Here is a 114594-nt window from a genome sequence, read left to right as displayed (position 1 = left end):
CCCTACCAGAATTGAGGCAAATATGTCATATCTGGACGAGGTTTGGATGTGACATGTTTTTTTGAGCTTGGCTGGTCACAGTTTGCTCTTCGGCAGCTTATCAGTGATTCCTGGTGATCATTCTTGGCACAATCTCATTACACAGGAATCTGATGTAACTTCAGTCTGAGTGTTGCATTATGTGTTCTGCCAGCACTGGACTGTTTTTTTTTATTCATTATTCTTTGCTTATGATATTTAATTGAGATAGAGTAAATTCAAATTTTATAGTTACTCCTGAGTAATCTAGGAAAAAACAAGAAAACGGCCCATAATTAATAATGATCATAATCTGCTAATTATGATTAAGCAAAATTGTGTGTAAATGTTCGCAATTACTGCCATACAGAAGTATGATTTGGACATTAAACTCATTTTATGTACCATAATCCATTTTTAATTTTGCAGAAATTTTTCCCGATTTTTGTGGTTAGTAATAGCAAACTAATGTGAGAAAATACAGTTTAAACATGTAAAGGAAAATGTTTTTTAAACTCAGAAAAATTACAGTTTGAAAAACATTTTTCTTTTGCATTTTTAAAATTAATTTTCTAAAAAAAAAACTATAAGGTCTTTTTTGAAAAATAAATGCCTTGTTCCCACTATTCCCCTTAAAATACATCGCAATTTTGGCAAAGATAGCATGTATGACGGCTGGACCCACATGAAATTACGTAAAAATTATGCAGGATGCAGAGAAAAGGGGCCTTGCACATCCCTTAATAAAACTTCACTTTTATTGTAACAAATTAAAAGGCAGACATTACATGTCCCATACGGTACAGAGAGAGGTACAGGCTAGTGGGGAGGCCGTTTCGCGCCCTTACATGATGTGGTGCATCGTCAGGACAACCACCCCATGTTAAATAAGTGCTTACTGTTGAAAGCATTCAACAGTATACGGCGTGCGCTCCACCTACGAAAGGCGCACTTCTGAGCCATGGACTCCAGCTGCTCTGCAGACAATGGGGTAAGCACTTATTTAAGGGGGGATTTCACATGGGGTGGTTGTCCTGATGATGCGCCACAGCATGTAATCAAATGCATACATAAATAAATAATCAAATGCATACATAAATAAATAATCAATTCATATGTGTAAAAATCACCATTAAAAAAAATAAGCTGTGTAAATGTATAGGGGTAAGAAGTGCGGTTGGGGACTAGTTCACACTGCAGCGCAAATGCAGCAGATGTGGCGATAGTACAGAAAGCGCATCCATGCTGCGTCATTCACATTGCTGCCATTTCCATGCACAGCATTTGTGTCGCCACCCTCTCATCCGCCATATGTCCTCCATACCATGAGCCGTTCACGCTGTCTGCTGCCGTCCCTGATTATTGCAAAAATTTTCACTGTTGCAGCAGGATTCCCATTTTTTGTAAACCAATGAGGTGCCCCATGATTCTTCTGGTCTCTGATCGCCTGCAGTAGACCAAATGGTGCCAAGGCCCAATTTATGCTTTATCCGCCCCTAGGCCAACTTTCTTGCAGCTTCCCATTCATGTTCAGCAACTCTCACCTATTCCTTGTACAGCCCTCTTCCATGTCTAACATACATGTGCAGCAACCCCCTCCTATTCCTTGTGCAGCCCTCCTTTGTCTAACGTTCATGTACAGCAGCCTCCTTCACTTCTATACAGGTCCCTTGGGCAGCAGCTCCCTATTTCCATGTGTTGCTCCTTGTTTGCAATGTTTGTATTGCATTTGCAGCCTCTTCTTCCATATGCAGCAATCGCTCTTCCATGTCCAGCCGCCCCCTTGGCCTGCCGCCGCCCAAGGCCAGGGCTTTGGTGGCCATTCCAGAAATCCAGCCCTGAATGGCGGGACTGAATACTTGGAACAGGTGAGTGCTTTCCATGGTGTTCATTCCCACTGCACTGATAGCCACTATCAGCGCAGTGGGAATGAACACCATCCATGAAAACAGAACAAATGGGAACAACCTGAGGGTGGTTTTGGGGGGGGCTCACCGCAGCTATTACGTGTGGTGCAAATTGTTGGGAGCTGTGTGATCATTCCAATTTGGGAAATGGGGGAGGGGCGCATCGTCACAAGTTTGCCTCAGGCAGCAAAAAGTCCAGAACCGGCCACCTCCTCCAAGTTCCAGGTGTAGCACGTCCCATCTGCCTCCTTGTGGTGCTTCCTGCTTCCTACATCAGGCACTACAGCCCAAACAGAGAAGTAGGAAGTGCAGAGCGGCAGCACTACAGAAAAGACAGTTGGGACCGGCAACGCCTGGAATGCCTGGAACTGTGTGATGTGAATGTGTCTCTGAAGCTTCCCTTTTCATAGGTAAATATCTCATTTTTTTCCTTCCCGTTTCTTACAACGGTCTGCATGTTGGGTTGATATGGCTCTGTAAAATGTATAAGCTATAGACTTGCTGCTACAACAGCGGTTCTGGTTGTGGACCTGGCTTCAGGGGCATAAAAAGATGATTTGCATATTCAGGAGTGATGCATCATGTGAAATTACAGTTGTTCACTTAAAGCTGAACTATCGCAAAAACCCTCTGCCTGCCCCCTCCCTGCTGCCCACTCTATTTACAAAGCGGTTCGTTTTATACATTTTGAGCAAAAGGAACTCAGGACCCCATACCTCCCAACATTTTGAAATAAGAAAGAAGGACACTTTAAGCCACGCCCCTGTCATACCTCTTACCACACCCCCACCACACCCCTTGTCTTGCATATCACAAAGAGTTCAGAAGCAAAATATTAGTTTTATCATTCAGACCACGCTGGTCCTTTCTGTCAACATCATTCGTTTTCCTTCATTTTAACATTTGAAAATAACAAATATATCAATTTAAATGATAGGAATAAAGTTTAGAGTCAGTTATACACATTTTTTTAGTAGACAAATGAGGGAGAAATAGGGACAGAGGGATTTAGTTCCCTCCAAAAGAGCAAGCGCTGTTAAAACAGTGCAGGAGATTTGGGCGCAGCTGGCGCCACCATAGGCTGTAATAGGAATTACGGCTTAAGCAGCGCACAGTGAGTAACTTTGGTGCCTTCAGAAGACAAAGCTAAGGTTACTTTACTAACACTGTAATTCAGCCACCAGCAACAGCTGGCATCCGAACTACATCATTCCCCACTATCCATGTGGACCTGGAGGGGGAATAGTAATCACCGCCGCCGGGATTTGTGCAGGAGCAGGGTGAGCCGTATATCGGCTGTATCCTGCACCCAAGTCTCCCGGCATTGGTTTCATAGGTACGCCCAAAAAGCTATGGGTGCCTTTTAAAGTGTACTCAATGTGCATGTATGTGCTAGTCTTTTGTTGTGAGCATCAATCATTATATACATTTTTTTCAGCAGGGAAGCAGATTTTATTTGAGTCTATTAATAGAATTATAAAGATGTGAGCTGAGTAATGATGTCCTGAGATCACACAGATCTCTAGTGTGTACTTTTAGATAAAAATTGATTACATATTCAAACATGACATGTGCTCAATTAAACCATCCAGGCAATCTAGGTTAAAGTGACCTAGCAACTAGAACAAACAGCAAGTTACATTAAAAGGTTGCCCTTATTATTATGAAGCACAGAATAGTGACACTGAAGGTCTAAAAACTGTATTTTTTGTATGAATACAATGCTTATAAGTTTTTGAATCGTGATTTCTCCCTTTCTTCTTTTTGACTTCCTTGGAGGATACTCCCTTCCCACCCCACCCCTCTGCCTTTGATAATCAGGCGCTGGTCATTTGATCGCCCAAGTGGCTAGTAGCCGATCGGCTACTACATAGTATTTAATGGTTGTAGCTGATTGTGAACAATAGACACCAGGTAGTGCATAGTAAAATATCTAAAATAGATTTTACTATTAGCGGCACCACCTGGCACCCAATTGATGCAGCGGTCCGCAATACAAACTCACAGGGTGCGGCTGCACCTCACAGCTCTGATACCCACTTGTGCTGCTGCGGTGCTGCTGGCAACAACTGGTGGCTGCCTGCTGCTGCTGCTGCTGCTAGCCTACTTTTGTGGACTCTGTAAGACTATGGTTCCTCCTAGACCTGCCTGCTCAACCAACGGCATGTGTATCCAGTCCACCTCTTATGTAAACTTTTCTGCTGCGGTCACACAGACAAAACTGTTAAAGTAACGGGGAGTAGTAGGAAGAGACTGCAATATCTATAGGAGTATTCAAAAAAAAATGTTTTTTTATGGGAGGGTCACTGCAATTTAGTGGTGTAGTTTTGCATCAGAGAAAACCCTTATTAAAGCAAACTTGTGACTGTAACGGATAAAAACATTACATACTTACCTCCAGAGGTTTCTCCAATCCTCCACAAGCCCCCCACTGACGGTGGGGTCGCTCTTCATCTTCACGCAATGTGGGCACACTCATACACGGACAGGAGCGGGGTTGTGCAAAGCTATTTGACAAGCTGTTGTCAGATAGGTTTGTGGGTTCCCAATGCTGAAATGAGGTACTCAAATGGGGTGGCGGAAGCCTCTTGGTCTGTAATGAGGTAAGTATCTTTTTTTTTTTTGCATTTTTAAAAGTCCCGGGTACACTTTAAATGGTAAACAACAAACTGTGCAGTTCATTTTAGAGTCATACAATTCAACCAGAAATAGTGTTATTCTCAAAACAGCAGAAATATTGCCTTTTTATTGGGTATGTGCAAGGCCAGATTCTGGATAGGCCACAAAGGCCGGGCCTTGGCAGTTTCAGACAGAAGGGGCACCTGGGCATGAAATAGAGGTTGCTCCATATGAAAGAGAAGGCTACACATGAAAAGGTGATTTCCAAGGGATTAGTACAGGAAAGAAAGGAGCTGCAGTACATAGAAGTTACACATGGGAAAGGGGGCTGCACATGGAAGAGTAGCACCAACATACTTGGCCGGGGGGAGGGGGAGTCCAAATCCAGCCTTGTATGTGTGTTGTCTCTGTAAAGTACAACAATTGTTTTTTTGTTGAGTGAGGCTCAAGCAGTAACACAACACATCTTAAACAGCTCAGACTGGCTTACTCGTTACGCATGCGTCGCGCACGCTTCCTCAGAGCCAACAGCCTGCATAATGCAAAAGCCAGCCTGAGCTCTTTGGGGAGTGTTTCTTTTCATTGCTTAAAGGGAACCATAACCAAGAATTGAACTTCATCCCAATCAGTAGCTGATATCCCCTTTTACATGATAAATATTTTCTTTTTCTCAAATGGACCATCAGGGGGCGCTGTATGGCTGATATTGTGGTGAAGCCCCTCCCACAAGAAACTCTGAGGACCATGGTCCTGGCAGTTTCCAGTCTGTGAACCTCGTTGCCTTGTGGGAAATAGCTGTTTACAGCTATTTCCAACTGCCAAAACAGCAAGCAGCAGCTACTTCCACTGACATCACCTGCCAGCAGTAAAAATGTCACCATGTGATAAATTTCAGAATGTAAATCAGGGAGAGGAAAGATTTTACAATGGGCAAATACTAAATCATTGATACATAATTATTGTACAAATGAAGCACCTTTTTCATTAATTATTGTCACTGAAGTTCCTCTTTAAGTTTGATTGTGGTACCCATTGGAACGATGGGTGTCAGCAACCAGAGAGAATATGATTATTGGCGATCTGCAGTATCCCCAATAATACAGATCTATACCTGATTATGGATGATCTGCAGAATCACCAATAATACAGATATAGTACTAACCTCTAGACACCTGAAGCATGTAAGTGTTTGGTGTAACAGTAGGAATTGAAACACCGGGGTAGCAGGTGGTCCAATAAATAGAGAAAGACTCTACTGCAGTCAAGGGCTCCAGGAGAGGGAGTTCCTGACTGGATTTGTGGCAGGGCCCCCCTCTGAGGAGCAGGGGACCCCTGCAGGACGACTGAGCACCCAAAGGTTGGGTGACAGCCAGAAGGGTCGGGCAGGCCGGGTCGGCAACACACAGACAGATAAAGTACAGAGACAGGGGACAGATTCGGTAACCAGGGACAGGCATGGTCGGCAACATTAGATCAGATGTGCGAAGGTACCGAATCAGAAAACAGAAGAGAAGTCAGGAGAGACACAATTCATAAATCGATATCCAATAATTCCTAGTCTTGAGTGTGAGGTCCGTGGTCTCACACACAGGGACTGGTCTAAGGAATAGCACAGATGATATACAATATTCCTAGTCTGGGGTGTGAGGTCCGTGGTCTCTACACCCTGGAACTGGTCTACGGAATAACACAGATGATATAGAATATTCCTAGTCTGGGGTGTGAGTTTCGTGGTCTCTACACCGTGGAACTGGTCTAAGGAGTAACACAGATGATATACAATATTCCTAGTCTGGGGTGTGAGGTCTGTGGTCTCTACACCGTGGAACTGGTCTAAGGAATAACACAGATGATATAGAATATTCCTAGTCACGGGTGTGAGGACCGTGGTCTCTACACCCTGGAACTGGTCTAAGGAATAACACAGATGATATAGAATATTCCTAGTCTGGGGTGTGAGGTCCGTGGTCTCTACACCCTGGAACTGGTCTAAGGAGTAACACAGATAATAATACAGTGAACTGGCTAAGTGTGGATTCCCAGGTCCTCCTGGTTCCACCACACTGAAGGATCTGACTAAGGTCTGAGTGCTAACACATAGGTATTCGCAACGCCAGACAACCAGCAACTGAACAGCAAGAGATATATATAGTAAAGCGCTCCACAGCGCCACCCAGCTCCCATCAACCAATAGAACGTAAATGTAAGGAAAAAGGAGGGTTGGGGAGCATATGTCACAAATAACAAAATCCAAAAATAAGTGAAAATTTACAAAAATTTATTAATATTATAATTAAGCATATTAAAAAAGCACCAATGTAACCTGCCAAGAAGCCACGCTCGGCCACCAATCACACATCAAACACACCACTGCCTGAGACCACCTAGTGTGGTCATGGATCCCAAATAACATATAAAGATAGGCCTAGACAAGTATGTAGTAAAAAATGGCGGTAATAGAAAAATGATGGTTGAAGCAGGCCGGTACAGATAACAGAAGCAGAATGAGTCAATGCATCCAGCAGAGGCTAGAAAGCCAATATCGCATCTGCAAATCAACAGTTCAGATGAAACAGCACAGCCAGCATGGACAGATGGAATGCAAGTAGCAACAAGCACAGATCAAAAGGAATGGCATAAAGCAAGAGCCATACTATACCCAATCCTGGTACAGCGATGCGGAGTCCAGTTAGCTCCTGAAGGTTGTCTAGTCGCTCAGCCCCATGTGTAGAAGCCCAAGGCTGGGGAAATGATTAGGAATCCGGTAAAGGAGTCAGGTCCAATATGCTGGTGTGGCAGGCTGTAATGGCTGTAATGATCAAGCAGAGTCCCATATGGCAGAGTCCCATGTGTGCAGGAAGCTAGTAGCCTTTCCAGGTGGAGGTCAGAAAAGTGCCTCGGGCCAGCAGAGGGTGGATGCGAAGGGTGGGCGGGTGGCAGAGCAAGGCAGTCATGTGCTAGCACCACGCCGGCAGCCCTGACATGTTTCGCCGGGTCTACCGGCTTTTTCGAAGGGAGGCGTGGCTGGCTAAGTGTGGATTCCCAGGTCCTCCTGGTTCCACCACACTGAAGGATCTGACTAAGGTCTGAGTGCTAACACATAGGTATTCGCAACGCCAGACAACCAGCAACTGAACAGCAAGAGATATATATAGTAAAGCGCTCCACAGCGCCACCCAGCTCCCATCAACCAATCACCTGCTGAGCTGGGATCAGCTGACCACCTTGATTAGCTGACCCTTCTCCTATCGGCATAAAGAGCCTGTCTTGCGGCGCGCACATGCGTAGCTCTCCATCTGTGTGCACTACTAGGTCCAGGCAAACCAGAAGCATGTTGCTGCGGGGAAACCGCCACTCTGAGCGCGGATTCCGCCGCCTCACTGCCTGAATGCGCGGCGGTTTCTCCGCAATCCGTCACACCCATATAACCTTTGCTGCTGAGATAGGGATATTTCTAAACTATATTTGACAATGGTTAATTTGCATATATTCAGCAGCGTTGCTCTGGGAGACATCTCAAGCTCACTCCAACCTGAATTATCGCAAATTCTTTCTGTTTTAAGAAAGCAAACTTTTGTTTTTCTTAACATCTTAGTAAGGGGGCTTTTAGGACCATTGTAGTCCCTTACACACTCCAATGAGTTCTGGGTCACCATGAGCTTGCTGGGTAGACTGTGCCTCTCGGATTCACAAGCCCTACTCCATAGAGCCAAATTAATCCATGCCATGCACTGATGAGGATCAAACAATCTGAAACAGTCTGTATGCATGTTGGATTATTATGGCTCTGTACAAATTAACAAGCTGACACATCATTGCATTCCAGTGGTTCTGGAGGTGTGTTTAGCTTCTAAGGGTAGAATGGTTAATTTGCATATATTCAGCAGCGATGCACTGGGAGACATCTCAAGCTCACTCCAACCTGAATTATCGCAAATTCTTTCTGTTTTAGGAAAGCAAACTTTTGTTTTTATATTTGACACATGGCATTGTTTGTACCGGGCCAAGAAATCTATTCCACCGCAGTCAGTGTGGGTTCCGGTGATCCGGGTTGTGCTCTGCAACCAGTATTTCACACTTTGAGTGGGACTGTTTGCTGTTGACACCCAATGGAAAGGATTTAACCTAATCTGGAGTATTTAGAGACTTTATGCCCTGCCTGGTGAGGATGGTGTTGGTGTGGTGGTTATGATTGGTGGCAGGGGCGTTTCTAGGGTCCTTGAAGATCGGGGGCCCCTGTGGGCACTAGGTGAGGGGTACATGCGACGCGCATAGCGCACCGCGGCAAAAATGGGCGTGGCCATGGGTGGGGCCAAATGTACATGAACTTAGCAGCGGTGTAAGCTACAGATAACAAGCCTGCCCATCGAAATATTGGATGGAGCCCCCTGTCCTTTATTTAAATAATTTACAATCAGTATAGGCATAGATAGATAGATCGGGCGCACCCCAGGACAGATTGGGGGCACGGGCCCCCCAAAATAGGTCTAGCGACGCTTTCTTAGTGCGGGGGACATAGGGGCTCTAATGTTTTTTTGGAAACAGGTTTAGAGAGAATAATTCAAGTTTTGTATTTCCCTATGAGCAATAAATAAAATGGAGGATAATGCACAAAGCGAGAAAAGACCAAAGCTAGAAAAGCATGAAATTGGCACTAGAATCTTCACTTTATTTTATCAAAAATTGGATAAAAATAGAAATTGAAAACTGGATGTCAGAACATTAACAATCCCACCCACCCACCAATAAAACCCACAAGACCAAGGAGCGAGGACCCAAAAATTTCAAAAAGTGATGCTGATTGGATAGATGTGGCTGTAGGAATAAAACAGCATGTCACTTTGGACTAACACGGAGGGGTACTTAAATGCAATCCGATGTAACAACAGACGCCCTGTCACAGCAAAGTCACTGGGTAAGCAGTACTGAGTAGGAGTCCCACTCGCAGACTCCCAAATTATACAGGTTAGGCAGGGTAGACAGGGCGTGCTGAATGTGGTTAGATGAGGAGAGGGCGGCAAATAACAGGCAAGCAGTTGTGCAGAAGCAAAAGCAACAGCAGAAGCAAAAGCCGGGCTGCAGTTATTGAGGCATGTAGCACAGAGAGTTCTCTTGAAAACAAAGTTCGTATGTGCCCTTCATGCAGCCCAAACATTAGCACTCACAGTTCCTGAGCCTGCCCGTGTCCTCCTCAATGGTACTCCAATCCGTGAGTAGTGATGACTTGTGTCGGCCAAATGCTGCGCTAATCACAGGACGCCAGCCCGCCAGAGAAGAATGTCCTGCGGGCGTTTGATATCCCTCCGCGCAAACAGTTCCATGTATCAGCTCACACAACAGGGTCACATGGGATGAGTGATGGGTCCTCCACCCACCGACCGGTTTCGCGCATGCGCACTTCCTCAGGGTGTATTTCCCTATGAGCGACTGTTATCTTTATTTGTTTGTTGTATCATGTACATAGTAATGCTCCTATTACAGTAATTGAGGGTTTAGCCTTCATTTACACTTAAGTTAAGCACGTATTGTGGAGATATATTGAGGTGCTGATGATATTAAGGATAACAGGAACATATTTCCTTCATTTTTTTTGACTATCATATGGGATTGTCTGTTAGCCAGTCTTCCTGGAATTCCGTATAAAGTGAAAATTACCTATCATTGTCTGCTTCTAATTAGGAAACCCTTAATTAGTTGCTGTGAAGCCTATACAGGTGGTCAGACCATGTTGTCTGAATAATGTCTCCGAGGTGTATTGTGTTTGGGAGCAATTGTCACCTATCACACAGGACATCCTGCTGCAATGTGAAAGCCTTAATCAATTGTCACCTGTAACCTGGGGAGATTGGAAGTGAAGGAAGTCTTTTGTTTTGTGTGTGTGCTATAGTACCCTTTTCATGTATGTGGATCTCTGGAAATCCCATTTATGTCTGAGAACGGAGACAGGAAAACGCCTTAATCAAGTTTTCGCCTGGAGTTGAAAGCCTAACTTCACAATCTTTGATGTATAGTAGACTTTTACCTGGAAATGGAATATGTCTGAGATTTAATTAAAACCTAGTTCCTCCCCTCCCCAAGTAAGTTGCAGCCTCCAGGCGTAGCTCAGAGTATAAAAAGCAGAGGCAAATGCCTAGTGACCATCTGCTCTGGGAGTTAGCGCATAGCTAGAGTCGATCTCGACTTCCGGTCGAACAAGCGGCATGCTCCTGCCGACAACTTTGAGACCTTCAAGTTGGTAACGTTTTTTTTTAATCCCCATTTTTATTTTACGCAAATATCCGTGTGTGTTATTTTTGTAACTTTTATCTTGTAACATTTTTACTTTGTTTTTTGTAATCTTTTTGTATATATTAAGTTCTGCACTGTTCTATGTTTTTCTAGAATATTAAATTATTATTTAATAAGTTTGACTTCTGCCGTACTAAACTAACACTCATAGCCTAGAAGAGACTGAAGTGTAACCGTGTATAAGTTCATGCCTAATTGTACGCTTGAGCAACACTACCGTATGAAATTGTAATTGCATTGTGTGTGGGGGCGTTTGTCATACGTTGGCCTAAGCGCGCAGCTGACCCAACGTACGAACAACGCCAGTGCGAGTAGCGACAGCAGAGTGGCTAACAGTATCGTTCGGAACGACTGTTAGTGGGTCTTTGCTTCACGACAGTGTAAGATTGCAACTGTGTGTGTGTGTGGGTGCGTGGCGTTCCCGTATTTGGCCTAAGCGCAAAGCTGACCCAAATACGAAAACGCAGATTGCGTATTGAGCACTCGATAGCTGAGTGAACGTGTCTAGCAACGCTAGTGGTGGCAGTGGGAAGTGTTTGAGGGGTTCCAGCCTTGGTTGTAGCTTAAATAAGGCTGTTCCCCGCTTAATCTGGTCAAACCCGCAGTCGGGAACCGTATACACAGGCGTGCCGCGGGCCGGTTCCTGACATAATTGGCTGGCAGTGGTGGCATCGTTTAGTACATTAGTACGCAGTTTAGCTCGCTATTCTGAGTACTAAAGGCTGGAAGCTTGCTAGAAGCAACTAGCCTACAGAAGTCTACTCAGTGCAGAAACTATATACGTTTTTTTTTGTTCAAAGATACACACTTGGTGTTTTGCTTTCCCTTCCCCCCTTTTTTCTTTTTATTTTTTGCAACACGATGGCTCAGAAAGCATCCAGCTATGCAAGGCAAAACAAAGAGATACTACTCAACCTGTGTGAGCACAAAGGCATCGAGACGGTGAGCGGCCAGACTAAGGAGCAGTTAGTTCGTGCGCTCGAGGAGTATGATGAGGCAGAGCGAGCCCGTGCTTCAACGTCAGCGGATGCAGCTCACGACACGCCAGAGGAGGAATCGCTCCCGCCACAGCATGCGAGTGGAGACGATGTCCTGGATGATCCACCGAACACGGAGATGACATCTCTGGAAGCTGATCTACAGCTACTGAACTCGGCCGATCCGGAACTGCGCCTAAAGCTGATCCTACTGCACCGACAGGCAGAGGAGGGGAGAGCTGAACGGCGACGCCAGGCCGAGAGTGAAAGACACCAGGCCGAGAGGGAAAGTGCTGAACGGCGACACCAAGCCGAGCGGGAACAAGCTGCACAGCGACTCCAGGCCGAGAGGGAAAGAGCTGAACGGCAACACCAGCTGGAGCTGGCTAAACTTCAGCAGCAGAACCGGTCTGCTGGACCCGCAGAACGCGAAGGTGAGCGAGTCCACAGAATCCCCCTGGATAAGTTCCCCGCTATGGACAAAGACTCTGACATAGACACTTTCCTACAGGGGTTCGAAAGGACTTGTCGGCAGTATGGGGTGCCCCGTGAGCAGTGGGCAAGATACCTCACACCAGGGCTGAGAGGCAAGGCCCTGGAGGCGTTTGTGAGTCTCCCCCAGGAGGAAGAAACAGACTTTGAGGCAATTAAGAAAGCCATCATTGCACGATACCACCTCACGCCAGAGGTGTATCGCAAACGTTTCAGGACAGTGCAGCGAGGTCCTAATGACAGTTACCTGGATCATGCGTGCAACCTGCGCACTGCCTTCCAGCAGTGGGTAAAAGGACTGGCTGTTGAAACCTTTGATGCCCTGCAGGAACTGATGATAAAAGACCAGTTCCTACACACCTGTCCTGTGGAGGTCCGGCTGTTTGTGCTGGATCGAGAACCAAAGACAGTGGATGAGGCTGCGGAAATGGCCGATGCCTACACCGCCCATAGAGCACCTGAGTCCCGGAGGACTACTACGCCCAGCTGGAGAGGAGAACAGATTGCTAAACCTGTTTCACCCAGAACCCAGAGGAGGCAAGCACCGCTGTCTCCTGGATTCAAGCAACCTGACACTCGGAAATGCTTTGTATGTGACAGGGTGGGTCATATCAGCACGACTTGCCCAGAGAGGAAGAGGGAGGCCCCAAAATCCAATGAGGCCTCAAACGCCAGTGAAGTCCCAACTGCTCTGTGTGCTACCAGGAATGCCACTGGCTATGCAGAGAATCTGCAGCTGGTCACGGTTGGGGGTACAGTTGCCACTGGGCTGAGAGACACTGGAGCAGAAGTGACTCTCATACATCCCCAGCTTGTGAACCTGGAGCAGTACATACCTGGGAAAATGATTGCTGTCAGAGGAATTGGGGGTGTCACCCCAGCCATACCCACCGCCTTGGTCAACCTGAATTGGGGGGCCGGCAGCGGACTGAAAGAAGTTGGGGTAACTGACAAAATCCCCACCAACGTTTTGCTGGGTACTGACCTGGGACGGTTAGTGGCCCGGTATGAGCCTACTCCAAACCCTGTGGAGCCTGCATCCCCAGCAGAAGTTCTGGACTCTTACAAGGTACTGTTTGATAATGCTGTGCAAGTGGGGAGTGCTGGAGAGGCCCCAGGGGCTATGGACTGTGTACTAGGAGCCAGCCCTAGTGAGTCTCCAGTGCCTAGGCCTGGAGTGGGACCTGTTGACACAGAGAATGCAGAAACTGATGAGGTCATTTATGACGCACGGACTATCAAGGTGATCGAGGCAGGAACTGTTGATGATAATTGTGAAGTGCTGAGTAGCAATGTGTGTAATGATACAGATAATGTGGAGGTTTTATGTGATGTCCCAAATGACAATATATGTAGGGATGATAATGCTGATGGCATATGTGTTGTGCTACATAATGCTGTGTGTCAGGTGGACACTCAGTCAGCTGCAGGAGTAACCAGCCGTGCTCGCTGGGCTGCAGCAGATGGACTGTCCACTGAAGGGGCAGACGGCACCAGGCCAGATCTTTCCCCTTCAGATGGTTTTAAGACAAAATGTGACGTGATTTATGATGTGTGTAAGGTGGGCACTCCCTCAGCTGCAGTGGTAACCCGCAGTGCTAGCGGGTCTACAGCAGAGGGACTGTCCACCGAAGTGGCAAATGTTGCTGGGTCAGCCACATCCAATTCGGAACCTGGCCCGGATGGCCCAGGAGCCTCTCCGTCTGCAGCCTTCCTGGAATGTGTGACAGGCAGCACTGAGCTCTCTGGGGCTGTTCGATTTGACAGCAGCCTGGAAGAGCTCAGGGGGCTAGCCAACAGGTCACCAGCTGGGAGGGGCAGGCTGAGAGGGTTCTGGGAAGTTATTCCCTCGGAGCTGTCCGAAGTAGAGGAGGCAGACCTGCAGATACTCGTTCCCCACAGGGACCGAGAGATAACTCCTGCCACTATAGAGAGAGTGCGTGTAGCGACGGTTGGAACCCTTCCCCAGCTGCAGCACTGTCTCTATGGTCGCCAATTCATGGTTGTCACTGACTCACATTCCCCTGGTTGGTTACATCAGGTTGCCAAGGGCAACGACACATTGCAGCAACCTGACCTAGCTTTCCAGTTGTGTAGCTTGGAGCTAACTGACAGGTGGGGAACCCTCCTGAGGATGCTAAAGGGTTACCCCACCCGGCCAGGCCGTCAATGTAGGCTTTGGCAGGATGATTCGTTAGACTCACCTGCAAGCGCTATCTGGAAGGGGAGCAATCATGGGAAGGCTGATGGGCTGTCCCGTCAAGCAGAACCAACAGTGTAGGTGCAGGCAGGATGATCTGGGAAGATCGTCTGCCTTGCACCAAGTTAACGGCGGAGGTGTGGAGATATATTGAGGTGCTGATGATATTAAGGATAACAGGAACATATTTCCTTCATTTTTTTTGACTATCATATGGGATTGTCTGTTAGCCAGTCTTCCTGGAATTCCGTATAAAGTGAAAATTACCTATCATTGTCTGCTTCTAATTAGGAAACCCTTAATTAGTTGCTGTGAAGCCTATACAGGTGGTCAGACCATGTTGTCTGAATAATGTCTCCGAGGTGTATTGTGTTTGGGAGCAATTGTCACCTATCACACAGGACATCCTGCTGCAATGTGAAAGCCTTAATCAATTGTCACCTGTAACCTGGGGAGATTGGAAGTGAAGGAAGTCTTTTGTTTTGTGTGTGTGCTATAGTACCCTTTTCATGTATGTGGATCTCTGGAAATCCCATTTATGTCTGAGAACGGAGACAGGAAAACGCCTTAATCAAGTTTTCACCTGGAGTTGAAAGCCTAACTTCACAATCTTTGATGTATAGTAGACTTTTACCTGGAAATGGAATATGTCTGAGATTTAATTAAAACCTAGTTCCTCCCCTCCCCAAGTAAGTTGCAGCCTCCAGGCGTAGCTCAGAGTATAAAAAGCAGAGGCAAATGCCTAGTGACCATCTGCTCTGGGAGTTAGCGCATAGCTAGAGTCGATCTCGACTTCCGGTCGAACAAGCGGCATGCTCCTGCCGACAACTTTGAGACCTTCAAGTTGGTAACGTTTTTTTTTAATCCCCATTTTTATTTTACGCAAATATCCGTGTGTGTTATTTTTGTAACTTTTATCTTGTAACATTTTTACTTTGTTTTTTGTAATCTTTTTGTATATATTAAGTTCTGCACTGTTCTATGTTTTTCTAGAATATTAAATTATTATTTAATAAGTTTGACTTCTGCCGTACTAAACTAACACTCATAGCCTAGAAGAGACTGAAGTGTAACCGTGTATAAGTTCATGCCTAATTGTACGCTTGAGCAACACTACCGTATGAAATTGTAATTGCATTGTGTGTGGGGGCGTTTGTCATACGTTGGCCTAAGCGCGCAGCTGACCCAACGTACGAACAACGCCAGTGCGAGTAGCGACAGCAGAGTGGCTAACAGTATCGTTCGGAACGACTGTTAGTGGGTCTTTGCTTCACGACAGTGTAAGATTGCAACTGTGTGTGTGTGTGGGTGCGTGGCGTTCCCGTATTTGGCCTAAGCGCAAAGCTGACCCAAATACGAAAACGCAGATTGCGTATTGAGCACTCGATAGCTGAGTGAACGTGTCTAGCAACGCTAGTGGTGGCAGTGGGAAGTGTTTGAGGGGTTCCAGCCTAGTGTTGGGCGAACATCTAGATGTTCGGGTTCGGGCCGAACAGGCCGAACATGGCCGCGATGTTCGGGTGTTCGACCCGAACTCCGAACATAATGGAAGTCAATGGGGACCCGAACTTTTGTGGTTTGTAAAGCCTCCTTACATGCTACATACCCCAAATTTACAGGGTATGTGCACCTTGGGAGTGGGTACAAGAGGAAAAAAAAATTAGCAAAAAGAGCTTATAGTTTTTGAGAAAATCGATTTTAAAGTTTCAAAGGGAAAACTGTCTTTTAAATGCGGGAAATGTCTGTTTTCTTTGCACAGGTAACATGTTTTTTGTCGGCATGCAGTCATAAATGTAATACATATAAGAGGTTCCAGGAAAAGGGACCGGTAACGCTAACCCAGCAGCAGCACACGTGATGGAACAGGAGGAGGCGCAGGAGGAGAAGGCCACGCTTTGTGAGACACAACAACCCCGGCCTTGCATGAGGGCAAGAAGCGTGCGGATAGCATGCTTTGTACCGCCATGCAGTCATAAATGTAATAAAGATAAGAGGTTCCATAAACAGGGACCGGCAACGCTAACCCAGCAGCAGCAGCAGCAGCACACGTGATGGAACAGGAGGAGGCGCAGGAGGAGAAGGCCACGCTTTGTGAGACACAACAACCCAGGCCTTGCATGAGGACAAAAAGCGTGCGGATAGCATGCTTTTTACCGCCATGCATGCAGTCATAAATGTAATAAAGATAAGAGGTTCTATAAACAGGGACCGGCAACGCTAACCCAGCAGCAGCAGCACACGTGATGGAACAGGAGGAGGCGCAGGAGGAGAAGGCCACGCTTTGTGAGACACAACAACCCAGGCCTTGCATGAGGACAAAAAGCGTGCGGATAGCATGCTTTTTACCGCCATGCATGCAGTCATAAATGTAATAAAGATAAGAGGTTCTATAAACAGGGACCGGCAACGCTAACCCAGCAGCAGCAGCACACGTGATGGAACAGGAGGAGGCGCAGGAGGAGAAGGCCACGCTTTGTGAGACACAACAACCCAGGCCTTGCATGAGGACAAGAAGCGTGCGGATAGCATGCTTTGTACCGCCATGCAGTCATAAATGTAATACAGATGAGAGGTTCAATAAACAGGGACCGGAAACGCTAAACCATCCCAGATGTTCATTGGTCATGTTACTTGGTTGGGGTCCTGGAGTGTTGCGTAGTCGTTTCCAATCCAGGATTGATTCATTTTAATTTGAGTCAGACGGTCTGCATTTTCTGTGGAAAGGCGGATACGCCGATCTGTGACGATGCCTCCGGCAGCACTGAAACAGCGTTCCGACATAACGCTGGCTGCCGGGCAAGCCAGCACCTCTATTGCGTACATTGCCAGTTCGTGCCAGGTGTCTAGCTTCATGCCCGGTTTCAGGTCCAGCGGTGCCAGCCACAAATCTGTCTTTTCCTTTATTCCCCTCCAAATTTCCTCCCCTGTGTTCTGCTTATCCCCAAGGCAGATCAGCTTCAGCAACGCTTGCTGACGCATGCCAACAGCTGTGCTGCACTGCTTCCACGATCCTACTGCTGCTGGTGCTGGGTTAGCGTTTCCGGATGAGGTACAGCTTTGAGATGCGTTGGAGGAGAAGGAGTCAGAGAGGTAGGTGCTGCTGTTGTTATCCAGTGGGAGGGACGGCGGTGCAGCTGTTTGCGGCGTGGGCAACACCCGCGCCGTAGCAGGTGAGGAATCGCTGCCAGGCTCCACAAGGTTCACCCAGTGCGCGGTAAGGGAGATGTATCGACCCTGGCCGAACGCACTCGTCCAGGTGTCAGTGGTGAGGTGAACCTTGCAGGCAACGGCATTCTTCAAGCTTCGGGTTATTTAGCTGACCACGTGCTCATGCAACTCAGGCACTGCAGAGCGCGCAAAGTGGTAGCGGCTGGGAACCACGTAACGTGGGATGGCCACTGACATCATGCCCTTGAAGCTGTTTGTCTCCACCACTCGATATGGCAGCATTTCGCAGGCCAAAACCTTGGCTATGCTGGCTGGCTGTTACTGCCACGGCCCGGGGGTCATTTGCTGGCAATTTCCTCTTGCGCTCAAACATCTCAGAGACAGACCACTCAACCGTAGGGCTGCACACCGAAGGGCTGTTGGTTGTTGTGTTTGATGAACACTGGGAGACCTCAAGAGCACTAGTCCGGAAAGTGACAGTGTCAGCATCGTCTGATGTTTGTGAATGTTGTGAACCACGCAATGGCTGGACTACTGCTGCTGCTGAGGCGGGTCTGGTGGTGAGTCTGGTGAACCCAAGGGAGGCAGTGTTGCTGGTGGTACCCTGTCCTGCCGCGTTTGCCCACAGTGTGGGATGTTTGGATAGAATGTGGCGGCTCATGCTGGTGGTGGAGAGGTTGTTAATACTTTTCCCCCTGCTCAGGCGGGTCTTGCACACCTTGCAAATCACCATGGTAACATCCTCAGTGCAGTCTTCAAAGAAAGCCCAGACTTTGGAGCACCTGCCTTGCTGGCGATTTCTGTTTGCGCCTCTTTTGCCTCTCACTTGAACCATGCTTGCGGTGCCTGAAATTGCGCGCCGCCTACCTTGTGGCACAAGGCGAACTCGTGCAGCAGTGGGTTCCTCAACAGACTCATCTGTGCTGCTGCTACGACGGCGATGTTCTCGTTCACAAACAAAATCTGGGTCTATGTCCACATTGTCCATACCCTCCTCTTCCATCTCCTCAAACTCGTCATATGTCATTGTGGGGGGCCGCCGCCGTGGAGTAGAGCTCCCCAGAACAACCTCTGCGCAGCTCACTCCAACGTCGTCTGGTTATCTGGCAGTTGTGTGCGTGGTGTCGCTGCCGGTTGTGTCAGCTTTGTGCCCACTGGCTCCTTGTAACTGGCTGAGGACTCGGACCTCGTGCGTGATGTGCTGGTGCTGCTTAACCCACTGCTGGACGCTTGAGAGGTCATCCAAGTAATTATCTGGTCCTGTTCTTTTGGATCTGTGAGGGTTGTTGTCCTGGACAACATGGGCGGTATTGAGTGGGTTTTCTTGGGTGCTCCCCTGTGGCCTGTACGTGAACCGTCAGGGGAAACACCTCTTCCCTTGCCCCTCCCTCTTTCACCGGATTTCTTCCTCATTTCACTTATCCTTAAAGTACACGCTGACTGGCAGCAGTACAGTGGCAGTACAGAAATGCTATACAGTGGTGGGTGAGCGGTGTACCACTTTTGTCAGCAGCGACACAGAGCACAATGCTATACAGTGGCGGGTGAGCGGTGTACTACTGTTCCCAGCAGACACAGAGTGGAAGTAAACACAATGCTATATAGTGTGGCTGAGCCGTGTACACAGAGTGGCATTAAACACAATGCTATATAGTCTGCTATATAGTCACCCCGAACAGGGTGATGTTCTGCAGAACCCGAACAGTGGCAAACACTGTTCGCCCAACACTACTGGGAGGGAACGCAGATTTTAGTACCTAAACACACGATACAACATGTTTTCCGGGGTCAGACTCTGAGGCACATACAGATGGTCCCGATCATCATCCTCATCATACAACTCTTCTCCTGAGTCTGACCCACCCACCACCTCTGCCACCCCAACATCCCCAGACACAGACCCCTCATCGTCCTCAACATTAACTTGGGATGCTGGCCTGAGCCAGACCTCCTCCTCCACATCAGGCCCCATCATCTCCTCAATGGCAGCCCTCATTAATCGCTCTGGCGCCGGACCGATGGACACAACGTTCTCCTCCGGGGAGGGCTGCTGCTGACCACTGGCTGCTGGGGTGGATGTTATAGCTTGCGTGGGGCGTTGGCTGTTGCTGTTGTTGGGAGTGCTGCTCACAGCGGAGGTCTCTGGGGAACTCATGTTGAGCTCATATAGTGGTTGACGGTGAGTGGAGTATTACTGATCCCAGCAATATACACACTGACTGGCAGAGTACGCAATGCTATATAGTGTGGCTGAGCGGTGTACACAGAGTGGCAGTAAACACAATGCCATATAGTCTGGCTGAGCGAGCGGTGTACTACTGTTCCCAGCAGAATCAGAGTGGCAGTAAACAATGGTATATAGTCTGGCTGAGCAGTGTACACAGAGTGTCAGTAAACAATGGTATATAGTCTGGCTGAGCGGTGTACACAGAGTGTCAGTAAACAATGGTATATAGTCTGGCTGAGCGGTGTACACAGAGTGTCAGTAAACAATGGTATATAGTCTGGCTGAGCGGTGTACACAGAGTGTCAGTAAACAACGGTATATAGTCTGGCTGAGCGGTGTACACAGAGTGGCAGTAAACACAATGCTATATATAGCGTGGCTGAGCGAGGTGCACAGTGGCAGTACACACAATGCTATATTAGTCAGGCTAAGCCGTGTACACAGAGTGTCAGAAAACACAATGCTATATATAGCGTGGCTGAGCGAGGTGCACAGTGGCAGTACACACAATGCTATATATAGCGTGGCTGAGCGAGGTGCACAGTGGCAGTACACACAATGCTATATTAGTCAGGCTAAGCCGTGTACACAGAGTGTCAGAAAACACAATGCTATATATATAGCGTGGCTGAGCGAGGTGCACAGTGGCAGTACACACAATGCTATATATAGCGTGGCTGAGCGAGGTGCACAGTGGCAGTACACACAATGCTATATATAGCGTGGCTGAGCGAGGTGCACAGTGGCAGTACACACAATGCTATATATAGCGTGGCTGAGCGAGGTGCACAGTGGCAGTACACACAATGCTATATTAGTCAGGCTAAGCCGTGTACACAGAGTGTCAGAAAACACAATGCTATATATATAGCGTGGCTGAGCGAGGTACACAGTGGCAGTAAACAATGCTATATATAGTGTGGCTGAGTGAGCGGTGTACTACTGTTCCCAGCAGCGACACACAATGACTGGGGGGGACCCTGGCTAGCGTGGCTGGAGAGCGAACTACCCTGCCTGCCTACCCAAAGCTAAACCCAAAGACAAATGGCGGAGATATGACGTGGTTCGGGTATTTATTTACCCGAACCACGTGACCGTTCGGCCAATCAGAGCGCGTTCGGGCCCGAACCACGTGACCCGTTCGGCCAATCACAGCGCTAGCCGAACGTTCGGGGAACGTTCGGCCATGCGCTCTTAGTTCGGCCATGTGGCCGAACGGTTTGGCCGAGCACCGTCAGGTGTTCGGCCGAACTCGAACATCACCCGAACAGGGTGATGTTCTGCAGAACCCGAACAGTGGCGAACACTGTTCGCCCAACACTATTCCAGCCTTGGTTGTAGCTTAAATAAGGCTGTTCCCCGCTTAATCTGGTCAAACCCGCAGTCGGGAACCGTATACGCAGGCGTGCCGCGGGCCGGTTCCTGACACGTATCATATGGCAAACACAGATTTATAGAATACTAGTACAAAGCCACGTCCATTGAAAAACAGGCACAAGGCCTCGGCCCCAACCACCCTGCCCCCGCAACATGTACACAGCCATGATCAGTGTGCACGTTTGTGACCCACGCACACACCCATGACCGCCACACATACCGTCCTCACGACCCTCGCGCACAACCGCAGGCGTTCACATGTATGCACACGCCCGTCCCCCCTCCGCTGTTCGAAGTCTGCCCGTGTGTCGTGCATGCACAGACACAGGGACACCATAGGAAGCAGGACAGGGAGGTTATTATATAGGATATAATGGGAGCTCTAAGTGGTGTGGGAATATGAGGATATGAAGATACAGGCAAGGTGAGCAGGGTAATGGACATAGTGAGGGGTAGGAAGATAAGGGACAAGTAGCTCATACTGTAAGTGGGCACAGTGTGTCGAGGTTTGTAGGTGAGTATTATGAAATGTAGAGTAAGGGGGCTGAGGGTGCATGAGGATCAAAAGGACATGGAGGAGGAATAGTCTCTTTTATGTTCACATAACTCGTAGGCTTATGTTAGAGGGTGATCGGCTGAGGACATAGAACATAGAAAAGAAGCAGTTTCCTATGGGGGGAGGGTAACAATTAACCCCCTCCCGATCACCTAACGCCAATTGGCAGCCTCAGGAAGGTGGCAGCCCCAGGACCGCGTAACACCAGTTGGCGTCAAAACCTGGGGCGGGGTTTTCAAGGAGATCGCGCGCACCGCTGTGCACGCATCTCCACTTGAATAACAGAACTCCGCTCCATCATCAGTATCCCAGCGGCGATCGTCACTAAGGGACTGTTAAACGCCAAAACATTGTCTATTTACATTGTACGGTGCTGCGATCTATAGCAGCGCTGTACTGGGGACAGCCGTGTCACCCAATTGTCCCCTGGAGGCTATAGAAAAAAAATTAAAATCATAATTTTTATTATAAAAGAAAGCTCTGTTGGTGGGCAGAAAAGGGGGGGGGGGGGTTGTGATTCATTTGTGTGCACGGATGTGAGCTCTGCAGTAAGCCATTAAAACTGCAGCGCCCTAATTTGAAAAATAATAGCCTGGTCACCAGGGGGGGTAAGCCTGTGGTCCTTAAGTGGTTAAAAGCTTGCTTGCTTGGGCTAGGCATGGAGGCGGGAATCAGAGCTGCATCACCACAAGCAACTTAGGCAGGTTTAGGGCATTGATGGAGGATAGGGGTCTGGTTGACGCTAGCCCCCCAACAAATGTTTACAGAATAGTCGTGTGGCCATCAAGGGTTGGCCCAAAGCTCTTACTTGACCAGGGCTTCATTTCACCATAATCCATTTCAGGAGGGAATAGTTTTTTTTACACTGTGCTATTACTTGACAGATCCTCACCCAGTGCCCTCACTTATGGACACACTCCATGACAGTAATGACCTACTACGCTGGCTGAAACACCTAATGCAATACATAAACTAAAGTTACATCAGGCTTTCCGTGTAATGGTAATATTATGTGCCAAAAATTCCTATCAAGAGTCACTGATAAGGCACAGAAGAGCAAATTATATATACCAGCCAAGTTCAAAAACGTAGCGTCCCAACCCAGCTCCTGATAGCAGTGACAGATACACGTATAAGCATCTTTGCAGGGGTAAATAAGTCAATAGCAAATAATAGTAGGAATCCAATTAATTTCAGCACTGCTCTTTTACAAGAATTTGCTTTATTTGTCAAAAGTGAATCAATGCATCAAAGTGAAATTAAAATGCTGTACAGCGGTTGTACAGCAATATTTTAATGTCGCTTGGATGCATTGATGCACGTTTGACAAATAAAGCAAATTCTTGTAAAAGAGCAGTGCTGAAATTAATTGGATTCCTACTGGCTGACCTGTTGGTACACAGGTGAATCCTTGCACCAGGGCCGGTTCTAATAACAATAGGAGGGACGCTTGAACAGAGGCACCATGATAGAGTAAAAACGCTTAAAAAACAGTTAAAAAGAGCAGCAGTGGTGGACTCACCTTCCCAACAAGTAAAACACAGACTGTGTTGGTTAAAGTTCAACAAAGATACAGTGTATTAAAGTACTCCACAATGCTAGTTCTATCTAAGTTCTATCTCGCTTCATCAGGCAATGAAAGGAGTAAAAACTAGTCTAGGTCCAAGTCAAAAGCTTCTGTTTAATAAAAATAGGGACTCAGGGCAAAATTAACCCGGGGGTCCTCCAGCAGACACTCTATGACCAAAAGTGGCAATAGGGGCCCTTTGTTGCAGCCAAATTTCCATCCTAGGCCTCAGCCGACTGCCGACTGCTGACTCTCCCTCCTAACCACATCCCAACTTAACGCTGCTCCCTGGGGCCCCTGCAGAGTCTTGTGGTGTATCACCTGCCTGCCAGCACAAGTGAGACGCTACTCTGCCGAAGACTCTGTAGAGACCTCAGGGAGCAACAGCTAAGATGCGGGGGAGACTCCTTGGGGGCTCCTAAAGGCTCTGGGGCCCTGGGGAGGTTGCCCCCTTTTGCCTCTATGGTAGCGTCAGCCCTGTCTTACACCCACATACACACCAGTGATTTGGGTGCTGCCTAAAACACTGTAGATCTATAGCAAATAACAGAGCATGTGCAAGCATAAATAATATATGAGAGTCGTGCAGAAAACAACAGCCATTTTCAATTAACCATTTTAGCCTTTTGGACGTGACTTTCAAGTCCAAAAGGCTGCTGCTGCGGTGCTGCGCACTCCCGCGTGCACGCGCGCCCCCGTGCCACCCCCGTTAGCCCAGAGATCAATGAATGGGAACATTCATTGTATACTGGGGACACATAGGTAGCTACAGGTGCCCCCTGTAGCTAGATGAACGCTCAATAATAAGTAGCTACAGGTGTCCCTTAGTATTAGGTAGCTAGAGGAACCTCAGTATTAAGTAGCTAGAGGTGCCCCTGACTGAAGGGAGATTTTGTGTGTGGAATGCCAAGAGCAGGGTGAGTAACCTCTCATTTACACTCTCATCAGGACGCTGCATTGGGAGGGAGGGAGACACTCAGGTAGGGGAGTGAGCCACCTTCCCATCATCAGGCACCTGTAGGCACGTGCCTACAGTGCCTTATGGTAAATACGGCCCTGACCGACAGACATCCATCAGTGACAGACACCCCATTGATAGACATAACTCAGTGACAGGCACATTCACTGACAGACATGAGTGACTAACCCCCCCCCCCCCCACCCCTCCTTCCCCAAGGATAGATTGTCTGCCTGTCAGTGACTGACATCTTCCTTGCAGTTACACTTTCAGTGGCAGACATAGAAAATAGAGGTTGTATTGTTGTCTGTGGTGTAGAGTACCACGCAGGACTCATGGGGCTCGATTCACAAAGCGGTGATAACCCAGTTAAAGACTTTAGGCGTGATAACCATTTTTATCATGCCTAAACTCAGTTTAGGCATGATAAGTTTAGGCATGATAAGTTTAGATAAGTTTAGATCGCACGCAAAGTCCTGCACGCAAAGCAGCACCATTAAACTCTATGCAAAGTGCACCAGACTTTGCTAGCGCAAAACTTTTGATCAGCTGTGCACTGCGGTGCTAACCCAGTTGGTGCTTAAACTTATCACGCCTAACAACTTATCACACCTAAACTTATCATGCCTAAACTTATCACACCTAAACTTATCACACCTAAACTTATCATGCCTAAACAGAGTTTAGGGGCCTGATTCACAAAGCGGTGCTAACAGTTAGCACCCTGGTGAAAAGCCCTTTATCATGCCTAAACTCAGTTTAGGCATGATAAGTTTAGGTGTGATAAGTTTAGGTGTGATAAGTTTAGGCATGATAAGTTTAGGTGTGATAAGTTTAGACATGATACGTTTAAGCGCCAACTGCGTTAGCACCGCAGTGCACAGCTGATCAAAAGTTTTACGCTAGCAAAGACTGGTGCACTTCGTATAAAGATTAATGGCGCTGCTTTGCGTACGGGACTTTGCAAGCGATCTAAACTTATCTAAACATATCATGCCTAAACTTATCACACCTAAACTTATCATGCCTAAACTTATCACACCTAAACTGGCTTTTCACCAGAGTAGTGCAATGGTTATCATGCCTAAAGTCTCTAACTGGGTTAGCACCGCTTTGTGAATCGAGCCCTAGGTGTGATAAAGGGCTTTTCACTAGCGTGCTAACTGTTAGCACCACTTTGTGAATCAGGCCCCCAGTGTATTGAATGTCATTCAAATATTACAGGATGCAACCACTGAGAAAGTCAACACAGATCTCAACAAAAAATGATAATGAGCCATGAACGGCTATGCTTCCTGAAACACCTCATGCAATACACAGAGTGAAGTTACATCAGGCTCCCGTGTAATGACTGTGTGCCAACAATTATCTTCAAAAGTCACTGATGATAAGCCACAGAAGAGTAAACAGAGTAAATAAATGTGTCCAGCTGAACTAAAAAAAAGTAGTATCCAATCCAAGTGTTAGCAGCAGGAATATATTTATAGGATATATATATATATATATATATATATATATATATATATATATATATATATATATATATATATATATATATATTCAGTATATATATATATTCAGTATATATATATATGTGTAGAAACGAGGCTGGCACCACCAGAGGTAGAAAAGTTAAAAATATGCTCTTTATTGATCAGTCATTAAAATGACAGCATGGTCAAAAAATAAGGCTTTGGCGGCCAAAGCCTTATTTTTTGACCATGCTGTCATTTTAATGACTGATCAATAAAGAGCTAATTTTTTACTTTTCTACCTCTGGTGGTGCCAGCCTCGTTTCTACATTTGACTACTGAGGATTCTGAGGATACAGGAATACAAGGCTTGGGCACACAACAGTTCTCTTCTATGGATGAGTGCTCCTCCAACTTCTGTTTTTGATATATATATACTATATATATATATATATATATATATATATATATATATATATATACATACAGTGGGTTGCAAAAGTATTCGGCCCCCCTGAAGTTTTCCACATTTTGTCATATTACTGCCACAAACATCAATCAATTTTATTGGAATTCCACATGAAAGACCAACACAAAGTGCTGTACACGTGAGAAGTGGAATGAAAATCATACATGATTCCAAACATTTTTTACAAATCAATAACTGCAAAGTGGTGTGTGCATAATTATTCGGCCCCCTTTGGTCTGAGTGCAGTCAGTTGCCTATAGACATTGCCTGATGAGTGCTAATGACTAAATAGAGTGCACCTGTGTGTAATCTAATGTCAGTACAAATACAGCTGCTCTGTGAGGGCCTCAGAGGTTGTCTAAGAGAATATTGGGAGCAACAACACCGTGAAGTCCAAAGAACACACAAGACAGGTCCAAGACAGGTCAGGGATCAGGTTATTGAGAAATTTAAAGCAGGCTTAGGCTACAAAAAGATTTGCAAAGCCTCGAACATCCCAAGGAGCACTGTTCAAGCGATCATTCAGAAATGGAAGGAGTATGGCACAACTGTAAACCTACCAAGACAAGGCCATCCACCTAAACTCACAGGCCGAACAAGGAGAGCGCTGATCAGAAATGCAGTCAAGAGGCCCATGGTGACTCTGGACGAGCTGCAGAGATCTACAGCTCAGGTGGGAGACTCTGTCCATAGGACAAATATTAAAAATACATATATCCAGGCACATCGCCTCTAGTTAGGACATTAAATAAATTATTAGGGAAAGGGAGGTGCTGAAGGGGGTGTGGCTAGAAACAGCAAAAATCAATTAACCCTTCGCACTCTCACATGCAAATGTTCAAACAAATGCATTCACAGATTCACTCATCCAGGCACAACTGTTATCCCTACAGCTAAATTAAAAGCCAGGGTTTTAGTTCACAGAAGAATGCATTCTTATGCTTAGTCACCTATACTGCGTAGAAGTACCCAGGTAAACATAGGTGTCCTAACTCTGGCCCTGTAACATGCATAGTGCAGACATGCAAACACATTCATTGCATCAAACCTATCAATGGATTAGGAGCACACATCCTAACTTCCTCTCCTGGGAAAGACAGTGCATCTTACCAATCGCACAAGGGAGCTAACTTTATGTGTCCATGTGCACCATGCACATACACCAGCATAAGCTGTGTGCATGCTGACAAATATACAGGGAAAGGAGGGAGTGCACTGAATTAGACCCTAGCCACAGGGGTCAATGATAAGAATAAAAATACATATATCCAGGCACATCGCCTCTAGTTAGGACATTAAATAAATTATTAGGGAAAAGGCCATCCACCTAAACTCACAGGCCAAACAAGGAGAGCACTAATCAGAAATGCAGTCAAGAGGCCCATGGTGACTCTGGACGAGCTGCGGAGATCTACAGCTCAGGTGGGAGACTCTGTCCATAGGACAAATATTAGTCATGCACTGTTCAAAGTTGGCCTTTATGGAAGAGTGGCAAGAAGAAAGCCATTGTTAACAGAAAGCATAAGAAGTCCCGTTTGCAGTTTGCCACAAGCCATGTGGGGGACACAGCACCCATGTGGAAGAAGGTGCTCTGGTCAGATGAGACCAAAATTGAACTTTTTAGCCAAAATGCAAAATGCTATGTGTGGCAGAAAACTAACACTGCACATCACTCTGAACACACCATCCCCACTGTCAAATATGGTGGTGGCAGCATTATGCTCGGGGGGTGCATCTCCTCAGCAGGGACATGGAAGCTGGTCAGAGTTGATGGGAAGATGGATGGAGCCAAATACAGGGCAAACTTGGAAGAAAACCTCTTGGAGACTGCAAAAGACTTGAGACTGGGGCGGAGGTTCACCTTCCAGCAGGACAATGACCCTAAACATAAAGCCAGGGCAACAATGGAATGGTTTAAAACAAAACATATCTATGTGTTAGAATGGCCCAGTCGAAGTCCAGATCTAAATCCAATCGAGAATCTGTGGAAAGATCGGAAAACTGCTGTTCACAAACGCTGTTCTTCTAATCTGACTGAGCTGGAGCTGTTTTGCAAAGAAGAATGGGCAAGGATTTCAGTCTCTAGATGTGCAAAGCTGGTAGAGACATACCCTAAAAGACTGGCAGCTGTAATTGTAGCAAAAGGTGGTTTTACAAAGTATTGACTCAGGGGGCTGAATAATTACGCACACCCCACTTTACAGTTATTTATTTGTAAACAATGTTTGGAATGATGTATGATTTTCGATCCACTTCTCACATGTACACCACTTTGTATTGGTCTTTCATGTGGAATTCCAATAAAATGGATTCATGTTTGTGGCAGTAATGTGACAAAACGTGGAAAACTTCAAGGGGGCCGAATACTTTTGCAACCACTGTATTACTTCAACCCCTTGTTTCTATGTATTTTCTCTGTGTACAGTAGGTGAGACTCCATGACTCTTTGCATACATTGCATCAGTTTGTATTTAATTCAGATGGTTTGTGCTGTTCACCCCATTGGTATTTGTATTTAATATTCCCTGTGAGCATGCATGGCCACACCCCCTTCCAGCACAGTTAAAGCATATAATTAGGCAAGTTTGCATTTTTCCCAGAGAATCCAGTTAGTAGCTGATAGAAAGGTGAGGTGATTTTAACTACTTTTTATTCCTATTTGTTTGACTCTTGGGCATTGTGAGGTTTTTCCCATAGTAAGAGATGTAAAGAGAGTAGCATTGACATGTTTCGACACTTACGGGTGTCTTTATCAAAATGAATTGATAAAGACACCCGTGAGTGTCGAAACATGTCAATGAGATCATAGTGGGGCGTCCCATAGGATCAGTTGCAACCACACCGCATAATTACAATTGTCTCCAAGCAGGACCAATTTTTCTATCAGAGTTGGTTAGGGCTGGAGTGCAAGGAAGCCATAGACGAGGCTGGTGAGAGGCAAGGAAGTGACGTTGTAACCCGAACTCCAAACCGGAAGTACTAGTGGTAAATGCTGCGGGGACTCGGCAGTCAGGAGACCGAGACCGATCCCCACAAACCGGCGCATCTGTTACACTAAGAGGTTTGGAAGTCACACCAGAGCAGTTTCCCACCACGCAATCCTCGGCTGCAGAAGCGGTATCAGTGAGTAGGCTTTTGGTTGCTCATATAGTTGAAAAAAACGGCTAGCGAACCGGTGACCTACAGTATTAATAAGTATTGAGATCCCCCTATCTATACGGCTAACAAGAAGCCAGAGACATACTGGAGATATAAGACTGACGGTTAAGTCAATAACCAGATATATTAGGGGGCCTATAAATGATATGAATATCTGTGGAAAGGACATCTAGAGATCTATCAGGCCCCTCTATATAGGAGGCAATTTTAAAATTTTGTGAATTTTATCATCACCACTTTTTGATACGTATATATATATATATATATATATATATATATATATATATATATATATATATATATATATATATACAGTAGTAGATGCAGTGTTGGGTCAGTTTACAGCACAACAGAAGGAATCTGACATCAAAAATTACATCATATCAATCAGTATTAACCGCTAAAGTCGGCAAAAAGTATGCAAAAATTATATGAAAATTGCGTGAAATTACAAATGAATTACACAAAATAAAAATAAAAAATAAAAAATGAAAGGCTTACCCTGATGAACAGATGAAAAGACACCGAGATGGCCACACTAACGCACACCGCACTTAGTCCAACTAGTTTCGCCTAAAGCTACCTCAGGAAGCAAGTAGTGTAAACAAATTGCTAGCAGCATATACATTACCTAGGTTACACCATTTATGCAATGTGCATTATGTACCTTGTGTAAGTATTATAAGCTTGCCATGTGCTCAGCAACGTTTCATAGATTTAGTGGATTGCCCCCCTCCTTCTTACTTCTGTTGGCCACTAGATTCTTTCTCTCTAGTCTTCATTTCCCTCGCTCTGTGAATCCTTCCACACTCCATAAACCTACAGCCCAGCTTTCACACTTCCTGACTTATTAGGAAGTATCTTTTCATTTTGATTGTCCAGCTAAGAATTTTTGAAAACTGTCACTAAGCTCAAATTGCAATTTTATTCACATTAAATAACAAAGGCAATACTGAGCATCAAGACTTTAAACCTACGGGATGTAATGATGAAATATATGTGTTTGTAGTGGAGCTATTGGGTATGATTGTCTCTGGCATTCATTCATCTCTGGCAAGTTCAAAGATTTTCAATGCCAGATCTGCCCTCCCCCTGACCCCCCCTAGTCAGAACTTTGGACATAAACAGATAATTCTGTGCAGTGTACAGAAAATTCTGATTCTTCTCTGAGCTCGGAGTCAGCGATGGCCGAATTCATCAACTCCCGTGAATATGAGGATAAATTAGATCCTCGCCTTTACCTGGAGACCTATTTTCACCTGGAATCAGGAACCCTAGCGAACAATTTCATCCGATTTCAGGAGGAAAATTTACACAAAGTATTTTCTTCAGGTATTTAACTGCCTCCTGCTGTCAAATTGTTGTGTAAAAATTTCCTCAACAAGTCAGGAGGGTTACCATTAAAGCGGTATAAAACCCTGACATAATATTCAATAAAAACATGTTTTCCTACGTTTTATATGCCATACGGTTAGCATATTTGCTTTTGTGCATAAGTATTATTATTCATTTAGAAATTATAAGTACCTAAAGTACACTTATTTTACTCTGAGAGCTGACGTTGCATTTTAATTATCACTGCGTTATTCATCCTCTAACTTAATCAGAAAGCATCAGAAAGCATTTATGCATGTCTTACTTTGTTCAGGGGACCAGGCAGTGTGAGAGAAGCCTTTGTTTACATTTCTCACTTGATACAATTAAACACAAGATAACATTATGTAAAGTTCGGAAGCGGCCAGCTCTGCAGGCAGGGAAGCCTCTAAAGCTTGTGTTAACCCTTTAAATGCAGTTCTAGTAAAAAAAATGCTGGTTGTATATAATATGCTGTAAATAATCTATTAGAGGAAAGTAGAAATGCTGGGTTTCATTCCGCTTTAACAGGGAATCTACAAAAAGTTATAAGCACTATACTATTGTAGCAATTCATGGACACCAATGAGAATGCATAATCTTATTTTGATGAGACTGCTATGATCTGGTGAAAAAATGACATCTGATTGGTTGTCATATTTTGTGGGTGACAAGAGGTTAAATAGGCCCAGGGGAGGTTGTTATGTCATATGTTTTTGTTATTTATTTTTTTTATTACAGGTAAGTATTGGTATGCAGTGCTGCTTGCAAATTTTCACCAAAGTAATTTTTGCATCGAAAATGCTATTTTTACAATTTCAAGAAAATACTCTTGAACATACATTGTATTTTCGCAATATGGTCAAAGAAAACAAATTTTTCTTTCCAATGCAACAATTAGCAAAAACCGCCCCAAAATTTTATTTTTTCCGCATAAAAATGCAAAAAGCACAAAACTCGTTTATCTTAGCATGAAAATTTGAGAAAAATATGAAAAATCACAAACTTCTTACAAAATGATTTTTGATGGCATTTTACATTATTTTCACAAAAATTAATTTTTATGGAGAGTGTGTCAATTGTCATCACTGTTGGTAGGTCTGCCAGGGATCCTTAAACAGCAGTATTGCAGCTATGTAGCATATGTGTATAGCTGCAATACTGATGGGTAAAGACACATTGTTTGTTATTTAACCACATTTAGAAACCATTTTTCCTACTGTAACTTTAAAGTCAATTCTCTTAAAAAACCACAAGGTGTTCTTAAAACATTATGTTGTACTTGTTCCCACTTTTTTCCTAACATAGCTAGCAAATAAGGGGATTATAGCACATTTGGGGGCTTTTCTATAAGTATTAACCAATTAAAGGACTTCTGAGACAAAATAGCTAATGTATTTTTTACTTACCTGGGGTTTCTTCCAGCCCCCAGCAGCCATCTCAGTCCCTCACCGCAGCCCAGGTCCTCCTCGGTGTCCCCGCTGGCCGCCAGTAATGATGGTGACCGGCCGGCGAGGTCGGCTCTTCTGCGCTGCACGTCCACATCATCTGGGACGTACTGCACCTACGCAGTAGTTGTGTGCAAGCGCAGTACGTGACAGATGATGTGGACGCGTGGGCATTTGAGCCCAAGCAGGCGCAGAAGAGCCGACCCCGCTGCAGCGAGGGACAGACGTCTGCGAGGGGCAGGAAGAAGCCCCAGGTCAGTAAAAACTATATTAGTTATTTCGCCTCGGAAGTTCTTTAATCAATGCCATTGGCTTCAATGCAATTAGAGAAACTGGTTTGCCAAAACAATTTGCAGAACCACCAAAAGTTTGAAGAAATTTACAAACAGGTCGGACACATCCTCACTCATCCCTACAGATAGGGTTTTAGTGTAGTAAAGCTCAAAGACTTGTTACTTCTGATTGCTTTGCAGCACAAAAAAGCAGGTTTTGCATCAGTCATAGCTGCTGTTTAGCATCCTATCTTAAAAATGAAGCTATTAAGCTAAAAATAAAAATATGAGACTCTGTTTTATGTTACAAAAGATCTATTTACCATTGATAAAACACAAGTACAATTAATTACTGCACGAGTTTATTTTCACTTCAGGTGTGCTTTAATTATGCTGTTTGCTGCTGCATATGCTGTATAGTAATTATCTTTTACTGTGATTTAGGTAAGGTAAAAGGGAAGACACTTGTTGACGTTGGCACCGCCCCCTGCATCCAACAGCTCCTTCCTGCCTGCAAAGCCTTTGATGAGATAATCACCACCTGGCACACCAAGCGCGAGCTCCGCGAGCTGCAGAAATGGCAGAACAGAGAGGCTGACGCCTTCGACTGGTCATCCATCGTGAAGTATGTCTGTGAGCTGGAAGGAAATGGGTGAGGAGCTAATCTGTTATTCTTAGGGTTATTTGGCTTCACAGAAAATACTGTATGCGTGAATGAGTGTCATCCAGAAAGCAATGCCCCTTTTCCTTTGATCTGCCATGCAAGGTACTCTTTCTAAGTAATATAACTTGCATGTCTAGTAAAACCCCTTCTCTACCTGCACCAATTGTCACATGATTGCAAAATTCCAGTAGCTGTTTGTTCAGCAGCATTAATATGAAGTCATCCTTATCCTTAATCCTTACAACCCATAGGTGAACGGTGTAATCCTACTAAAACAAATGGACTGAAATCCTTGTAAGAAGGTATCATACATTTTTAAATAAAGGAAGTGATTACGTGGAAAAATATTTAAAAGATACATTGAGCATGACGCACGAACCACTGGTACTATTGCTTTGCGCAGGTAGAGTATAGCAATATTATCTGTACACTTACTAGCACCAGCCAAGTACGTGTTACACAATTAACATACCCTGTGGAACATGGGTAACACAAGCATTTGATGGTAATGTGTGTTAAGCTACTTGCTTGTAATGTGTGTGTTACCATAGCAATGGTCAGCCATTCTCCGCCCGTGTCCTTGCTTCCCACCTTCTCCTGTGCATCCATTGGGACGTGGCTGAAGGAGGGCTGAGAGCTGTGCAGCCGCACTCACGTCTATGCATACTGCGCAGCTGTGGCTCAGCTCGGCAGCCATCTTGAGTGGGGAAGGAGAAAACAACCCATGTGGTGGGGTCTAGACCCACAGGGGGGCCAGTACAAGCTAAATAAAGGCAGCGGAATGAAACGGAGGGCGCGGATGGTGTCCTCTATGGAGCAAAAAAGCACACAGGTGCTGATCTTTTTTTTTTGCTGTCTGGCCTCAGAAGTCCTTTAACTACTTCAGTACCAGCAATCTATGGCCCCTTAGGGACCAGAGACTGCTGATACAAAAACCGGCTTATCAATAACACGCCTCATGGATCCACCGCTACCAATGTTTGTCCCGCTCCTCTGTTGCTGAAGCTCATTTGCTCTGCTGTTGCTGTGAGAGCCGAGCTCTGTGAGCCGGCCAGGAGCTGATTTCATTGGCCGATTTAATTGGCTCCCAGTGATCACAGGGTCAGGAGCCAATTAAATTGGCTCCTGTCCTGTCTGGCTCACAGAGCTCTCCTGTCATAACGACTGCAGGGCAAGTGAGCTGTAGCGGGGAGAGAGTGGCACAATTGGTGATAGCAACGAGTCCATGCAGAATGCAAAAGTTGAAATCTATGCCCAGGCAGGGTTAGGTGGGCACAAACAGGGTGTAGATTTCAACTACTGCCACCTGAAAGTGTTTAATTGGTTAAAGAGAAACTCCAACCAAGAATTGAACTTTATCCCAATCAGTAGCTGATACCCCCTTTTACATGAGAAATATATTGCTTTTCACAAACAGACCATCAGGGGGCGCTGTATGACTGATTTTGTGCTGAAACCCCTCCCACAAGAAGCTCTGAGTACCGCGGTACTTTTGGCAGTTTGTTACAATGTAACAAGGTTCACAGACAGGAAATAGCTGCTTACAGCTGTCTCTAACAGCCAAAACAGCTAACAGCAGCAGCTACCTAACCTGCCCACAGTAAAAATGTCACCATGTAATAAATGTCAGAATGTAAATCGGGGAGAGGAAATATTTTACAATGAACAAACACTAACTAAATCATTTATACATGATTATTGTAAAAATGAAGCACTTTTTTTTATTACATTATTTTCACTGGAGTTCCTCTTTAACTTATTTAATGAAAAACATTTGAACTTTCTTGATGACCTTGCCACCCTGGCATTTGTCTAAGAAATCTAATGGGTTTCAGCGCAAAGCCCCTGTCTGGGTCGAGTTGTTTGTAGGAATATTAGTGTGTTTGTATGTATTGAACAGAAAATTAGTGTAGTTATGCATTCAAAAAGGCTGTAATTTTCCCCCACAAATTAGAAAAAAAAAATATCCACTGTACCAATTAATAAATCCTTATCCACTCCCTAGCAACCCCCACTGCCTGTGCTCTCTCCTCAATAGTCACATAGGCACGAAGTAGTGGTAAGAGAGATTTCTCTGACGGCTGAACCACACCTACCTTCTAACTGACACACTTTTATTGCTGTCAACAAGTAGGGACTAGGGATGGTCGATGAGATGATTTCAAGTTGAATCAAATTTTATGCCAATTTTACACAAATGTACAAAGCTTGGAAATTGATAAATCAAATAAAGCAGCCGTATAATTTTCATAACATTTTAATTACCTAGGAACCATTAGAATCTTATTTGCTATCAATGGGACTTAAATAATTTTGAGTTGATACAAATGTTATTCCAATTTTATGCAAATATATGCAGCTTGGAAATAGATAAATTAAAAAGCAGCTGTATAATTCTTCATACAACTTTTAGACTCTTATTGATCATGTCTATAGTTGCTTAAGTTTTCAATCTACTTTTTCTGTTTTTATGGACAAAAGACTAAACAATTCTGCACACCTTTGGACTTGGGAAGGGGACTGAAGGGGATTCTTGTAATTTTATTTAATTACATCAGCCTCTGGTAACCCTCAATATTGCATGTGCTGTCCTTTACCACTACCCACCCACCCGCTGTTCTAAACCGTCCGGTTGGTCCCTGTTAACGGACCAACAGACGTTCGAAAACATCCCCCCTCGCTGTGAAAAAGCCTTCCCTGAACCATACAGAGTGCCTGTAAGCAAAGCTCATGGCTTCAACAAGAAGCCAATGTGATTTGCTCTTACAACACCCTCTCTGTCTCACAGAGATAGAGTGTGAGGACATCTAGTGGTCAATAAACAAATACATGTGAAAATAAAAAAAACACATTTTACACTACATTTTACATTTAATAAATTAAATAAAAATAAATTAATACCTCCATTCCCCCTCCCTGAACTGCCTCCCCCATAGTTACTAAAATAAAAACATTTGCAAATAAAAAAAATGATGGCATTTCAAAAAAGAACCCCAAACAAACAAACAAAAAAACCCCCATAAAATTGTTATGTTAGGAACTCCGCTTTTCTACTATGTATGGCATGAGGGTATATTACTGTTATATTTGTATATCTGGGGTTGTAATTAGCGATAGACGCAAAACTGAAAAAATGCACCTTTATTTACACAAATAAAATATTGTCACCATACATTGTACTAGGGACATCATTTAAACGTTGTTATAACCGGGACAAATGGGCACATCAAATATGTGGGTTTTATTCACAGTAAAATGTTTTTAAAACTATAATGGCTGAAAACTGAGAAATATTTTTTTTCCATATTATTCCCGTTAAAATGCATTTAGAATAAAATAATTCTTAGCACAATTTACCACTCCAAAAAAAAGCCTAATTGGTGGCGAAGAAAACAAGTTATAGATCCTTTTGTTGTGACAAGTAGTGATAAAGTTATTGGCGAATGAAAGGGAGGAGCACCGACAGGTGAACATTGCTCTGGTCTATTAGGGTAACAACCCTTGGAGGTTAAGGTGGTCCCACTAAAGTGCTCTTTTTAAAGGGACTTCTCCCTGCTTACACCAGCATCCTACACTCCATGGTGATTTTTTTTTACAGAGAAAACATTTAAGGGCGGTAATTTTTTTGTCATGAAAAGGGAAAGAAAGAAAAAGGACCATTTTTATATGCTATTGATAAATGGATGGAAGTTAACAACCCTGGGAGGTGTTGCTTGCCCTCTCTTAAAGCTAAGTATGTATGTTGCCTGAGATCATCCGATCTTTGCATTATCACATATGGTCAGGACCAGATTTCCATAAAGGCAACCTAAGCTATGGCTTAGGGTAGCCGCCCGCTGCCCAAAGGGGCAACTAGATATGGAATTGGGGGTTGCTGCATATGGCAGAGGGCTTCCCCTTTAAGGGGGGGGGGGGTGTTGGTGAAAGAAAACCAAGGTGTACACATAGTAGAGGGGGCTGCACACAGAATGGGAAGAGGAGCCACAGAAAAGGTGGCCAACGGAGGAGAAAGCAGCCTTGGGTATTATATGGCTCTACATACTAAATTAAAATTAGAATATATCGAGCATATTATAAATTGGATGTAATGTTCTGTGTTTTAGAATCACCGTGAAAGAGAAGGAAGAGAAACTGAGAGGAAAGATAAAGCAAACATTGTTCTGTGATGTCAGTCAGAGCAACCCGCTTGCGCCAACTAACGTTCCCAAAGTTGACTGTGTCACCGCCACCGGGTGCCTGGAGGCTGCCTGCAGAAACTACGAGGCCTACAGCCTGGCTCTGAAGAACATCTCTAATCTCCTCAATCCAAGTGGGCACTTGCTAATTGTGGGGGACCTTGGGACCAATTACTTTGAGGTTGGAGCCCAAAAAGTTCTCTCACTGTCCGTAAGTGAGAAGTTTCTTAAAGATGTGATTAGTAAAAATAACTATCACATTGTAGAGCTGGCAACTTTTAGCAGACCAAAAGCAGTAGATGCTGAAACCTCAGATCGTAAGGGATTTTATTTTCTCCATGCCCAGAAAGTGTAAAGAGGAATGAGGACTTTTCGGGTTTTACAAATAATTATTTGAAGTGGGTGGGTTACAGGGCTTTTTTCAGTGCAGCACATAGTCAATCTTGAAAGGTTTAGTCACTGTTCTGAAGAACTTAATGATGATCTCTGTAATGTCCCTGGCCAGCAGAACCAAGCAGGGATGCTCGGGTAGTGCTTTTTATTACCCGCCCGGATCTGGATCCGGGTATCCGGATCCGACCTTGCGGATATCCGGATCCCATCCGGATATCCGACCAAATTACCCGCTGGTACCCGACCTATTCGGGTATCTGGATAGAAAACCCGGAAGTGCCCTTTAAATAGCTTTAAAATGGTTTTTAGGGTAAATGATGCATGTAGCATCATGTTTTTTTAAAGGGAAATACTAATTAATTATTTGGTGGACATAAAATGAAAAAAAGCTGTCAATTAACATCAGGACTAGGTTCCAGTCAGACAGCGGCCGTGCAGCCCACATTGTGTCCAAAGTCCAATCGCACAACTGGGACATGACAGTTTTCAGCCAGACACCTCCAAAAAATGACCCCGTAATTGTGTTTTGGGTTGAATATAGGTGGCGGTATCAGCAGCAGTGGCCTGTGGCACCGTGGCGGCCATATTGGGGAGGTGAAGATTCTCCTGCGGCCAGAATGGGATGCTGCGGCTTTTCTCCCTGTGGCGGTTGGGGGTTGAGTGGTGCGGCTGGTGGTAGCGGCAGAAGGATGTGGTGGGTCCCGCATTCCACGGCCACTGTCTGCAATGCTGATCCTCCGTGCCAAACCCACTGACGCATTCTCCTCCTCAGAGTCAGAGCTGTGGATGGTAGTCACGGTCCTTCATCCCATCATCAACATCATAACCCCCTCCTCAAAACCCAGAACATATACTGTCCTGCTGGCCTACACAGACACAGACACAGACAGGACCTAACTGAGTGAATTAAATCAAACAATTACAAGCTAGCTAGCTAAAAAAAACAATAGAACAATAGCGTAGTGAAGATGTTTAGCACTCAAAGCTTTAGGTTTATCACTGTATACAGCACTTGCTAAGCCAACAGCACTGGAGCAAGTCTGTCAGTGAGCAGCCAGCCAGCCACACAAGCAAGGACGATCTGTCTCATCATGCCAGCCCTCCTTACTATACAGGGGGGCTGGCCAGGGTTCCCTTCTGTGATTGGGTGCCAGGACTTAGGCTGGTAGGCCTCTGATTGGCTCAATGAGGTCAGGTGGGGCTGGCCAGGGTTCCCCTCTGTGATAGGTTGCTAGGGCTTCTGCTGAGAGCCCTCTGATTGGCTGAATGACATCATCTCCTTACTAGTTACACTATCCGGATCCAAATCTGGATATCTGGATGGATACCCGCGGGTGTCCGGATTATGCAGCTAGCTATCCAGATAGAATCCGGATAGTGCTATCCGGATAGTGGCCCAGGTATCCAGATCCGGATCCGGATAGCAGAAAAATGGTCGGATACCTGGGTTTACCCGGGTACCCGGATCCGGATGAGCATCCCTGGAACCAAGTTCACATTCTCTGTAGAAAATTCACAGCCAGAATAACCTATGGGATAATGTTGTTAAACCATATTGTCCATTATCCCATAATGCCTTGTTATGGCACACAAAGTTGGTGCGGTGCTGTCCCTTAACTGCCCTTTAGAAGAATTACTGAATTATTGATCACTAGATAATAAGGAGAGACCTTCTAGGGAAAAACACACGTGACACTAAAGGCTTTTTCACACCATGTAAGATTCGCAGAAATTGCATTATGACTGTTGATCATCGGCAAGTATCTCCTGATAGCAGCTTTCACACTACAGGATTTTTTAATTGTGCAATGTTTGGAAAAGCACTGCACGTTGTGCTTTGGGAGTGAGAGCAACAAACTGTGGCAACATTTTGAAATTGCAATGATGATTTTTCATCAATTTTTGTTGTGAAACAGCCCTATGAGACTACATGCTACAGCGGTGGATTTAAAAAAAAGAGTAGCAATACTCAGAAAAGGGTACTCACACAAACTCAGTTGCTCTAAAAGCAGCCATTGGAAAACAGGTGGGTATTAATTAACCCTCCAAACTGAGATCAGTAAAAAAATATAAAATATCAATCTGACTCCCAACAGAGCTATCTAAACAAAATTGAAGCTGTCCAACAGCAATGAAATAAATCTAAAAACTATTTAAAAGGAGCTATGTGTTGGCTTAGCTCAAGCATGTCAGTAACCAATGTAGTGTCAAATCAGTTTATTAAGCACAAAAATAGACTTGAGATTTGTCAAGAAAAAGCTCGCTTCTTCATGTCAATACAATAGAACCTCGTTATAGTAAACTCTGATATAGTAAACCTCTGGATATAGTAAACCAAGTCCTCAGGTCCCCACAAATGTGTCTGTATAAATATACAAAAGTATGACCAATTCTGATATAGTAAACTTCTGATATAGTAAACTACCGTATATACTCGCATATAAACCGAATTTTTCAGCACAAAATATGTGCTGAAAAGTCCCCCCTTCGGCTTATATGCGAGGCAGCAGTCAGTACCTCCCCATATCTCTGTGCCCCCATGCCCCCGAGTGCAGTAGTGAGCTGATTACGCTGTCCCGATCTGTGCAGCATTGCAGGCACAGCCGCTTTGATGATTTTACTCCCGGCCAGAAACTTTCAATTGTTTCTTAATTGCTGCGTCCCCACAGCCAGGCTGTGCTGTGCTATGTGTCTGGACCTGTGTTGTGTGACAGGCAGCTGAACACTGATTATGCTCGGAGATGTATAGGGCTATGCTTGCAGCTCACTACAATGTCAGAAGTACTCGTAGTGAGCTGCAAGCACAGCCGTATACATCTCCGAGCATAATCAGTGTTCAGCCGCTTATTACACAACACAAGTCCCGACATAACAGCACAGCCTCGCTGCGAGGAATGTAGCAATAAAGAAACAAGTTTCCCGGCTGCAGGGGGAGGGAGGGGAGGAGAGCGAGTGAAGGATACGAGCACGTACCAAAAGGATCTTCTACACTACATCTCCCTGCATGCTTTGCTGTGTTCTGCACATGTGCGGTAGGACACGAGTTCTGGATGGAAGAAAGTGAAGTGCAGATGGAGATGTAATGTAAAGAGGAGATAAAGGATGGATGGAAGTGATTTATGAGAGAAGTTACATTCTTTGAAGTTCCAGGGGAGGAAATTAGTGCCCTGGTGAGTCCAGTTTAACAGATAATCCTTTGTTTTTGTTTTTGTTTGTCTAATTAGTCATTCAGGAGACTCACAATTAAATGCACTGCTAAGCTTGCTGGTGTCTGCAGCACATCCATTTACATTGCTGAATATTTCTAAAGCAAAGTTCTGAGGGGCACTGACAATTAGCAGACATCTGGCTATGGGGAGGGGGGCTGCTTCACGCTGAAGGGCAGCTGCATGACATAAGGCTCATACATGTTTTAAATAATTGTTATTTATTATGCTTATTAATTCATGATTGTTTTGGGCAGTAGTTTAAGAACAACTGATGTACAGACATTCTATTCACCTCCATGTTTGGAAGGCAGTGCTGTTTGTGTGCATCTGGTCATTTATACTGGATATTGGGAGGCCTAATACTGGGTGCACGACTTACTATTTATACTGTAGAGGGGGCTATACTGAGGGTGGGAGGGGGGGGGGGGGGGGGCTTATTTGCGAGTCAATGACTTTTTCCTGATTTTTGAGGGAAAAGTGGGTACCTCGGCTTATATGCGGGTCGGCTTATATGCGAGTATATACGGTACTTTTCCAAGTCTCTTGGAGTTTACTATAAAGGGATTCTACTGTATAAAGCACCCAAGAGCATACAGAGGGGTACATTCATCACTAGACATCAAAAGTCAGTGACAGACACAAGTGACAAGGGACACAACAAAATATATAGTGAACTTGAGGTGAGAGTAATATGGAGGCTGCCATCAGGGATGCTCAAAACCGAATTCGGGTGAAACCCGGATAGTAGCTATCCAGATTTCACACTTCTAATTACAATCAGCTGTGCGGGCTGGGCGGGGTCAATCTTACCTCTCTGACGTCTTCTTCGGTCCGTCCCTCGGCGTCTCCCACAATGCGGTCCACGCAGCGGTCACGTGACAATACACTTCCTCCAACCCGAAAGGAGGAAGTGTTTGTACTCACGTGACCGCCGCGTGGACCGCATTGTGGGAGACGCCAAGGGACGGACCGAAGAAGACGTCAGAGAGGTAAGATTGACCCCGCCCAGCCCGCACAGCTGATTGTAATTAGAAGTGTGAAATCCGGATAGCTACTATCCTGGTTTCACCTGAATTCGGTTTTGAGCATCCCTGGCTGCCATATTTATTTTCTTTAAACATTACCACATACCTGGCTGCCCTGCTGATCTATTTGGCTGCAGTAGTGTCTGAATGACGCCAGAAACAAGCATGCTGTTACTCTTATCAGTTCTGACAATAATGTCATAAACACCTGATCTACTGCATGCTTGTTCAGGGCCTATGTCTGAAAGTATTAGAGGCAGAGGACCAGCAGGATACCCAGGCAACTGGTATTGCTTAAAATGAAGATAAATATGGCAGCTTCCACATCACTTTCACCTTGGGTTCAATTTAAAGTGTTGTAATTTATCATATGTGCACCAATTCTAGTGATATCACAAACCGCACATTAACTATGTATGTATTTGTACTTGCATTGCTGGATTGTGACAATCATACAGTGTTTTGAACTTCTCATGTATATATATATATTCCCCAATATTTGTTTTACATTATGTACAGCGCTACAGAAGATGTTGGCGCTATATGTATAAAAATAATAATAATATTAAGCCCGAAGGGTTGTTTATTTTTTGCATCTGAGGAACTTTCACCTCCCATTCATTTGCCAATAACTTTATCACTACTCATCACAATGAATGAATGAATCTTGTTTTTCCACCACCAATTAGGCTTTCTTTGGGTGATACATTTTGCTGAGAAATAATTTATTCTAAAACCATTTTAACAAGAATATTAAGAAAGAAATGGAAAAAAAATCATTATTTCTCAGCTTTTGGCCATTATGTCTTGAAATTAATACATGCTACCATAGTTAAAACCCATGTATTTGATTTGCCCATTTGTCCCGCTTATTATACCATTTAAATGATGTCCCTATCACAATGTATGAAGGCAATATTTTTGGGGGAAATAAAGGTGCATTTTTTCAATTTGCGTCCATCACTATTTACAAGCCCATAATTAAAAAAAATATATACTAATATACTCCTTTGACATGCATATTTAAAAAGTTCAGACCCGTAGGTAACTATTTATGTTTTTTTTTATTATTGTTTTTTTTTTTTTATTAAAAAATGTATTTGGGTATTTTTTGATGTGGGAGGTAAAGAGCTAATTTTAAATGTTAAAAAATGTATTTATTTAATAAAAAGTGGATGTGGGTGTAGTTTTACAGTCGAAAAGTCCTGGGAGCGATCAATCTCGCACCCAGGAACAAGAATGAAGACAGGGAACTTTTTGAACTCTGATGAGACAAAGTCGGCTTTTCTGCGGGGGCTTCGATCAATGAAAGGGATCTATAATCCCTTCCTTTGATCGCTGGGCTAACGTCCGGCAGCCAGAGCACGCGTGGGAGCGCTGCACAGGAGCGGGTGTGGCCCGCAGGAGTGCGCGCAGCCCAACTGGATGAGAAAGTTTGTCCAGTTGGGCTTAAGTGGTTAAAAGTGTCAAAATGTTGGTATTTTGTAAATATGTAGCCTACTGATGTTCTGCATAATTCCGATGCAAAACTATGTGGCTGGTGCAGTATCCATATGTCTCACTCTCATTTTGTCACACACACATTTACTTTCCCTTACAAATTATACAGCACCTTCATTATTTACTATTTATCAGTATATAATTTTTAGATATTTTTAATATATTTTTTAATTTTTTCAAATGTATTTATTTCTTCACATGTCCTTCCAATTTGTTTACAATATTTCTTACAGTTCTTTTACACCTACAGTACTTTTCTGTACTCATTGATCTCTCCATATCCTTTTGACTTTTGTTATCCAACCAGACTACAAGAAAATGGCTGACAAGTGAAGAAAAAAAAAAAAAAAGCAAAAAAAAAAAAAAACACTTATGATATTACAAATTGTATGTGTAGTACAGCTAATTAATAGGAGATTAGTAGCAAAAAATATATCATATTTTTATTTTCAGTTATATAGCATTTTTTTTATATAACATTGCATCATTCTCTAATATTTGCAGTTTACAAATGACTCTCTGTATTTTAAATGTTGAAACAGAGCAGAGCTAATGAATCTTTGAACTTCCTGGCAGTAAAACCTATAAACAAACAAGAAACAGTGAGAGACAGGTTGAGAGAAGTGCTTCAGAAAACAGCACTGTAGCTGACCAAGCTTGGTCAGAGCTCAGAAAAGGGCTTTGGTGAAGATAACAACTTAAGTCCCCTAACTCTTCCTGTACTGGAAACAATATGTGACTCATATCTGTACTACTAATGTTCTATTCCTTAGCTGTACTACACATACAAATCATTATGTCATAAGTTTATTTTCACTTCAGATTCCCTTTAAATAAAATGGTGGCTGCTCCACTTCTGCCTTTGTGATAGAGATATATAATAAGATATAAGATATATATTATATGCATATACATCAGCTTTGTGCTTTACTTCACTGTCATGTCTGTGTTCTTATTAGCACTGTATTGGTCACATACAATTTTAAATTATAGCCCAATTTTCAGTTTTTTCTACATGGGGCCACAATTTATGAAATATCATTAGTTTTATGTTATGAATTGTAGGTGTTATTTTTAGGTAGCCAGCTGATATTTTTGGACAAGGATTGATTAACAGTTTTTTTTTATATTTTAAGTTCTATATGTATATTTAGATTGTAAGCTCACAAGGGCAGGGCTCGCTCCCCCTTTTGTGTCTTGGAAATCATTATACATTTTATTCATCACTCTCTGACCTAAGCCCGTTTAAAAATGGGCTCTAGGTCTGTCACCCCCGCACAGCACACGCGTGTCCGCCTGCTCAGCCGGCCCGCCTCCTGGCCCGTCCTGCGTCCTGTCCCAATGGCTGTGACGGTGCAGGACATGGGCAGTGGCACAAAAGCACTGCCACAGGGACAGGACGCAGGGACACTTGTATTTTATATAAAGAGATGTTACTTTTGTCACTGTCATTACCATTTCTTTATTTTATTGGTGCTGGTGCACACTGGCGTAACAATAGGGGATGCGACCCCTGCCGTTGTGGGGGGGGGGGGGGGTGGGGGATTTCTAGGTACGCCCCTGCTGGTGCATACCATTGTCTATATTATTATGTACCCCATGTTTGTTTCTTACTTTGTACAGCGCCATGGAATATGTTGGCACTTTATAAAATCAATAATAGTACAGATAATTAATAGGAGATTAGTAGCAAATGATAATTAATGTTAATTTATATGAATTTTCTCTTGAAGGCACCACATCCACCTCCTAGGCAGTATCATTGACCCTGATAGAGTAATTCTTTCTATGCACCTAATATAGTCAATGGTACTTTTGAATGGCATTTGGATTAAGCGTATTAGTCTTCACCTTTATTTATTTATTTTACATTTTACACCATTCATATACACCAGTAGTAGGTAAATATACAGAATATGGATAACTAGATGTTTTTATGTACTGTAAACATACGTGTTCATATTATCCTGTTTTCTTTATGTTTTGTGTATACTATAGACCCTATTCCGTTATTCTTTCTCCTGAGTTTTCTCACAGGAGATATTTTCATGCCTTATCAATAAAATACCTTTTAAGGAATGGGGCACACACAAGAAGTTGGGTAGTATAATATTCATACCAAGAGGCAGCGTGTTTTAGGGTATTATGATATCCAGGCACCTAAATGAACACCCCCCTTCTTCTTTCGACTTTCAGCTTTATTTGTAGCCAAGTTACAAACCTAAATTACCCCCCCCCCTTCCCAATGCACGCTTGGCTATGCTAGCCAAACGCCTGAAGCCAAATGATGATGCCTCAATGCCTATGCTATGAAAACTGGTTGTCTAAATTTCATCCTGGCCCCTATATCAACTCCCTTGCTGCTCTGCCGATAGCCAAAGTTTGCCTACACTATAGGCACATTCCAGCACTCAAACCACACACTGGGCTATAGCAGCTAATTAAATAGCTGCCTAAAGCTGCAGTTTTTTCCCCCTTTTTAAAGTGGCACCCAAATTATCCGCTTTGGTCCTCACCTTCATATTGGTGACAGATACTGTATCAGGGATGGTCGTAGTCAGCCAACTTCGCTAAGCTGGAACTACGCGTAGTTTTACGCAATTACGCTTCACCTTTACACACGGCTTCGAAATCAAATATTTGCTTCGTATGCATTTCGTAGACTACATGTTAAAATACGCAATTATGCGTAGTGCGAAGTGTAGTGTATGCGGATGTTTATGCCCGTATGCAGAAAATTGCTATACCGGGAAGGAACTCTTCTATGAGTACATACATGAGTACCTTTCCAATGCGTAAATCTGTAAGCATACAATTGCACGTGGAAAATTAGACGTGAGTAACGCATTCGTAGTTCACTACGCAATACACATGTGAACTACGCACAGTGGGCGTAAGCTACGCGTAACAGTACTTCGCTACGTGTAAATTCCTACGCGTAGTTTTGAAACTTCACCTACAAACTACGATGCGTAGATGCAAACTACGATGCGTAAATTTGCCCTGGCGTAGTTTCTGCTCATCCCTGTACTGTATAAACTTTATCAGTTTTTTTCAGTTACAGTTTATCTTTCCTAGCATATGATCAAGTTAGAATACATTCACCTGAGTTCCCATGATTAGATTTGGGACATATGATGTGCTTGTGATCATCAGATTTGCTGTTGATTCCATAAAAGAGGCTCCAGGGCTTTCTCATTATCAGAATCAGAGACTGGAAAGTTGTGAAGAGTTTGACTGTCGTACAAGATGGACCGCAGCTCCTATAAGTTTTACCATGTACACGAGAATGATACCACTGCATTGCTGAAAACGTATTACTCTGGAGACCCTGACATGGCATTTACAGAAGACACTCTGAGGTGTCCCATGGAGAAACTACACAATGCATTTAGTGTGGGTAGGTGGACTGATGATATTGATAACTAACATGTGAAATTCTGCTACTGCTGTGGCTGGATAGTGTGCTGGTTAAGGGCTTGGCCTCTGACACAGGAGACCAGGGTTTCAGGCTGTTCAGTATGCCAGCACCTATTCAGTGAGTAGACCTTGTGCAATGCTACGTACACACATGCGACAACGATCGTTCGTTGTTAACGACGAACGATCTTTTAATTGACGAAAGAACGACCGAAGTAAAGTTAGTTGTAAAAAGTGTGTAACGATCACATCGTTAGAACGAACGTTACACCACGTAAAAGCACTTAATGCGCCTGCGCATAAAATTGTAAAGTTCCATGGAGAAGAAGTGAAATGCGCATGTCCAGCCTGGTACGAACGATCGTTTCCAACGATGTACTACTTTTGCTAACGATCGTCGTTGGTTAAAATCCGCCGAGACGGAACTTTCTTTTGTAGCGATTTGGCTCGTTCGTCGTTAGACTTAATAGTCGGTGGTTCGTTTTTTGTAACGATCGTTGTTGGTAAAGATCGGGGAACGATCGTTACAAACGACAATAGTCGCATGTGTGTACGCACCTCAAGACTCCCTAATGCCTGCAGCTCTGGTGCTTTAAATCTGCCAGGTGAAAAGCACAATATAAATGTTCTGTGTCTTGTCTACTACTGATCTACTTATAGATTTCAAAGAGGTTCCAACAATATGTTTGTTTTGTGAGCTGGCCAAACTATGAAACATATATTTTTATTTTTGAGCAGGACATAAAGGGATAAAAGGGAGGACAAATTAAAGGGAACCTAAACTGAGAAGAATATGGATTTTTCCTTTTCAAATAATACCAGTTGCCTGACTCTCCTGCTGATCCTGTGTCTCTAATACTTTTAGCCACAGCCCCTGAACAAGCATGCAGATCAGGTGCTCTGACTGAAGTCAGACTGGATTAGCTGCATGCTTGTTTCAGGGCTGTGATTTATTATTATTATTATTTATTGGATTTATATAGTGCCAACATATTATGGAGCGCTGTACAATACATAGGATTACAGACAATGATAACAGGGGTGACAGAACAATACAGGTAATAGGCAATAGATACAACAATACAGGTAATAAAAAGCAATACACCATACAATACAGGTAGTATGATGTCAGATCATACACTGGAGTGGTAGTGCTAATAATACAGGTTTACATATTCTGGGTAGGGTGTACAATCATGTATGATACACAAGGGGAGATGGTCCTGCCAAAGGCTTACAATATAGAGGGAGGGGTTGGTGACACAAAAGGAGGGGGGGGTGTATCAAGAAGTTCTCGGCAGAGAGAGTTAGGGCAGCGTCGAGGTGAATTAGGCCACTACTGCAGCCAAAGAGATCAGCAGGAAGCCAGGCAACTGGTATTGTTTAAAAGGAAACATCCATATTCCTCTCAGTTTAGGTTCCCTTTAACCAATGAGTGATATTGTGCTTTTTAGTGATGCATATTGATTTCAAAGATGTTGAAGGAAAGGCTAAAAATTCAGTTCCTAGTTCATTTAGTTGACTCTGACTCTTCATGACCATACGTATTTTTGCACGCCAGATGTGACCATCAATCGCTGCTTTTTTCAGCTGTTGCACAGGCATGTTCATAGCCTCACATATGCTGTCTATCTATCTTAGCCTCTGCCCTTCACTTCTTCTTTTGCCCTCAATTTTTCTAAGCATCAAGGATTTCTCCAAGGAATCCAGCCTTCTCATTATGTGATCAAAGTTTTAATAGTAGTAACAGTGACATTATTTGTTGACTGTTTAGATCTTCTAGTAGTCCAGAAAACACTCTGCAGCTTTCTCCACACCCAGAATTAAAAATCCTCTTTTTTTTTTTTTTTTTTTACACATGACCTTATTTATAGTGCAACCGTCACAGCCATATGTTACTACTGGGAAGACCATGGCCCTAACTACCCTAATCTTTGTTTATAAATTGACATCTCTATGCTTTAGAATGGGGAAACGAGGTGCCCAAAGTATGATAAAACTGCATTAAAAGCAACTAAAATGAAAAAAGTGAGGAGGTTTACCTCAATAAAGAGAAATTCATATAATAAACAACAAACTATAATTTGTCTGTGCAAATTAAAGTGTGTTGTTTATTATACGAATTTGCAGGTCTTCACAGGTTAGCTATTGTCCTTGACACATCAGTGCCTATTTAGGTGTTAAAATAACCATCCTTCCCTTTCTTAATGGAACTAGCAGCTGGCTATACAAATTTCAGTATGATAAGGCTAGCTCTGTGATGCCCCTTTCTACAGCTATCACTCCTGGCTACTGCCTGGTATGCCTACGCCCAAAAATGGCCCTGCCTTCTGTGCACTGTTAGAGGCTCTGAATCCTACCCCTCACAAAATAAATGGTAAAGCAAAAAAGTGACTTGTAGAGACATGGCCAAACCTGTATACATAGTTACCAATATAATTACCGTATATACTCGACTATAAGTCGAGAAATTTAGGTCTGGTTTTCTTAAGTGAGCTATAGGGGGTGACTTATACATAAGTTAGACCTACATTTCTGACTTGTAGCCTTGTAAAATGCAGTTCTTACTGTTCCCACTTCTTGTGCTTGTGTCCCTCTCCTACCAGCCCCTGCTCCCCCCACTGCCAACACTGCAGTAACATTTTAAAACTAATTTGTACAAGTGCCGATGTCGGCAATCATTGCAGCTGTGCTTCCCTCCTGCCGGCATCAATCTGTCCTTCACAATCACTGCTCCCCATGTACCATGCCCAGCCCAGCCACTCACACCACAGTTCCTGGAATCAGTGTTCTGCCAGCTTCTTGTCCTCCATTGATGGATGTCTGCGCCGATGCTCTTCAGATCAAAGAACCCTCTGCTAAGTGACAAGATATATATATATACACTGTACAGCGCTGCGTAATATGTCGGCGCTATATAAATACTAAAGTAAAATAATAATAAGGTAAACTTTCTCTCGCTGGTGCGATATTAATGTCCTGTCACTGATGCAAAGTTCTCAGTTTACAGAGCCCCTCTGCTGATAGGCACTAGCCTCCCCCACGCGTTCTACCTCAATAGCTGCTCCTCTGTCAGCCTCACATACCTGCTACTAACTTCCCCGCACATGGTCACTGCCTAATGCTGTCAGCGCTGCTGTTCTTTGATCTGACAGCGTGACTACGGAGTGCAGGGGGCAGAGGCGTAGCTAAGGAGCTGTGGGCCCCGGTGCAAGTTTTACAATGGGCCCCCCTCAAGCACTCTATACATAACAATTGAAATGATTCACCTAAACCTACCAATGGCAACTACAGTGCCAGATGTACAAGAAGGGGATGGGGAACAGTGTGTTAATGATTACTACTATTCAAAGTATCTATAGAAGTGATTATAACCAGCACAGGGCCAATAGAGAGCCAATACTGTAGTTGAGGGAGGGCCCTTTAGGGCCCCTCTGGCCCAAGGACCCTGATGCGGTCGCAGCAACCTCTGCACCCCCTATTGCTACGCCACTGGCAGGGGAACAGAGCCCGGTGAAATCAGGTAAACTCTGGAAGAACAAATGGTCTGCCTCTGCTGACACTATAGGAAAGCAGATACAGTGGAGGAATTAACACTTTATGGTCTCCACTCTCCAGGCATTTCACCCACACTGTGCTGCTGTTAATGTTGTATGAGGCAAGATACCTGGAGCAAGTAACCCTTCATTCTCCAAGCATCTTCCTCTCACTGTGCTGTTGTTGATGTTGTGTATTAACACTTTAAACTGTACAGTACCGCTACGCGCTAATTGGTGCGGACGCGGCGGCAGCCCAAGGACCGCCTAACGCCGTTCGGCGTAAAGTCCTGGGGGGGTGTTTTGCAGGAGATTGCACACCCCATCTTTTTACTTAGTACAGCACTGCAATCTAAGGCAGCGCTGTACTGGGGACAGCCATGTGACACGGCTGTCCCCCTGGGAGACACTGCCGTGATCGGCGGTCCTAGGCTGATCACGGTGATTGGCTGGCGGGGGACGGAGGGCTGGACAAAAAAATGTTTTTAAAAATACACAAATTTATTAATAAAATAAACATATAAATATTAAAAAAATAAACATTGGGGGAGCGATCATTGCCCACCAACAGAGAGCTCTGTTAGTGGACAGAAAAGGGGGGAATCACTTGTGTGCTGAGTTGCATGGCCCCGCAGCGAGGCCTTTAAGCTGCAGTGGCCTATTTTGGGGAAAATGGCCTGGTCCATAGGTGGGTTTAAGCCCGTGGTCCTTAAAGGAATACTATCGATTCACATTTTTTTAAATTGACACAGGAATTGTTTGGGAAGTGCTGCAAAGTACTGGTGTATACATTTTAGTAGCAACTTCTTTGTTTACTGTTAGCAAAATACATTCAAAGTTTACTGACGCCAAAACTGACGGCTGACTGAGCCATGAGGAGAGGGGAAATTCCCCTCACACTTGATCAGTTAACTCTATGTGTAGCTCTGTGTGTGACAGAGAAGAGAGCTCCCAACAGCTGCAGCTCCTGTGTCCTGTGTTTCTGACTGAAGTGTCTGAAGAGAGCAGAGAAAATGTAACTAATTGTCACAGCTTTTCATACTGTTTTTGCTATCAGAGTTTGATATGTTTGATATTTGCTTTCTGTAGTCTGATATGCAACTCTGGCTGTGCATTGAAGCAGACACCCCTTCTGCAATTGACCTGTCCCAATATAGCTAAATCCTACCCTCAATAAATTACAGCTTTTGCCTCTGATATTTAACATGAAAAGTAGGAAAATGTTTACACAGCTACTTAGACATTATTTGTACATTGTCATTTTAGAACACTTGGGTATCGATAGTATTCCTTTAAGTGGTTAACATGATCACTGTCTATGGAAGATGCTTAGAGATCACCAGGGTTTAATTTATCCAGGTATCTTGCCTTATGCAACATTCAAAGCAGCAGTGTGGAGAAATTCCAACTTACGAGGGTCAAAAGTTGGTCAACTTATACACGAAGTTGACTTGTATTCGAGTATACTGTACAAGGTATATCAATAGTTTTAATTTAACTTTTTTTTTCAGTATTTATATTGTCATGGATTTTTTTGGGGTGTGTGTACACATTGAAGTGTGTGGCCATCCCAGTGAGAGCACAAACGTGTACAGAAAAATATTATACAAATTTGTCCATTTGTCTATTTGTATATGACATGAAGTGCATATAGACCCCCAAAACATGCCTTCCTCGATAGAAAAACACATGCATTACTGGATACATGAGCAAAGTAATTACCAGATTTGTTCATGGTTACACATTTCTGATCTTCACCCTTGCCATTATTGACCTCTACTTGCCCAACCACTCTCTACTTAATACATGCTGCCAAACTCAGCTTGAACTACTATCTAATGGATACAGCTTGCGAAAATCAGCGTTCCTGGCAGTGGCATAGCTAGAGACTATGGGTCCCCATAGCAAAACTTTCCTGGGGGCCTTAGATGGAGGCACTCTTGAGCAATGCCACCTGCCCCTACCCTATGGATATGAGTTACTTGGGCAATTTACATTCTCATGCAATTAACACTGCTCATAGTCCATGGCCACTGAGACAAAGTTAGAGAGAGTAGAAACACAAAAAGGTTAAATATGTGATATATATGTAAATACAATAAGTACCCACTCGGTCCCCTCTACTCCAGGTCCCCATAGCAGCTGCTATGGCCATTGCTACGCCCCTGCACAGGACGTTATACAGTAGCTGCTATGGTTGTTATGGCTATTGCTATGCTCCTGGTTCCTGGCTATTGTGTGCTGTGCTGATTCCTTCTTTATACCTGCTTACTAACCTCCCTGTACTTAACAGACCGCCTTGTGCTGGGTCCACTCCTTAAGGTGAGATTATACAAAACTAAAATTTCTATAACTACTCTTAGTTACAGAAAAGAACAATTCCCTGTGTGTAAATTCATGTATTTTCCCACCAGAGAGCAGTAGAAGCTTGCTTATCTCTGGCCATTGGCAAATGTAATCACTGAAGCTCTCTGTTTGTGTCTTCACTCTGACCCCCCTCCCCTTCCCTCTGCTGAATAGACACATAGTCCTGACAACAGTTGTGTCCGTTCAACACTAATGCTGAAAAAAGACAGCTTCTACTGCTCTCTGCAGTGAAAATGATTTTACACACAAAGAATACTTGGGAATGCTTTCAAATATTCTTTTATGCAACTAAGAGTAGTTACGGAAATTTTAGTTTGGGGAGTATGATCCCACTTTAATTGACTACTGGTTGCCTATATTAGCTGAAAACTTGGACTTTCTAGGACAATCTAACCTCGTTAGTGGTGTCAACTGTGCAGCACAACCTCCTCACCATCAGAGGTTCTGGTGAAGACCAGGTTGGCACATAAACTTCATGGGTCAAGTCATTCGGCACCAAATCTGATCAAGCACAGTAATGAGCAAAAATGTCAATATTCTTTTCACATAATTTTTTGTGAAAATAATGTTACATTTGTTTTTCGAGCGAAAATGCCATTGAAAATATGTTCTGTTATATTTTGCGTTTTTTTATTTATTTGCGTTTTACAATTTTTTGTGTTAAGATATTGATTTTTCATGTTTTTGCAGTAAACATCTTTGTGGTAAAATGTCGTTTTTATGCACTGCTCACAGTAAAAAATAATATGTGTTTGCAAAAACGTGAAAATACAAGCTATTTTTTCAATTTTTTTCGAAAACGAAAATGGCATTTTTGATATGAAAATGACTTTGGCAAAATTTTGCAAGTAACACTGATAAAGCAGAAGCTTAACGAGGACACTCGGTGGCCATAACCTTCATATTAGTGACAGAAACTGTACATGCTACATCAGTTTTTGTTTTTCAAAAAGTGGCACTACATTTATTCATCTCTAGCATATGATCAAACAAGAGTACATTCAGCTGAGTTCTCATGATCAGATCCAGAGCATATGATGTGCTTGTGGTAATCAGAATTGCTGATGAGCCTGATGAATATAACAGAGGCTCCAGGACCTTCTCATTATCAGAATCACAAAGAGGAAAGCGGTGGAGTGTCTTCTGCCTGACATACAAGATGGACCGCAGCTCTTATAAGCTCTACCATAAACATGAGCCTGATTCTAGAACAGTGCTGCAAACATACTTTTCTGAAAACCCAGACGAGGCATTTAAAGATGACGGAATGCTATTTCCCATGGAGAAACTGCACAATGCATTTAGAGTAGGTAGGTAGATCAATGCTATTGATGGTAACCAATTGTTTCATACTTCTATCGATCATGGTATAGATGACAAAGAGTCCCTAGCAAGGTAGTAAAATGTTTGTTTTGTGAGATAATTGATCTTCAGGTACAATCTCATCCAAAAACTATTAGAAATGTATTTACGTGTCACAACTTTTCTCGAAAATATCAATATTAATTCCTTGCTGCACTAACAAACTAGATCAAATCAGGCAACTAGTGAAATATACTGTAACTTTTAGAGGTATATCTAAGATCTCCAGAGAACTCAAAGGATGTATACAGTTCTACATAAATTAATTAGTAAGGTACATGTGGGCTGTGGTCATAAGTCCACCTAGAGACACCTGAGACTGCACTAGCAAGCTTTACCACGAGCTTGCAAGAACTTATGTCAGTTCTCCATTGCATATACAACAGAGTCCCACCTACCCAGTTCCAGAAATCAACCAACTAACCAGAAGTCTCAACCAAACAGAACAAATCACTGGCAGTACTCACAGTGGTGGGGCCAACTTCTCTGGCTTTTTGTAGGCTCTGCTGTGCTTTAAAGCGGACCCAAACCAAACATTTTTTTAATTCAAAATATTTAGTTGCACCACTCTGACACATACAAAGATAAATAAACACTCCTTCAAGCCTATGAGCATTTCAGTGCATACTTTTCACCCTTCTCTTTGCATAACTAGGGTTACACAGGGGGCAGCCATTAGCAATTCCTCCTTTGCTCGACACCACCTACTCCACCAGTTTGCCGGATTATTTGCCGGCAATTTGAAAGGAAGGGAGGGGTTTCTCCACTAAATGTAAAATATTTTATATTTGTCATCATGCATCTGAAAAAAGGCTGCTATTTATTATTATAATTTAGACAATAGATTTTATTTCTGAAATATTGTATTTTTAGTTTGGGTCCACTTTAAGGGCTACTGAAGTGAGATGTATATTGAGGCTAAATATATTCATTAGGGTCTACACACCCCAAAAGTGACAGCCAGCATCATAGCAAATATAACTTTGGGTACAATGTAAAATAAAGATACTTATATACAGAATAACACACACACCAGCATAAATTTGTATGCAAAAAAGTACTTATATTGTATATGTGAACATTTTCAAAAGAGAAAACAAAATGCACAGAGTTTAACATAGACACTGGCATAAGAAGCAAGATAAACATACAATATTACAGTCATATAGATGGCATGATATCAAAAACATTACAGCGAAAATACACGTGGCTACATTCAAAGCAATAGCCCATATACTGCTAACAAATTCAATTGATCCCTATAACATAGTGCATCTTTTTTTTTTCTTTTTTGCATCGGACAGATTAGTTTCATGCTTGTTTCTAAAGTTATTCTGACACTACTGCAGCCAAATAGATCAGCAGGGCTGCCAGGCATGTTTAAAAGGAAATAAATATGGCAGCCTCCTTATACCTCTCACTTTGGTTGTCCTTTAAACACTGGGTTCCATGGCTCTCCCAAGATTAGTATTATTATTATTATTATTTAGTATTTATATAGCGCCGACATATTACGCAGCACTGTACAGTATATATATATATCTTGTCACTAACTGTCCCTCAAAGGAGCTCACAATCTAATCCCTACCATTGCCATATGTCTATATTATGTAGTGTAAGTACTGTAAACTAGGGCCAATTTTAGGGGGAGCCAATTAACCTATCCGTATGTTTTTTTGGAATGTGGGAGGAAACCAGAGTGCCCGGAGGAAACCCACGCAGACACGGAGAGAACATACAAACTCTTTGCAGATAGTGCCCTGTCTGGGATTCGAACCAGGGACCCAGCGCTGCAAGGCGAGAGAGCTAACCACTACGCCACCGTGCTGCCCATTATATTAGTATTAGATTAGTATACAATATTGCATCTTATTGCCTCAAACACTTTCTCACTATAATATACAGTGCTTAAACTCCACCAAGTTATATCAATATGATAATTATCAATGAGTCCCAGATCAATATAATCAATATTATCCACACATGCCTATAATCTCAGGCCACATAGATGCATAAATAGTCTCTAATCCTGCTTCAAAACGGAGTCACTTCTGCCATTCAATATGTATATGTTATGGCCAGAACCCGAAGTGTGGCCACTTCCCGTTCTGGCCGGCCACTTCGGGTTCTGGCCGGCTAATGTGCGAAGTGGCCGCTGCGCTGCAGCCAGTGTTAAAAAATGGAATGTTTCCTGTGAAGTTTAATGTATTTTCTGGCTGTCTTTGGCCAAATGTAGCAAAAGTTAGTTAATTTAATGAAATGAAGCCGGCGGCAATGTAACGGATGAAGCTGCCGGCTTCCGTTCTCTCTCCTCCCCCCTGCCTCCTCTCCTCCCCAATACTAGCAGCCGGGGGGGGGCACATGCGTGTCCCCAGAGTCGTTCATCGCGGCAGGCAATCCTGCCGTTCCTGCAGAGCGGGTGCTTGCAAAAGCGATGCCTGCAGCCAGGGCCGGCCCGCCCATGAGGCGGGGTGAGGCGGGTTCCTCAGGCGGCAAGAAGTGGAGGGGCGGCATCAGATGAAGTGGCTGTGACTGAGCGGGGGGAGCCAGAGCCGCGGTGATGGCAGCCCGACCTCTCCCTCCCTCTCCCCGGGCCGCCCTCCATGCTCCCCCCTCGGACTGCAGGCAGCAGAGTTAGCGCGCAGGGAAGCGCTGCTGTACACAGCCTGTTACTCACCTCCCTGGATCCGATCGCCGCTCCCGCCCTGCTGGTCTCCTCTCTGCAATGTAGCCGCTGATACATTACACACGCTGCTTCCTGTTTACACAGGAAGCAGCCGCGTGTGTATCAGCCGGCTAGGCAGAGAGGAGACCAGCAGGGCGGGAGCGGCGATCGGATCCAGGGAGGTGAGTAACAGGCTGTGTACAGCAGCGCTTCCCTGCGCGCTAACTCTGCTGCCTGCAGTCCGAGGGGGGAGCATGGAGGGCGGCCCGGGGAGAGGGAGGGAGAGGTCGGGCTGCCCTCCCCGCGGCTCCGGCTCCCCCCTCCGCCATTATGAGGGGGCACCTACCTGGGCAAGCTACCTATCTATCCTATACTGGGGGGCACCTACCTAATCTAACCTACACTGGGGGGCAGCTACCTATCTATCCTATACTGGGGGGCACCTACCTAATCTAACCTATACTGGGGGCAGCTACCTATCTTACCTATACTGGGGGGCAGCTACCTATCTAACCTATACTGGGGGGCAGCTACCTATCTAACCTATACTGGGGGGCAGCTACCTAATCTAACCTATACTGGGGGGCAGCTACCTATCTAACCTATACTGGGGGGCAGCTACCTATCTAACCTATACTGGGGGGCAGCTACCTATCTAACCTATACTGGGGGGCAGCTACCTATCTATCCTATACTGGGGGGCAGCTACCTATCTAACCTACACTGGGGGGCAGCTACCTATCTAACCTACACTGGGGGGCAGCTACCTATCTATCCTATACTGGGGGGCACCTACCTAATCTAACCTGTACTGGGGGCAGCTACCTATCTATCCTATACTGGGGGGCACCTACCTAATCTAACCTGTACTGGGGGGCAGCTACCTATCTAACCTATACTGGGGGGCAGCTACCTATCTAACCTATACTGGGGGCAGCTACCTGTCTATCCTCTACTGGGGGGCACCTACCTAATCTAACCTGTACTGGGGGCAGCTACCTATCTATCCTATACTGGGGGGCAGCTACCTAATCTAACCTGTACTCGGGGGCAGCTACCTATCTAACCTATACTGGGGGCAGCTACATATCTAACCTACACTGGGGGGCAGCTACCTATCTAACCTACACTGGGGGGCAGCTACCTATCTATCCTATACTGGGGGGCACCTACCTAATCTAACCTGTACTGGGGGCAGCTACCTATCTATCCTATACTGGGGGGCACCTACCTAATCTAACCTGTACTGGGGGGCAGCTACCTATCTAACCTATACTGGGGGGCAGCTACCTATCTAACCTATACTGGGGGCAGCTACCTGTCTATCCTCTACTGGGGGGCACCTACCTAATTTAACCTGAACTGGGGGCAGCTACCTATCTATCCTATACTGGGGGGCACCTACCTAATCTAACCTGTACTGGGGGGCAGCTACCTATCTAACCTATACTGGGGGGCAGCTACCTATCTAACCTATGCTGGGGGGCAGCTACCTGTCTAACCTATGCTAGGGGCAGCTACCTATCTAATCTATACTGGGGGCACCTACCTAATCTAACCTGTACTGGGGGCACCTACCTAATCTAACCTATACTGAAGGGCAGCGACCTAATCTAACCTATACTGGGGGGAAGCTACCTATCTAACCTATACTGGGGGCACTTATCTAACCTGTATTGGGGGCACCTACCTACCTAGCTAGCCTATACAGGTGGCAACTATACTGGCTACCTATACTGGGGGCACCTACCTAACTAACCTATACTGGGGGTACCTACCTATCTAACCTATGCTGGGGGCAACTATACTGGCTACCTATATTGGAGGCACCTACCTAGCTAACCTGTACTGGGGGCACCTACTTATCTAACTTATACCGGGGGGGGGGGGTGCCTGCCTATCTAACATACTGGGGGCAACTATACTGGCTACCTATACTGGAGGCAACTACCTGGCTAACCTATACTGGGGGCAACTTTACTGGCTCACCCATGCCTGGCCACCTATACTCGGGGGGGACCTATAGCTGGTTACCTATACCGGGGGGGGGGGGGGGCGCAATTTTTACACCCTCGCCCTGGGTGCATTTTAGCCTAGAAACTGCACTGTTGCCGCCGGCCTCCGAGTCCGATGACTCTGAGCTCTGCGGCCTCTCCTGTCTCCTCCAAGGCTGCATGCTGGTGACGCTGCCTAGTGCCTAAGCCTGCTGATTTGATGGCGGCGGCTGCCGCCCGCTCTGCTGCCCTGGCTGCGGCTGATTGTCACGGTCAGTCACTGAGCAGCGAGCGCCGCCGACGTGACGATGATAAGGCTGGCTGGCTGCCGCCGGCCGCCGCTCATGTTATGTAGAAATATTGGGGGGGGGGCGCCTTTACGATCTTTGCCTCAGGCAGCAGAAAGTCCAGGACCGGCCCTGCCTGCAGCCTCCCCGCTCTGCTTCCCTGCAGCCACGAACGACTCTCGGGGACACGCGTGTCCTCCAGCTGCCCATAGGAGAGAGAGAGGCAGCGGGAGGAGAGAGAGAGCTGAAGCCGGCGGCTTCATCCGTTACATTGCCGCCGGCCTAATTTCATTAAATTACCTAACTTTTGCTACTTTTTGGCCAGAGACGGCCAGAAAATACATTAATTTTCACAGGAATCATTCCATTTCTAACATTGGCCGCAGCGGCCACTTTGCACATTGACTGGCCAGAACCCGAAGTGGCCAGCCAGAACGCGAAGTGGCCACACTTCGGGTTCTGGCCGTAACATATACACCATCAGATAGTGCTCCAACATGGAGATCAAACATCCAGACCAAAATCAGATCAAAATCTCACGGTCACCTCCACCATCTTGTAGCCTGTTCGCATGGACAAACTTGTGCTGTATTGTATAACCGTGTGCTACCTCTCTGTCTGTCACCTCTTGTTTACATTGTATGTATCCCTATTTATTGTCCAGCGCTGTGTAATGTGTTGGCACTTTATAAATACAACAACAAATAAATAAAATAATAATAATAATAATAATAATAATAATGATTATTATATAATTCAATTACTGTATTTTAATATTTAATACACAGTTCATGGTATGTATATAGAGTGGGATATACAGTAGTTCTGTGTTAGCTGGGCCTATTTTTCAAATTGAGTTGAGAGACTCTACTGTACTTTGATTTTAATCTTTTTTTTAATTACATTTTTAGTAAGATAAATTATACAGCATAAGCGTCAAGTAAAATCGAACTGATGTTACAATATGCTGGCATAGCTTAACTTTAAACAACAACAGGTTTATTTTAATAACATTAACTCCTACATGACCGTTGTATCAACCGGGGGCGTAAATACATGTACCCACTTTGTGTACCTGGTCGCTCCTGCTGTGCGTTTCAGCCACAATCCTGCCATTTAGTGATCGGGAAATGGGAACAGCCTGTTCCCAAACCCAAACGCAGTGCCTGTGATGAATGAAAACCCGGAATCAGCGAGACTCCGGCATTTCATTCAGAAATCAAATGTAAACATATACACTAACTACTTCCGAGTACTGTTAGCAATACTCGGAGATTCAGTGTAGGAAAATCTTGTGGTCACAAAGTAAAAATGCACCCACACATACATTATACATACAGTATATTTATATAAAGATATAAATACATTTTTATAAAATTTTAACACCTTACATCCCTACCCTATAGGTACCAAAATAAAACACTTGTAAAAAAAAATAAAAAAAAACACCATTTAAAAAAATAACAATAGTTATCTTATGGATTTTTTTTTAATATGTATGTCATGAGGGTATATTACTGACATTTTGCAAATAAAGGCTTGTAATTAGTAATACAGTATAACAAATCACTACATGGAAAAAATACACCTTTATTTCCAGATAAAATATTATCACTATACATTGTACTAGGGACACAAAATAAACTGTATAATAACCAGGACAAATGGGCAAATAAAATGTGTCAGTTTTATCCACAGCAGCAAGTTTTATTTTTAAACTAATGCAACATTTCTGAAAAAATGTAATTCCTTTTGTTGGTAATCATAATCAGTGCCAAGTGCCATGTGACACGTGCCAAGTGCCGAGTGACAGACAGCAGAGGAGAAGACACTAGTGCACACTAACTAACTGTCACACTGGCACTGCTCACAGCACAGCAGTTCTGTAGAAAGCTAACACAGTAGTACTACTACTCTAACAACTACTAGCACTGACTGCAGTACTACAGTACTAACTAAACAATAACACAGTAATCCTATCCCCTAATCCCTAACCTAATTTATAGCTAAGGCTAATAGCTGGCCAGCAGGCAGCAGCTGGCCTGGTATGTGCATAGCACACAATCAGACACATACAAGCTGCCTGCAGCACACACTCTGACTGTCACACAAATGACATCAAGCTAATTCATGATTTAACAATAGTGTAGTGAAAGTGAAGGGGTTAATCACTGAACAGCTTTTGGTTTATCACTGTGTACAGCCCTTGCTAGGTCAGCAGCACTGGAGCACACACTCTGACTGTCATAAAATGACATCAATCAAGCTAATTAACGATTTAACAATACTGTAATAATAGTAGTGAAGGGGTTAATCACTGAACAGCTTATCACTGTGTACAGCCCTTGCTAGGCCCAGCAGCACTAGAGCACACACTCTGACTGTCACACTATGACATCAATCATTCTAATTAATGATTTAACAATAGTGTAGTGATAGTAGTGAAGAGGTTAATCATTAAACAGCTTTAGGTTTATAACTGTGTACAGCCCTTGCTTGGCCACCAGCACTGGAGCATGTGTCTCAGTGAGCGATCAGCAAGCTAAAAATAAACAACAAGTGTCAGCGCCAAGGCAGAAGGCGACCGCAGCCGAGAAGGACAATGTCCAAAAGTCCACACAAGCAATGAATATATAAAGTCAGCGCAGGTCTATAGTAATACAGCTTTCATCATTTTTTGGTATACAGGATCTTCGAACAAAAGGGTAAAGAAGCAAGGCTTACCAGATTCCAACAACCCACATTATAAGGTTGTAAACGAGTTTGATAGGTGGTCCGCAGAACTTTCAAATGGTGTCGTTTCACCAGCGATGTTGCACACTACAGATTCCTCCGGAATATAGTAGATATCCTGAGATCGCAGAGACTCACCAAAGGGGAGTCCGGTAGGATAGTGACATGAAAGAGATGTACGGCACATCTAAGTGTAAACCGTCTTTATTACATAACAAGTAAAACAATTAAAAACAAGGATAAAGGAAAACTCACATATGGGGCCCGTGCACTGGGAACCCCGAAAAAGTAGCGCGCATAAAATGGTCAATAGAAGACCTCAAATAAAAGACGGCACCATTTTATTTGAGGTCTTCTATTGACCATTTTATGCGCGCTACTTTTTCGGGGTTCCGAAAAAGCAAGCTAAGCTAAGACGATATGTCTCATCATGGCAGCCCTCCTTATTATACAGGGGGGCTGGCCAGTGTTCCTTTCTGTGATTGGGTGCCAGGATTTAGGCTGGGAGCCCTCTGATGGGCTCAATGAGGTGGCCAGAGTTCCCCTCTGTGATTGGTTGCTAGGGCTTCTGCTGGGAGCCCTCTGATTGGCTCCAGAATGTCATCTCCTTAGTTACAATATTTCGGATCCGGATATCCGCAATATCCGCGTATAACCGCGTTATGTGCCCAAACATCCGCAGATAGCTAGCTGAATTTTTTTAAAAACCCGGAATTCGAATCCGAATCGGATAAAAGTTCGGATATCCGAGTTACCCGGATATCCGAAATCCTGATGAGCAGCACTGAGCATCAGTGGTGCTCGGATACCCCTTTTTATTATTCGAGTTTGGTCGAATTCGAACAGTAAATTATTCGAGGTCGGTCGAATATTCGAGTCAAATATTTTTTACTATTCGATTCGACCTCGAACTTCGAGCTCACTATTCGAGTCGGTATTCGAGCTCATTATTCGAGCTGACTATTCGAATTGGCCTTAAATAGCTTCCAACACTTGTTTTGGGGGTGAATGATGCAAGAAACATCTTTTTTTCGAAGTAATAACAACAGCAAGTGATTATGTGGGGATGTTCCTTTAAAAAAAAAAAGGTGGAAAGAGAAGTTGTGTCCAAAATTCTGTTCAGTACTGTATATACTTCTTCTTCTTCTTTTTCTTCATCTTCTATATCTTCTTCTTCTTATTCTTATTCTTATTCTATATCTTCTTCTTCTATATCTTCTTCTTCTATATCTTCTTCTTCTTCTTCTTCTATATCTTCTTCTTCTTCTTCTATATCTTCTTCTTCTATATCTTCTTCTTCTTCTTCTTCTTCTTCTATATCTTCTTCTTCTATATCTTCTTCTTCTTCTTCTTCTATATCGTCTTCTTCTTCTTTTTCTTCTTCATCTTCTTCATCTTCTTCTTCTTCTTCTTCATCTTCTTCTTCTTCATCTTCTTCTTCTTCTTCATCTTCTTCTTCTTCTTCATCTTCTTCTTCATCTTCTTCTTCTTCTTCATCTTCTTCTTCTTCATCATCTTCTTCTCCTTCTTCATCTTCTTCATCTTCTTCTTCTTCTTCTTCTTCATCTTCTTCTTCATCTTCTTCTTCTTCATCTTCTTCTTCTTCATCTTCTTCTTCATCTTCTTCTTCTTCATCTTCTTCTTCTTCATCTTCTTCTTCTTCATCTTCTTCTTCTATATCTTTTTCTATATCTTCTTTTTCTATATCTTCTTCTTATTATTATTTTTCTATTTCGTCTTCTTCTTTTTCTATATCTTCTTCTTCTTCTCCTTCTTCTTCTTCTCCTTCTTCATCTTCTTTTTCTATATCTTCTTCTTCTTCTATATCGTCTTCTTCTTCTTCACTTATTTCTCTTTTAAATTTTTTTTTTAAAGAAATGCAGCTATTTAGGAGCGTAATAAATAGCTGGTGGCGCACGCATGTTGGAAGCGCAATTGTATGTGCTCCCTGGCAGTGGAAACACACAGACAGCAGGAGGTAAATTCAGCAGCAGGAGGAGGAGGAGGATGATTGTGTGGCAGCAGGCAGTCAATGAGGCAGGCAGAGAGACATAATAGGCTGTGGTACCTAGCGGTGGTACCAGGCCATAAATACACAGCATGAGGTTCCAGACAGCGGTCGTGAAGCCCACATCATGTCCATTACACAACTGGGACAACACAGTTTTCAACCCGGACACCTCTAAAAATAATATCACAAAGTATTAATAAAAAGTATATATTTTTTTTTCGTTTTTTTAAAGAAATGCAGCTATTTTTGAGCGTAACAAATAGCTGGTGGCGCATGGTGGAAGCGCCATTGTATGTGCTCCCTGGCAGTGGAAACACACAGACAGCAGGAGGTAAATTCAGCAGCAGGAGGAGGAGGATGAGTGTGTGGCAGTAGGCAGTCAATGAGGCAGGCAGCGTGACATAATAGCCCTGGTACCTAGCGGTGATACCAGGGCGTAAATAAACACAACAGGAGGTCCCAGACAGCGGTCGTGAAGCCCACATCGTGTCCAATACACAACTGGGACATCACAGTTTTCAACCCGGGCACCTCAGAAAAATTAAACCTTTTTTTTTTTAATGGTTTTTTTGTTTTGTTTTTACAGCAAATTACACAGATATAGCTATTGTTTGACGTCATAGCTGGTGGCAGAGTGGCAGCAGAAGGTAAATCTGTGTACCCTGGCAGTGGGAAAAACAGACAGACAGACAGCAGCAGCAGCAGGAGGAATGGAGGAGTAGTGTGAGTGTGGCAGCAGGCAGGCAGCGTGACATAATAGCCCTGGTACCTAGCGGTGATACCAGGGCTGTAAATAAACACAGCAGGAGGTCCCAGACAGCGGTCGTGAAGCCAACATCGTGTCCAATACACAACTGGGACAACACAGTTTTCAACCCGGGCACCTCAGAAAAAGTAAACTTTTTTTTTTTTTTTTAAAGATAAATACAGGCAGCAGGGGCAGCTATTGTTTGACGTAATAGCTGGTGGCAGAGTGGCAGCAGAAGGTAAATCTGTGTACCCTGGCAGTGGGAAACACAGACAGACAGCAGAAGGGCAGTACACAGCAGCCCATTGTAGGTGTAAAATGTGTGGCTGCAGGCGACGTAATAGTCAAAGTGAACCAGGCTGGCTTAGTGAGCAGGAGCCAGGAGGTGGTAAAGGGTGGTAAGGCACATTAACGATGGTTCCGGCAGCCAGTTCATGTCCCCCTCTCGCCGACAACAGGGGCCAGGAACTCGCCTTCCACCCACGCCTGGTTCATCTTGAGAAACGTCAGTCTGTCCACAGACTTGTGAGACAGACGTGAGCATTTCTCGGTGACCACGCCACCAGCTGCACTGAAGCAGCGCTCGGACAGCACGCTGGAAGGGGGCAGGACAGCACTTCCAGGACATACTGCGCCAGCTCGCTCCAGATCTCCAGGCGCTTGACCCAATACTCCATGGGATCAACAGGGGCATCGCTGTCAAGCCCGCTGTAGGACCCCATGTAGTCAGCCACCATGCGGGTCAGGCGCTGGCTGTGACCGGAGGAGGATGCTGCTGCATGCACCTCCTCTCTAGTCACTGCTGCCGGAGTCTCTACAGTCCTGTAGAGCTCGTTGCTGAGAGACAGCAGGTCTGTGGGGCGCTTGCTGCTGGATGCAGGCACCTGCTGCTGCCTCTGTGCTGGCTGGACAGTGGGGGTGGAAGGCTGGGGGAAGGCTTCCTCCAAGCGCTCAACAAGGGCCTGCTGCAAGCTCCTTATTTGTTGCACTGGGTCTCCTCCTGCAGGCGGCAGGAACTGGCTCAACTTCCCCTTGAGGCGTGGGTCCAACATCATGCTGATCCAGATGTCCTCCCTCTGCTTCATCTGGATCGCCCTGGGGTCCTTGCGCAGGCACGTCAGCATGTGCGCTGCCATTGGGAAGAGGCGGGCCACGTGTGCTGGCACATCGACGGCAGTGCTGTCCTCATCCTCCTCCTCTGCCCCGTCAGCCTCATCCTCTCTCCACCCCCGCACCAACTCAGCTGCACTGTGCTGCTCCCCCTCATCACCAGCAAGGTCAGGGACCTCCACCAAGTCCTCCTCCTCCTCCCCCTCAGAGGTGGACTGTGCAGCTGCTTGCCGCTCCTGCTGGTCCAAGGCTGCCGCTCCCTGTTCCAGCAAAGCATCGAGGGCCCTGTTCAGCAGACAAACCAGGGGCACCCACTCGCAGACCATAGCATGGTCCCTGCTCACCATGTTAGTGGCCTGCTGAAAGGGAGCCAGCACTAAGCACACCTGCTGCATGTGCCTCCAGTCGTCATCGGGGACGATGGACGGGATGTTGCTGGTCTTGTCCCTTTTCTGAGTGGGCGCAAACAGTGGCCAGGGCAAGGTACTGGTTGACAGCGTGCTTCTGTTCAACCAGACACTCCAACATCGCCAGGGTGGAGTTCCAGCGAGTTGGAACGTCAAGGATCAGCCGATGGAGTGGCAGCTCCAGCTCCTTTTGCACGTCTTACAGGCTCGCACAGGCTGCAGGCGAGCGCCGGAAGTGACGCACAACATTCCTTGCCGTTTCCAGCAGTTCGCCCATCCCCTGGTAGGTGCGCAAGAACTTCTGCACCACCAGGTTCAGCACGTGGGCAAGACAGGGGATGTGGGTCAGGTTTCCCCTGTCATTTGCGGCAACCAGATTGGCCCCATTGTCGGCCACCACCTCTCCGACTCTGAGGCCTCTGGGGGTCAGCCAAATCCTCTCCTGCTCCTGGAGTTTGGCCAACACATGGGTTGCCGTCAGTTTGGTCTTCCCAAGGTAGACCAAGTGCAGCAGCGCTTGGCAGTGGCGGGCCTTCACGCTGCTGCTGAGGTGGGGGGTTTGGCCAGGTGTGCCGGAGGATGGCAGAGGATCGGAGGAACCTGCTGCAGTTCCCCTGACCCTGCGGGTTGGCACCACCCACTGTGTTGCTGCTGCTGCTGTGCCCGCTGCTGCTCTCCCATCCTCACCCCCTTCCACCAAGCTGACCCAGTGGACAGTGAAGGACAGGTAGCGGCCTGTCCCGAAGCGGCTGCTCCAGGAGTCCATGGTGACGTGGTTCCTTTCACCAACCGTGTGCTCCAGCCCTCGCTCCACATTGGCCATCACAAAGCGGTGCAGTGCAGGAATGGCCTTGCAGGCAAAGTAGTGTCTGCTGGGGAGCTGCCAGTCTGGGGCTGCACAAGCAAGCAGCGCTAGAGATGAGCATAATGACGTAAATACGATTTCGCGAAATTTCGCGTAATTAGTGTAATTACGATTATGGCCGTAAGTACATAATCGTAATGAAGAAGGATTTCGCGAAATTTCGCATAAGCGTAATTTTCACGTAATTTTCGCATTACAATGGGTATTTGTTCATGCCGTAATTTCGCATTAAACGTTACCGTAATTTCGCGTTAAACCGTAACGCTCCGTATAATATAAAAAAGCCGCCGACTTTAAGGGTTAATAGCAAAGCCCCCTTAAATGCTAAGAGCCTCAAATTTGGAGAATATATTAAGGCGATCAGAAGGAATAAGAGGAAATTTTTTTTTTTCAAAAAGACCTTATAGTTTTTGAGAAAATCGATGTTAAAGTTTCAAAGTAAAAATGTATACATTTAAAAACCCGCCGACTTTAACGGTTAATAGCAAAGCCTGCTTAAAGTTTAGGAACACCAAATTCCTAGGGTATATTAAGGGGATCAGTGGGAATAAGAGGAAAAATTTTTTTTTTCAAAAAGACCTTATAGTTTTTGAGAAAATCGATTTTTAAGTTTCAAGGGCAAAAATGTCTTTTAAATGCGGAAAATGTCCGTTTTTTTTGCACAGGTAACAATAGTGTATTATTTTCATAGATTCCCCCAAGTGGGAAGAGTTTTACTTACTTCGTTCTGAGTGTGGGAAATATAAAAAAAAACGACGTGGGGTCCCCCCTCCCAGACCTCTTTAACCCCTTGTCCCCCATGCAGGCTGGGATAGCCAGAATGCGGAGCACCGGCCGCGTGGGGCTCCGCACCCTGACTATACCAGCCCGCATGGTCCATGGATTGGGGGGTCTCAGAAGGGGAGGGGCAGCCAAGCTTTCCCCCCCCCCCTTTCGAGCCCTTGTCCAATCCAAGGACAAGGGGCTCTTCTCCACCTCCGATGGGCGGTGGAGGTGGAGGCCGCGATTTCCTGGGGGGGTTCATGGTGGAATCTGGGAGTCCCCTTTAAAAAGGGGTCCCCCAGATGCCCACCCCCCCCTCCCAGGAGAAATGAGTATAGAGGTACTTGTACCCCTTACCCATTTCCTTTAAGAGATAAAAGTAAATAAACACACAAACACTTAGAAAAAGTATTTTAATTGAACAAAAAACATAACCACGAAAAAAGTCCTTTAATACTCTTAATTAACCATTAATACTTACCTGTCCCTTTAAATAAATGATCCCTCGAAATAGCCTCGGAAATGTTCTATCAGTTACAATGTAACAAAGTTATTACAATGTAACAACTTTGTTACATTGTAACTACGCCGCACCCGACGTCACTCGCCGCCGCCGCATACACTTACGTGTCCGTGCAGGACGCTAAGTCCCCGCAGCTCCCGCTGTCCACCCCGCCCACATCTGTCACCCACATGTCACCCACATGTGGGTGACATGTGGGAGAGGCGGGGAAGGCAGCGGAGCCGGCGGGCCTTAGCGTCCTGCATGGAGTCCGGACCCGACAGAGCTCTGAGCTATATAGCTCAGAGCTCTCTAAGCATCTTTGAATTTGGGCTCCAAGGAGCCCCATTGGTCCTTAGCAGATCAATGGGGTTCCTTCAAATCAGAAGGAACCCCATTGGTCTGCTAAGGACCAATGGGGCTCCTTGGAGCCCAAATTCAAAGATGCTTAGAGAGCTCTGAGCTATATAGCTCAGAGCTCTGTCGGGTCTGTGCAGCGCAGACGCGTATGCGGCGGCTGAGCGGCGAGTGACGTCGGGTGCGGCGTAGTTACAATGTAACAAAGTTGTTACATTGTAATAACTTTGTTACATTGTAACTGATAGAACATTTCCGAGGCTATTTCGAGGGATCATTTATTTAAAGGGACAGGTAAGTATTAATAGTTAATTAAGAATATTAAAGGACTTTTTTCGTGGTTATGTTTTTTGTTCAATTAAAATACTTTTCTAAGTGTTTGTGTGTTTATTTACTTTTAACTCTTAAAGGAAATGGGTAAGGGGTACAAGTACCTCTATACTCATTTCTCCTGGGAGGGGGGGGGGGGGGTGGGCATCTGGGGGACCCCTTTTTAAAGGGGACTCCCAGATTCCACCATGAACCCCCCCCCCAGGAAATCGCGGCCTCCACCTCCACCGCCCATCGGAGGTGGAGAAGAGCCCCTTGTCCTTGGATTGGACAAGGGTTCGGAGGGGGAGGGGAAAGCTTGGCTGCCCCTCCCCTTCCGAGACCCCCCAATCCATGGACCATGCGGGCTGGTATAGTCAGGGTGCGGAGCCCCACGCGGCCGGTGCTCCGCATTCTGGCTATCCCAGCCTGCATGGGGGACAAGGGGTTAAAGAGGTCTGGGAGGGGGGACCCCACGTCGTTTTTTTTTATATTTCCCACACTCAGAACGAAGTAAGTAAAACTCTTCCCACTTGGGGGAATCTATAAAAATAATACACTATTGTTACCTGTGCAAAAAAAACTGACATTTTCCACATTTAAAAGACATTTTTGCCCTTGAAACTTAAAAATCGATTTTCTCAAAAACTATAAGGTCTTTTTGAAAAAAAAATGTTTCCTCCTATTCCCACTGATCCCCTTAATATACCCTGGGAATTTGGTGTTCCTAAACTTTAAGCAAGCTTTGCTATTAACCATTAAAGTCGGCGGGTTTTTAAATGTATACATTTTTACTTTGAAACTTTAACATCGATTTTCTCAAAAACTATAAGGTCTTTTTGAAAAAAATTTTTTTCCTATTATTCCTCCTGATCTCCTTAATATATTCTCCAAATTTGAGGCTCTTGGCATTTAAGGGGGCTTTGCTATTAACCCTTAAAGTCGGCGGCTTTTTTACATTATACGGAGCGTTACGGTTTAACGCGAAATTACGGTAGCGTTTAATGCGAAATTACGGCATGAACGAAACGTGAAATTACGCGTTGAAAATTATGCTTACGGTATTTTCAATTACGATTTTAATGGCAATTACGCTACCGTAATTTCGCATCGTAATCGCAAATTTCGCATGCGTAATTATAGTAATGCGAAATTACGAAAATTTCGGCTCAACTCTAAGCAGCGCACGCATGTCGCTCCCCTCCTGCACGAGCGTGTACGGCAGGAGTTGGGAGCACATGGCCCGTGCCAGCAAGCCGTTCAGCTGCCGCACGCGACGGCTGCTGGGAGGCAGAGCCCTAACCACCCCCTGGAAGGACTCGCTCAAAAGGCTCTGGCGTCGACTTTTGCTAGCACGGGAATCAGCGGACACAGCAGAGGAGACCACTGAGGACTGGCTGCCAGAACAGGCCTCAGTGTCGACGGCAGAAGTTGCAGAGGGGGGAGGAACAGTGCCTTTCCGCACTCCTGCTGGTGCTGCTGGAGGAGCAGGAGGGTGGGTGGCTGCTGTTGCTGCTGCTGCTGCTGAAGGCTGTGCAGTGATGGGTGTGGTGCCACTGCCAGCACCAGATGCCTTCAGCCTCTGGAACTCCTCATGCTGGTGGAAATGTTTAGCAGCAAGGTGGTTGATGAGAGAGCTGGTGCTGAACTTTAAGGGGTCTGCACCTCTGCTCAACTTCCGCTGACAGTGGTTGCAAGTGGCGTACTTGCTGTACACTGTGGGCATTGTGAAAAATCGCCAGATTGGTGACAAGAACAACCCCCTACGGCCTGGAGCCGCTGCTGCCTGTCTCCCTGTGGTGGTTGGGGGGGGGGGGGGGCTTGGGTGCGGCTGGTGGTGGTACTGGTGGCAGATACTGCTGCTGCTGAGACTGAGACACCAGCAGGCTGTGGGACCTGCCTACTGCTGCCAATGCTTGCAATGATGCGCCTCCTTGCAAGGCCCACAAGCGCATCCTCCTCCTCCTCCTCAGAGCTGCTGATGATGACATCCCCAGGTGCTGGTGGTGGCGGCACCCAGTCTTTGTCTGTCACCATGTCATCATCATCATCATCATCCTCCCCCTCCTGAAACATGTCCTGCTGGGATGATGACCCCCCCCAAACTCCTCTCCTGATGCATGGATGGGCTGCTTGACTGTCGCCACAGTCTTGCTGTCCAATCCCTCCTCCCCCAAAGTGCCCATCAGCATCTCCTCCTCCAAATCGCCAACAACAGCAGACAATTGACTCATGATGCCTGGGGTCAAAAGACTGCTGAATGACAGATCGCCAACTGACGGTGAACTGGCCTCCTCCCCAGGCCCTGCTGGGCGGCTGCTGCGAACAGGGGTGGTGGTGGTGGTGAGGGTGGAGGCCTCGGATGCAGAGCTGATGGCGGGCTGCTCATCCTCCGTCATCAGTTGCACCACAGTGGCTGCATCCTTTTCCTCAATGAGACGTTTCCGACCCGGCTGGAGGAAAATAGGAGCAGGTACTACACGCTGCTGCTGCTGCTGTGTCTCTGCAGCGTGATTTGCTCCTGCTGGGCGGCGCCCAAGGCATCCACGGCCAGTGGCTATAGGCGGAATGTTAGCCACTGACGCAGCTGCTGCGGAACTGTGCATGGTGGCGCGGCCGCGGCTTGCCACAATGCTGCTCCCTCTCCTCCTGATTCCCTTGCTGCCCTTCCCCTTGCCCAAACCGCGCTGGCTGCCACTTCCAGACATCTTAGATGTTTTGGGCGTAAACAAAAAAGTTTTTTAAAAGGGCGGGTGAAAAAGTGGGGTACTTTAATGGGTGGGTGGGTACTTTGGTGGGTGAGGTGACACTAATCACTAAGTGATTAGATCGCTAAGTGATTACTAGTACAGTACAAATACAAAATACAATAATCGGTAATCAGTAAGTGTGAAACAGTGAACAGTGAGTGTGTCCCCTAGTACACTAACTAGAAAATACAATAATCAGTAGTAATCAGATTCAGTAGAAAGAAATAGAGTGTGTGTACTGTACAGACAGTGCACGCACACACACACGTAGGAGCTAGCCTATGAACAGTGAATGAGTGTCCCTAGTAGTAAGTAGTAACAGTAAGTACAACTAGAAATTACAATAATCAGTAGTAATCAGAAGGAAATAGAGTGTGTGTGTACTGTACAGACAGTGCACGCACACACACACGCAGGAGCTATGAACGAACAAACAGTGACAGTGAGTGTCCTAGTACAGTTACAGTATAACTACAAAACACAATCACTCAGTAGTAAAGGACAGCAGAAACACTGGTATAGATGAGAAATAAACTAACAGAGGACAGGAGGACAGCTGCCCACAGGCAAGGCCCTGAGGCCTAAAGCTGTGTAAGCTTGCCTGCAGCAGCAGCTGTCTGTCTCTATGTAACACACAAGCTACTAACTAAAATACAATGTCTATCTAACTAACAACAATATAGGTGTATATAGGAGGTGTATGTGAGCAAAAACGCTAGGTAATTGACCACTATAGAGCTCTTGCTAAGCCAAAGCACAAAGGAGCAGATCTCTCTCTGTACAAAGTCAGGCAAGGGCGGAAAAACCAAACATGGCGGCCGCTATTTATAGGGTAGGGGCTGGCCAGGGTCCCCCCCCTGTGATTGGCTGCCGTCAGAGGGCCTGGGAGCCCTCTGATTGGCTCTAAGGACATCAATCTGAGCTATGACGCTATTCGAGTTCGGTATTCGAGCTCGAATAGCGCTGTTGCTCGAATAGCTCAAATAGTGAGTGGGCTATTCGAGTTCACTCGAATAGCCCATTCGAATAGCTGTAGCTATTCGAGCTCAGTATTCGAGCTCGAATAGCTAAAAAAGAGCTCGAATATTCGAGCTACTCGAATATTCGAGCTCTGCTGAGCATCCCTACTGAGCATCATTAACGCGTTATGCCTCTTAGTTTATTTTTCATGTCTAAATTGAGAAGAGCTGATGAGAAATTAGGAAATAGATGTAGGATGTGTTCTATATTAGGTGGTGAGCAATTCTTTCAATTAGAAACTATAAATTGCCTAGTGGCAAACCTGGCTGGGATTTGAACTGGCACCCAGCGCTGGAAGGCAAGAGCACTAACCACTACACCACCATGCTGCTCGATAAAAGTATGTACCTACTCCTGGAAAACAGACTGCATCCTCGCCCACCACGACTGCACACATTTACCCAGAAATAAAAAATACACAGCGGCAGACATAACCTGAAAAATAGCGTGTTTGATTGGCATAAACAAAACTGGCCTGAGCATAGTTACAAAACAAACTAGTTGCCATTGGTTTCACCAGCAGGTGAAGTTAAAACTCCACCAATGCATAGCGAATTAGAGAAATCTCAAAAGTCCAAGTAGGGTTACCAGCGTACCTATGAAATCACTGCCTGGAGACTTGGGTGCAGGATACAGTCGGTACATGGCTTATCCTGCTCTTGCACAAGTCCCGGGGACGTTAATTACTATTCCCCCTCCAGGTCGACGTGGATGGTGGGGAATGATGTAATTTGGCTTCCAGCTATTGCTGACGGCCGAATTACAGTGTTTTAAATGTAACTTCAGCTGCGTCTTCTGATGGCGCCGAAGTTACTCTCTGTGCACCGCTATAGCCGTAATTCCTATTACGCCGTTACTTTACTTAGCAGCCTATTTATTCTCTACAAGTCTTTGTGAAGATATGATCCTCACCAGGTCATCAGACAAGCAAAAAGTCCCAGCAGTCAGAGTAGCAAGCTTCCAGGCCTCCACAAGCAGTTGGAGGGAGGGTAGAGATATAGGCAGTCATACAAAGGAACTTGAAGCTTACAAGGCTTCTTTCTGTAGTTTAGATCTTCATTCTCCAATACTACACCTAAATCTCCCATGGAAACTGAAAGTATTTAATCTTTTAAACCACCTAGCTAACTATTTCTTCTGCAACAGAGACATCCGATGATTAGCTAAGTACATAACACTGCCTGAGAACCTGTGCTGACCAGCTAGCCCCGGTGCTCACCTCGTTATTCGAGCGGTCATTATCGGACGGTATTGTCCCCCCCCCCCGTGTTTTAAGCAGTCCGTAATAGTACCAGTCCCCAAAAAACCCGGCAGCACTGAGCACAACAACTTTCGACCAGTGGCCCTAACCTCCAACGTTATGAAGCTCCTTGAATGGCTGGTCCTTGACCACCTGAAGAAGCAAACGGACGCCCACCTCGACCAGCTCCAATTTGCTTATAGGGCAATTAGATCTATGGAGGACGCCATCAACGCCAGCCTGGCATACGTCACTGAGCACCTGTACAACCCTGCCTCCTACGCCAGGATCCTGTTCCTAGATTTCAGCTCAGCGTTCAACACGATCTGCCCAGACATCCCGCTCACAAATCTGACGCGGCTCGGAGTAGATCCCACCCTTCGAGCATGGATCATGGACTTCCTGACTAACAGAACGCAGCAGGTGAAACTCGGCAACTGCTACTCCAGCGTCATAACCATCAACACAGGGGCTCCACAGGGCTGTGTATTGTTACCACTATTGTTCTCCCTATATACCAACAATTGCATATCATCCGCGGACTCTGTGAAAACCATCAAATCTGCAGACGACACCAACATCATCGGCCTAATTGGCAGCACCGGAGAGCATGAGTACCGCAGCGAAGTAGAGAGAATCTGCAACTGGTGCCGAGACAACAACCTAGTACTCAACGCTGCTAAAACCGTTGAACTAGTCGTGGACTTCAGGAAGAATCCTCCCCCCCACCCACCTGTCCTCATTGAGGGTACCGAAGTCTCTAGGGTGACATCCGTGCGGTTCCTTGGCATGACTCTTTCCAACAACCTGAAGTGGGGGCAGAACACCACCAACATTCAGAAGAAATCTCAGCAGAGGTTATTCTTATTGCGCCAACTAAAGAGATTCGGCTTGCCCAGGAAGCTGCTGGCCAGCTTCTATACTGCCACCATAGAATCCATCCTCTGCTCCTCAATCATTGTATGGTACATGGGTGCAACGGCCAGTGAAAAATACAAACTACAGAGAGTCATAACTGATGCAGAGAGGATCATCGGGTCACCCCTACCATCACTTGATCTCCTCCACTCCGCTAGTATGATGAAGAGGGCCACTGTGATCTCCCGTGACCCCTCTCACCCAGGCAGACGCTACTTCAATCTCCTCCCATTGAGCCGCCGCTACAGGACTATACCATGCAAAACCTCCAGACGAAAGAACACCTTCTTCCCCCAAGCGGTTCAGCTGCTGAACTCCAACGTCCACCTGTCAGGCCCGCCTTCTGACATGCCCTAGCCGGGCCTTCCAGCCAGTTATCACCGAAGCCTGCCCTGGTTCTCACTGCCCTGGGCACTATGGGGGCCACCATCATCATCATTATTACTACTACTATTATTGTCATGACTATTATTAGTATTGAACTGTTCCTGCATGCCAGGAAGAACACTGATGACCGGGGTCTGTCACTAACGTGGGTCAGACCCACACCATTACTGTAATTCCAACTGTTTGTGTTGTGTTGTACGTCTTGTCTCCCTATACTATGCCTATGCCATGTGTACCACAAATAATTCGAGTACAGCTCCGCTGTACTTGGCGAAATAAAACTGATTCTGATTCTGAAATGGGTGCTACAGAAGATGGCTGCATTTTGTACACTCTGAGAAGGACAACATTCCAGGTGATGCAGATGTCCAATAGGATGCCTTCCATATATGCATGGTGGAAACTGCTTCCTTCTCCTCCATGACTGCTGATTGGTGGCCTAGCACATTATGTTATACTAGCTGGACGCCCGGCATTGCCCGGGTATGTATTTGGCTAGTGTTGGCTCTGCCCACTTTTCCTAACCCTAACACACAATTACTTAATGACCAAGTATGTGAGCTTTGCGGTCTTTGGCATCAATAATTTGCAATGAAATAAAATTAATCTGATTGGATGTGGCTTCACCCTTTTTCTGAAATTGAACCCCAATCACCCAATGGCCAACTGTATGGCCCTTTTTGGCTATGGAAATAAAAAGTATTCTATACTTTATTCCAGGTAATGTACTATGTGTGTGCCAAATTTCATTCAAATCCGTTCAGCCATTGTTGTGTGATCGAGTAACAAACATCCAAACATCCAAATATCCAAATATCCAAACATCCGAACTTTCCCATTTATTATATTAGTAGGATTGTATATATGCAAAAGGTAATGCAACCACTCAGGGGATATCCAATTCAATATAAACCTTTATTCAGTATTGAAAAAAAAACTATTTGCACAACAAGTACAAAATGGTTTAAAGAGGTGCTCTGGTGTGTAATAAAAGCATTTAAAAACAGTTTAAAATCGATAAAGAAAATGAGGTAGCTTACCTCAATGATGAAAAATCTTTATGGTGCAAAAGATTTTATTAGAGACTAGCTGATTGCCCGGCGTTGCCCGGGTATGTATTTGGCTAGTGTTGGCTCCGCCCACTTTTTCTAACCCTAACACACAATTACTCAATGACCAAGTTTGTGAGCTTTGCGGTCTTTGGAAACAATAATTTGCATTGAAATGAAAAAAATCTGATTGGCTGTTTGTGGCTCCACCCCTTTTCTGAATTTGAACCCCAGTCACCCAATGACCAACTGTAGCAGGTTTGAGGCCTGTGCCATTAACAGTGCAAGAATGGCAGCAATTAAATATTCCCCTTGAGAAGCAATAGGTGAAGTTTGATTCACTTTTGTAGGCTCCACCCACTTTTCTGAATATTTAACCCAGTCACCCAGTGACCAACTGTGCAAAGTTTGAGAACCCTACCATTAACAGTGTAAGTATGGCTGCAGTTTACATTTTCCCAGTGAAATTTGCATTTGTCTCCACCCACTAATGACGTGGAACTGCCTGTGTATGTATTTGACCGGTTTTGGCTCCGCCCACTTTTTCTAACCCTAATGCACGAACACTCAATGACCAAGTTTGTGAACTTCGGGGTCTTTGGCATCAATAATTTGTATATTCCCATAGAAATTAAACAAATCAGATTGGCTGTCTGTGGCTGCACTCCTCTCCAACATTTGAACCCCAGTCACCCAATGACCAACTATAGCAGGTTTGAGGCATCTGCTACAGCCCCGTTTCTATGGGTGTGTGATACGTGCAATCGCCCGGGGTGCTTTATTGTGCGGCAGGAGGGGGGGCGCCGGAGCGGGGGAACGGACATAATAGTTATAACTCACCTTCTTCATCCGTTCCCCGCAGTTTCAATATCTTTCCTCTCCCGGCGTCCGTCGCCTGGTAACAGCGCCCCCTGTGATGACATACCGCATGTCATCACAGGAAGCACTGTGACTAATGAGATAGATGCCGGGAAAGGAAGGACATTGAAGCAGCGCGGGTTCGGCGGAAGCAGGTGAGTTATTACTATTATGTTCGCTCCCCCCGCTCCTGCGCCCAACTCATACCGCCCATACCAACTAACCTAAACTGTGGGAACCTACCTAACTAACCTAAACTGCAGGAACCTACCTATTTATCCTACACTGCAGGAACCTACCTACCTAACTAACCTATACTGCGGGAACCTACCTAACTAACCTATACTGCGGGAACCTACCTAACTAACCTATACTGCGGGAACCTACCTAACTAACCTATACTGCGGGAACCTACCTAACTAACCTATACTGCGGGAACCTACCTAGCCAAGCTATACTGTAGGAACCTACCTAACTATCCTATACTGCGGGAACCTACCTAACTAACCTATACTGCGGGAACCTACCTAACTAACCTATACTGCGGGAACCTACCTAACTAACCTATACTGCGAGAACCTACCTAGCCAAGCTATACTGTGGGAACCTACCTAACTATCCTATACTGCGGGAACTTACCTAACTAACCTATACTGCGGGAACCTACCTAACTAACCTATACTGCGGGAACCTACCTAGCCAAGCTATACTGCGGGAACCTACCTAACTATCCTAAACTGCAGGAACCTACCTAACTATCCTAAACTGCAGGAACCTACCTATCTAACCCATACTGGGGGGACCTACCTATCTAACCTATACTGGGGGAACCTACCTATTGAACCTATACTGGGGGAACCTACCGATCTAACCCATACTGGGGGAACCTACCTATCGAACCTATACTGCGGGAACCTACCTATCTAACCTATACTGCGGGCACCTACCTATCTAAACTATACTGGGGGCACCTACCTATCTAACCCACACTGGTGGCAACTATACGGGCTACCCTATACTGGAGGCACCAACGTAGATAACCTATAAAGCAGGCACCTACCTATCTAACCTACACTGGGGGCAACTATGCAGGCTACCCTATACTGGAGGCACCTACGTAGCTAACCTGTTCAACCTGTACTGCGGGCACCTATGCCTGGCTCCATGGGGGTGGGGTGGGGGGCGATTTTTACACCCTCGCCCTGGGTGAAATTTAGCCTAGAAACTGCTCTGATCTGCTAATACCAGTGTAAAAATGGCAGCAATTTAAATATTCCTTTTGAAAATCAACAGGTGAATTTTGACTATTTTGGCTATTTTGGCTATTATAGGCTCCACCCACTTCCCTGAATATTAATCTCAGTCACCCAGTGACCATCTTGGCAAAGTTTGAGATCCCTGCCATTAACAGTGAAGAAGGGCTGCAGTTTACATTTTCCCATTGAAATTTGTTTTTGGCTCCGCCCACTTTTTGTAAACTGGACACACAGTCACTCAATGACCATGTTTGTGAGCTTTGGGTCCTTGGCATCAATAATTTGTATTTTCCCAGTGAAATGAAACATCTGATTGGCTGTTTGTGGCTCTATCACAGGCATGGGCAAACTTGGCCCTCCAGCTGTTAAGGAACTACAAATCCCACAATGCATTTGCCTTTATGAGTCATGACTGTGGCTGTCAGACTCCTGCAATGCATTGTGGGACTTGTAGTTCCTCAACAGCTGGAGGGCCAAGTTTGCCCATGCCTCCTCTATCCCCTTTTCTGAATTTGAACCCCAGTGACCCAATGATCAACTGTACCAGGTTTGAGGCTTGTGCCATTAACAGTGCAAGAATGGCAGCAATTTTAATATTCCCTTTGAAAATCAACAGGTGAATTTTGATTGTTTTTTTTAGGCTCCACCCACTTTTCTGTATAATAATCTGTGCCATTAACAGTGCAAGAATGGCAGCAATGTAAATATTCCCCTTGAAAATCAAAAGATGAATTTTGATTGGCTGCTGCACACTCCACCCACTTTCCTAAATATTAATCCTAGTCACCCAGTGGCCAACTGTGTCAAGTTTGAGAACCCTGCCAATAACAGAATGGCTGAAATCAATCTAACAAATCTGATTGGCTGTTTGTGGCTCCACCGCCTTTAGTGAATTTGGTCCCCAGTCACCCAATTACTGACTGTATCAGGTTTGAGGCCTCTGCCATTAACAGTGTAAGAATGGTAGCAATGTAAATATTCCCCATGAAAATCAATAGCTGAATTTTGATTGGCTGTTGTAGGCTCCACCCACATTTCTGAATAATAATCCCAGGCACCCAGTGGCCAATTGTATCAAGTTTGGGAACCCTGCCATGTAAAAAATTAAGTTTCTGGCACCGCCCACTTTTTGTAACCTTGACATATAGTCACTCAATTACCAAGTTTATCAGCTTTGGGATCCTTGGTATCAATACTTTGTATATCTGATTGGCTGTTTGTGGCTCCGCCCCTTTCTGAATTTGAACCCCAGTCACCCAGTGCCCAGCTGTACCAGGTTTGAGGCATCTGCTATTAACAGTATAAGAATGGTTGCAGTTTAAATATTCCCTTTGACAATCAAAAGTTGAATTTTGATTGGCTGTTGTAGGCTCTACCCACTTCCCAAAATCTTAATCACATTCACTCAATGACCAACTGTGCAAAGTTTGACAACCCTGCCATTAACAGTGTAAGAATGGCTGCAGTTTATATTTTCCCAGTAAAATGTGTTTTTGGCTCCACCCACTTTGTGTAACCTTGTCACACAGTCACTCAATGACCAATTTTGTGAGCTTTCAGGTTCCTGGCATCAAAATTGTGTGAATGGAAGCAGTTTATCCAGCAAAGAAATCTGATTGGCTGTTTGTGGCCCCGCCCCTTTAGTGAATTTGGACCCCAGTCACCTAATGACTGACTGCAGCAAGTCTGAAGCCTCTGCCATAAACAGTGTAAGAATGGCAGCAGTTTAAATATTCCCCTTTAAACGCAATAGGTGAATTTTGATTGGCTGTTGTAGGCTCCACCCACTTTCCAAAATCTTAATCTTATTCACCCAGTGGCGAAGTGTGGCAAGTTTGAGAACCCTGCGATTAACAGTGTAAGAATGGCTGCATTTTTTCCCATTTAAAAGGAATGGCTGAATTTTGATTGGCTGTTTTATGCTCCACCCGCTTTTCCTGGATTTGTAACCTCGGTCACCAAGTGACCAACTGTGCCAAGTGTGGGGACTCTGGCTTGATTACTGTGAGAATGGCAGCCTTTTACATTTTTTCCATTGACTTGAATGGGTGGAATCTGATTTGCTGTTTGTAGCTCCGCCCAGGTGGGCAGGGGGGCCGCGAGACCCCCAGAACCTATCATCCCAGGTAGTAAGGAACCTGTATACCAAGTTTCGTTCAAATCGGTCAAGGGGTTTTCGAGTGATCGCGGCACATACACACACACACACATACACACACACACACACACACACACACACACACACATACATCCGATTTTATATATATAGATAGATAACACAGGCGATTCAGCTATGCTATAACAATGGTTATATGGTTCTACTATATTTGTATGTGTATGATATGGAGGTATCAGTGTTTTGAGGAGTTTTCCGCCCCCTTTTTGTCTGTAAATGTAGGCACTGTTATTGGCCTGAGGAAGCGGGCCCAGACCCGCGAAACGCGTTGCCTGTACTATCTCTAATAAAATCTTTTGCACCACAAAAAAAATAAAAATAAATAAAAAGCCTGTGCTTTCTATATATATCAAATCGTGTGTGTGTGTGTGTGTGTGTGTGTGTATGTGCCGCGATCACGCGAAAATGGCTTGACCGATTTTAATGAAACTTGGTACACAGATCCCTTACTACCTGGGATGATATGTTCTGGGGGTCTCGCGGCCCCCCTGCACACGTGGGCGGAGCTACAAACAGCCAATCAGATTTCACCCATTCAAGTCAATGGAAAAAATGTAAAAGGCTGCCATTCTCACAGTAATCAAGCCAGAGTCCCCACACATGGCACAGTTGGTCACTTAGTGACCGAGGTTACAAATCCAGGAAAAGTGGGTGGAGCATAAAACAGCCAATCATATTTCAGCCGTTCATTTTAAATGGGAAAATGTAAACTGCAGCCTTTCTTAGACTGTTAAATCGCAGGGTTCTCAAACTTGCCACACGTGGTCACTGGGTGAATGTGATTAAGATTCAAGACAATGGGTGGAGCCTACAACAGCCAATCAAAATCCACCTATTGAATTTCAAGGGGAATATTTGAACTGCTGCTATTCTTACACTTTTAATGGCAGAGGCTTCAAGCTTGCTGCAGTCGGTCATTGGGTGCCTGGGGTCCAAATTCACTAAAGGGGCGGGGCCACATACAGCCAATCAGATTTCCTTGGTGGATAAACTGCTTCCATTCACACATTTTTGATGCCAGGAACCTGACAGCTCACAAACTTGGTAATTGAGTGACTGTGTGTCAAGGTTTCAAAAAGTGGGCGGAGCCAAAACAACTTTTACTGGGAAAATATAAACTGCAGCCATTCTTACACCGTTAATGGCAGGGTTCTCAAACTTTGCACAGTTGGTCATTGGGTGACAGATTAAGATTTTGGAAGGTGGGTGGAGCCTACAACAGCCAATAAAAATTCACCTTTTGATTTTCAAAGGGAATATTTCATCTGCTACCATTCTTATACTGTTAATAGCAGATGCCTCAAACCTGGTACAGTTGGTCACTGGGTGACTAGGGTTCAAATTCAGAAAGGGGGCAGAGCCGCAAACAGCCAATCAGATTTGTTTATTTTTCAATGGGAATATAAAAAGTATTGATACCAAGGACCCCAAAGCTGATAAACTTGATAATTGAGTGACTGTATGTCAAGGTTAGAAAAAGTGGGCGCCGCCAACAACTTAATTTTTTACATTGCAGGGTTCCCAAAGTTGACACAATTGGCCACTGGATGACTGGGATTAATATTCAGACATGTAGGGGGAGCCTACAACAGCCAATCAAAATTCACCAATTGATTTTCAAGGGGAAACTTTACTTTGCTACCATTCTTACACTGTTAATGGCAGAGGCCTCAAACCTGATACAGTCAGTCATTGGGTGACTGGGGTCCAAATTCACTAAAGGGGGTGGAGCCACAAACAGCAAATCATTTTTGTTGGATTGATTTGTTAGATTGATTTCAGCCAATTATTTATTTTTTATAGTTATTGGCAGGGTTCTCAAACTTGGCACAGTTGGCCACTGGGTGACTGGGACTAATATTCAGGAAAGTGGGTGGAGCCTACAGCAGCCAATCAAAATTCCCCTTTTGTTTTTCAAGGGGAATATTTAGATTTCTGCCATTCATACACTGTTAATGGCAGAGGCCTCAAATCTGGTACAGTCAGTCACTGGGAGACTGGGGTTTAAATTCTGAAAAGGGAGCGAGCCAAAAACAGACAATCAGATTTGTTTAATTTCAATGGTAAAATGCAACTTATTGATGCCAAAGACCCCAAAGCTCATAAACTTGGTCATTGAGTGACTGCATGTGAAGATTAGAAATAGTGGGCAGAGCCAAAAACCACTAACTTTTTTACATGGGAAAATATAAACTGCAGCTTTTCTTACACTGTTAATGGCAGGGTTCTCAAACTTGACACAGTTGGTCACTGGGTGACTGGGATTAATATTCAGAAAATTAGGTAGAGCCTACAAGAGCCAAACAAAATTCACCTATTGATTTTCAAGTGGAATATTGAAACTGCTCTGCTGCCATTCTCACACTGTTAATTGCAGAGGCCTCAAACCTGCTACAGTCGGTCGTTAAGTGACTGGGGTTCAAATTTCAGTAAAGGGGCAGAGCCACAAACATCCGGATATCCTTGCTGGATAAACTGCTTCCATTAGCACAATTTTGATGTCAGAAACCCAAAAGCTCATAAACTTGGTGAATAAGTGACTGCGTGTTAAGGTTACAAAAAGTGGGTGGAGCCAAAACCAGATTTTTCTGGGAAATTGTAAACAGCAGCCATTCTTACACTGTTAATGGCAGGGTTCTCAAACTTTGCACAGTTGGTTACTGGGTGACTGGGATTAATATTCAGAAAACTGGGTGGAGCCTAAAAAAGCCAATCAAAATTCACCTGTTGATTTTCAAGGGGAATATTAAAATTGCTGCCATTCTTGCACTGTTAATGGCACAAGCCTCAAACCTGGTACAGTTGGTCATTGGGTCACTGGGCTTCAAATTCAGAAAAGTGAACAGAGCCACAACAGTCAATCGGATTTGTTTCATTTCATGGGAAAATACAAATTATTGATGCCAAGGACCCCAAAGCTCACAAACTTGGTCATTGAGTGACTATGTGTCCAGGTTACAAAAAGTGGGTGGAGTCTAAAACAAATTTCACTGGGAAAATGGAAACTGCAGTCCTTCTTACACTGTTAATAGCAGGGTTCTCAGACTTTGCCCAGATGGTCACTGGGTGACTGAGATTAATATTCAGGGAAGTGGGTGGAGCCTATAATAGCCAATCAAAATGTACCTGTCTGTTTTGTCCCCACGTTTATTGCCTGATGAAGTGGGCTTGGCCTGCGAAACGCGTTGCACTTTTGGGGTACTATGTAATAAATGTGATTGCTACTCTTCAGACAGTCTTTCATGTCTGCTTTATGGAGGTAGGTCCACCACTTCCTCCAGGCAAATTTTAAAGGTTTTATCCGCTTTTATTCTGCTGGCGCCTCTGTTCTCCTACTGCAAAATTCACTTGTTGGTTTTCAAGGGGAATATTTAAATTGCTGCCATTTTTACACTGTTAAAAGCAGATGCCTCAAACCTGCTACAGGTCGAGTGATTGGGGTTCAAATGCTAGAGAGGGGCGCAGACACAAACAGCCAATCTGATTTGTTTAATTTCTATGGGAATATACAAATTATTGATGCCAAAGACCCCAAAGCTCACAAACTTGGTAATTGAGTGTTTGTGCGTTAGGGTTAGAAAAAGTGGGCGGAACCAACACCAGTCAAATACATACACCAGCAATGCCGGGTCAGTAGTGGGTGGAGATAAATACAAATTTCACTGGGAAAATATAAACTGCAGCCATACTTACACTGTTAATGGCAGGGTTCTCAAACTTTGCACAGTTGGTCACTGGGTGACTGGGATTAATATTCAGAAAAGTGGGTGGAGCTGGCAAAAGTGAATCAATCTTCACCTATTGCTTTTCAAGGGGAATATTTAATTGCTACCATTTTTGCACTGTTAAGGGCACAGGCCTCAAATGAGTAATTGTGTGTTATGGTTAGAAAAAGTGGGTGGGCAACACCGGGCAATCAGCTAGTCTCTAATAAAATATTTTGCACCATGTAGATTTTTCATCATTGAGGTAAGCTACCGTATTTTTCGGACTATAAGACGCTCCGGACTATAAGACGCACCTAGGTTTAGAGGGCAAAAACCCAGGAAAAAAAAATATATACTAAACCTGGTGCGCCTATGGTGCAGGGGTGTCTTATAGATGTTCTCCCCCCAATCTCCTCCTGTAACCCCCATGGTGTCCTCCTCTTGTCCCTCTTTGTGTTCTCCTCCTGTCCTCTGTGTCCTCTCCTCTCTCCCTTTGTGTCTGCCTCCAGTTACCCTGAGTTTGTCACCTTTCCTTCTCTGTGTCCTTCTCTGTGTCTGGCTCCTGTCCCCCTGTGTCTATCACCTGTCTGCCTCCTGTCCCCACTGTGTCTGTTGCCTGTCCCCCCCCCCCGTGTTTTTCACCTGTCCACCTGTGTCTGTCAACTGTCCCTCTCTAAGTTTGTCTCCTGTCCCCCTGTGGCTGTCATCTGTCTACCTCCTATGCCTGCCTCCTGTCCATCTGTGTTTGCCCCCTGTGCCTGCCTCCTGTCCATCTGTGTTTGCCCCCTTTGCCTGCCACCTGTCCACCTTTGTTTGCCCCCTGCCCACCTGTGTCTGCCTCCTGTCCCTTTCTTTGTCTGGCTCCAGGTGGCCCCTCTTTGTGTTTTTGCTCCCATGCCCCTGTGTCCTGCCGTCAGCCTGTAGGAAGGAATCAGCGGCAGCCGCTATCACTCACCTAATACAAAGAGTGCCTGTGGCGATCAGCTGCTGTTCCCTCCTTGCCGCTGGTCTTCTCCGGGTCCCCGATGTCCTCCTCGCCCCCGCACTGCAATAAGAAATAAGCGGCGGTAGCCGCAGGCATCACTCACCTCATCCGGCGACGATCGGCTGCTGTTCCCTCCTTGCCGCTGGTCTTCTCTGGGTCCCCGATGTCCTCCTCGCATCACTCATTTCATCCAGCGGCGATCGGCTGCTTCTGCCTCTTTCACTCCTTCTCCTTAGCGGCTGGTCGCGTCTGACCAGGAAGTGCTGCCGCTAAGGAGAAGGAGTGAAAGAGGCAGAAGCAGCCGATCACCGCTGGATGAAATGAGTGATGCAAGGAGGACATCGGGGACCCGGAGAAGACCAGCGGCAAGGAGGGAACAGCAGCCGATCGCCACCAGATGAGGTGAGTGATGCCTGCGGCTACTGCCGCTGATTTCTTATTGCAGTGCGGGGGCGAGGAGGACATCGGGGACCCGGAGAAGACAAGCGGCAAGAAGGGAACAGCAGCTGATCGCCGCAGGCACTCTTTGTATTAGGTGAGTGATAGCGGCTGCCGCTGATTCCTTCCTACAGGCTGACGGCAGGGCACAGTAAATACAGGGAATCCTTGAGGTTGCGGCGGGTCGGCGGTTCCTCTCGGCGGGTGATCTGTAGGTCAGGGATTCCCTGTATTCGGAGTATAAGACGCAGGGACTTTTTCTTCCAACTTTTGGGGGAGAAAAAGTGCGCCTTATAGTCCGGAAAATACGGTACCTCATTTTCTTTATCGATTTTAAACTGTTTTTAAATGCTTTTATTACACACCAGGGCACCTCTTTAAACCATTTTGTGCTTTGTTTACCCCCACACGCCACCCGTCTGAGGGGTGGAAGCAGAATACCCATGGTTTTACCACGGTTGAGACCTGTTCCCTATTTTTCTTCAAAGAGAGCGACCTCATCCAGGTCCCAGGTGACCTCCCCGAGTGGAGTCGGGTTTATTGTCTCCACCTGCTTCCTATGGTCGGTTTTCCCCCTGCAACCCACCTTTGTGAGTAGTTCTTTTACATTTCTTCCACTACCACATTGTTGTTTAGAGATGGGCCGAACGGTTTATCGGCGAACGGTTCCAGGCGAACTTTGGGGGTTTGCGTTCGCCTGGACCAGGCGAACTTTTACGGAAGTTCGATTCGCCCCATAATGCACTATGAGGGTCAACTTTGACCCTTTGCATCACAGTCAGCAGGCACATTGTAGCCATTCAGGCTACACTAAGCCCTGGAGCCCCACCCCCCTTATATAAGGCAGGCTCGCTGGCCATGACACTCACTCGTGTGACTGCTGCAAATAGACAGACTAGGGAGAGCTGCTGCAGATTTTTTCTCCTAGGGAAGATTAGTTAGGCTCTTGGCTTGTTCCTGGCTGATTGTTACTGCTAAAATAGCACCCCTCAACAGCTCTTTTGAGAGCTAATGTTTTCCTGATGTGTTTTTTTTGTGTGTGTTGCTCACTGACATTATACAGCCCTATCTGTTGCAGCTGGACCTTGGTAATTGTTATTACTATGCCAGCCAGGCCCTGCCTAGCTATCTATACTGGGACACCTACCTATGCCTACATAACTACTGGGGCACCTACTTACCTATACGGGGACACCTACCTACCTATACTAGGGGACCTACCTATGCCTACCTACCTATAGTGGGTCTCCTACCTACCGTCTTTCCCCGAAAATAAGACAGTGTCTTATATTAATTTTTGCTCTAAAAGATGTACTAGGGCTTATTTTCAGGGGATGTCTTATATTTCTATTAGGAAGTGTCTCTCAGCAGAACATTACCTGTTCCTTTGTACTGTGACGTTCATGGATTTCAAAGTATGCTACTGTACTAATCAGGCACCAGCCCTGTCTTCCCTGCACACAGCTAATAACCTTGCTGTGTGCTGGGATGACAGGTTCACTGCCCTATTGGCACTGCACCACTGTGTCCCCACTTACTGGCTGCCTCTTCCTCCTCTTTAACTTCCGCTAGGGCTTATTTTCGGGGTAGGGCTTATATTTCAAGCATGCTTAAAATTCCAGCTAGGGCTTATTTTCAGGGTAGGTCTTATTTTCAGGGAAAGAGGGTATGCCTAGCTAACTACTGGGACACCTACCTATGCCTACCTACCAATACTGGGTCTCCTACCTATGCCTAGCTAACTACTGAGGCACCTACCTATTCCTACCTACCTATAAGGGGAATTCTACCTATGAATAGCTAACTACTGGGACACCTACCTATGCCTACCTACCTATACTGGGTCTCCTACCTATGCCTAGCTAACTACTGAGGCACCTACCTATGCCTACCTACCTATACTGGGACTCCTACCTATGCCTAGCTACCTATACTGGGTCTCCTACCTATGCCTAGCTAACTGCTGAGGCACCTACCTATGCCTACCTACCTATACTGGGTCTCCTACCTATGCCTAGCTAACTACTGAGGCACCTACCTATGCCTACCTACCTATACTGGGACTCCTACCTATGCCTAGCTAACTACTGAGGCACCTACCTATGCCTACATACCTATACTGGGACTCCTGCCTATGCCTAGATATCTACTGGGACACCTACCTATGCCTACCTACCTATACTGGGTCTCCTACCTATGCCTAGCTAACTACTGAGGCACCTACCTATGCCTACCTACCTATACTGGGTCTCCTACCTATGCCTAGCTAACTACTGAGGCTCCTACTTATGCCTACCTACCTATACTGGGACTCCTACCTATGCCTACCTACATACAAGAAGATAATAAGGTTGTTGCTTCTTTGTGGACAGACCAAATTTGATCAGCTGGACAGTCACTGTTGTTCTATCATTGAGCTACCACAGCCCGGCGACCATATGGGCTGGAAAACTGCCACGGCCTGCATTCTGGCCATGTTGCGCATCAGTCCAGCGCGGCCGTCACTACGCAAACAGCTGTTTGCGGTGCGTTACACAGTGAGTTTGGTGTGTCAGTGTGAAGCAGTACTCAAATTACACTCCCTGATTGATGTATACACATGCAAGATGTTTGAAAGCACTTTAGGCCTGCAATTTAGCATTCAATGTGATTTCTGCCCTTAAAACGCTGCTTTGCGTCACATCCAGATTTTTCCCCGGGACTTTGGGCATGTATCCCACTCTGCCATGCCCCCCTCCAGGTGTTAGACCCCTTGAAAGATCTTTTCCATCACTTTTGTGGCCAGCATAATTTTTTCTATTTTTCAAAGTTCGCATCCCCATTGAAGTCTATTGCGGTTTGCAAACTTTTCCGCGAACCGAACCTTCCACGAGGGTTCGCGAACCTAAAATCGGAGGTTCAGCCCATTTCTATTGTTGTTACATACTGCACAATCGGGCTCCCTTTTTTGTCTCCTGTGCCTTTACTTAGAGAGTGTTCTGACACCCACAGCCCACTGCACAACAAGTAGTTCCACTTCACCTAAAAAACACATTAAAACTAACTATGGAGCACTCCTCATGCATAGCCCAGCACAAGTCACTCATACCTCACCCACACTGGTACCGGTACCACATACTCCGGATTTTCTTCAGAGTGGGGCAGAAGCCAAGTGTTGCTGGGGCGTGCAGATGGTATACACCTGGTAACAGCAGTGTGAAATCCGATGCTACGCAGAATTACTGATGTCTGTGTAGGGGCTTTAGAGGGTCATTGTAACACTGCTGATAATCTCACCACTCAGGTGTCTTACGATCAGACCCCCTCCAACTCCTGCATTCAGTTATCGCCATTCACTGCCTCCTGCCTGCAGCTTCCCCGCTCTACCCAGCCAGCAAACAACAGCGGGGAGTGGTAGCCGTGCAAGGATCAGAAAGTCCAAACAGCTGATCAGCTGAGGTAAGCACAGAATGGGACGTGACCCGCCCTCCATTGATGCATTGCGTCTAGCACATTATGTTATAGCATGCTGAGCCTCGTCTGCAGTCCTTGCTTAACTTGGACAAAAAAAATTTCAAACTCTCCCATTAAATCACATTCATCAACTACATTAACCCCTCTCTCATCCACCTACATGCTCCACCTTCAGACCCATCCAACACAACCCTCATCCAACCAAATAGAACCACCATGCACTATTTTCTCTCCAACCCATACAAGATCAGAAATACCACCCCTGCAGCCACCAATCCATCCCTATTCAACCAAGCTCATGGGCCATGTTAAAAGGAGCCCGAGGTATGAGAACTATGGAAGCTGCCATACTTATTTCTTTTCAAACAACACCGGTTGCCTGGCAGACCTGCTGATTTTTCTGGTCAGAAGAGTCTAAATCACACACCTAAAAACAAGCATGCAGCTGAGCTTCTTAGATTTGTCATAGACATCTGATCTGTATGCTTGTTCATTATTATTATTATCATTGATTTATAAAGCGCCAACATATTCCGTGGCTGTTCATGGGCTAGTATCAGCAGGTTACCCAGGCAATGTGCATTATTTCAATATAAATTAGCCCTCTCACCTTGGATTCCCTTTAAAGAGACTCTGAAGCGAGCAAAAAATACTCTTTTTTTCAGAATCCTCTTCAGAACTATCGCCCAAGATGATTTGCCGCATCCCCACGGCTGTCCCTAAACCCGGGCAAAATCCTACGACTTTCAAAGTCGCAGATTTTGCTGCCTGGGGAGGCAGAGCTTTTGGGCTGTAGCTCTGCCTCCAGTCCATTCAATCACCGCTGATCGCCACCTCTCCCCGCCCCTCTCAGTCTTCTTTCAAAGAGAGGGGCTGGGAGAGGTGGCGATCTGCGGTGATTGAATGGACTGGAGGCAGAGCTAAAGCTCAAAGCTCTCGCTCCTCCAGGAAGTAACGGAGGATTCTGTCTGGGGGATTTGGGGGGGGGGGGGGGTAGAGACCTCGGAGGGCCGCGGGGATGCGGCGATAGTCCTGAAGAGTATTCTGAAAAAAAAAGAGTATTTTTTCCTCGCTTCAGACTCTCTTTAAAGGACACTTGTAGGGTGGCAGGGCAACTATTGTTTAAAAGGAAATAAATATGGCAGTCTCCATATTCCTCTCACCTCAGTCCTTTAAGTTGAGCGGCTCCTCAGTACACACACAAAAACATACACACACTCAGCTGAGTTTGTTCTTTCCATTCTCCAAGCCTCCCTCTAGGAATCCATTAACATTAACAGTCAAAGGTGTTTTAATTGCCTTGTCAGTAACTGCCCAAAACAAGGCTATGCTTTTTTTCTGTTCTCCTCAATCTGACTCAGGTCATTTCTTTTCTACCATCAAGCAACAATGCCACTGGAGTGAGCTTGAGCTGTGCACCTGTAGGAAGGCCAGGAATGGCTGTGCAAGAAGTGACAAACAGGTAAACGTAGTGTTTGCTGCTGCCTGTTATGAGTTATGGAAGGTGGCTAGCTTTGCAGGGACCCTAAATATACTATGTACACTGAAGCATATGGTAAGTGATAAGGCCCTACCCCTGATGGCTCTGGCATCCTATGTAGAAATCTGACCCTCACCTTACTACCATTGTCTCTATTGTAAAGACACTTGTGGTATACTTTAATAATAAAAAAAAAAAGACTTTAGGATCCAGTGTTGGTTAAAAAAGGGAGAGGATGATTCTGATGGATCTCTCTGGAGATTATTCAGCATCTGAAACTGGAAAGGATGGACGGAAATTTCTGCCAGAACGGAAATATCCGATTTTTACAGCGCTACAGATGTTACAGATAAAAAAAATAATAAAAATAATAATTTTCCGATAATTTTCAGCTTTCTGACCTTAAATTGAAAAACAGAATCGTAAAATCAGCAACTGGGTAATTTTGGGCCAATCACAGCCCTTGGAAATAGTTAACCAATCAGAGGATGCAGAATTTTTAAAACGAAATTCGGATTGTTACCAAGTATTTCTGATTTTCCACATTTTTGCGGTAAAACAGAAAATCGGAAATACTCAGTTTTCACAGTAAATTACCACATTTTCTAAATGGTTCAATACTACTGAGTTTTTCAGATTTTCGGAATTTTCGCTGTAAAATGGAAAACAAAAAATTGACTGGATTCTCTGATTCGTCCAGTACTGATTTTCCGTTTACCGCAAATATTCGGAAAATCAGAAATTCTGAAAAACGGAAAAAACACATTACTGTTGGTATACCCCGGTAGCAAAAATCAGCATTTACGAAAATTGGAATTGCCAACCATCTGCAAGCCTGAAGCAAGTTAGATACTCACCTATGTAGAGGGAAGGCTCTGGATACATTAGAGCCTTCCTGATCCTATCTCTGTTACCTCGCTCCACCGATGTCCTCCTGAAGGTACGTGCCTTCAGCACCCCTCAGTCGGCTTTGGAAGCACTCGAAACTACACGTGCTTCCCTCTAACTAATTTTTTTGGCCCACTTCAGGTTTGAAAGCGCTCAAAAGCTGAAGCCACTAAGGGCACGCTCAAGGCGCCACCCTGCAGTGTTAGGAAGTCTTGCCCAATGACTTCTTACTAGTGATGAGCAGAAATTATGCCCATGCGTAATTACGCATCGCAATACGCAATTATGCATTGTAACCATAATAATTTCAGGGGAACAGTGTAAGCAATTTCGTAGTTAATTGTTCCCATTCGTAATTACGCATGAATTTACACGTAATTTCATGCTGACTTTGAAGGTTAACAGCAAAGCCCCCATATATGCCATTGCTACCAAAATTGCTACATATGTTAAGAAGAATAGTGGGTACAAACTACGAAAAGAATTGTTCAAAAACACTTTGCAATTTTTGAGAAAATCGAATTTAAAAATACAAAAAAAATGTTTTTTAAACTTATTTTTCTAGGTTTAAAAACCATTTTTCATTGCATTTTAAAATCCATTTTCTCAAAAACTACAAGGTCTTTTTGAATTTTTTTTATATGTAGCAATTTTGGTAGCAATAGCATATATGGAGGCTTTGCTATTCACCACCACAGACGGCTAGAAAATAAGCGGAAATTCATGCATAATTACGAATGATTACACAAAGTCAATTGAATTACGAAGTTATAATTACGTGTATGCGTAATTGAGAAAATTTACACGTAATTTTACATAATTGTAGTTAGCAGATTACGATCATCACTACTTCTTACTGAATAAGTAGCCAGGATTCAAACCCGGGTCTCCCATGTCAAAGGCAGAGCCCTTAATCAGTAGACTATCCAGACGCTACTCTGTTTCGACTCTTCAATTATTTTTACTTTCACCTGTGATCCCTCTGAATACATCCTTGTCCTTGTTACACTGACACAGTATAAATGAGTGCCAGATTTTCGTTTATACTATATTTTCCTTTAATATGTATCATCTGCAGGTCACATGGCTGGAGAGATCTTGATAGACATCAGTGCTGGACCACTAATTTACCACCTCTACTCTGCCTGTGAATTCTTCCGAGAGATCATCCTGATGAGGACCAATGAGAAGTGCATCATGGAGATAATGAAATGGCATGATGATCGTACCGGAGCTTTCTGCTGGGGGCACACGACTGCACATGTTACCGACTTAGAAGGAAGAAGGTGAGTTCTCATGGAACAACTCATTAGGCTACTTTCACAGTGGGACGTTGCGTTTTGATGTGACCTTAAAGTCGCAACGCAAACTAACAACGCAACGTCCCAAAAATGTCACAACGCAACTCTATGCCCTGTTATTGCCGCATACAGTAGGCATACCGGCAATGAAAAGTATGCTTCCAAGTCATTACTGAGCATGTGCAAACAGTCCACCGCATTTAATAACGTGTATAACGCACAGCATGCAGCACTTTCTAATAATGCTACACGTTACACACAAACGCAACATGTGCACTGTAAATGTTGCACAGACTTAGTTTTGCTGTGCATTAGTCCACGTTAAAACTTTTTCTAACGTGCGACTTTAACGTCGAACTGTGAAAGAGGCCTTAATTTAAAGAGGAACTTTACTGAATATAACTTAATGAATATAATTAGTTATTATTTACAATAATTATTTATAAATTATTTAGTTTTTCAGTTGTAAAATCTTGGCTCAAACTGATTTACATTCTTAAATGTATCCGTGATGCTGGCATATTTACTGCTGGCAAGGTGAATCATTGTGGGATCTTTTATTATTTTTTTCCCATCTGTGTAGTGACCAGTCATTTCAGTTAATCTCCCAGGATGCTCTGGGGCAGAAGACTGATTGACATTTTAGCCTAGACTAAACATCCCTGGGCGCATGGGGTTACATACCAATCTACAGCAATATAGTTTAATACAAAAAAAAGCTTTTGTGATGCTGAGCCTGAATCCAGGATAATGAAATATCCTAAATATTTTTTTTTAACCACTACCCACCTGCACGCCATTTTAAAACATCCTATTGGTCCCTGTTAATGCTTACCGTCGGAGCCCACAGAGCCTTCATTGGGGAAAGGGAAGAAGTCTTCCCTGAGCCAATCAAAATGCTCGTAAGCAAAGATCATGGTTTTCAACAAGAAGCCAATGAGCTTTGCTCTTACAACAACCCATCTGTCTCACAGAGACAGAGAGTGTGAGGACATCTAGTGGTTAAAAAAATACATATAAAAACAAACAAAAAAACCATTTCACACTACAATTTACACTTATTAAATTAACCATTTAAGCCTTCTGGTGTAATGATCGCTGCTGCAGCAGGTGTTGCTGGAAGTAGTAGTGCTGCAGCTCAGGCAGTTCTGATGTCTTTCCATGCAAGCTGCATAGCTTTGTCTGTCTTTCCCTGCTGTCAGCTTGTGACTGATTATTATTCACCTGTGTGGGAATTTGCATGTCTGCTCCCATTGGATGACCTCAGTATAAAGATCTGCTTCCTGCAGGGTTTCCTTGGGTTTTCATAGCTTCAGTTTAAGCCTGTCTTGCTGTCGCTTCGGCCCCCGATCGTGTTTCTTGTTCTAAAGATACTTTGCTGGTCTTTGCATCATATATTGGTTCATTGCCAATATATATGCATACCAGCACGTTTATTATTTTCCTTGTATTCGTGTTACGTTGATACATCAGTGTCGCTGATATATACGTACACGAACTGTTTATATCCTGTGTTCAGTTAGTCAGTTTTCCAGCACGTTTTGGTAGGTTGCGCGTACCGTGACCACCCGTGCTGAGGTAGTTACCCTGCTCCTGGTTCTGTTTGTGGATTGCGTTCATCTCTGCGAAGAGATAACGAATCCTTCTGAATCCTGTTCTGTTACCGTTTGTGGATTGCGTTCATCTCTGCGAAGAGATAGCGAATCCTTCTGAGTCCTGTTCCCTGTATTACTCCAGTCCTAGTCAGCGTTCCTGCTTATGTCATATATCGGTTCATTGCCGATATATACATATGTTAGTCAGACGTTACAAATAGTTTAATTGATAGCTGTAATTGTAATACGCTAGGAAAACATACTTATTGTATATTTGTCTGTTACGTTCACCTATCTTGATCCTGCTATTTCCTGACTATCCTGTCCTGTCTTTGTGAGGCACGCCATCGCCGCAACGCATTGGCTGCCTCATTCCAGTCTGTGTTATTGTGGACGCTTGCTGTCACTAAGTAGTGGCTAGTTAAGCAAGTGTTCATTCTGTTTACCTGTCCTGATCTCCTCAGTTCTGGTTTATGCGCTCAGCGCTACTTTGCGCTGAGACGTTATAACGAAAGCATTGTTTGTGGCTGTCAGATCTGCACCGGCTCTGTGCGCCACAATCTCCTATTGGAGTCAGTCCTCCCCTCCACTATACTAGGGATAGCCTGTTTCCTTGTGCTAGTGTGTGTACCTCCTCCAAGTCAGCTCATGCGTTGCATGCTGACTGTGGAGAATACACCACCAAGCCTTACATTATGAAAACCCCATTACCAATCCCCATTGTGGGGGGGATTCCTAGAAAGTATGACACTGTTAATTATGGTTCCTGTTCCTTTAAGAAATTTGAAGAACTTAGCTCTGAAACAGAAAATGAGTTTTTCTCTGAATCTGTCCTGGCCAATCCTGATCTCCAAGCGACTCCTGTTTCAACCTGGGCACTCCAACTAAGTTATATTTTGTTTAAAGGGGAATTATTCCAGTGGGCATTTAATGTTCTCAATCATTCCGATTTGAAAGAGAGACCGCTGGAATTTCTAGCGTTTGTGATCCATAACTGGTTGCGCATAGATCCATTGCCTTTTCCTCTTAATGAACTCCTGGCAGCAGGCCAATCAGCTACTCCTTCAATTGCTTGCAAAAATGTTCAGCAAGCAGAAAGTGTTACTGATAATTTTCCTGCAGCCTTGAATAAATCACCAAAAACAGCAGGGTCTAAGGCAAAACGCAAACGTTCTAAGAAACGTGTCCGATCTGCAGAGTCGTTATCCTTAGCGACTGAGACCTATAATGAGATTCTGCCATTAAAAGATAATGAAATGCAATTGTCTTTCAGGGGAGTTAAATGGACTTATGAAACTACTAATGAACTTTCCTCCCTGGCTAGGGAAAATAAAGATTTTTGTTTAAAAGAATTATCTGAGTATGATTATGAGGAAATATTACAGAGTATTGAACAAATCAACTTATTTGTGAAGCAAGGAAAGTTTGCATACACTACAGTTCAGCACTTGCTACAGGTATTGGAGATTCTTAGGAATAAGGAATCTGCCAATCACCTGCTAATTAACCCAATATATGTCCCTGCTACAATCATATCTGCAAACCATGATCTGCCTGTTAAGTATGCTTGGAATCCTCCATTTGAGAAAGGAGAGATGGAAGCTCTGGTCAATGAATGGAAGAATGATTCAAGTTCATTTTGTCAATTTTACAGTGCAAAAAGTGAATCAGTATTGAATGCATGCATTAAGTCTGCCTATAACCTAATAAAAACTGGTGTGTGTGTGTATGACTTTGTGGCTCCATTGATTGATGTGTGGGAACTGATTTTGGATGATTTTTATGTGACTCCGAATTCGCAAATTTGGCGTTCTGACCCGCCTGCTTCAGCACCTTTGGCTGATTCAGCAGGTGATTCGGAGCTCTTTTTGTGTGAAATTGAAGTTCCTGCAATTCCACCCTGTACCATGGATAACTCAGTGTTACTTACCAGTAAAACAGAAGCCACTGATACATTCTTAACCTTGCCCTGCGCAAATTTCTCAGCAGAGAATCCAGAGGTCCTGCTGACTTCCGAGTCCAGCCTAGCCAGTACTCATGACTCTTTGTTCAGTGAAACAGACACCAGAAAAATCTTGCCTGCCTCTGCAAACACTTCTGCAGAAATTACCTGTGTTAATAAAGTTCAACTCCTGTCTGATCCAGCAGATGCCAATAGATGCACTACATCAGTTTCCGAGTCCCAGCAATCCTGTCTAGAAACCTCAGAACCCCAGCATCTGAATTTTCCAATTTTACAAATGAATGGTGATTCAGATGCGCAAACATTGTGTCTTGATCTTCCTGTTTCTACACCTCGCTCTAGTTTCGTGAATAGCTCAGAGCATCTGCTATGTGAACCTGAAATCGCAGAATTATTACCTTGTTCAGAAAATGTTCCAGTAAATTTGCCCTGTACCATGAATTGTGCAATAGATCTCTCCAATGAAACTCAGGTCACAGAATCATTATGCTGTCCAGCAGGTGCTTCCATGGTTTTGCCCTGCAATATGGACTGTTCAGTGATCCTGTCCAGTGAAGCTGTGGTCGCAGAGTCTTATGCTTCACCCAGTACTTTGGATACTTCAAACCCTCTAGCAGAGGAGTCTGAGGCACTGCTTACCTCAGTTGGTGTTGCAGTAATATTCACTTGTCTAGCAGCTGTTTTGGAATTACAGTCTGCTCTAATAAAACTTGATGAATTTCTGCCCAGCAAAGCAGAAGCCATTGAAATATTATCCTCGTCAGCTAGTGTGTTAGATACCTTGCCCTGTACACAGTCTGATTTAATCAATGTTGTTGAGTCTCTCTCCAGTGTTGTAACAGCCGAGGAACTCCAGCCCTGTCCTCTGAATGTTTCAGAAGTCTTGCCCTGTAACATGGATAATTCTGATTCTCTGGTCAAAATAATAGAAATCTCAGAATTTCAGTCCGGTCTGATGAGTGTTCCTGAAACCCAGCCCTGTATCCTGAAAGATTCTGGTTCTCTGGCCGCTGTGGCAGAGGTTCCAGAGTCCCCTTCCTGTCCAGGGAATTCCTCAGTTTTGCCTAGTCCAGTGGGGGCTGCTGCAATACTGACTTGTTCTGCAGCGCCTCATGAGCTCCAATCCAGTGTATTAGATAAGTCTCTGTCCAGTCCAGAGGTAGTTGTGGAGTCCCTATCTGGTTCAGTGCATACATCAGAAGATTTGTCCTGTCTTGTTAGTGCCCCTGAATCTGATTTGTTACTGACTTTGCTGGAATCAGCGACATCTAAGTCTGATCCTGCATTCTCGTGTAAAAGTCCAGTAGTTGCGAAGTCTAGTCATGATGATTTTTTTTTGGCCAGTCCTGGTTTTGGTCCTGTCTTGGCTGACCCTGAGGCTCACAGTTCCTTGACATGCCCAGAGGTTTCTCTTGTACCAGTGTGCCCAGATGTTCTTTGTGTGCCAGAATGCCCAAGTGTGTCTAAGGTGTTAGCGTGCTCTGATGCTTCCTTAGTGGGAACATGTTCTGATGTTGCCAGTCTGCCTGCATGCCCAGAGATGGTTCTGGTCCCTGAAAGCCCTGATCTTGATGTTTGTCCTTGTGGCCCTGACTCGGGAATTGCCCTAGGTTCCATAGGGGTTCTTGATAGTTCTCCATGTGAGCCTAAGGGGCGTTCTGACCTATGGGGATCTCTTTGGAGCTTCAAGGTGTTCTGGGAGGTCTCTGAGAAAACTTGTCCTGGTGCCTTGGACTGGTTCAACAGTGGGTTTTGTGTTGGTAAAGACAGTCCCGGTGGGCATTGCAAAGGCTTTGGCGTTTTTGAACGGTACCTGGAAGGCGGTGGGTATCGCTCAGGGAGTTTCGGAGGGCTTTCTTCTGGAAATCATGGTTCTGATGGGTGTCACACTGAGGCTTGTAGTACTGATGGGCATGGTTCTGTAGGTTCTGGTTCCGATGGGTCCAGTCTTGTGGGGACTGATTCTGGAATTCGGTCTTGCCGGGCTGTCCCGGTCATCATGAATTATCAGTCAGACTGTTTTGTTGGGAATTTCAGTTTTGAAAAGCGTCTGGAATCCGCTTTTAAGGGCGGGGGTACTGTAATGATCGCTGCTGCAGCAGGTGTTGCTGGAAGTAGTAGTGCTGCAGCTCAGGCAGTTCTGATGTCTTTCCATGCAAGCTGCAAAGCTTTGTCTGTCTTTCCCTGCTGTCAGCTTGTGACTGATTATTATTCACCTGTGTGGGAATCTGCATGTCTGCTCCCATTGGATGACCTCAGTATAAAGATCTGCTTCCTGCAGGGTTTCCTTGGGTTTTCATAGCTTCAGTTTAAGCCTGTCTTGCTGTCGCTTCGGCCCCCGATCGTGTTTCTTGTTCTAAAGATACTTTGCTGGTCTTTGCATCATATATTGGTTCATTGCCAATATATATGCATACCAGAACGTTTATTATTTTCCTTGTATTCGTGTTACGTTGATACATCAGTGTCGCTGATATATACGTACACGAACTGTTTATATCCTGTGTTCAGTTAGTCAGTTTTCCAGCACGTTTTGGTAGGTTGCGCGTACCGTGACCACCCGTGCTGAGGTAGTTACCCTGCTCCTGGTTCTGTTTGTGGATTGCGTTCATCTCTGCGAAGAGATAACGAATCCTTCTGAATCCTGTTCTGTTACCGTTTGTGGATTGCGTTCACCTCTGCGAAGAGATAGCGAATCCTTCTGAGTCCTGTTCCCTGTATTACTCCAGTCCTAGTCAGCATTCCTGCTTATGTCATATATCGGTTCATTGCCGATATATACATATGTTAGTCAGACGTTACAAATAGTTTCATTGATAGCTGTAATTGTAATACGCTAGGAAAACATACTTATTGTATATTTGTCTGTTACGTTCACCTATCTTGATCCTGCTATTTCCTGACTATCCTGTCCTGTCTTTGTGAGGCACGCCATCGCCGCAACGCATTGGCTGCCTCATTCCAGTCTGTGTTATTGTGGACGCTTGCTGTCACTAAGTAGTGGCTAGTTAAGCAAGTGTTCATTCTGTTTACCTGTCCTGATCTCCTCAGTTCTGGTTTATGCGCTCAGCGCTTCTTTGCGCTGAGACGTTATAACGAAAGCATTGTTTGTGGCTGTCAGATCTGCACCGGCTCTGTGCGCCACAATCTCCTATTGGAGTCAGTCCTCCCCTCCACTATACTAGGGATAGCCTGTTTCCTTGTGCTAGTGTGTGTACCTCCTCCACGTCAGCTCATGCGTTGCATGCTGACTGTGGAGAATACACCACCAAGCCTTACATCTGGATGTAGAAGCTACGTCCAGAAGGCCATGTGCGCTCCCGCGCGCTCCCATGGCCAATCGTGGGCATGCACGTGCGCTCCTGGCCGTGGATCGTTAGCCCAGGAATCAATTGGGACATGGTGCCCGATGATTGATTCCTCTCCCCCCGCAGAAAAACGACCGCTTCTCTCGGAAGCCTTGCTTTTTCTGCCTCTTGCATCCCCCTACATCCCTCTAAGCCTACATGTTATGCTTAGAGTGACGTCATGTAAACAAACTCATGAACTCATGGCTGCCATCTTGTGGCCAAAAAGTAAAACTACATTTACATGTAAAAAAATAAATAAATAAACATATTTACATAAAAAAATACTATTTACATCCCACCATCCCAAAAATACCCAAATAAGATGTTTAATTAAAAAAACCCCAAAAAAACATTACAATAAAAAAAAAACTCACGTAAATATTTACCTAAGGGTCTAAACTTTTTAAATATCAATGTAAATATTTCAAATTTTTTTTGTATTATAAGCTTGTAAATAGTGATGGACGCAAAACGGAAAAAATGCACTTTTATTTCCAAATAAAATATTGTCGCCATACATTGTGATAGGGACATAATTTAAATGGTATAATACCCGGGACTATTAGGCAAATACAATACGTGGGTTTTAATTATGGAGGCATGTATTATTTTAAAACTATAATGGCTGCAAACTGAGAAATAATGATTTTTTTTCAGTTTTTTTTGTATTCTTCCTATTAAAACGCATTTACAGTAAAGTGGCTCTTAGAAAAATGTACCACCCAAAGAAAGCCTAATTGGTGGCGGAAAAATGAAGATATAGATCAGTTCATTGTGATAAGTAGTGATAAAGTTATAGGCTAATGAATGGCAGGTGAACATTGCTCGGATGCATAAAGTGAAAATGACTGAAGGTTGAAGTGGTTAAATAAAAATAAATGAATACCTCCTTCCCCTTCCCCATGGTTACCAAAATAAAAACACTTGTAAAAAAAAGACTGCTTTATAAAAAAAATACATAAGATAGTTACATTAGGGACTCCGCTTTTCTACTATGTATGGCATGAGGGTACATTAAAATTACTGTTATATTTGCATATATGGGGTTGTAATTAGCGATGGACTCAAAACTGAAAAAAATGCATCTTTATTTCCAAATAAAATATTGTCGCCATACATTGTACTAGGGACATAATTTAAATGTTGTAATAACCGAGACAAATAGGCAAATAAAATATGTGGGTTTTATTTGCAGTAGCACGTTTTATTTTAAAACTCTAATGGCTGAAAACTTAGAAAAAAATAATTTTTTCCCATTTTTCCTTATTATTCCTGTTAAAATGCATTTAGCATAAAATAATTCTTAGCATAATTTACCACCCCAAAGAAAGCCTAATTGGTGGTGAAAAAACAAGGTATAGATCGTTTTGTTGTGACAAGTAGTGATAAAGTTATTGGCAAATGAAAGGTAGGAGCAGGAATTGTCATAGTCAGCCAACTTCGCTACGCTGGAACTGCACGTAGTTTTACGCAATTACGCTTTGTCAAACTACGGCTTCGAAATCAAATATTTGCTTCATATGCATTTCGTAGAATACGCGTTAAAATACGCAATTACGCATAGTGCGAAGCGTAGTGTATGCAGATGCTTATGCCCGTATGCAGAAAATTTTACGCATAAATTCCTCTTTAAGTGCTCATACCGGGAACTCTATGCATACATTCCCCTTTCCAATGCGTAAATTTGTAACCATACAATCGCATGCGGAAAATTAGACGCGAGTAACGCATTCGTAGTTCACTACGCAATACACATGTTAACTACCCATAGTGGGCGTAAGCTACGTGTAGCGGTTCTTCGCTACACGTAAATTCGTAAGCGTAGTTTTGAAACTTCACTTACAGACTACGCTGCGTAGATGCAAACTACGATGCCTAAATTCACACTGGCGTAGTTTCTGCTCATCCCTGGGTAGGAGCGCTGACAGGTGAAAAGTGCTTTGGTCCATTAGTGTAAAAACCCATAGGGGTGAAGTGGTTAAGTACAACTGTGCAGGGGTGTCTCTAGCCATTTCGTCACTCCAGGCGAGAAAACCTGTGGTGCCCTGCGATGCCCCATGAAAATAATCGTAAAGCAGCAATGTTTCACTAGAAAACAAAAAATAATCGCAATACAGCAATGTTTCATCAGAAAAAAATCGTGATGTGGCCAGTATTTCCCCATAAAATAATCGTAATGTGGCAACGTTTCCCCATAAAATAATCTTAATGTGGCAGCGTTTCCCCATAAAATAATCGTGACTGGCCAGCGTTTCCCTATAAAATAATCGTAATGTGGCCAGCGTTTCCCCATAAAATAATTGTGAATGACCAACGTTTCCCCATAAAATAATCGTAATGTGGCCAGCGTTTCCCCATAAAATAATCATATTGCAGCAATGTTTCACTAGAAAATTATTAAAATGTGGGCAGCGTTTCTCTAGAAAATAATGTAACCTGTTAAAAAAAAGCATTTACTCACCTGCCAGAAGTCTCCTCTCCTAGTGGCATGCAGCTCCCCGATGATGTGTCTGCAGCCAGCTGAAAGTCCCGCACTGACAGGCAGAGAGCAGGGCTATGGGAAGACGGCGCCCGAAGCCCTGTACTGGAGACACAAATAGTCTCCAGAGCAGGGCTTCGGCAGCCATCTTCCCGTAGCCCTGCTCTGACTCCGCAGGCTGAGGTGAGCTGCGGGGAGTGAAGGCCCCCCCGATCCCCCTTGCCCGAGGCAGCACCCCCATGCCGCACGGCGCCTCAGGCGACCGCTTGGTTCGGCCTGGTGGACGAGGCGCCCCTGCAACTGTGTGTCGTTAGTAGTACTCTTTAATAGTGACTTGTGATATAGCGTTATGCCAAAGTAGCAGTTGTATCATCTGTGATCCACAATTGAATAACTTTTTTTTCCTTCTTTTAGTGACCAATGTGAGGCTAAAGAGATGAAGCTGAGGTCAGCCATTAGCCATGTGGTGAAATTTGACACAGAGTCAGAATCTCTAACAGATCTGATAGGGGTTCCTCAGGCTGACTGTGTCATCACCATGTGGCTACTGGATGTGGTCTGCAAAGATCAAGAAGACTACATGAGAATCCTAAGAAAGATCATGACACTTTTGAAACCAGGAGGACACCTGATCATACTTGGAGTAAAAAATAGCTCTTATTACACGGTTGGGGAGCACAAGTACCATGTTTTCACATATGATGAACATTTTGTGAGAAATGCACTAGTTGCAGAAGGAATGACCGTTCTCCAGTGTGAAGTTACCCCGAGGAAGTGTGAAAGCCACTTAACTGATTATGGCGGTGTGCTGTTCATCACAGCTTGCAAGCAGAAATAGACTGAAATATTAAAGATACACTATCGATTAACATGTGCTTTAAGCTGGGATGGGAATAGCTTGTCTAAGTGTTCTTAAGTACTGCTGTATATCTCCCCCTGTTTATCTATTCCTTTATTGTTATCAAATTCCTTTCACAATTCACTGACAGAGGGTGATGGACCAGTGAATCATGAGGGGCGGGGATTCCTCTTCCTACATCTGCTAACCCTCTTTGTATTTTCTATCTTTTGCAGAAGACAGGTCTCACTAGCTTAAACAGCAGCTGCTTGTCTCTCTGATTGAGCTGTCTGAGGAGAATAATGCACAGAAAGCAGAGGAGATGTATAAGTTATGTGCAGCAAAAAGTAAACATTTGTAATTGTGTTTGAAACCTTATTCCAAGGCAGGATTTTCATACTATAGGGTTTTGTTGATGTCAACGAAAAATACTCGGTAGTCTTCTGAGATATGCAGGGACCAGCACTGCCTGTGTAACATTTCTCACGCAGCACAGATCCCCTTTGCTAAGGATTTGTTCCAATGCAGTTAAAATCTACACACAACAAATTACAGCTTTTGCCTCTGATATTTAACATGAAATGTAGGAAAATGCTTACATAGCTACTTAGACATTATTAAACATTGTAACTTTAGAACACTTAGTTGTTGACACAGTGTCCCTTTAACTACTGAATCAAGAAAGCTGAAAAACTTGACCATTAATCTATTAAAATGTTAGCCTCTTTTCTGCTTTTCATTTCCATGTAGGTGAAAGTGCACTTTTATTGAGAATTGCTATAAACCTCTATCAGTGCTTCACAAGACGTCTTGCAGATAAATGTTATTAAAACACTGGGCTTAAAGATACTCTGTAACAAAATGTTCAGCCTTATTTCTTCTATCCTATAAGTTCCTATGCCTGATCTAATGTGCTCTGGCTTACTGCAGCCTTTCCTAGTTGCACAGTGGCTTTATTATCTCTGTTATATGATCTAATCTTCTTTCCTCTGATGCCTTTGGCAGGCTTAGGCACTCAGGCAGGAATGTGCAGCCCTGCTTGTGATAGGATAAAAGCAATACACACCCTCTTCACGCCCCCCGCAGGCTCTGTGTGAGTCACAGACTGAGCTACTCTCAGCCTATCACATGCTGGTTAGAGGCCATGTCTTTTGTTTGTAAACACTGCCTAAAACTGGCAATTACAAGCCAGGATCACAGCAGGGAGTGGCAGAAACAGCAAAGAGGGGCCCAGGAGAACATAATGAATAGAATGGTATGCTTTTTATTGTAAGAATTTTAGAGTACAGATTCTCTTTAAAGCTGTGTTATTTCAAAATTAAGGCTAGGTTTAGAGTGGTCAGTTGCATAATGCACACCTTAAAATGTGTGTGAACTGCAATTGAGATAGGACAAAGACTTTAATGCAAAGCCTGCATGCAGCGAGTTAGAATAACATGATCAGTTACAGCGCAGTACTGTGAACAGGCCCATAGAATTGTATGGACAAAGAGTTGACATGCAGAATTTTTCTGCAACGCAACTGAGCACTGCGAACCTAGCCTAATGATCGCATGCTAAGGGAAACACATGTGTGGTAGTAGATTTCTGACCTCAAATAGATGTCGCTAAAGAAGGAGTAGCTAGGAAACAAACAACGTATACTTTTGACAAATTCATTATAGAATGGAACTGATTGTCTCATATGAGAAACAGACAATTGATATATCATTGTTTGCTGTTTTTTTTCTCCTTTTCATTATTCTTATTCTATAATAATAATTTGAGCTCTCCATTCACAGCTTTGTTCACACTTCACAGTGGTCAGTTGCGATGCAGAATAATTCTGCATGTCAACTCACTGCTCATACAATTCTATGGGGATGTTCACAGTGCAGCGTTGTAACTGATTATTCTAACTCGCTGCATGCAGGCTTTGTATTAAAGAGGAACTCCAGTGAAAATAATGTAATAAAAAGGTGCTTCATTTTTATAATAATTGTGTATAAATGATTTAGTCAGTGTTTGCCCATTGTAAAATCTTTCCTCTCCCTGATTTACATTCTGACATTTATCACATGGGGCTTGATTCACAAAAGAGTGCTAACTGTTAGCACGGCCGTTTTCGCGCGAATTTTCGCATTGCGCGCGATCGCGAATTTTCTCACGAAACGATAACGTTTTCGAGCGCAAACGCACATTTTACCGCAAAATCGATATCATTTTCGCGCAAAAATTCACATTTGCGCGCGAAAACGTTATTGTTTAGCGCGAAAATTCGCGATCGCGCACAATGCGAAAATTCGCGCGAAAACGGCCGTGCTAACAGTTAGCACTCTTTTGTGAATCAAGCCCATGGTGTCATTTTTACTGCTGGCAGGTGATGTCAGTGGAAGGAGAGGCTGCTTGCTTTTTTTGGCAATTGGCCCAGCTGTAAACAGCTGTTATTTCCCACAATGCACTGAGGTTCAAAGACAGGAAACTGTCAGGACCATGGTCCTGACATCACACTGTGGGAGGGGTTTCACCACAATATCAGCCATACAGATCCCCCCTGATGATCCATTTGTGAAAAGGAAAAGATTTCTCATGGGAAAGGGGGTATCAGCTACTGACTGGGATGAAGTTCAGTTATTGGTTACAGTTTCTCTTTAAAGTCAATGTCCAGTCCATTGCAGTTCAGTCACTATAACGCGTGCGTTACGCAACTGACCACTGAGAACCTAGCTTTTAACTATATTTACTCTAGTGATGTACACAATTAGGATTCATTGCAATTTTATATCATAATTCACAATTACAATGATGCAAATTCCTTATGTAAAAAATTCTTAAAAATCCTAATTAATTTTGTTTGTAACAATATGATCAACTGAAAAGGGATAAGAAATCACTGGATAACACTGATAAACGTGAGTTCCTTACAACATATACAGCACAAAATGAATACTTAGGGTATGTTGATATTTATAAACAAAGGCAAGAAGTTTTAGATCAGAATGAAACCATTTGGTTAAGTCAAAAGAAAAAGAGTAAGGCCCGGTTCACACTTGCATTTTGATAAAATACTTACCGGTGGCACGGGTCCGTTCTGGTCCGGTCCATTCTGAGAACATCTGTTCGCCATCAGGAGGCCATCAGGATCCGGTCAGGTCACGTTCAGTTTTCATCCGGATCTTCTTCCGTTCTTCATGCGTCCTGGATCCGTTTCCGTTTTCAAAGAGGGGCCTGGATAGTCTGGAAAAGCGCTGGAGTCCTTCTTGGGGAGAGCCTGCTGTGCGGACATCATCCTCCTTGTCCTGCGTCTGGATGGTCGGGTCCTTCCCTGTCCTCCGCTGTGTTCTGGGGTGGCTGCGGAGAGGCTGGGGATTGTCCGGCGCTGGGTACATCCACATGGCCGCCTGTACCATAGAGAACCCCACAGGAAGTGGGGTAACAGGAAGTGGGGTAGGACGTCCGGCTTTCATCCGGAAGTGTGTTGTGCACTTCCGTTTCCCCTCAGTTCCTGTTGAGCTGGATTTCTTGTCCCGATCCAATCCAGCGGCGGTGGACGAAGGACCGGTCCAGAAAATTGAAGCAGGTTGGAAAATTCCGGACCGCAGGCAGGACCACAGACCGCATCCAGATCCGGAGGAACGGACGAGTGCGCACGGGTCCATTCATTAACAATGGACCCTTAATAGTCTGTTCCATTTGCAGACCTTGCGGTCCGCAAAACAACGCAAGTGTGAACTGGGCCTAAGTTTTAGGCCTTCTTCAAACTCTGCTGTCAGCATACGGGAACAGAGTCTGAAATGGATTAAAAAACTGAGATGGATTAAGATGTAATGAGGCACTAGGCAAGGTAATAGATTTAGGGCCCCCTCGGGGGCCTTTTGGTAAGCTGAAAGGGAACCTGAAGTGAGTAAAATTATTTCAAATAAACACATGACCTAGCTGCAAATGAATATTACATGCTTACCTCACCATCAGTTTGTGAGAGTCTGCTCGGCTGCCTGTGCAGACAGGCAGCGTTTTGACCACTGTTCACGTCTGCATTCTGCAGGTCTCTTTAAGAGAGACCTTCTGTCAGTTCTGCAGCTTGCTGCTGGGGAATTTGCATGCATTCGTTGTGCGGGTCCCCTACCTGCCTCCTGTGATGACTGGCAGTATAGAGGTTGGGATTACCCACAGTCCTTGGCTGGTCATTCCTTCAGGGTTTGTAGTATACACTCCTAGTGAGTGTCAGCCATGCTACTTCTCGTTAAAGATTAGTTTAGAGTTATTCGTGGGACTGCGCTAGGCAGATTCCCTAGTCTAGTTAGGATTGTATTATTTGTATTGCCTGTTCTGTCTGTCTGTGGGGTGCTAACCAGAGCAGCGGTTGCTACTGGTAGGCCCTTCTGTTCTGTTATTATCTTCTCTGGATCGCACTAGTCTCTTTGCGCTAGTGCTGTGGATCCTTCTGTTCTGTCTCCTGGGATCGCGCTAGCTACTTTTCGCTAGCGCTGGGGATCCTTCTGTTCTGTCTTCTGGGATCACGCTAGCCACTTTTCGCTAGTGCTGTGGATCCTATCTCTCGCTTGTCCCTGTTTTCGTGTGTCTGTCTTGTCTGCTACGCTTGCTGTAGGCTCGGTGAGGTAACCGTTAAGCAAGCGCTTGCGTCCTCGTTTTCATGTTTGTCTGTTAATGGTTAGTTAGGCGTGCTTGTCTCTATTGTGCTTATCACGTGGAGACCACGCATAACCGCGTGCACTGTTGCGAATGAGTGCGGTGTTCGCGGTTAGCTAGCGTTTGTTATTTTCCGTATCTCCTTATTGTATTATTTGTTGTGCCTTTGCTACCCTTGTGCTCTGTCCTGCTCAGTCTTGTGTCGCTATTGGCAATCGCCATTCTTGCGATTGCGTTTCCTACTTCGTTTCTGCCGTTGTGTGTTCGCCGTCGCTGGGTGGCGACTAATTTGGTGGGCACACATTGGTTCTGTCCCTTTGCTCTGTTCCCTGTGGGCTATCCAGCCCTGCCTGATTGTACCTTGTCCTGGATCTGTACAATTCTCATTTGGCATCTGTGGCTGTGCAGCGGCTGTGTTCACCTGCACTCCACAGCGCCATCTGCCGGTGGGAATTGCCCTCTGCGGGTGCATAGCACCTAGCCTGGGTGTCCGCAATAATACGCTTGTGGAGGAAATTTGCCGCGTCAGCGCACGTCTGGTGCGCTGACCACGGAGACGATTCCACAATCGTTACACAGTTCCTCTCAGAAGCTCACCATTTTCTTCTTACAGTGATCCCTTCCAGTTCTGACCAGGCATGGTCGGAAGAGCCCATTACCGTGACAATTCCGCATTCTGAAATTCTGCTACCGTTTCATTCCGACGGTTTTCCGCGGAATTCCGTCGGAAAAATCTCTCTCTCTCTCTCTCTCTCTCTCTCTCTCTCTCTCTCTCTCTCTCTCTCTCTCTCTCTCTCTCTCTCTCGCCTAGCATAAACCATACTACCATTATGATCAATTCAATAGAAAAAGTAGCATGATTAAGGATTTGTACTTTTTGAAAAGCATGCTTATATACCATAGCTGGGATTTGAACCCAGGACGCAGTGTGTAGTAGGTATCTGTCTTACCCTCTAGACCATGAACCACACTACATGGTAGTAGGTATCTGTCTTACCCCCTAGACCATCAACCACACTCAGGGCCGGGCCGAGGCAGAGGCTGGAGAGGCTCCAGCCTCAGGGCGCAGTGTAGGAGGGGGTGCACAATTCATTCAGCTGTCATTCCCAATTGTGTTTGAAGCAGAAAGAAATAAGAAAAGGTGATACATGGCAGTGACTGCAAGCCAGATAAGTAGCGATTAAGGTGTTGGGGGCCCTGGGGCACCTCTTAGTGTAATAGCAATCAGTGGGTGATGGCTGGGGTGGGAGGGATGGGGGGGCGCACTTTGCTGTCTCAGCCTTGGGTGCTGAAGGACCTTGTCCCACCTCTACATGCTAAAGCTGGCCTAGCATGTACCATACTACCATTATGATCAATTCAATAGATATGCTATGGTATATAAGCATGCTTTTCAAAAAGTACCAATCCTTAATCATGCTACTTTTTCTATTGAATTGATCATAATGGTAGTATGGTTTATGCTAGGCAAGCTTTACCATGTAGTGTGATTCATGGTCTAGAGCAGTGTTTCTCAACATTTTATTGGTATGTACTCCTTCTAAAACCCTGTACTCACCAAGTACCCCCTAGCATAGTAAACATTATCACAAGTACCCCTTGACAAACATATATTTAATCGTAGTACATGACAATTGTTTTTAAACTATTTTCAAGCATTTACTATTGCTTTTAATTAGCTAATTACTAATTTGGTGTTGTTTAAATAAGATTTATTTTCCAAAACTCAAAATTTGCTATTCTTGGTTAAGTATATGAAGCCCGAGTACCCCCTGAAACCATCAGAAGTACCCCCTGGGGTACACATACCACACGTTGAGAACTTAGGGTCTAGAGGGTAAGACAGATACTTAGTACCTACTACACACTGCATCCTGGGTTCAAATCCCAGCTATGGTATATAAGCATGCTTTTCAAAAAGTACAAATCCTTAATCATGCTACTTTTTCTATTGAATTGATCATAATGGTAGTATGGTTTATGCTAGGCCAGCTTTACCATGTAGTGTGGTTCATGGTCTAGAGGGTAAGACAGATACCTAGTACCCACTACTCACTGCATCCTGAGTTCAAATCCCAGCTATGGTATATAAGCTGTTTTAAAAATCTGCAATTCCCTACTGGATGATATAAGAGGATGGATGGGAGGAGGGAGAGATTTTTGTGTTATTCCGGAAAATTCCGTCGGAATTATAAAATTTCCGCGGAATTCCGTTTGAGAGGTATAGGAATTCCGGTTGCACTATCGGAATTAAGCTAATTCCGGCCGGAATCACGGAATTCATAATTCCGCGGAATTTTCCGAGCATCCCTAGTTCTGACAATATTTTGTCAGAACTGAAATATACCAGTTGCTGTCAGTTATATATCAGCAGCTGCGTCAAAAGGATAAAAGGAAGCTAAATGAGCTTAAAAAACCAAATTCTGCTTCATCAGGCAATAACAATGGAGCAATAGCATATGTGGTCAGTAGAAGAGCCAGACACAGAGGTGCGTGGCTTTTCTACTGATCACATATGCTATTGCTCCGTTGTTATTGCCTGATGAAGCGGGATCAAACCTGCGAAACGCGTTGCATATTTGGAGTTCATAAATAAAATATATTGACTGTCTTTACTACAGTCATTGTGTGTCTACTTGGAGGAGGCAAGTCCACCACTACCTCCTCTATTTACCAAGAATTTGTTTTTTTAAGCTCATTTAGCTCCCTTTTATCCTTTTGGTGCCTCTGTTCTCCTGCATAATATTGAGTCCACCCTGGGTGGAGGGTTGAACCCCCTTTTTCTCATCTACAGAGAGCGACTTCTTATTCCTGAGTGGGGTCAGGAAAATCTCCCCACCTGCCTCTACAGTGGTTGCCTAATGGTAACCCTGGTTTGTGAGTATTAATATTTACTCTATCTAGTAACCATTTACCAGTACATATTACACTATTGGGGCTCTTGGTGTTCCTTGTTTATATATCAGCAGCTGTCAGTTACAACTGAATGTGCAAGGTAATGCCCATGTTTCCCTATGGCTCAAGTGGGCGATATTACAGTGTGCTGACCAGGAAGTTGTTATGGGGTAATGGCCATTTTTAAAATGGAGGACGGAAAATTCAATGGATCACAATGGACAAATGGGACACAGGAGAGGAGAAAGTGATTGAGGAGTAGACTACACAGGAGGTAAGTATGGCCTGTGTATGGATATTTTGACTTTTTATTTTCAGTTCAGGTTCTCTTTAAGTGGAGAGAGGTCAGGTTACGGAAGGTGACAGGTGGGCCCATTGACACACACTAGGCCCTAAGCACCTTCCTAGGTTACCTAGGATAATCCTGCTCTGGTTATAAGCACCAAACTTTCCACACTTCTTTATTTCATAGCAGACTAAAAATTGTTTGCAGAATAATTAAAGAATACATTATTTACAGAATACTTATTACATTGAATAACTCCGATTGGTTTGACTCATTTGACACATTGGTTCAGCCTAGTTAGAGGTAACGCCTTCATTTTATGTTGACGTTTTGCTGCTCAGTATCACAAGACATCCTGAAGCCATGAGATCATCCAGTTTCGGCTGTCTGCATGGAGGAGCAGATTCCACATGAAATGCAAATAATGCTAAAAGGAACCGGAATAAACTTCCCTAAGCAGACGTAGCTAAATCTTAAAGCGGGATTGTCACCATAAAAATCTAATTTCAACAGCAACTGGTCTGAGTGTATTAAGTGATAAAGATGCTAATACTGCATTCAAAACTTTTTCTGCTATTATGATTTGGAGTTATCACATACTTAAAGGAAACATCCAAGTAAAAAGCAAAGATCCACTTAACTGGGGTTTCCTCCAGCCCGTGGCAGCTGTCCTGTGCCCTCACTGCAGCTCCGGAGGCTCCCGGTCTTTTTCCCTGGCGCAGCCGACCTCGCCAGGTCGGCTTCTGGGTCGGCCTCTTCTGCGCTCCACAGCGTGGGTCACGTTGTCTGGCCGACGTCATCGGGACTGTACTGCACAGGCGCAGTACTGTCCCTTTAAGGAGCACTGGCCCTTTAGTAGTCAGTGCCAAAGAGTTGCATGCTGGGGGTTCTTTTTATCTATAATATATTCCTCCTCCTCCCTTTATTTCCCTGCCTAGATGCTTATCTGAAACACGATCCCCTGATCACTTGTGTTTACAAGCAAGGCTGAGGTGATTCAGCGTTTGGAAGAGAAAAGAAAAAAAGTAAAGGGCAGAAATGACATCAGGATTTAGCCTAAACTGTGCGCAAAAGACATGGCCCTCACCAGGAACAGAATACTCTTCATTCACTGAAATCAAAACGTGGACAGTACAATACATGTGTTATGTAAGTAGATCAAGTAATTATCTACTTATATATGTGTTTTTTTCCCTGGCATGGTATGGCTAATCCTCCTGCTTTATGGAAGGGTTCTAGATTACAGATCTATAATAATAATTTCCAACCCGGCCACTGTGTGCCTGTAATTTCCTCCGCCTCCCCCATTGCTATATGCTACTCCTACTACAGTTTTAGCCGTATAAGCACCAAACTTTTCACACCTCTTCGCTTCATATCAGACTAAGTTGCTTGTGCTTTGATAAGCTATCCCACCCTCCATTTCCCTGGGGTGGACTACTGAAGACATCTTTTGAAATTTAGCTATTTTCTGATCGATGTCACTCCTACAGTTTTGAAACTCAAGTAAAAAGAAAAAACAAAACAAACTTGGAACAAATATTCTTGATGTCAACCCAAATTAAAATGGGACTTTTGGGGAGATGCCCAAAAGTGGGTTGGGCTAAAACAGAAAATCCTAATTTAGCTTTTTTTCTAATTGCTGCCACTCACACTGTTTTGAAGCTTCTGCCACTTAGCTTGGACCAAATATTCTTGATGGCAACCTGGATTACAATGTGAATTTTTTGGGATGCCCAAAAGTGGGTGGAGATTTAGAACAGACAAGAAAAATGTAGCTGTTTTTTAATCACAGCAAAACTGGGTGGAGCCACAAACTGCCAATCAGATTTCATCAATTGACTTCAATGGAAAAATTGAAAAAACTGTGTTTATCACAGTATTTAAGCTAGAGTCATTAAACTTGACACAGTCAGTCACCAGGAGACTGTAGTGAAAATGAAGGGGAAGTGGGTGAAGCTTACAATAGCCAATCAATTTTCATCTATGGATTTTAAGTGGAATAATAGAATTGATGCCATTTTTACACTGTTAATGGCAGGGTCCTCAAACTTGACACAGTCAGTCACATTATGAAAAAAATGAGAAATAGTGGGTGGAGTCAACAACAGCCAATCAATTTTCAGCCATTAATTTAAAATGGGAAACTTTAAAAAGCACCCCTTTTTAGATTGTTAATGTTAGAGTCATCAAAATTGGCACAGTTATTGGACACAATCAGATTAGACCAATCAAATGGCGTGATTGGTCCAATCTGATTGGTCCAAATATGCAATCTGATTGGTGCAATCTGATTGGTCCTATTGTGTAATGTGATTGGTCCAATGGAGCAATGTGATTGGTCCAATATGATGATCAAATCATGCAATCCGATTGATGAAATCTGATTGGTCCAATCATGTAATGTGATTGGTCAAACCTGAGCAGCCCAATTGTGCAATGTGATTGGTCCAATCATGTAATGTGATTGGTACAATTTGACTGGTCCAATCATGCAACAGGATTGGTCTAATCCGATTACTTCAACCTGATTGATGCAATCATGCAACGGGATTGGTCTAATCCGATTACTTCAACCTGATTGATGCAATCATGCAATGGGATTGGTCCAGTCTTGCAGTTTGAAGGTCTGTTTGGTACAATCATCTGATTGGCCCAGTGTGATAAACAGCGGAAAAGCCGCCGCATGTTCTGGCAGCAAGGCGGCTGATTCCGCGTCTGATGCGGTGGTTTGTCCGCGTCAGCATGCGTCTGGTTTGTCTGGAGCTGATGGTGCCCATGGGCAGAGTGGCGTGGGGGCCGCTGCATGTTCTGATGGCAAAGCGGCGGATTCCGAGTCCAGTGCGGCGGGTTCCCCGCAACAACATGCGTCTGGGTTAGCTGGACCTAGTAGTGCACACAGATGGAAAGCTACGCGCGTGCCGCTAGACAGGCTCTTTATACCAATAGGAGGAAGATCAGCTGATCAGGACGGTCAGCTGATTCCTGCTCGGCTATTGATTGGGTGATGGGAGCTGGGAAGCGCTGTGGGGTGCTTTACTATATATATCTCTTGCTGTTCAGTTGCTGGTTGTCTGGCGTTGCGAATGCCTATGTGTTAGCACTCAGACCTTAGTCAGATCCTTCAGTGTGGTGGAACCAGGTGGACCTGGGAATCCACACTTAGCCAGTGACTGTATTTCATCTGTGTTATTCTCTAGCATAGTTCCTGGGTGTTGAGATCACGGCCTTCACACCCCAGACTAGGAATACTGTATATCATCTGTGTTATTCTCTAGCATAGTTCCAGGGTGATGAGATCACGGCCCTCACACCTCAGATTTGAACCTCCTGCTAACCCGGTGGTCCAAAGATACTGTTGCGCCAAAACAGTTACACACTCAGGTGTCTAGAGGTTAGACATATCTGATTATTGGCGATTCTGCAGATCCTCAATAATCGGGTATATCTGTATTCTTGGGGATACTGCAGATCGCCAAGAATCAGATTCTCTCTCTGGTTGCTGACACCGATCGTTACAGAACGCCAGACCAAAACAATATGGACGCACTTAGCACTCGTCTGGACACACTCACCACCTCGGTGGAAAATTTCATCAGAGTGATGGACGGTCAGCAGGCCAAGATCTCTGCCTTATCTGGGTCACTACAAGTCCTTCAGACGACTGTAAATTCAGTGCGATCCCGTCCAGTCACAGACTTGAGAATGTCTGTACTTGAAAAGTT

The 114594-nt window shown here is 44.6% G+C and overlaps 2 protein-coding genes across 3 annotated transcripts; both read left to right on the top strand.

Annotated features, from left to right (window-relative positions):
* The first annotated feature begins 30638 nt into the window (after positions 1-30638).
* LOC137523023 (nicotinamide N-methyltransferase-like) lies at positions 30639-37721 on the top strand. The gene is made up of 3 exons (XM_068243202.1): positions 30639-30786; positions 32972-33179; positions 37295-37721. Exons 1-3 carry the CDS (start codon positions 30639-30641, stop codon positions 37719-37721), a joined length of 783 nt encoding a protein of 260 aa, XP_068099303.1.
* Positions 37722-46703: 8982 nt separating this feature from the next.
* Positions 46704-103432, top strand: LOC137523022 (indolethylamine N-methyltransferase-like). Of its 2 annotated transcripts, none has more exons than XM_068243200.1 (3): positions 46704-46893; positions 92612-92819; positions 102636-103432. In XM_068243200.1, the coding sequence occupies exons 1-3, from the start codon at positions 46743-46745 to the stop codon at positions 103057-103059; spliced, it is 783 nt and encodes a 260-aa protein (XP_068099301.1). In that variant the 5' UTR covers positions 46704-46742; the 3' UTR covers positions 103060-103432. The 2 variants fall into 2 exon arrangements, with proteins under 2 accessions (XP_068099301.1, XP_068099302.1); XM_068243201.1 differs by lacking the exon at positions 46704-46893 and adding an exon at positions 53939-54126.
* The last annotated feature ends 11162 nt before the right edge of the window (positions 103433-114594 follow it).

This window comes from Hyperolius riggenbachi, chromosome 6 (genome assembly GCF_040937935.1).
Source record: "Hyperolius riggenbachi isolate aHypRig1 chromosome 6, aHypRig1.pri, whole genome shotgun sequence".
NCBI classification, from domain to species: Eukaryota; Metazoa; Chordata; class Amphibia; order Anura; family Hyperoliidae; genus Hyperolius; species Hyperolius riggenbachi.
This window is presented reverse-complemented; position numbering and strand designations above follow the sequence as displayed.

Coding starts and splice junctions, on each gene's coding strand:
- LOC137523023 (XM_068243202.1), top strand. CDS start 30,639: ATGGCCGAATTCATCAACTCCCGTGAATATGAGGATAAATTAGATCCT. Junction 30,787..32,971: donor ACACAAAGTATTTTCTTCAG/GTATTTAACTGC, acceptor ACTGTGATTTAG/GTAAGGTAAAAGGGAAGACA. Junction 33,180..37,294: donor TGTGAGCTGGAAGGAAATGG/GTGAGGAGCTAA, acceptor TCTGTGTTTTAG/AATCACCGTGAAAGAGAAGG.
- LOC137523022 (XM_068243200.1), top strand. CDS start 46,743: ATGGACCGCAGCTCCTATAAGTTTTACCATGTACACGAGAATGATACC. Junction 46,894..92,611: donor ACACAATGCATTTAGTGTGG/GTAGGTGGACTG, acceptor TATCATCTGCAG/GTCACATGGCTGGAGAGATC. Junction 92,820..102,635: donor ACCGACTTAGAAGGAAGAAG/GTGAGTTCTCAT, acceptor TCCTTCTTTTAG/TGACCAATGTGAGGCTAAAG.